Raw genomic sequence first — 115,073 nt, 5'->3', positions numbered from 1 at the left:
GGTGAGGATGTGATGTAGGTCCTGCTGTCGAGTGCCACCGCTGTGTGGGTCTTGCTGCAGGCAGCGGATGGGAGATGCTTCTAATCCCTAGCAGCTATGTTATACAGTTTGCGATTGCTGTAGTGCTGATCGACCAGCAATGAACCAGCACGTTTTCTGAATTAGGCGGGGTCATATGAACTCGGGATGGAGGACGATGGCAGGGAGTTCTAAAGTTGACGTGTGTGAGAAAATGAGGGAGACAAACTTTATTTCCTGCACCATCAATGGAGGTTGAGTGCAGTATGAAAGCACTGTACAGGGAACCGTTAAAACTTGTAGAACAGGCTCTGGACAGGTAACAAGGCGTGAAGTTCATGAGAACAGTAATCGCGGTGGTGGTGGTGGTAGCGATAAAAGTGCGACATGAGTCGGCTGATATTACGACAGTGGTTGTGGTCACGAGGTGCATGGGGGGAGTAACATGATCAACTGGATAACCGCACTTTTGGTTCTATGACCGAGATGAGCGCTGGCAGCTCCAGCCAATTGTGGCCGCTGCTCTGCACACGCAAGCGTGCACTTAAAACAGCAGTCATGAATCGCGGGAAGAAAAACGCGACTTTGTCACTGGAATACAACGCGGTTGGCTTTTCTCCAACGCCTAGGGTGCTGTACAAAAACACCTCCAAGCCATTGGTGAATCAATCCAGCAACTCTTGGGCATCGCGTGCCCAAGCCCCCCATGATCCCTGGGCAAGTGTGGCAACTGCCTGAGGGCCACAATAAACCAACATGCACCGCTCTGTGCGTGATGAGAATCTCCACAGACAGAAAGGTAAGCGCAGGATGGAAGCGAACGAGTGATTATCCGCGCGGAGGGACGCTGCGCTGCGTGGTGGAGCGTGAGACACTGTAATCCTGGAATCATTGAATCATCGCACTTCAGCAAAGCGCTGTGTGGGGAGCTGCCCTCGTCCGGCTTAAAAAATGCAGCTCGCAAGCAGAAAACTCGCCTCTACTCACAAACGCAATCATCCCATTCCTCGAGCCAGTCAGAAGCGGCTTGGGGCGAGCGGGTAACGGTGAGTAGAGGGGGCCTCGGCGGAACCGGCTAAGCGTGCAGCTCAAGGGTCCGGGCCGCGGTGGCACCGGGCACGCCACTGCGGCCACGCGCGGCGTGGGGTCGCGCGTGGGGCCACGGACGGCGCGGGGTCGCGCGTGGGGTCACGGACGGCCCCTGCGCGCGGCGCTGGCTGACGCAAGCGACCTTGAAGCACGCCCATGCGGGACATTGGGATCGCGTCGCAAGTGAAAATACATTTTGTTATGTAATTCCTGACAGAGAAAAGCGGAAAAAATGACGAAATGTGCAGTGGAGTGGACACCTACGGACTATCTGCCCATGGATCGTGATGATGTAATTCCTGGGCCCGTATCCGATGGCCCACGACCTTCAGCCGAGTCGGTTCTGCAATTGGCTGATCGGCCGTCCAGGTCGGAGTCGCGTGAACGTCGGCTGCACTTTGCCCACGGCGTCGCGAGCGAGTGTGCAGGTGGTGCAACTGCACAGGTGTCCACGGGTGAAGGCGGAAGGGGTCTCCACATTTAATTTCTTGCACCAAGTCTCATGCCAACCACGCTACGCCTCTGCAGTAGCACACGCCACGAAGATGCCACGATGGCAGTTAATGGCACAACAGTGGTGTCCCAAACAAGAACGATACGGAAGAGCTGATGCGGAGACAGCCCTGGTTCTCTCTCCTGCCCCGACGACAGTGGAGACCGCTGTCAACCGCGTCCCAACAACAACACGTGGAGGAAGAAGTTGTGGGATATTTCCTCGATTGATGAAAGATCAAGGACTCCACCAAGCTGCGAATGCGATGAGGTGCAATCCATCAGGCGCATATATTGCAGGTGACTGCCAAATACACGCGCACTCTGGTGCAGCAAGCGGACGCCACTCGGCTACCACCCCGGGTTTCGTGGAATGGCTTCCAACATTCAACACACCACTGTCGCCTGCTGCTTAAACTCCATACACACGAAGTGCGAAAGCCATGGCGAGACGCAGAGAGGAATGGAGAAAGCGACACGAGGACATGTGTCCGGAGAGATGTGGAGGTGGAGAATGACGCAGAGAACTGTGAAGTGGCGGCCCTGTGGATGGCGTCAAGCAGCGTCGAGAGGGTGGCCAGAGCGAGGCAGCCGGCGGTGTCAGCTCCGGGATCAACAGCACGAGATCCACTCTGCGGCAAGTCAACAGTGGGTCAGAATAATAATCAATAATAATAATACTGATGCCCTGCTCATACTCAAGACTCCTGTTTAGAAAGATCCTGTTCATCCTGAGGTTCAAGACTCCTGTTTAGGAAGATCCTGTTCATACTGAGGCTCACGACTCCTGTTTAGGAAGATCCTGTTCATACTGAGGCTCACGACTCCTGTTTAGGAAGGTCCTGTTCATACTGAGGCTCAAGACTCTTGTTTAGGAAGGTCCCGTTCATACTGAGGCTCACAACTCCTGTTTAGGAAGATCCTGTTCATACTGAGGCTCAAGACTCATGTTTAGGAAGGTCCCGTTCGTACTGAAGCTCACGACTCCTGTTTAGGAAGATCCTGTTCATACTGAGGCTCAAGACTCCTGTTTAGGAAGGTCCCGTTCATACTGAGGCTCAAGACTCCTGTTTAGGATGATCCTGTTCATACTGAGGTTCAAGACTCCTGTTTAGGAAGATCCTGTTCATACTGAGGCTCACGACTCCTATTTAGGAAGGTCCCGTTCATACTGAGGCTCAAGACTCCTGTTTAATAAGGTCCCGTTCATATTGAGGCTCAAGACTCCTGTTTAGGATGATCCTAATCTTAGTTCTTTCGGTAAAGTCACGTTGAAGGGAAACAACAAAATAATAAAATATATATAAAACAATAAAAATTCTCACGACGTTTCGACCATAACACAAACGGTCGTCTTCAGGTGTGTCGGTTTGCATAAATTTATTTATTTTTAAACGGTGTATTTATTTATTTAAAAAACGTTGGCGCCACGCGCAGCGATTTGCCAGTTTATTTAGACGGACTAGTCCATCTATGTTCTGAAAAGAGGAGGGAGACGATTTTTTAAATAAATAAATACACCGTTTAAAAATACGTTAATTTATGCAAACCGACACACCTGAAGACGACCGTTTGTGTTATGGTCGAAACGTCGTGAGAATTTTTATTGTTTTATATATATTTTATTATTTTGTTGTTTCCCTTCAACGTGACTTTACCGAAAGAACTAAGAATATGAATTACTGCAGTCACGAAAGCTTTAAATCAAAATTTAGGATGATCCTGTTCATACTGAGGCTCAAGACTCCTGTTTAGGAAGGTCCCGTTCATACTGAGGCTCAAGACTCATGTTTAGGAAGGTCCCGTTCATACTGAGGCTCAAGACTCATGTTTAGGAAGATCCTGTTCATCCTGAGGTTCAAGACTCCTGTTTAGGAAGGTCCTGCATTGTTAATATATTTGACCCTTCCCCGTAATGAGTGAATTCACGTGAAAGAAAACGTACACCCGAGGGGGTGATGATGAAGGTGGACATGGTTGTTCTCTGAGTTATGGCCCTGGTTGAGTAGTCGCTCCCATGTGTTGTGGTTTCGACCGCGGTTGAGGGCGGTCCGGCAGCAGCAGCAGCAGAAACAGGTTAATTCTTCGGTCGGATCTTCGCGAAATGTTTTGTGTAAGGATATCGCAGGCCGACCACAGTATTTTGCCACCGGCTTGCGACGCGAGTTGCGTTATTTCCTCGCTGCGCTCCTGCCGCTGCTGCGATGACGCAACTCGCGGTTTGTGACGCGACGCGGCCCCGAGGTGAATTGGCACCGATCACCGTGCCGCCCTCCGAACTTTCGTGGAGGTGGAAGGAATGCGGGGTTATCGGACTTTGCTTGCTCTACTCGCGGAATCATTAACCCTGGCGTGGAGGAATGCCTAATGATACAGACGCCCGCTTGGGGTTTTATCTCCAAGTCAACATATTCAGCGCCTTGTGTCTGGCACGACAGGGCTCATTAGCGCCTCTGATGGAATGAGCTTCTTGCCTGCACAGACGGCTAGTGCAGCACTGATATTGAACAGCCTCGTCGATCACCCTTAACCCTCAACATAACCCTCACCCTGGTATTACACGTCTGCCCTAAAACCCCACGGTCACCGGTGATCATGCTCACCACAAACTCTACTCACCCTTGCCTTCTACTCCTCACCCTAACCACTAACCCTAACCCGCATCATACCCCTACGCCTCACACCGAAATTCACTGTCACTTCTTACCCCGAACCTTAACACATAACCCTTGACCCTGCTGGCTATATTTTATTAAATACAACTCACCCCGTGTCCTTGTGCAGAGCCTGCCCCTCACCTTTACTACGAAGCCTGGCTCACATTCATCACCCTAAGTCAATGTGTCATCATATTCCTAACCATACTCCTCATCAATAACTCCACTTACCCTCTCACACTACTAACCTAACCCTCACCCCTCACCAGTGGAATTGCGTGGTTGGTGCACGGCTCCTGGAGCAAGGAATTCAATTGGGGAGGCGCTGTCCAATTTCCCCACCACTCCTCCTTATTCGTAGACCCGCGCCTGGGCCCCTCCGACCCGTGGCTCTCGGTGCAGTTGGACCGCATGCGCAGCACTCGATAGCCACGCCGCTGCCCCTCGCCCCCACAGTCCGATTCCTCATCGGAACCACCCCCCTTATGCCTCGCCGTATTCCTCACCCTCACACCCTGTCAACTCTGGTTTAATAATTAATTAGCGCACACCAATTAAGGCGACTGCACGAAGATAACGCTGTGTTTAGTGGGGCCGCACTGTCCCCGTGGGCTGCAGCGCGAAAACACCGCCAGCTCTGAAAAATACCGCAGTATCCAATTGGATTGCGTGACTGCACGAGCGCTCTTTCTCCTCAATTAACCGTGTCACCGCCATTCCCGTTCAAGGTCGTGGTGAAGACGCCAACTTCAATGACAATTCCCTGGCCGTGCCCACAGTAACCACGCAATGATGGGCGACGTCAGCTCACTTTTGAATCTGAATTCAATGTAACCACCGATGGCCGATGACCCCGGAATGCGCCCGGCCTCATCAAAGCTCGCAAGCTAAGCGGTGCTAATCCTGGACAGCGCTTGGATGGGCGAGCACCGTGCACGCGTTGTCGCAGGGCAGCTGCGGCGCTACGTTGTGGGTAGCAGCAGAGGGTAGTGCACCCATTGTACTGTGCTGCTATATTACCAGGTCTGTGCTCACCACCTTCACCAACCAGCACTGACCAGCACGGCAAAGTATGTTCCGATGACTGCCAAGACCCGCACGGTGTGGGAAGGCCCTCATCCAGCAGTGGATTGTCGAACGGGTTGTGCGTGGGCATTAACCAGGTCTGGTGGTGAGACTGGTGGTGGGGCTCGTGATTATCATATCAATTAAATGTATGATACTTATTGGAATTCTGTAGCGTCTAAATAAATTAAGGTTATTTTTAGAATAGGTAAATTTGTGTGACCACAGAACAAAGGGGAAAAGGACATCAGGTTAAGATGGTAAAAGTTTGTGGAGGTCCTTTCATTCAGTTCATTCAGTTCATTTATTAGGTATAGCCCTGTGAGCCATGCGGCTCTTGAATCGGTTGCAACCGCAACAAACAAAAACATAAACAAATGATGGTGATACTGATAATGGAGCTGGAAATGATGATGATGATGGTGGTGGCAATGCAGATGACCGCGGTAGAAATGATAATGCTAGCAATTGTGATTATGATGATAATGATGGCTGTGGTGGTGATGGTGACAGTGAAGGTAGTGCTGACGATGGTGATGAAGCTACCATCACGCATCAGTTACTGCCCCTGCGCTCAAGGGCGCACGCCCGCTCACAGCCGGCGCGGCGAGCTGGCGTGATTTGTGGGATCTAGACAGTTTTGTTGGCTAAGCGATCCTAGATGAAGCGGAAAGAGAACGTTAGTGAGCACCACTTGATCTCCCGGGCCAGAGCCCAAAAACAATCCTTCAGGCTGCATTGCTCAAATATCCCAACGTGGGACCCTCTTGATAAAGAGGCTTGAAACTCAATGAGGCTTGAACACGTGTCAGGCCAAGCGGGTGCAGTATATGAACACTCACGACCAGGACTGCTTCACCCACTGAATATTTTCTGGGTTGTCTGTAGATTGCAGTAGGTAGCACGTGAATAGTAGTAGCTACAGCCGTAGCGAGGAGGTATACTGGATGTGGTGTGTGGACATCTTTCCTGGTGGTTAGTGCACTATGCCGTGAACCCCGAGGACCGAATTTGATTCACGGCCACGACTAACGTCAGTCGCGAATGATAATTGAACCTGTCCCGGGTACTTCCCTTATCTACAACCCTCACTGACCACTGTGCCTAAGTGTGGGCAAAACAACCCCCATGGCCAACACAGTGTGGGGAGGCCTTCGATTAGCGGACGTTTTCAACTGGTTCATACAACCGACCGTTTGTCTGATCTCTGCCGTTGTCACGCGAACATTAATCCCCTCAGATCGGCCGCTTTTCTTATTTTCCGTGGCTGGATGAAGCCAAATTACAACGTGTGCGATGGGGGCTGCACGGGAGGTCGCGACCCCGGTGAGTCAGGCCCTGCAACACGGACGCCGATGACGCAACCGCATTTTTGTCCAGATGTGGCCACGCGTGCAGCTGAAAGCAGCGCCGGTAACCTCCTCCGCACTCTGGCAGCCTCGCATTCATCGCCGTGCCATCCCTGCAAACACTGTGGGGGACAGAGCACAGCACCGGGCGGCCTCGTCAATCCTGTCAAGTGGAATGGTTCACATACTTTTCCTTTTAAAGCGGCTCAAGGGGGTGAATGTTTGTGGACAGCGCTTTGCCAATCCACTCCAAGCAGACGGCTTCTCCACGCTACGTGGATCATGGGAGTTACTTGCGAAGATTAATTTCAGTCTGGATCTGTCAGGGTTGTTGACCCGGACATATATTTTGCAGCCCGGCACACCACATCAAGGCCGTAGCCTGGGAGTCAACATTGGGGGGGGGGGGGGGGGGGGACCAAATCTTCCAGGGGATCTGGGGGTCCCAACCCAGAAAAATATCTAAATTTGAAAACTAATTTCCTGCCATTTCCTGCCTAAAACATTTAAAAATTATCTAACACATAGGATGGACTTATTTTTTACAATAATGTCTAATAGTATATTGTATTTACACTGCTCTGTTTTTACCTTTTTTACCATTTCTTGTTTCATTGTATGTAATGTTTGAGATTAGGGATTAATAAAGTACAACCATAACCACAATCATATTCTTAGCTCTTTCGGAAAAGTCACGTTGACTTTACCGAAAGAGCTAAGAATTACCGAAAGAGCTAAGAATATGAATTACTGCAGTCACGAAAGCTTTAAATCAAAATTTAACCACAATCATATCAACAGAAATCTGTGCATTGATTTATATGAAGACAAATCCAGATATTGTGGCCAAGGTTGAGCAAATTGTTGTTTTTATTTACATAGCATAGAAATTATGATTACTTTTTATATTTTGATAGCAATATATTGGGGGAGATATTTTGAGCATATTTGAATATTTGCGGAGGATGTGTGCCCCCCCATTATATATTATAATTACGGCCTTGCACCACATCAAGTATATTCCCTCGTTCTGGTTGTGTAAAATAGTCACGTTCCACCTACTCCCGTTTAACAGCTACCCGTAGAATATTCTCAATGAAATTAAATCCTGGTTATTTGACCATGAAGGCCGCTTGTGTTGTGGCCGAAACGTCGTGAGAATATTATTGTTATTTTATTTTATCAATTTATTATTTTATTCTCATTCTACGTGACTTTACCGAAAGAACCAAATAAGATGAATCCTTGCAGTCACGAAAGCTTTAAATCGATATTGGTCATACTTCACTGAGTTGGGCGAGTGTTGGTTGAAGAAGGAAGGGAGTGTTGCTGCCCTCTGCTGCTACCCACACGGCATTTCACGCTGCTGGCCACTGCTCTCAACAGCTGTTTAACCATGGGCATCAACCCTCTGGGCTTGCTCTGTTTCTCTGCTGCACTACATCTTGGGTACACGTTCTGTGTTTGTTGGGTAAGCTTTGTGTTTGTTGGGTACACTCTGTGTTTGTGCTACACGTCCTGTTGTGTTCCCATGGATACCCTTATTTTACCTCTACTACTTCCGGGATACACTTGGTGTCGCTGTTTTACATGTTACACGCATCTCTGTGATTGGGTACACTGTGTTTTTTGTTTTATTTTTTACCTACGTGACTTTACCGAATAGAACCAAAGAGTATACACTGTATTCTTAGTTTTTTCGGTAAAGTCACGTGACTTTACGTGACTTTACCGAAAAAACTAAGAATATGAATTACTGCAGTCACGAAAGCTTTAAATCAAAAGTATACACTGTGTTTATTCTTATTCTTCTTCTTGGGTACACTCTGGGAAAGCGCCGTCTCCCTGGCGATAGAGCGGGTGGAATTGTCCTGACGTCACGTCGTGGCCGTCGCCCCGGGAGACGGAGAGCCAATCGGCGCGCGCGGTATTGGCGCGGGGCCGTTGCCAGGGCAACAAGATGGCGGACGAGGACGGTAGGTGAAGCCTCGACTGCTGCTAGAGAATGGGCGAGGAGGCCTCGGCGAAGTCCGCGCCTCCGGGGCCCCGGAGCCCAGGGGCAGAGTCGGGTCCTGAGACCTCAGAGCATCAGCCTAGCCGGGTCCTGAGACCCGCGGAGAGCGCCCGAGGGCAGCGCGGCGCTCATGGGCGGTGACCCAATGATAAATCGGCGCGCGTGTTGTCAGAATAACGGGTTCAGATAGGAGTACAGGAATATAGGGGTTCATAATAACAGGGCTTTTTATACAGGAGAGTTTTGGAATATTGATTCTGGGGGAATGGTTGGACTATAAATAATAGTGGGGTCAGAATAAGAGGGATCATGGGCGTGCAATGCGACCTCGACTAAATTGCGTGCGGACCCCGGGCCGTGAAGCCGTCTCAACGGGAATTTGCGCCCCATGCAGTGGTGGGAGAAGAGGGGACCTAGAGACAGATAGAGACAAGCACTGAGACGCGTATATAGAGAGACACGAGAGTGGCAAATGCTAACACGGGACACGAAGACAGCCAGAGAGGCATTGGGACAACGCGAGATACACGGAGATGTATAGAGAAAAACGGAGACATGAGAGACGGTAACATAACTGGAAGGAATAATGATTTGGACGCTGGGCGAGGCAAAGACATGACGAAAATAAAGACACGGGTCGACAATAGAGTTGTACATAACAGCTATTTGGGTTTTTTTTTTTTATAAGAGGAGCGGTGTTAAACAAGACATATGTTCAAGTATATGTCAAGGTTTAAAACACAGGTATGTTCAGAACAGGTGCAGATTGTGTATACGTGGGGGTTTCGGAACGAGGTTGGGGGTTCGGAACGGTCGTGGAGTTGAGCCAACGTGAGAGCCACCACTGCCTGACGGCGGACAGGGCGTGGACAGGGCGAAGGAGCTGTTTCGACTGCGCTCCTTTGGGCTGCAGGGCATCTTGCCGAATCTGGAAATGTGCCAGATGTGAAACCTCCGTGGCAGGCAACTGCATAATTTGCAAAAGCAATAGCTTGCAGTGGAGTAGCGTACCGAGTTGACAGGGGCCCCCTTTTTAATTTCTTCCACTGATGGGCAGTCTGCACCATTCTGAACAAATTAAGATGTGTTTTCTTACCACACAAAATCACAAGTCTGTAAAATGCATTTGCTGTAAAAAAATACTTTATTAACGTGCTGCATACATATTTTGTAGAAAGTGGTTTCTGTCCCTGCAGATGTGGGGATAGAAGCTAAGTCCGCTACGATGGCCAAAATATTGTATGCAATCGTCGACTTATTTTCATCCAATCATAGACCTTCCTTGGGATGATGGAATGTTTAGGGGTGCCTTTTGGCGTCTTCTGGTCCAACACCAATGGAGACTAGGCTCTAAGAAAAGCTGTCTCGGGTGTGGACCAATCAAATTCAAGGACAGTGCATATTATTATCAGAGTTGTCTTTTTTGTTTGCATTTTGACTGCTTGTGTTGTGGTTATTTCAAACATGATGCCTTGAATAAAGGTGTCAGTTTTTGTGCCAGTTAAAAGGGTAAAACCTATTCCTTTATGGTTAGAGTTTGGAGTTCAGGATCAGGGATTTTGGTTTGTCGTTACGGATAGTGGGTTTGTGTTTAGGATTGAGGTTCGGGTTAGGGGCAGTAGTACTAAACGCTGAATTTTTTGCCCAAAAACCTGTGGCGACAGTACTACTTAAGAGTGCTATACTTGTCCAGAACTGGGTCGCTAGTAGTCTTGGCGTTTTCGTTTTAGCAGAGTGTGAAATGGAACACCAAGACCCGCCACATGTCACGGGCGTGGCAAGTGGGTCACGGGCAGTTGTGGCCCCATGGGAAGTGCCATGCTTCAAGCCAACCCCTACAACTCAGAACTCTGTCCCTGCTCGTTGCAGAGTACATCGGGCCGAGTCGGGAGAACTACTTGCCATGCAGCGTCTGTGGGAGGACGTTTGCGCCGCAGAGCCTGGTACGTTCGCGGGTCGTGAAACATAACGAGATGAGCAACAGTGATGAGTTAATTGTAGTGGTGGTGTTCCTTAAAAACAACTGGCTCATCGTTACACCACGACATACAGGGATGTCTTCCATGTTTTACGGATTCAACCAGAAAATACTAAAATCAGGCCAAATAATGAAATGTTGGACAATATGAAAAGACATTATTACAAGGAAAAGAAAGTGACTTGATTAATGTCACTTTTGCTGTTTTCTTGCCAAGAATGGTGTCATGTGTTATTGAGTGATGTCACTTTTGTGAGCCCAAGACACATAAATAATAAAAACACATCCGAACATTTCCTTAAAAATACGAAAGTTATAAATCCAAAACATATCTCTAGCACCTCTAGTCAGCACGGATGGCTACGTATGGTGTGAAAGAAGTTCAACGTACATACTGTACATATATAGGGAATGTATGTAATTGCAAAAAATACGAGTTCTTTAATACTAAATATACAGTTTAATTTCTGAATCATCCAGAGGCCTCTAAGTCAGACCTCTGCAGAGTCCAGAACAGGGACATCAGCATTACAGCAACACGGTGTAATTGCAAGAGCCCATAGCTGTCAGTTTATTGTACTTATTTTACGTTCATGTTTAGTAAATGATGGCTGAAGTAATTTCCAAGTCAAATCTTATAGGGCAGGTGGCTTAAAATATTTATTTATTGTATCGAAACCTATGTTTTTTTAGTCGAACAATACATGATGGCTAGATTTCTAGAAGGCAGAGAAGTCTTTTCAGATGACATTCTCGTAGAAATGCCAATGAAAACACTTCGTAGTGAGTCCCATGCAGTTGTACCTTCAACCTTCATTTGTAACTTACAACGTGTGCGTGCAATGTGTGGAGGTGCCCTTGTGTTTCACGTACGCTGATAAATTCCCCGACGTGGTGTTTAGACGACTAGTGCACCGCCAGGCTTGGGAGGATGGCTCTCGTGGAGGCTGGTTCCGCTGGGGCTGAGTGTGTGCGGGTGGTTGTTGTGCAGAAAAAGCACATCAACGTCTGTCGCAAGCAAGCGACCAAGAAGCGCAAGGTGTTCGACTCGCAGAGGCAGCGCTTCGATGGGACGGAAATCTCGACGCTGAAACCCAAGCTTGCGTCTGCCAAGGTTACGACTCCCACCTTCCTGTCTCCTTGGTGACAACCACGGCCCTTTAAATCAGTGGCAGCAGAGTGCAGTGATCTTGGCATTTGTAGATGTGACCCAAGAAGGCTGAGGGAGTGGCCCATCGATCTTTGACCCCTTGAGAGCAATAGCTTACTAAGATTTAAGATGTACAGATTTGTGAGACGAAAAAGAGATAAACAAGCTATATAAATGAGAGAGCTGAGAAAATAAATAAAGATGACTGAGATAAAACCGAGATACAAAACTGAAGACAAGATGCATGGACTAAACGCCACGTGCACAGATGTTATGATATCCCGGGGTAATGTGACGCCGTAATGTCTACACGTGTTGTGACGTCACATGGCCCAGATGCACAAACTTTTTATTATGTGGCCCACCAGAAAATGCAATTTAAGAACCCTGCCTTGAGAAATGGCCTTAAATGTCAGTTACGGTTTGCAGCTGTGGCGGTCAGCATTGTGTCCTCTCTGCAGCAGTCACAGCCGCTGCCGCAGAAGAAGTCCAACTGGAGGCAAAAGCACGAGGAATTTGTCAAAACGATCCGCGCGGCTAAAGGAGTGACTCAGGCACTCAAGGAAGGGGGGCCCCTGCCTCCTCCACCTCCGCCGTCCTTAAACCCTGGTAAAGAAAATAAATGATCCATCACTTGCAACACTTGACACCGTTTTGTACGGCACCGTCATTAGTGCCCACCCTTTGGTCACCCTCATGCTGGTGTTGTTGTGCGTGCGGCCCCGCTCAGACTACGTGCAGTGCCCGTGCTGCCAGCGGAGGTTCAACGAAGGCGCAGCTGAGCGCCACATCACGTTCTGCAAGGAGCAGGCGGCGCGCATCGGCCGGAGCGGCCCCTCCCAGCAAGCATCATCCCGCCTAGCGGTCCGCATACAGGTGCCTCCTCCTGCTTCTCCTGCGCCTCCTCAGTCTTCTGTGCCACCACCCAGTCCCACCAGTGTGGAAGCAGTGGTGGGACACTTGCGTGTGAGATTTAATCATTTGTCTCTCTCTTTCTACGGTACAATGTAAGGCAGAGTGAGGATATACAGGGAACAGAGGGAACGTGCTGCCAGGCTGTTTTGTTTGTGACAAGAAGCACTGCGTGCTTGCTCTTTTTTCTTGCGGTTCTAGTACCGGGCACCGTCGGTCAAGAAAAAGGACGGGGCGACCTCTCAAATGCCGGCGCTGCTGCCCAGCCGCTCCCACATGGCAGGGACCTCCATGCGCTCTGCTGGTGACTCTCACCACCTCCCATAGTGAACAGTCCTTGTCTTTATCCATAATTTTATCCCAGTCCTGCTGTCATGTAATGAAGTATTCATATCAGAGAACGGCATTCGGAAGCTGACATCACAGAGCTTTCATAGGCAAACCCCAGAAGTAAACACTGCGGTTAAATGAAATAATCAGTAGTCCTTGAATTTTGTAAGTTTTGAGTGTGTGTGTGGATTCGCCACTGATTTTGTTGTGCAGGTGCCGGTGCAACCAGTGCCCTGGCATCCCGGCTACGCGAGGCCTCCCCAGCGCGGGAGGCGAGGACGGGCGTCGGCAAGGCCAGCAGCAGCACACCGTCACGGAGAGGGTGAGCACGGCACCTCGCACCGGCTCAGTGGAACACATTCACAAATGGTTCTATAGCAAATGCAACAGCTACACAAGCCATCGTCATTATCAGCCAACATCCATCCACTGCTGGATGAAGGTCACCCCAAGCCACTACCATCTCTCATGGTCCTGCGATGGAGCAATCTATTTAGCATCCCATACACGAGTTGATCTTATCTCTCCATTTCCATGGTGGACGTCTTCTGTGGTGTTTCCGCCTTTGACTGCGACTCCATTAGTCTAGACCACTGGCTATCACCCCTTCTAGTAACGTGTCCTGCCCAAGCCCACTTTTATTGATGGTCACAATTCCGTTTCATTGTAAGTTACAAAACCATGTGTTCCTCTTTCCGTATCTCAATGTCATTTCAAGCGTGCAATTCATACAATGTGGAAAGAAAAATGAATTTCAAGCTGTATTCAGACAATCAGCTTGTGCCGAGTCCAATCGATTTCCTTCATGTTTCCATGTGCTGTGTAATCCCCGTGGCTCCTTGTGCTCCTTACATGTGACCCATTGACTTGCGGTTCTCAGGTCGACCTACAGCCGAGAAGTGGAGTTTGATGGGCCCCCGCTGAGGACAGGACGCTCAGCGGGCAGACGCGTGGCCAGCGAGCTCACGCCCATCCAGCGGTAATGTCCATGTGTGCGATCCGGCTCTACCTCGTGTGTGTGTACGTATGTAACACAAGCAGACAGTCATGTGCGACTCTCTGCCATTTCAGCATACAATTAGTAGATATTCCGGCATACCATGAATTCTGGCAGCCACGTGGTACATCCGTGTGTCGCATAGGACGCTGGCTCGCAGCCCCACGCCGCCCTCTGGGTATAAGAGCATGGGAAGCAGCGCTCCCAGGAGGACCGGCCCCACACAGGCCGCATTGAACGAGCGCAATGACGGGTGAGTGAATCACAGCCATGCAGCATCAACAATGAGCTGTGTTGCAGCCAGGGTCACTACGGTTTCCCTCCCCATTATCCCAATGCTCAACCGAAGCTGCTTTGTTCTCAGTTGGGGTTTTGCACGTGAACACTGACACTGTAAAATGTCCCAGTTTGGCTGGGACATTCCTGGTTTTAAGGTTGTTTGAGTATCCCAGGATTTTCCCCTAATTTAAAATGTTCTGGCTTCATGCTCAACTCACGATGTGGGCAATAGGTGGGGTTACCTGAGCAGTGGGCAGGATTGGGAGAGGAGTGGGAGGGGCCTATGATCAGTAGGCATAGTCAGTGTAATAAAGAATGAGACCACTGCCTGTGTGGGCACGGATAGTGGTTGACTGGAAGTGGATATGTAAAAGTGGGCGGGACTGATGGAGGGGCTGCCTGCCCACTGTCTCCGGGGAGCCTCAAAGAAAACCAGTAGCTTTTGCAAGGTGGGTGCGGTACTGGGTGGGGTGATGTTCGTGCCACGTTGACGTCGTGGTTGTGGTTGCGCCAGCATTAGCGGTGCCCGGCGGGACCCGTGGGAGCACTCGAACGGAGACGAGACAGCGCACGCCAGGACACCCCCCGGGCCCTCCAGTCGGCGCCCCCTGCCGCGCTTCTGCCATGAGTGCGGCACGCGCCACCCCGTCGACTGGGCCAAGTTCTGCTGCGAGTGCGGGGCACGCAGGGTGGCCGCTTAGCCCTGCGTGGCCCTGCGCAGTGCTGAACTCGCACCTTCTAGCCGGTGCTGGCCGCGGCGCAACGCAGCTCCAAACAAAGTGTAGCGCCAACACAAAGCAACCGCACTTGCCGTGACGCCACCCAGGCGAGTTAGAGCCACGATGAAGTAGCTTAGTGGTGAGTGACTCTGTAGATGGGAGGCGAAGGGGAAGGCTTATTATTATGATATTTTTTTAACGCTTGTTTACCCAGGACAGCCTCACTGAGTCTCAACTCTTTTTCAGGAGGGTTCTGCCAAGTTTACGCATTTGGGGATGATGTTGCTATGTGTGATCCCATTTGAGTAATTTAGGTAATTGGGATGTTTGGCCAATACCCGTTACATTGAATGTTTTCAGTTTATGAGGAAACCGGCAAACCCTGTGGAAACCCATGCAGAACAGGTGGAGAACATTCAAACTACACAGAAAGGCGTCCGAGTCAGATATTCAACTGTGGCCCTTATCTCTGTGAGGGACGAGTGTTTACACTGCGCCACCCGAAAACCGAAATGGGACGTTTTGTGCTGCTACTCACTTTTGAGTCACAGAAGTGAGGGGCGTTTATTTTACCGAAGCAATAGCGAGCTGACTTAGAAAAGCGGTGAATGAGCCGTATTATTTAAATACATCGACTCATGTTCGCGAGACTCTCATTCTAAATGTATTAATGAATAAACAAGCTGGAAACGCAGTTGACTGGGCACTGCGCTTGCTTGTTCTGCAGATTTGGCTGCTGGATTCAGCTGTGTGGCGAGAGCCCTGGCTTCCGTGCCACCCGCGACTGTAGAAGTAACGGCGCCAACACCACTAAGCCATCACATTGCGTTAATGAGCGTCGCATGCACCGCGCCAGCCACGCAGGGGGCCTCGATGCGCAGCCTTGACGGCTTCACGCCCGCAGTGTCGCATTTGCGATGTAGCACACAGGCATCACAAGGGCTTAGTTTCTCACGGAATATTTTTTTTTGGTCACTGGTGTGTGGCTTTTAAGTAGTAGCCATAGTAAGAGATATAATAGATGTGGTGTGCCAGGTGCAGGAATATTTTCCAGATCACTGACCAGAACAGACCCAGGTGAAATGATTCCCCAGGCATCAGCAATAGCAATGTTCGTAAGAGATGGGGGTTTTTTCCCCACGAATCAGGGTTGTGTTTTGTACCAGAAGTTTGAGTTTGTGTGGCATCAGGCTTGTGTAATAGTCCCGTCTTTAAACTGTGCACTTTATCCACCGATTGATGTAATCTTTGCACTGAGGTGGAAGGTGTTTAATTAGAAAGGTTCTGATCATAGCTGGTGGGGTGGCAGGAGGGGGGCTATCACATCCCGCTTGGCATACTTGCGGGGGGTGTAAACAAGAGACTTTAACCCCCCACACTAAAAATTATTTTGAACGGAGGCGTGAAATTAAAAAAAAATTCTTTATCCTGGAAGATACAGTAAGATAAAGATGAAGTAAAAAGTATTAATAAATCAGAGTACAATTAACATGTATTGTTGATTGCTCAAGCAAAAAAACATCACTCAGTGGAGACGCTGTGTCGTCTTGAGATGCAGTTGCGGTTGGGTGCCATGTAAAACCAATTTTTATTATTTTACACTAAAGCCAGTGGTTCTTAACTTTTATTCCAGCCTTGCAATCATTAAATAATTTATAACGTTAATACATAGGTTTAATGAAACAAAGTAGTTGTACTTACGTGCCCGTGCTTAATTTGTGTTTCGATGATTTACCTTCTAAAAAAATCGGCATGTCTCGCACTCCCAGAAAGGGCATCTCGCACCTCCAGAGGGTGCATGCACCCCAGGTTGAGAGCCACTGCACTAAGCTATTGTCCTGCTTTTTTGCTATTTGACATTACCGACAAGAGCAGCATTTCCTCAGGTCAGCCATGGACTCCCCCCCCCACCCCCATTTAACCTTGTTCCCTCTCCCCCCCACCAGAGTCACATAGCCTCTTCACGTGTGGTGCCACCCATGGTTCTGATGGATGTAAATAACTCACCTTCATCGATATCCGTGTACGTCGCCGCTGAACGCTCGTGGTGCCGTGCTGTCCTCGAGCACACGTCCTTCCTCATGTCAGCATGGCATAGGGGGAAGTGCTGCCCTTGCCAGTGACTAGTAGCGCTCTGAGCCAGAGCTGTGATGATGAGAGCTGCCATCATTGTCAGTTGTCCTGTATATCTCTGAACTAAATTCCTTAAGATGCTTCCAGCACATGGAGCGAAACTCCGGACAGTATCGTGCTGAGCACGCAGTACAACCCAAGGTGGCCGCAAGTGCTCGATTGCCGGTGCTGTAACCCGTAGCTGCAGGTGCTTTTGCAAGGGAATGATGGCCCAGCCATCATTGCGGCATTCTCTACTGGACCTGGAAACTCGGTTCCGTATTAACCTCTGATGCATTAGCCAGCTTAAATCAAGTATTGCAATAACTGAATCTTGAACACTAATTATGCAAATATACTTAACCTACCATGCAGACATGCGCGCTGTACACAAGGCTTCGGCCAGTGACGCGTCCAAGCCAGACATTGCAGAGAGGACAAATCAATTTGCTACTGGGGAGCGGTAGTGTCACGGTTAGCTCGCTGTGCTACGAATCCGGTGACCCTAGTTTTATTCCCGCTCACGGCCAACCAGTGACGATCTGAACCGGTCCTGAGCCTCCCCTAGGTCGACTCCGCTTCAAATGAGTACCTGGTGTGATGTGTATACATCACCAGGGAGACAAAGGCGGCCAGGCGTGGTTCTGGCCACCCACCCCCTCGTGTGTCGTGCCTGCCTTCATAGGTGCTTGCTAATGGCACTTGCCACAACAGATTGTTAAGGCTATTCAGGGGATCTTTATATTCGTCTGCGTGTACAAGTACACATATAATAGATTACATAAATGTGCACATATATACGTGCACATATGCTAAATTTAACATATGCACACATGCTAAAGTTAACACATGCACACAATGGCGGAGCTAGAATTTTCAGGTAGGGGGGGCTACCCCTCAAGCAATGAAAAATGATAGGAGTTGTTAGCAAGGACTTGTCCCTAGACGCGTGTGCGGCGATGGTACAGCCATCGATCGAGGGTCGAATTTGAACCGTGTGATCGGCATCGCGGTCGCTGAAGGTGTTGCCTTCAGGGAAGTCGTGTACTGTATACGCAACTGCGCACAATTCTGAGTCGCTTATAACTGCTTTGCCGTTACATATTGCCAATTATGGACTCAGACTATTGTCCTATTATCTCATAGAGTCCCTGGCACATAATAATATGCTACACAGTGGCAGTGAGGGTCGCAAAATGCCGATTTATTACTAATTGGGGAGGCACGTGCCACCCCCCCCCCCCCCACTGGCTCCGCCAGTGCATGCACACATACTGCAATATATACACATTACACTGTATGAATAGTATTTTGAATACACAGTCACACATACAACTTTCAGGAAGGAAGCAACCAATGGGTCTGTCTCTGTATGTATGCGTGCATGTCTGTGGACATGCGTGCGCATGTTCCGGGAATGCCCTATGCCTATGTGGGTTGGAGGAAGCTGCCTCCCAAGTGGAACTGAGACTCCGTGTGTGAAGGAGTTGGCAGGGAGCGCCTGTGGGAACTTGATACCCTCAGTGATTAAACAGCAGCTGTAAATGCACAACTGTGTCCCATCTCGTTTTTGCAGCACTGAACGCAGCTGTATTTCCCGCATCCATGAAGGGGATCAAAGTTGTCTAAAGGCTCTGGCGCCTCTTGGATTTGCGATATCAGAGCTGTTGTGTGGGTCATGACAACAGTGATCTACCGTTTACAAGATTGAATTTTTGGTAGCCCACAGGGATATATGGTGTGGTCGGGCCCATCCAAGGCTTGCCCAAGCATTCCTCAAGCACCGGCCATGGTTTTCTGAGTAACCCAAATGGGCATTATCTATGGAGATCAGGATTGACACGACTTTAATAACCTGAGAGCAATGCATGTATTTATTATGAACAGCCAATATTCACCCACAAGAGACCCTGTCTGTACAGGGTGACGAGTTTTCCACTGTCATAGACTCGGCCTGTTTTTAAGGCCCCATTCTCACTGCACCGCCACCTCCCTCTGCCATTCCCCTTGACTCGTAGCACACACTGATCCACAGCACACAACTTAAATTATAAATTAAAATAAGATGTTTATACCAGTGTATACCAATTAATAACTAATGTTCTATCTTCTTTGGTTCTTTCGGTAAAGTCACGTAGAATGAGAATAAAATAATAAATTGATAAAATAAAATAACACAATAATATTCTCACGACGTTTCGGCCACAACACAAGCGGCCTTCATCAGGTGAAGGGACGAGACTGTCTGGTAGGACAGCGCTGGAGTGAAAGAGCCACGTTCAGATCACGACCTTTAAGCTGTGTGAGAGGAAACAAAGCGCCTTGACAAAGGAATTAGCATATAATTTAGCATTGAAATGGCTGAGTGATTAGCTTGTGACTGGTCACAGAAATAGCTATGTTAAAAGTTAAAGCATACACATCCCTTGACAAAGGGGTGCCTCTGCGGATGTGTATGCTTTAACTTTTAACATAGCTATTTCTGTGACCAGTCACAAGCTAATCACTCAGCCATTTCAATGCTAAATTATATGCTAATTCCTTTGTCAAGGCGCTTTGTTTCCTCTCGCACAGCTTAAAGGTCGTGATCTGAACGTGGCTCTTTCACTCCAGCGCTGTCCTACCAGACAGTCTCGTCCCTTCACCTGATGAAGGCCGCTTGTGTTGTGGCCGAAACGTCGTGAGAATATTATTGTTATTTTATTTTATCAATTTATTATTTTATTCTCATTCTACGTGACTTTACCGAAAGAACCAAAGAAGATGAATCATTGCAGTCACGAAAGCTTTAAATCGAAATTTAATGTTCTATCGTGGAACCTTTTTTTCAGTATCAAAGTATGAAAAAAAATAGAGTTTACCTTTACGGCAATAAAACAGGTGTTAAGATGTTCAAAACGAAATACTGTAGATACCTTTTGCAAGGAATCGAAGTTTGCATTAACCACATGTACTTGTAGTAAACATGCAAAATAACATGCTCTGATAATTATATATGATAAAAAGGTCCCATGATTTAGCTGCTCACCCCAAACTATACTCTGATACGTGCATTGTTTTTATACTGTTCGCCTTTTGGCGTTCTCTGGTCTGACAATGGTGAGACGAGGCCATAAAGAAGGCTGTCTTTGGTGTAGCCCAATCAGTTTCAACGACTGCATATATCAGAGCATGTTTGTTTGCATGTTCACTACAAGTACGTGTGGTTAATGCAGACTTGATTCCTTGCAAAAGGTTTCTATTTGGTGTTTGAACATCGTAACACCTGTTTTATTGCCAGAAAAAGTAAAGCATATTCTTAATTCATGTTCTACAAAAACATAGCTTTTGTAAAAGTCCAAAGCCACACCTGTGAGATCCATTATAAAATATATTTTCTTTAAGTAGCTCTGATTACAAATTATCACACTACTGAATTTCTAGAAAATAAAATACAAGAGATGTGACCATTCCCTGATCCATGAAGCATCTCCTGTCAGCATGCACGACTACCACAGTGATCGTGGAGGTGAGATCTGGGTTAACCTCATCCTGACTCGACAGGTAAAAGTCCTCAAGTATTGAGAGCACTGAAGGAGTGGCTGCCTCTAAATTGCTGCTTAAATTTTAATCGACGTGCTTTCAGTCTGTCAGTGATGAGGCGCACCGCTACATCCAACTTGCATCCGACAAAGAAGTCATAGCAAATTTGCCATGCGTCAGATGAACCTTATGGCGGGACCCCGGGGTCCCGAATAAACGGAAGTCAAAATCGTAATTTTTTTTGGTGACTCAGTCCCACCACGCACATAAATGCCGCGACCCACCTGGCGCGGATCATTCTGTTGTCATGTCGTCCAAGCGCAGCGAGAACGAATGCCGTAATTATAAACAAAACTTTGATTAGCGCATCGTGTAGAGCTCGTCGAGAGGAATATATTGCCGTATCGTTAACTTTCAACAGACATAAAATGACGTCGCAACGCAGTTTATGCGAGAGCCGGGGGCTTATGGGACCCTGGGGGCTTATGGGATCCTGGGGTCCCGCCATAAGGTTCAGATGTCGATGATGACAAACACATCGTTTTTATTCTCCTCCTCGTGGATCTGCATAGCTGAGTAGGTGATGGCCTTCACCTCCGTGCCCTGCACCGCAAACGGCACCGCACACGGCATCAACAAACATGGCCGTCTCTACACCCAGCCCGGCCACCGCATTCTGTTATTTCATCACATTCATAAATGGTACCAAAGTAAAGTCACGTAGAATGAGACAGCGCTGTCCTACCAGACAGTCTCGTCCCTTCACCTGATGAAGGCCGCTTGTGTTGTGGCCGAAACGTCGTGAGAATATTATTGTGTTATTTTATTTTATCAATTTATTATTTTATTCTCATTCTACGTGACTTCACCGAAAGAACCAAAGAAGATGAATCATTGCAGTCACGAAAGCTTTAAATCGAAATTTGGTACCAAAGTAATTGGTATACGACATAGTTAATTGGTGATTTGTATATTATTTCTTCATAAATGTGTATTTTACACATTTCTGCCCGTGTCACCATGTGTTTTTGTAGGTGCTTATGAGTGGTGAGGGGACAATGATCTCCTCACCTGTGGATGCTTCTCAAGGTTGAACTCCTCTCCCCAGCTGCAGGTTCCATAAAGGGAACAAGAGACAGGGGAGAAATCAGATGCACGGACAAGTTAACACCACAAAGGAGAGAGCATCAAATGTTCACATACCAAAGTGACAACTATATCTGGACATCTGTGAAAAAGAGCTTTTTAATGCTCATCAGAATCCTCCAGTATAAATAAATATTCTGATTCTGATCCCTTTGGTGGTGCTTTTTACCTTGGAAAATGTGTGGAAGGGTTACCAACAGTGATATATTTATTTGTGCTCAAAGTTGCACGAATAATGAAATGTGCAGAGGTAACGTACTTACCCAATTGAGCGGATTTTGAAATTTACTCTGTCCAGACTCACGACTTTCACCTCCTGAAGAGACAACCCAAGTCAATATAAGTTGCAATGTAAACTCTGGGTTTTACTGCAGTGAATGTAAACGAGTGTGCACATCGATGTCTGAGTGTAGCAGCTGCAGGGCTGACTGCCTCTACCCTTGGGATGAAGAATATCTCGGCGCAGAACTTGTAGAGCCACGCATCCATGAACTGGTAGAGCAGAGACATCATGTCCTCACCTGTGGAGAGATGCACGTCGCCAAGGGCTATAAAATCTACCACCTACGATGGAACCACAGCCGGAGGAAAACACCAAAAAACCTCCATTATGGAGGTAAAACGTAGATTTTTGCAGTTGTGCTTCATAGCTCTCGGGTGTGTTTTTGGACTGTTCTTTGTGTTGTTTTGCACGACCTCTGACGTTTTCGTCTATGTGCTGGTAGATTTTTCAGGAAGTAAATTTAAGTGGAGTCAAAAGATAATGCCTCTGCTTACGATAGAGTTTTACCTGAAATACGTCTTCCAAATTAAGATGGACATTATTATCTTGTGTGTGTGTCCTACGTGTACATCTAGCATGGCACAAGCACCGCGGAGACGTCAATACCACTTGGTGAATGGCATCTGTTTTAGTCCCTTGTGAAGTAAAGAGCTGCAAGTGCTGAATTCAGTTCCTGAAGAAGCTCCCAGCACGTGGAGAAAAACGTTGGACATCTTTTCAAACAGTATGCGGAACAACCTGAAAATGCATCGCAGAGACAAATGCAAAACTCCATCGTGGACAATGACATCACCTTCAGCCTCCACCTCCACCGTGTCCAGGGGCTCCACCACCTCGATGTCGCTGATGTAGCCAAACATGGCCATGACAACTTGCTCAAACGACTCTTCCAGCGTGTCACCCCACGCGTGCAACCTGCACACCGCACAATGCTCAGGGCACACACCACAAAGCGCCATCAATGTGAGAGACGCGGCCCTCCAGGGCATACTGACCCTACCCAGTTCTTGCAAGGCTAGGAACATACTGAGAAGCGAAGCCGTGGAGATGCAAGTACTCACTGCACGTCTGCTGTGTGGTCCAGGTCTGTGGAGCAGAAGGGAGAGCTGCATTAGTAGCACGGCAAAGCACGCGGGCATCGTAACGTATAACACGAGCGCAAGACAAATGCCACACTATATAAAAGTCAAAAATTGTGTGTGGGTGTGTGTGTTCGCGTGCTTGCGAAGGATTTGGCTCTCCAACGGTGGGGTTTACACAAAATAAAAATATCCAGGTACCACGCCGTAAGCCCCGACGTGAGCAAGCGCTATTCCTTTTTCACATCCGTCAAGTTTAAATTAGTTAAATGAGCAATTTAGTGCGATTTTTGTGTGTTATTTATTTATTTATGACGCGTGCACGCCCATACCAACTCATGCGCTTTTGGTGGGGGGGACGGCCCATGCCAAGTCGCACTCCTTCGGTGGGAGTGAGGGGGACATTTTCTTTCGCGTTAAAAATGCTAAAAAAATAAACTAAACGCTGAGGTAAATTCTTCACTGTGTGATGTCCTCCCCACCCCGATGTGTGCAGTTACTACTATACAGTCGGTAGATGCTACCACTATAGGCCGTAGATATTACTGCAGAGCGGCCGGGGAGATCGTGGCTGTTGGGGGGGGGGGGGTCAGGGGTAGCAGCTCAGTCCCAGCCTGCCAAGGTGCCACCTCGGTCGGCTGGACAATCTAGGCGAGGCCGGAGGCTCTGCACGGGACTAGGCCTCACCACGCCACTCTGTCAGGTGAGTACTTTGTGCTAGAGTCAGCATATACTATAGTAATAGCAGGTACCACCACAGTCGGTATGCACTGCTCTAATCATACCAGGTACCACCACAGTATGCACTGCTGCAGTGAAAGCAGGTACCACCACAGTATGCACTGCTGTAATCATAGCAGGTGCCACCACAGTACGTACTGCTGTTAAATTTTAAAGAGTAGTTTTGAAATATTTTTTTGGCCCGGGCAACGTCGGGTCCTTCCCGCTAGTGTAAAAATAAAACTACGATTTAAAAAATCTCACTCTTTACAAACGTTTATAACTGGTAGAGCTTACAGATATTCACACAATTTTTTTTAAAGACGTACAATCAGGTGTCAGCAGAAGACAGTGCAGTAAAATCCATTGAACTAGCATTCTATGTTGATTTGAATCCGTATATATTTTATACCTACGTGACTTTACCGAAAGAACTTGGGACGTATTCGCTCGCTGTCGTAGAAAGAGAACGACTCAAGCGCGAGGGACCACAGACAAGCGGGAAGGCAGCAGCGAGGCGATAACACAGCGCCAACAATTGCCCAAGCTATGCCGTCCTATATATGAATATCTTTTAAGCCAATCAATGAGTTCAGTATATATGTGGGGGGCGGGGGAGCGCCTAGATAAAGCGCACGCGTGCGAGGGGGAAACCTTCCCATACACACGGCGCAGGTGGAGTCCACATCTGTTTGGTGTACTGCCATCTCCTGACGAGCCAAGGTGTGGCACCTCGATGCCCACAAGAAGTGAGTTTACAAGATGTGCGATGATCCACCAATCACCACTACCTCCACAGTGCTGGATTACAGGGGTGCGCCACAGCCGCCTTCACCAACCCCCACTGATAAAGAGTGGTGAAGTATAGTCAAATAACCTCCTCCACCTACACATCATGAAGAGGCCCTCATCCGGCAATGAATTAACAAGTCACCTATACAAAAGATGAAGAATTCACAAACCAATGGACACTCCCTGTCGCTTGATGGCGGTCGTGATGATGATGTTAATGAGTCGTGGTGGTGATGCTATTGATGGTGTATTAGTGTCCGCCGCTCACACTCGTGTTTCTTGATCACGACAGGATACTTGGCTTTGATCGCCTTCTGCTCCTCGCTCATGTCGTAGTGCCGGGAGTCCATCGCTCCGCGCACCGGGAGTCCCACTCGTGTGGGGGGGGGGGGGTCCGAGGGGGTCCCAGAGGATCGTTGGGGATCTGTCCGGAAGCGTGTCCAGGGCGCGGCGTGAGAGGAGCTGCCCGCGACGTCAGAGCGAGTGCAGCAGCCGGCGTCAGGGCGATAGGGGGCGGTACACAGGGCGTGTGGAACCCGTGTGTGTGTGTGATGTGTGTACACCGTGTGTGTGTGTGGCGTGTGTACACCGTGTGTGTGTGATGTGTGTACACCGTGTGTGTGTGATATGTGTACACCGTGTGTGTGTGTGATGTGTGTACACCGTGTGTGTGTGTGATGTGTGTACACCGTGTGTGTGATACGTGGTGCTGGCCACCAACTCTCTCACGTGCCGTGCCGGCCTTCATAGGTCCTCGCTAACAGCACTTGGCCCCCAACAATCGTGTCATGCGAGACGGGTGATCTTTATGTGTGTACACGTGTGTACACGTCTTGTCTCATGACGCCTGTAACAAGTATCGTCTCTGTGGAATGCACATCTATCTCCCGGATCTCTCTCTGAGCAGGTCGAGTGGGTGCTGCTGCGTGTCCCCACGTTCACAAATCTTCTCCCAACGGGGACATCTTGGGGAGGCCATCCAGCAGTGGATTTATTAAGGCTGATTATAAGCTCTCAGTGTGTGTCTCTCTATGCGTTTCCGCGGCTCTGTCTCCGTCTCTCTTCGTTCAACGGAAGCTGCAGGTGCTGGCAGCTGTAGCTGTTGCTGCCCGCCGTGTGTTTCTCACGTGCGGCCTCAAACGAATCAGTGTTCCCGTCGTGACGTCACCCAGCGCATGACGCCATCGTGCAAGGCCGCACCTCTCAGGGGTCTCTTGGTGACGTCATCACGCACGCGACGGCACCACCCTTGTGACATCATCACGCAGGCCCTCCGCTCATCTCCCCCTCCCCTTCCGCCCCCCACCCCGAGGAGTCACGTGAGCGGAGTCAAGGGTCACGCGGCGCGGGGCACTTTGGGAAGAGGACGAGGCGGCATCATGGCGACCGCAAGCGGTGTGAGCGGCGGGCTACGCAAGAAGAAGCACTTCCTGGGCATGCCAGCGCCCCTGGGATACGTGCCCGGTCTGGGTCGAGGGTGAGGCGTTCGGGGGGGCTGGGGTGAGGGGCTGGATCGGGTAGGGTGGCGAAATGTTAACTACCTCGCCTGGTATACAGGAGGTCGTGGGTTCGATCCTGACGCCTGCTGCTGTATATTTAGAGTTTGCGTGTCTCCCCGTGACCGCGTGGATTTTTATCCGGGTCCTCCGGTGGTTTCTTTCAACATTTAGAAACATGCGTTTGGAGTATTTGCCTGCAATAAATGTCCACATGATAAGCAACTAAGTTGCGCTATTTGTGGCCAGGTCGCTTCGGAAAAATAGCTATATATCTCAGTCGGCCTTACCTGGTCAAGTAAAAAAATATTTTTAGTGTGTGAGGGGAGGGGTTGAGTGGTCACAGTGTGGGTATGTGGGCAGATCGAGTGTTTGCTGCATAGGTACGGGTGTCTGGTGTGAGTGAGCCGAGGTGAATTTATGGTAGGGGTGTGTTGGTTTGGGCGAGTAGGAAGATTGCGAGCTAGAGTTGGTTGAGTGGGTAGAATATACGTAGGTATGCGTGTTTGGGTAGGGGTGAGTGACGAGATAGAAGTCGGGTGGATGGGCGAGTGAATTCGTGCATGGGTGGTTGATTGCTCAGTGAATGAGTGAATCCGTGAATGGTGCATTTGTGCATGGTGATCGGGTGAAAGTTGGAGAGAATTGGTGAGCGTTTGATTCGTTAAATGCATGGGTGGATATGTGACTGGGTGAGGTGGGTGTGCAGGTTAGTGTTTTAATGGGTAATTACTTTAGTGTACTGTGGATGTTTTGATGACCGCCCCATATTTTCTCCATTCCCGGCCACCTCCAGTGCCACGGGCTTTACGACGCGGTCCGACATCGGTCCGGCTCGCGATGCCAATGACCCCGTGGACGACCGGCACGCGCCGCCCGGCAAACGCACCGTCGGTGACCAGATGAAGAAGAGCCAGGAGGACGAGGAGGAGGATCTCAATGACTCCAACTATGACGAGGTGACCACTACTGAGATGTACCTATCTACCCACTACGCGTAGCGCTCGTCAGTTAATAGAACCGAAAACTGAGTGCTGTTCTGTACACTCAAATAGGCACATACAATCCTACATTGATGTTGTTTCATACATGCACACGATCATTTTAGCCCTTTGTCAACCCACTACTGCATGAAGACCTCATGACACTGTGCTTGGTATGGATAAAGTTTTTCTATACTTCATGCACCTCGATGCGGGTTAGTGATGGGGATGCCCAGGACCAGTTTAGATATAATTAACCACTGCTTTTAGCCCTAGTCGAGTCTCAAACTTAGATCACTTTGCCGTGGCTGCATGATAATATTTCTGAGTGATGCTGGGCACACCACAAGTGCCTCGCCACTTACACAACCATACCTGAATGCTCACATACCCTCGCCTCATCACGCTCACCCCCATGTTTCACCCGCGCTTCTCGTCCGCAGTTCAACGGCTACGCTGGGAGCCTATTCTCGAGCGGTCCCTACGAGAAGGACGATGAGGAGGCAGATGCCATCTATTGTATGGTGGACAAGCGCCTGGACGAGCGGAGGAAGGACCGCCGGTGAGTGGTGCCGGAGAGCCGAGCCCCCAGGCTTCCCACGGGGTTGTCATGGTTTGGCAATGCTACAATTTATTGTACGAAGTCCATGGTCATCGCATTGTCCGAAACATTTTTTTTCAATTATCGTTGCGTGTTTACATTTTTTTACGTGTTTAATTTCCTGGCAATATATTTATGAAGTAGTATAAACAGCTATTAAAGTTGTAATAAATAGCTGTTATGCGTTACATTTGGGCTTTCCGAAACGTTTTTAGGTGTGTTGATGGCACGGTGGATATATAGCACTGGTGTTTCATTGTTTATTTCTTGTTTAACTGACTTGGTCATTGTAGGTGTTGGTGTGTCAGTTTTCTGTCCGTCTGCTACAGCAGAGATGCAGGGAAATCCAACAAGACTTACATCTCTGCTTTATTGACCTGGTCAAGGCCTATGATACCATCAGTAGCCCTGGGCTCTGGGTAGTTGTTCGTGCTTTCGGAGTCCCTTACGCTCTGCTCATGATCATTAAAGACCATGATGGTGAGCGGGCCCGGGTAAAACTACGCGGCCGGGAGTCGGAGCCATTCCCTGTACACCTTGGGGTGCGACAGGGATGTCCTCTGGCTCCCACATTATTTAACATCTATTTCGACCACGTAGCTCGTGAAGCCTTCAATAGCTGTCCCGGAGGAATTTCCATCTGGTACAGATACAATGGGAGGCTGATCGATGCCCGGGTGCGGTCAAGGGATGGCTCCCTATTGCTCAACCATGTAATTTTATGGCAGGCAAGGCTGCGTTGGCTGGTCCATGTAGCTCGCATGCCCAGCTACCGCATGCCTAAACAGCTTTTGTTTGGCCGGATCGAGGGGGCGAAACGGGCGTGGCATGGGCTAGAGAAGAGATGGAGTGATGTGGGTCAGGAGGTTGTGGAGCTGAGTGGACTTGCCAGTGACTGGTACCAGTGGTGTCATGATCGGCCTCTGTGGAGGAGGCTCGTGAAGGACGCTACTGGGCAGTTGGAGGCAGTCGCCCTCCAACAACAACGGAGGGCGGAGAAGCGACGCTCACAACAATGAGCGGAACGCCGGATGGCTAAAGCACAGCAAGTTGGCACAGTAGGGGGCACAGGTGGTGCATCAGCCAGTCATCTCCGTCATCTCAGTCGACCCGTGGCACCTGGGTCTGCCCCGTGACGTGCCAGCGGGCGTTTGACACTTCACGTGGCCTCAAGGTGCACATAGCCTGGCACAAGCGTCGTGACATCACCGCCACTTAGTGGCGAATGGCGGTTGTTGTTGTTGGGGCTGCAAACTGTAAGGGCTGAGCGCTGTGTTACAGAGAGCAGCGAGAGCGGGAGGAGATTGAAAAATACCGTATGGAGCGACCCAAGATCCAGCAGCAGTTCTCTGATCTAAAGGTTCGTCCTCGCCACTGATGTTGTCCTGAAACATGGTGGGTTATGTTTGTGTGAGAACGAGAGAGAATGTTATCGAAAGCTTATGGAACTAATGGGTCAGAAACACACAAGATGGCTTATAGATAACAAACCATATGGAGAAGACAAACAGTAGAAACAGGATAGGCAGCACAAACACGTTACAAATGAGATCTTACGATACAGACAAAACAGTACAAGCAAAACAAAGAAGAACCAATTTTAGAACTGAATCGTGACACTTTATCGAATCTTGAGCATGAAGGAAGTGAGTCATCGCATGCCATAGGGACCACGTACATTTCGTCACTGGGTTGTGTTGATTGCTGTGTGTGCGCACCACAGCGCAAACTGGCGGAGGTGTCCGAGGACGAGTGGCTGAGCATACCGGAGGTCGGCGACGCTCGGAACAAGCGGCAGCGCAACCCGCGGCACGACAAACTCACGCCCGTTCCCGACAGTTTCCTCTCCAAACACATGCAGAACGCGTCAGATCAGCACAACAGCGTGGACCCACGTCAGCTGGTACGCACACATGCACTCACACACTCACGGGCCTGTTTCTGCCACACATGGAAGGTTTACACAGCGTACGCATGTGTATGGATGTATGCGAGTGCGTGCTTGTGGATACACTTGTGTTCATGTGCATGCATTTGAACGTGTGTGTATGCACACGTGTGTGTGTGTATGGCTGGTGCAGCTGCTGCCTGGTGGAGGCCTCAACACACCCTACCCCGGATCCATGACCCCCAGCGGCCTAATGACCCCAGGAGCCGGGGAGCTGGACATGCGCAAGATCGGCCAGGCCAGAAACACGCTCATGGACATGCGTCTCAGCCAGGTACCCTCCACCACCACACGACACTCCTCCACCGCTACACGACACTTCTATACCGCCGCGGTGGCGATGATTAATTATTTGGGGGGGCGGATGGCGCCGATTGTGTGTGCGCTTCCGCAGGTGTCAGACTCTGTGAGTGGACAGACGGTTGTGGACCCCAAGGGTTACCTCACCGATCTCAACTCCATGATCCCCACCTACGGGGGCGACATCAAGTGAGTGTGTGCGCACGTGGTTGTGTGGTTTTTAGTTGAGCGGCGGTTGCATGGTTGGGGCTGAGCAGTGATTGTGTGAAAGCCTCCCAGAAAATTCTCTAAACAAATTTTACATTGTATGCAACGAACAATGAAGTCCTGCCTCGAATAAACACAGACACAATTGAGGCTACCAAGATCGGTCAAATTCAGGAAGCTGCACTATTTTGGACACTTGGCTGGGATGGATGGTTACTACATAGGAAGGTGATGGAGAAAGCAGTAGAGGGAGGAAGACCACGGTGCGAGTGGATGTCAAACACCAAACACTGGACGGGATCGAAGCAGTAACAGACAGAGACATGGAGAGAGATGCTGTGTGGGAAGGAAACTGTCTGGCCCCAATAGCCTAAAATTCCAAGGGATGAGAAGGAGAGGAGGTGGTTGTGTTTGCGGTGGTTGTGTTTGCGGTGGTGAGGTCTCACCCGCGCCCGTTCGGCGCACTCTATCCCAGTGATATTAAAAAGGCACGCCTGCTGCTCAAGTCGGTGCGTGAGACAAACCCCCACCACCCGCCGGCATGGATCGCCTCGGCGCGACTCGAGGAGGTCACGGGCAAGGTGCAGGTGGCCCGCAACATCATCATGAAGGCCACCGAGATGTGTCCTAAGGTGAGTTACCCCCATCCCTCATGACTCCCTTTCTCAGTGAATGTTGTCCGAGTCGCTGCTAGACTGAAGAAGGTGGCACATAACTCGTAGTAGCCACAATCGTAGCAAGACATATACAGGATACGGTGTGCTGAGTATAGAAATACTGGATCGCTGACCCCAGACAGACCTGGTATAAATTAAGCCCTGCTCAATCCCCATGCAGCCCAAGCCTTCGCATCTTCACGTAACCCCATCCTACCTTTCGCTGCGACTACCCTGTCTCAGGGACCCTCTGTGGAATCCCCTTGTTTTGCCTCACTTCGCTGTTTGGCCAACGCCTCTCATAATGTTTTTTGCGTGTGCGTGCCATACCTGCATGCGAGCGCTCACGTTCGTGGTTTTTCTCCCGCAGAGCGAGGACGTATGGCTGGAGGCCGCGCGCCTGCAGCCCGGCGACTCGGCCAAGGCGGTGGTGGCCAACGCCGTGAGGCACCTTCCGCAGTCAGTGCGCACTTGGATCCGTGCCGCCGACCTCGAGACCGATCTCAAGGCCAAGAAGCGAGTCCTGCGCAAAGGCAAGCGGCGCCTCCGCCACACAGCCATGGCGCCACTTGGCCGCGCCAACGCAAGGCGCTGCAATTAATCGCCCGCGTGCGTCTCTCCCTTTCCTGCAGCCCTAGAGCAGGTGCCCAACTCAGTGCGGCTGTGGAAGGCGGCTGTGGAACTCGAGGAGCCGGACGATGCGCGAATCCTGCTGAGCCGTGCCGTCGAGTGCTGCCCCACCAGCGTGGAGGTGAGGACCTGCAACTCCACCTACCACACGTTACTGTTTCTCATTTTACTTGTTCAATCTTAAGCTTCTAATTCACAAGAACAATGACCATATTCAGCATAATATGCTTGAATGTAGAGATGGACGTCCTCACAAAATGATGTACGTAAAAAATATTTCGAGTCAACTTTAGATTTTCTGGGGAAACGGGAGGGTTTGGATGACCCGGATGAAATAAACCTAGCCATCGAGCTTTTACGAATCGTACTGACGAGTGTGTGTGTGGGCGCGTGCGCAGCTGTGGCTAGCGCTGGCACGGCTCGAGTCGTATGAGAATGCACGTAAGGTGTTGAACAAGGCTCGTGAGAACATCCCCACCGACCGGCACATCTGGATTACGGCCGCCAAGCTGGAGGAGGCCAACGGCAACACGGCCATGGTGGAGAAGATTGTGGACCGCGCAATCACCTCGCTGCGTGCCAATGGTGTCGAGATAAATCGCGAGCACTGGATCCAGGTGAGGGAGAGGCTCGTGACAGGATGCCGGTCTTGGGTGGTGGTGGGAGTCAGGGTCGAGGCGTCCTGCCACGTGAGTGGGTACAAGTGATGCCCACTCACAAATCGCAACGGCCTAACTGGATGATGTGACATTGGTGCTACCCCTCCTGAGTTTCAACAATCTGCCACCACCATGTGCAAATGCGTACGTCGCCTGCATTGCCTCAAGCCGGTCCTGCCAATTGTCTCCTTGTCGTAGCCTGGTGTCTCTGCTCCTCCGGCCCGTGGGACCTGGTGCAGTTGCACCAGATAGCTACGTCACTGGGTGGGAATGTGGGAGCATGGGATCAGACCTGGGGTGCGAGTCATCAAGAGGGTGTTTGGGGTTTTCCTAGCGAGTCGGCGAGTGAGCCGTAGTCGGGCTGTTGTGCCTTGTGTGCGTGGTTAACTGCGGCTGCTCGTATACGTGCCGGCGGCATGTGACGATGCAGGATGCGGAGGAGTGCGATAAGGCCGGCAGCGTAACCACATGCCAAGCGGTGATCCGAGCCGTCATCGGCATTGGAGTGGAGGAGGAGGATCGCAAACACACGTGGATGGAGGATGCGGACAGTGTGAGAACCACAGGACACACACCGCACTCGCCACACTCCGCACACATTGTATACACTGTACAAACGGCATACACCACTCACTGAACATACCACATTTGCCGTACACACTTCACATTGCTCACACCGTATACAAACACCACACACTGTGCACACACGTGCACACCTCTGACCAGCATGCCACTGTGTGCGCGTGCCCCTTAGTGTGTGTCACACGGGGCGTGTGAGTGCGCGCGGGCCATCTACGCGTTCGCGCTGCAGGTGTTCCCCAGCAAGAAAAGTGTGTGGCTGAGAGCCGCGTACTTCGAGAAGAACCACGGCACCCGGTGAGGGAGCAGAGGGTCGCCCACGGTCAACACCCGGACCCCAAAATATATCCCTAGTGTGACAACACTGCCCCTTCATATTACTCCAACTTGAACACTAACTCCAACCTCTAGCCCTATAGCCTCAACAATGACCCTATCTACAGTCTTAACATGAACTCCAGTCTGAACCCCGAACCATAACTATATCCCGAACATGACTGTAACCATCTCGTTATCCCCTGTCGCAAATCTAGGCTGAATAACCAAAACGGTAACTCACGCGATCAACTTGCCATATCTGAAGCGTAGCACGACTGTGGCCAGCACATCATACTTCAAGCTAACCCGTACCTCTCCTGCCACGTGACCCCGTGGTGGCCTGGCTGTGCAGGGAGTCTTTGGAGGCCTTACTGCAGCGCGCCGTCGCTCACTGCCCCAAGGCCGAGGTCCTATGGCTCATGGGCGCCAAATCCAAGTGGATGGCCGGAGACGTCCCCGCAGCCCGCAGCATCCTGGCGCTTGCCTTCCAGGTGTCCACCCAGCGCACGCGACCACAAAGCCAACATTGCTCACACACGCTCACAGCGTGTAGCAGCTGAGCACTCACTGATGGCTGCGTGTCTGAGCGGTGGTTAATCGGTGATTGTGCGGTTGTCCCTCAGGCAAACCCCAACAGCGAGGAGATCTGGCTGGCTGCCGTGAAGCTTGAGTCTGAGAACAATGAGGACGAGCGAGCGCGACGACTGCTCGCCAAGGCTCGGAGTAGCGCTCCTACTGCCCGGGTACGCTCCTAACCAACACGCCCCCAAAAACCTCACCCTAGCCTGACCTGATCCCAGCTAGTCCAACACCAGCCCGACTTGACCCCAGCTCGTCCAACACCAGCTGACCCGACCACAACTCGTCCAACACCAGGCCGACCCAACCCCAACTAGTCCAACACTAGCCCAACCAAACCCCTGCTCGTCCAATACCAGCCCGACCCAAACCCAGCTAGTCCAACACCAGCCTGACCCAACCCCAGCTTGTCCAACACCAGCCTGACCCAACCCCAGCTCGTCCAACACCAACCCAACCCCAGCTCGTCCAATACTAGCCCAATGCTAACCTGACTCAGCCTGTAACACACGGGTCATAGCATCTGGTATTGGCAGCATTGACTGTGTGGACCTCTTGGCCTTGTGTGACACTGTGTTTTTTGTATGCTGGGCACCATGTTATACTCACCTTTATAACACTCAACGTTGTGCTATGTGACACTTTTGTGGTGTGACGCTGTGTGACATCACGGACGTTTAGGTGTTCATGAAATCGGTGAAGCTTGAGTGGGTTCTGGGTGAGATCCCACGAGCGAAGGAGCTGTCTGAGGAGGCGTTGCGCCACTATGAGGATTTCCCCAAGCTGTGGATGATGAAGGGGCAGATTGAGGAGCAGCTGCAGCTCAACGACAAGGCTCGCGATGCCTACAGCCAGGGGGTGCGTACAGACACACACACACGTGGTCGCACACCCGTAGACACGCGGCAAGACGAACGAATCAAACGCTCAACGGCCACAGCCAGGAGGTGCGCACATTGGGCACACACGGACACGCACATGGCAATGGATGCACATACACAGGGGCAGTCTTACACATAGGCGAGGTACACGCATACAGATATGTAGACAAGCTTACCGGTGCGGGCAGACACTTAGGATTGTATATACTCGAGTGCACAGGCACACAGATGCACACACAAGGACAACAACAACAACCGCCATTCGCCACTAAGTGGCGGTGACGACACCACGATGCTTGTGCCAGGCTATGTGCACCTTGAGGCCATGTGAAGTGTCGAACGCCCGTTGGCAGGTCACGGGGCAGACCCAGGTACCACGGGTCGACTGACGGAGATGACTGGCTGATGCACCACCTGTGCCCCCTACTGTGCCAACTTGCTGTGCTTTAGCCATCCGGCGTTCCGCTCATTGTTGTATCACTCCTCCGCCCTCTGTTGTTGTTGGAGGACGACTGCCTCCAACTGCCCAGTAGCATCCTTCACGAGCCTCCTCCACAGAGGCCGATCTTGACACCGCTGGTACCAGTCATCGGCAAGTCCACTCAGCTCCACATCCTCCTGTACCACATCACTCCATCTCTTCTCTAGCCCGTGCCGCACCCGTTTAGCCCCCTCGATCTGGCCGAAGAAAAGCTGTTTGGGCATGCGGTGATTGGAGGAGCTCACCGATGGGACTTTGTCCAGATCTTTCGAGGATTTGTGAGCTCCTCACACAATCCAGCCTGGTTAAACCCAGGATTGATCGTAGGCAGAGAAGGGAGGGAATGACTGTGGCCGAGAAGATCCGAAGCTTCGTCCGGAGTGACGAACCAGGTAGCTTCCACACAGCGTTACGCAACCGATGAAAAGATAATGCCGCTCAACTGATTCGGAGTGAGACCTCTACTGTTAAACCGGAGCGGGTCATGAGCACACTGCCCAGGTATGGGAAACTCTCCATTCTCTCCACAACTGCCCCATCACCGATGGGAAGTTGCCGACGACCTGGTAATTGCGGCTCACTCAGGAGGAGTTGGAGGCGCTGCTGCTGAAACTGGAGTGTGCCACTAAGAGGTGGGGCCTTACCATCAGTCCCACCAAAACGAAGCACCTGCCTGGGTATTTTATACCACTGCCCCATCACCGATGGGGAGTTGTGGGAGTGGAGTGCCCAATGGTATAAAATACCCAGGCAGGTGCTTCGTTTTGGTGGGGCTGATGGTAAGGCCCCACCTCTTAGTGACACACTCCAATTTCAGCAGCAGCACCTCCAACTCCTCCTCTGAGTGAGCCGCAATTACCAGGTCATCTGCATACATAACGTGGTTGACCAATAGGGAGCCATCCCTTGACCGCACCGGGCATCGATCAGCCTCCTATTGTATCTGTACCAGATGGAAATTCTTCCGGTACAGCTACTGAAGGCTTCACGAACTACGTGATCGAAATAGATGTTAAATAATGTGGGAGGCAGAGGACATCCCTGTCGCACCCCAAGGAGTACAGGGAATGGCTCTGACTCCCGGCCACGTAGTTTTACCCGGGCCTGCTCACTATCATGAAGGTCCTTAATGAGCGTGAGCAGAGGGTCAGGGACTCCGAAAGCACGAAGAACAACCCAGAGCCCAGGCCTACTGATGGTATCATAGGCCTTGACCAGGTCAATAAAGCAGAGATGTAAGTCTTGTTGGAATTCCCTACACCTCTATTGTAGCAGATGGACAGAAAATATGGCAGTTTAACACGTAGGCTTTCGCGACCAATATGATTATTTAATGAGAAAATATGGCATGTGCAGGACCGCCCTTTCCTGAAACCGCACTGGGGCTCCGCAAGCCTCTCCTCAGCGTGCCTAGCAAGGCGATGTTGAATAATCCTTGCCAGGACCTTTCCTGGCACACTGAGGAGTGAGATGCCCCTGGAGTTGTTAGTCTGTCCGGTCCCCCTTCTAAAAGAGGGGGACCACCAGGGCATCCTTCAAATCCTGCGGAACCCGTCCAGTGGCCCAGACTGTTATGATGTCATGCAGGGCAGCCTGCGCACAAGTGCCACCCTCCCTCAGCATTTCGCTTGGGAGATCATCTCTGCCCAGTGTCTTTCCTGGTCTCAGACTCTGGATCGCCTTCAGTACTTCCTCAACGGATGGCACCTCAGCCAGCCACTCACAAGGGGTGACTTCCTCCTCCAATATTTGAGGCACCGTAGCCTCAGCAGGGTCATCCCCACTTTGTCCCATGATCTTTCCCAGGCTGAGGGATTCCCCCTCCCCCAGGACCTCACAGAAATGCTCAGCAAATCTGCAAACCTGTTCCTGGGGGTCAGAGATTGGATCACCGTTCTTTCCTCTATTGATGGTAATAGGTGTGGCGCTGCAGGTTATTTTTTTGATAGAGTTAAATAGGGATTTGTGATCTTGGGCCATTGAGGCAGATTATCTCATCAGCAACCCGCAACCACCACCCATCCACAGCTCTCCAAACTTCTGAGCGAAGGCTGCGGTAAGCCTCCTCATTCTCTGACGTGGGATGCTGTAGACGATTAGAGTGGGTCTGTGGCTTTTTCTCAACCATCCTGAACACCTCCTCTGTCAGCCAGGGTCTCTGGGGAGGTCTGGACCGCATACCGAAAGCAGCCATTTCAGCTGCATGAGTCACAGCCCTAAACCTCGCCCATTTACCCTTGACATCAGGAGTGGGGGACGATGCCAACCCCAGCAGCAAGTGATGATGAAATTCTCGCTTGCAACTTCCACCAGCTAGCTGAGACCAGGCCACCTTAGGTTGGAATGGGGTGCTGGGTGTACACCCACCACCGGAGTCGAAGAATGGCAGGCCCATCTTACAGATGACAAGTCGATGGTCAGAGGGCAGATCAGCTCCACGGTAGGTCCTGGTGTCAAGGACATGGGCTCGCATCCGCTGGTCCGTCACTATGTAGTCCAGCAGATGTTCTTGCTTGGACCCGGCATGCATCCATGATGTTGTGTGGTTGCGCCGATGCCAAAACAGTGTGATGGTAATTACACGTTTTTATTTTGTTCAGAAGAAGAGCCACACCCTGTTATTTGGCAGTCTCCTGCCCCGAGTAGAGGACTCCACCCCTCCTGGGGGCAGGAGCCAGAGCCGGTCCACCGGACCTCATAAGGACACACCTATATGCACAAGCGTATGCACTCACACGAGCACAGACACACAACCTTGCATGCACAATGACATACGATCACAGGCACCTGGGACATCTGCGCATGCACCTACTGCGCGCCTGGGAAGCTAGTTGAGCGCGCATGTCGCCCCTGCCCACGCAGCTCAAGAAGTGCCCCCACTCGGTAGCGCTGTGGCTGCTGCTGTCGAGGCTGGAGGAGCACGTGGGGCAGCTGACGCGAGCGCGCGCCATCCTTGAGAAAGCACGGCTCAAGAACCCACAGAATCCCGAGCTGTGGTACGCTGACACCTGTGTGACAATCTTCGTGTGATACTGACACTGTGTGTAATCTGTGTGTGTGTGTAATCTGTGTGTGTAGTGCAGCTGTTAACACGATCCACTACGAACCGGGCTACGCCAGTTTGAATCCCGCTCACAGCCAACACCAATGACGATTATCTGAATCAGTCCTGGGCCTCCCCTAAGTCGACTCTGCCTCAAATGAGTACCTGGTGTGATGTGTAAACATCGCCACTGGGGAGACAAAAGTGGCCAAGCATGGTGCCGGCCTTCATAGCTGCTCGCACTTGCCCCAACACCCTGTTAAAGCTTTGCAAGGGGTTTTTGTGAGAATGTATGACATTTATTGGCTCAAGCGCCCGCTAAACCCTAACCGCTGGCACCATCGCTATCCACGACTTTCCCACCACAACAATGCACACTGCTGACCTCAATCCATATCCTCCCTGGCCATGTAATCATACCCCTCTATTACCGTGACCCTAGTCATACTCTTACCCTCTGTGCCTCTAACTCAACTCATACTCTGTGTCCTTACAACTGGTTTTCTCACCATACCCTTTAACCATACCCCTGTAATAATTCCCCCTTTCCATGTCTGTGCCAGGCTGGAGTCTGTACGGCTCGAGTACCGCGCGGGACTGAAGAACATTGCCAGCACACTCATGGCCAAGGCCATGCAGGAGTGCCCCAGCTCGGGTGGGTGCCACATGGGGCTGGTGCTGCCACGTCTTCGTCTCTCCGTGTCTTTATGTGAATGTGTCCTCATCGCTCCGTGTCTGTGTGATGCAGAGACCTGTCTCCCATCTGTGTTCTTATGCCTGTGTTTGAGTCTGTGTTCCCATCTCACGTCTCCCATCAGGAATCCTCTGGGCTGAAGCTATTTTCCTGGAGGCACGGCCACAGCGCAAGACAAAGAGCGTGGACGCCCTCAAGAAGTGCGAGCACGACCCCCATGTGCTGCTTGCAGTCGCCAAGTGAGTAGTGTGGTGATGGTGTGGTGAGTGTGGGGTGCAAGTGAGGATGGCAGTAAGAACGGCAGTAAGAACAGTGTTGGTACTGGTGATTGGAATGCTGGTGGTGCAGTGATTTTGAAGGTCCGACGGTGGGAATGACAGACGATGTGGTAGGGGTGCTGGTGGTGAGGGGGTTGGATAGTGCAGTGATGTTAATGGCAGTAGAGGTAGTAGTGGTGCGGTTTGAGGCTAAGGAACGTCTTTACCTGTGACGGTGTCGAGTGCACACATGTGAATGAGCTCGAGGCCACAGGTGGAGGATAAGGCACACCCCCACTTGGTGCTCCTGCCCTAGGCTGTTCTGGAGTGAGCGGAAGATCTCCAAAGCTCGCGAGTGGTTCCATCGGACGGTTAAGATCGACCCCGACCTGGGTGATGCCTGGGCAGTCTTCTACAAGTTTGAGCTGCAGCACGGGAGCAAGGTGAGGGGTGCAGTTGCTTGCACCGTGCATGCTGTCTCATGGAGCCCACATGGTGCGGGTTGTGGTTTGTCTTGTAGTTCTTTCTACATCTCTCGCTATTGCAGGAGCAACAGGAGGATGTGCGCAAGCGGTGCGAGAATGCAGAGCCACGGCATGGCGAGCTGTGGTGCGCAGTATCGAAGGACATCCTGCACTGGCGCAAGAAAACCGGCGAGATCTTGGCACAGGTTGCCTCCAGCATCAAGAACACGTTCTGAGGGTGGAGGCACCAGCCATAGCTCAACACTGGCGCTTGTCACCACCACCAGGCACAGCAACGCTAGATGACTGCGTCCGAATGCAGTGGTGCGTGGGTTGCTCCATCCCTCCGCTTCTAGTGATGTACACAAGTTGGCCTTCGTTTGTCTCCATGTCTCCTCATGACCCCTGCACCACTGTCCACCATCCCCGCTGTGACTTTCCCAAGTGGGGCTACCCAGTTTAGCCCAACTACCCTGAATGTCATTTTGAAATAAAATTGTTTTTGTAATTCCCAGCTTCCCTTGTACTGCGACGGAACCCAGCAAGGAGACCCACAGCATTTGTAGGCAGTCACCCCCTGAGAATACAGTGATGTCATTCCAGCACCCTCAATAGAGCATTCCTAAAGTCACTTCTATTACAAAGCTCACGTTTTATTTTATCCAAGAGAGCTCAAACAAGTGTTGCATGTAAACATGTACAAGAAATGGACAAAAAATAATGTAGTCCTTTATTCAACCTAGATAACCCTTCTTGTGCCCTGTTGGTCATGAGGGTTATTCAACCATACTTCACCACGGTTGTAATTTTGCTGCACTACCTCCCACCACATCCAACACGACAAGTTCCACTGTAGAGGACGAGGCGTGGTGGTGTGAAGGGTGACTTCTGCAAGAGGATCCACGAATCACCTGGGCCGTGCCACGTGACCCCGCAAGGTCAGGTACTACAAGGGCGGCATGGGGTTAGGGGTTGAGTTAGGAGTTGTGTGCTGGCAAAAGGTTGTGGAGAAATGAGACGTGGTGAGTCTGGGGTTTGTAGAGATTGATTGTGGCGCGAGATCGTGTGTGTAGGGTTAGAATGGCCAGGTAAAACTTTGACCACACGACTGCATAAGAGGTCGGTATTGGATACTCACGTTCTTGCGGCTGGCAATTGCTTGCTGCAACCATAGTAGCTCCATGGCCAAGCTGGATCGAAGTTCTTGCAAATTCTCCAAGGAAGTGGGCTCCTCCAGCGAGGGGGGCTCTTCCAACATGTTGACCTCCACTGGTGGAGGTTTCTGGAGAAGAGGGAGCCCCTCCAACCCAGGGGCAGCACCTGCTGTTCAAATCACATGGACACACTTAGCTGCCCTGAGCCCAGGTCCCAGGCTCCCCGTCATCACCATCACCTCCTGGCTCAAGAGACACCCAACTCGGTGGTGAACTTATGGACCACAGGCCATATGCAGCACATGACTTCATTTCGTACAGCCTGCCACTCAGGCGGTGGCCTTTCAAAGATAAATACCCATCAAAGCATCTTGGCCACACGATTGAGCTGCTAAAGGGGGCAAACTGGCAATAACATTCATAGAGATCAGTAAATTATATCACTGCATGACCACTCTTGCAGTGACTGCTGTGTGTAATGTGTGACCAGCCAAAAGTCAGATTTAGCCTTAAAGACTTTCCATTCCTGGCCGACCTGGATCCCTCGTGCCCGCAGCCTCCTCGGGGCCCCTTTGCGTGAGCAGGGGGCTTCCTTGGGCTTGGGGCGCCGTCCCCTGGGCTCCCTCCCCAAGCTCCGGGTCTGCATGCTCCCCTTTGTAACCTCTCGGGAGCCGGGTGGCATCACGCTCCGGGGCATCCCCAGGCTGCACGAGTCAGGGCGACACCGATCGGTGATGACACGTGCGTTGCGAGCAAACGAGTAGACGTGTGGGCAAGTGGATGAGTGGGCGAGCGAGGGAATGCAAGTGGCAATGAGTTGGGCAAGTTACCGTGCGCGTTAGTTATCGAGTGGAGTGAATGGATAACTAGGTGCGCGAACGAATGGCTTGGTGGGAAACTTGTTGAATGAGTAACTGGGAGTGTGTGCGCATGTGTACACGGGTTGATGAGCGAGTCTGACCGCGTGTGGCGCTGCTGGATCTGCGTCTCCACTACAGAACTGGGGCCGGGCCACAAGGCCCTCGACCCAGCTGAGCCCAGCCAGGCCGCCTTGCACCTCGCTCACCACGCGCTCATAGTCCCCTCGTAGTGCACGCAGGCGCGCCCGCAGCAAGAAACCCCGGGCAGCAGCCTGGGGGACATTGGGGCAGGAGAACCAATACTCAAAGTCTACTAGACTTATACAGAGACCCAGTCTCAGCGATATAGATTTCCCTTCGCTTTATGCGGTAGATGCATTCCAAAAAAAATGCAAAAAGCGTAATCGCATAAAACGAAGCTATATTTAGACATGTTCCAAAACCTAATGCCCCCTACCCAGGCGCACTTTTACCATTCAATGATAAATGTTAAGCAGGAAATGCAAACAATAAACACCCAAGAGAGTACAATACATTACAGTTAGAAAAAGAAATGCAATTGGAAACAATTCGAATGCTCACTCGAGTATACAGATTGAGAGTGGGACGCCAGTGTACTCACCAACAGAAGGAAATATGCAAGCACAAGTGGTGGTGGGCGTGGTTGGTAGTCTAGATGGTGCGAGGGTCGTCTGGGTCAGACTCGACATCCACAGGCAGGGTGATATCCAGCGGAGAATTCACATGAATGAGGCCGTCATCACCAGCCAGCAGCAATTGAGAGGCGGTGGAGGTGCTGCAGGTTGGTGCAGGATCGATGGTAGAAGTGGAAGGGCCAGCCGGATCGATGGTAGAGGTGGAAGGGGTGGCAAAGCGGAGCCTTAAGAACTGAAACATGGTGCACTGCTTCGCACGCTGTTTCTGTGCATGCACCTCCTTGTATGGAGCAATTATCGAGTTCAAAGCACGTTTGAACTGTAGGCTCCTCTCTAGGCTAGGATCCATATCCATGGCAGTTTGAGCAAGAGCATCAGCCTGAGATAAAAAGTATGTCAACTTCTTTGAAGTCATGTCCTTGACATTGAGGACCACCTCTTGCTCCTCTGCTTCATCAGCCGCTGCAATTGACATTAAGTCATCAACAGTCAATTCCTCATTGTAGGAATCGAGGAGCTCCAAGACGTCGTCTTCCCGCATGTCAGAGAAGCCTTCCCCTCCTAACTCCCGTCCAAGGTCAACAACATCTTGCACAGCTGTTGACATTTCGGGGAAGCAATTTAAGTAAATCACACACTCTTTCCAAATGGCATTCCAAGCACAATTCATAGTTGATTGCTTCACGTCATCCCATGATGATTTAATATTATTTATTGCATCCCTAATATTGTAAGCCTTCCAGCAGTCACGAACTGTCGGCTTGTCGGGCCCGTCAGTACCCTCGAGCAGTTGGGAGATGGTCCGCCTTAAGTAGTAGGCCTTAAACGTGGATACAACCCCCCCCTGATCCAGAGGCTGGAGCAGCGACGCCGTGTTGGGGGGAAGTAACAAGACCCTCACATTGGGGTTGATGTTTGCCAGGTGTTTCGGGTAACCCGGCGCATTGTCAAGGATGAGCAATACTTTAAAAGCAAGATTCTCCTTCCTGCAATACCGCTCCGACTCCACCAAAAAGTGTTGAGTGAACCAGTCCTCCATAATTTGTCCCGTCATCCATGCCATCTTGTTTGCAGTCCAGTGTACCGGCAACATGTTTCTGCTCAGCCCTTTCAATGCACGTGGGTTGAGGGAGCGATTGACCAGCAGTGGCTTGCACTTGAAATCTCCCGCAGCATTGCCGCATAACAGGAGAGTCAGCCTGTCTTTTGAGGATTTTAAACCGGGCGTACCCTTATCTGCTTTATGTAAGTAGGTCCGAGATGGCATGCGTTTCCAGAAAAGCCCGGTTTCGTTCGCATTAAACACTTGCTTTGGACTGTAACCTCCAGCAGCTGTGATGGCGTGCAGCTCCTCCGGAAACTTAGCAGCAGCTTCACGATCTGCACTTGCAGATTCACCGGTGACTTTGATACTGTGCAAATTTTGCCGATTAATAAACTTGTCGAACCAGCCCTTACTCGCCAAGAACGACTCTTGAGAGCCACCTTCCTCTTGCTGCAGGCGCTCGTACAGCTCCATGGCTTTGGCTCGCGTTGCGGAAGAGGAAATATGAATTTTCTTCTGGTACTGGTCTTCCACCCACACCACCAACATCTTCTCCATTTTCTCCAACAATGGATTTCTTACTCTTGTCGTCTTCTTGGCAGATAGCGGTGTAGAATGCATCACAGAACTCCTGATTTTGGCGGAATTCTTATTGATGGCGCGTATGGTCGACTCGCCCAGGTTGAACGCACGCCCAAGCGCGGCCGGTCCCTCACCAGCTTCCGCACGCCGTAAAATCTCCAACTTAACTTCAAGTGTTAATGCAGTCCTTTTCCGCTTCATTGATGGTCCAGGGAGAGAGCTAGTAGGCCGTTTAGCAGCCATAACAAGACAGAAACTGGCATAGATATGTGCGCGATAACAATGAGAGTACAATTTTCCCCTCGCTTTATGCGGTAGTTGCGTTGCAAGAAAATGGCGCACAAATCGAAACGGCAGGAGACCGCTGCCTGCCGCACACCGCCATGCACACACAGGGCTCGTCACACTCCGGCGGCGTTCAAGTTAATTCAAACCGCATACATCACATTTTGGGTACAAAAAAAATGTTCGCCGCATGTACACACAAATCACACCAACGGAACCCGCATAAAGCGAGGGGAACCGGGAACGCGCGTTGGGGGGGGGGGCAGCAGCGGTGGCGCCCAGCACGGCGCGTACAGTCACCCAACCCACAATGCACCGCACCAGCAGGCCGCTCGGGGCGCGTACAGTACAACAACGCTGTCACCACGTCCGGCGGCTGCGCCAGTGAATTCAAACCGCATATAGCGAATTTGCTTTGGTTATAAATGTTAGCCGCGAAATCGCGCAAACGGAGCCCGTATAAAGAGAGTAAAACATGTCCCATAGCCTTACACAGATACCCATACACCCACGTGGAGGTTGTTGGGAGAGCAGGAAGTCATGTGACCATACTTCACCACGCTGGTAAGTGCGTATTTGGTGTACAGTCCGATAGGTTTTTTTCCCGCAGTGCACTCTGCTGCTGCCAAGCGCGTAGCCCTCGCGCCCATGCCCTGTCCCATCTCAATCCCGCCGAGCTCGTAGCCCCATCCCAGGCGCTATCCATGCTCAGTCCTGCCGAGCTCGCAAGGTGTTTAGGTGAAGGGGTAGCGCTACCTGCAGCTTCACCACGAGTCGCACCCTCCTGTTACGGTTCTCCATTGTGGCGGTGACGACCACAACAGTGGCACGAACATAAACACCACTAACAGGCGCCAACTCCTGCAACCATCAAACATGCGGCGCAGATTCCGCGCCGAAAGCGAGGGGACAGCCGGCGAGGCTGGGTTTTATAGTGGGAGGAGCTCGGGATGGGCGGGGCTAACGAGCCGTGAGTCATTGATTGGACAAGACTCAGCTACTGGGCGTAACTCAGTTGTGCGACACGCTGATTGGGCCACGCCTACAAAAGGCGTGGCAATGATGATAGGCGTGGCTTCTCTTGCCCCCGCGCCATAACGGATGCGAGGTTATTATCAACACGGCAGTCGGCTTCAGCGACTTCGTGGCGGGAAACGCGCGGCCTGGGCTGTTTCATAACTCGGGCGAGTGGCGCCACTCTCGGCATCGGCGATGTCTTCATTTCAGCAGCGCTCCACGCATCCCTCAGTAACACGGTCACATTCGGTGGTGGGAACATGTGTAACACGCGACGCGTTTGGCAATGGTCCTTGATATGCGCTATTCCTCAAAGACGGGCCATTGTCCGAAACTTCGCCTGTAATATATATTTTCCCGTTTCATGGCCAGTGTTATTGACGAATGTGTCGAGTGTCTTTTGTGTACACTTCACGCATGATGGTGACGGCTTAAATTCTATCACGGAATTGCACGACTATCTTTAGAATCAATTCACTTGCACAACATCCATAACGATACTCACGTTTAACATAACTCCTGTACATGTCAAGACTGGCATTATTGACTTGTGTTCATTTCCACTGCAGCGACGAAGCCCTGTGCACCATTCATATACTGGAGCAATTTGCATTAATGACTATAGAACTTTGCAACATTTCTCTAGATCGCAATGTAAAATTGCATTGCAATCTTAATCAAACAAATTGTTTTAAACGCACACATGGTACAATAAGTGTAAAACGGCCTCTTATTGCATCAATCAATCGCAGGCGCAAGAAGAGCAGCGGCGGCAGTAGGAGGAGGAGGAAGAGGAGGAAGAGACGCTCCGCCATGGCTCCTCGCCGCGCTACAGCGGCGCAGCGAATGGCCGAGAGCGCGGCCGCCTCGCTGCGGGAAACTCGCGGCCTCGTGGACCACGGCGTGGAGCGCGCCGTGGCGTTGGCGCTCGACATGGCCAAGCTCAGCGGTGCTCGCACGCGCACGCATCCCCGCCACCGCTCCCACCATCGCTTCTACTCTCCGTTTAACGCGTGGTCGGCGTTCGCGACCAATACCATCCATAGGAGGTGTTTTTGGGTTAGATCGCGTAAATATAAATGTGTCGCTACACCCGCCACCACCCGACACAGCCATTTAGTAAGGTTTGTCACGTAAACAGAACGTGCCAATTCGTTACTAGTACTGCACAGCGGTTGTGTGTTGGGAGAGAAAATCCACAATATTTACAATCTGAGTACGACGTTTCGCCAGTACTTACAACGAGCAGCATTAGGCGGACAGTCAGATTTGTGGACACATCTTCCTGTTTCGTTCCTTAATTAGAAGGATAAATATGATCATGTTATTCTTTGGGTCTTTCGGTAAAGTCACCACGACGTTTTGATCGCAACACAAGCGGTCGTCATCAGGAAAAGGGGGTTAGCCTCTTTGAACCTATCTACGTGACTTTACCGAAAGACCCAAAGAATATGAATTCCTGCAGTCACGAAAGCTTTAAGTCAAGATGATAACGTCACTTATGAGACCTTCACGTGCGAAGGGGGAATTAGTTAATGCATATAAATTGCAATGGGTATCCATTGCCGGTTGGGTTATTCATATGGTAATCGACGTACATTATGCATGCACATTGCTCTTGTACCTCCTGTTCTTGTACCGATGAGAAACAAGAAGTGCCAACACACCACATACCCTACCCCTGCCACTCTCGCAGTGAAACACCTGTACCACTGTCATTCCACCCTACCCCGAAAACCTACCCCAAATACTCCATCACCTACCACCCTTATCACTACCCCTCGAACTGCCAGTTCGCCTTCCCGTTTAAGCGGTTGTGATCAGATTATGTTCAGACACAACCCAAGAAGGAGAACCGGCACTGATTATTTTCTCCAGAGGTCGTAATCTCTAGGCTTTTGCAGAGCATGTTTATATCCATACGTACACACACATGCTGCTGCTTTGTGCCACTCTAGTGCTGCTCTCTGTGTTTCTGTGGTGAACCGTGCTGCTGATGTGAGCAGGTGACGGGGCCGTCATCGAGCAGATCCAGGACACGCTGTGTCAGCTTATCACCGTTGACAAACATCTTAACAGCTTCCTCTCGGCTGTGAACGACGCGAAGCAGCAGGTGAGCAGGGCACGGACACAGCTCCCTCTCCTCCCCCCTTCAATCCCTACACCCCTTCTCCTCGACTCTCTTTTACTCCTTTGTCACCTGTCCCCTTCCTCTCCTCGCCCTCTCTTGTCATTGTCCTCTCTCGTTCCTCTCCCTCTCCTCTCCCCCTCCTCTCCCTCACGTGACACAGTAACTGCTCTCCCTGACAGCACGAGCAGGCGACGAGTGACCCCGTGGAGGACCTTAGCAAGCTGCTTGCAGCACGCATGGAGACCACGGATTCCACTTTCGAGCCTCGCCAGGACCAGCGTTTCCTTAACTTTCAGCGGCACATCACAGACATTCAACAGCAGGGTGCGTGTGTTTGTCTGTCCGAGTGGAGTGTCAGTGTAGTGGTTAGCGTACTACACGTGATCCTGGTTGCAAACCACATCAGTGGCAAATATTTGAACCAGTTTTGGGCCTCTCCTACGTCAACTCGGCCTTACAATGAAAGTCTGGTGTGGTGTGTAAAAATGAGCACTCGGGAGGCAAAGGCGGCCGACTATGGTGCTGGCCATTGACTTTACCTTACCCAACAGCCTGTGTAAGCTATACTTGGGCATTTCAGATCTAGTGGGGTCTCATCTGACATTTTGCTCTGGACCTTAAAACATCTTTCATTGACTGAGAATTGCCTATCATTAACTGCACCCATAGGGGTCGCTTGGGAGGTCTCACAACGCTTGGAGTCACCTCACTCATGCATCATTCACCTATAACCACACCCAGCAGTCACAATACCCAGGTGTCACAGTACTCAGGCGTCACTCACCAGTCACCTCACCCAAGCGTCACTATACCCAGGTGTCATTCACTCATCACCTCACCCAGCAGTCACTATACCCAGGCGTAACCCATCACCTCACCCAGGCATTGCTCATCGTGCCCAGGCCTCCCTCATGCAGCCCGTGCGTCGTTTATGTAAGTTGCTGGTGCTGCTGTGTTGCAGTGGAAGGGAATGGCGCGGAGGGAGAGATGCAGGAGGATGTGGTGTTCTCCCAGGCGCAGCAGACCCTCACATGCCCCTTAACAACGGTATGAGCTATACAAGGACAGGGTGTGGTCAGCCTCGACGGTACTGTGCTGGTGGCTGCTCGTGCATGGAGCAGGTAGTGGTGGTTTTTCATTAGGGGTTCGTGGGGCCTGGCTCTGAGAGAAAACAACACCTTTTGTGAACTACCTATTATGTCACATTTTCCACTCTATCAAGTACAGGCAGCTGCTCATAATCGGAACAAAAGCCGCTTTACTAGCCCCTTGTAATCTCCTGTGAGTGATTGCGCAAGTGTATTATTGCCATAGGTCCTTTCCCTGCCACCTGCTGTGCAGCAATTACACCAAGATTTACGGATTCCTACAGCACGTAGGGGGCACTCGCGTTTCGGTGTCTTTCTGGGCAATAAAGGGACATGGCAACTTTGAACGCTCGCCTTGCTGCGCATGCGTTTATCAGTAACGATACTCAAATACTTCAGGAATAAATGTACTCTCCTCCCGGGCCTCCGTGCCCCATATTATCCACCAGCCACCACTGCAAGGAGGGGGAGAAGGGAACTGGTGCTGATATTGTCTCACCCGTCTGTCGTGCGTTCTGCATTTTCAGGTGCTGATGCGACGGCCGATGAGAAACAAGAAATGTCAACACAGCTATGAGGAGTCAGCCATCATGGAATTCATCCACAAGCAGCGCCAGAAGAAACGGCCGATCAAGTAAGTCCTATCCCACTTTTCCACTGCACAGCCGAGCTCCGCCAACGCCACGCTGAGCCACCTCAGAGCAACCATATCACCGATGTTACATGCTAAGAATGAACCAGTAATCACTGATGCAAGGTATAATGAAAATTAGAAATCCCATTCCTTGCTCTGCTTGACCCCCCCCCCCCCCGAGCACGTGAGTCATGCCAACGTTGGATATGGGTGGTTTTCCACTTGCAAATGTTTATTTACTAAGTTGTAACCAAACCATGATGCACTTTGCCTGACAAGCAGAGCCAGGGGCCGGTAATAATGATATTAGAACTTTGATCATTGCATTGTTTCATAAATATCCCATCAAGAAATAAAATATTTAAATAAATAAAAAAAATGAGCAACGTTTAAATCGGCTGCATCTTGACCTTAACCCTTGTGTGCACATGGTGTGCTGGGCACAGGTGCCCTGTCGTGGGCTGTGATAACGTGGACATTCATAAGGAAGACCTGGAGTTTGACCCCGTGCTATTTTGCAAAATTGAGAGCCGGCGCCGTGAGGAAACCAGCTCGTGACGGCATCAGCGGTCCCCTTGTCTTGGAAATTGCCTTTCACTCCGCAAGGATGAGTTTTACATTTAAAATCTCAGTTTTTTTAAGAGTAGAGGGATGATGCAGCCCAGAGGTTTGAATTTGCCGCTTGTTACAGAAGTTTGCAGTTTGAATCCGTCTGGCTGCCCTGGTTAACACTGGGCACATTATCCATAAAATACATGCCATCTGCTTCACAATTACTGTAATGTTAAAGGTCCCAGGATATCATTAGAAGAAGCGGTCATGTGTCCGTGTCATGGACCAAATTTGAAAAATTACACTGATAATTTCTTAAATCTGAGAACAGAAATTGTTGCCCCGTGTTGTGAAAACTTGGCAGGACCTTCCTAATAAAGAGCTTTCAGACTTATTGATGCTTTCCTGCGTGTTAGTAAACAGGTGTATTAATGATAATGCAATTTTTCATACTTTTTGGTATTTTATGATACATTTAATATTGACGTGACGTGATAATATAACGTGACATTATGATAACAAAAGTAACGTCAACGGTACCAAGTGACACTACTTACAGTGGAAAAGGACAGAACTAATGCGTTGTGAGGGACCTTCATTTCACATGTCCTTTCCTGTGACCTCATACTACCACATAAATCTGAAACTGTTTTGGATTGAATCCAAACACGGGGAAGATGTCCCTATCTTACCGATTCTATCGTTCGTGTAGATTACTCGACGGTGCCACTCGTTCCCGGGTGCTCATTCTATGGTACACATTCGTAGTGCACCAGTGATTGTCTTTAAAGTTCCTCTACTTTATTCAGAACTGTTTTATGTCATCACTGCTCACTGTCCCTGGTCACCCTTAAGCCCAGTTACATTACTGTTGGGGGTTATGTCAGGTCGCTGTGCCTCCACTTTTTAGTTTTGTGTCATCAGATTAACCTCCACGGAGACAAGGTGGCTGGGTGACTTAGGTCAGAGACCTTGAGCCGGCACCCCCAATAACATAGGTACTCATTTGGGTTTCATGCACCTGTGATTAAAACTGAGTTCTTGAGTGTAGTGAGCTGATGGTCTCAGCCCGGTCACAAATTAGACCCATAGACTGACTCGGTCACATAAGAGGCCCAATAGACTTGCATAAACTGAGTTGTGAATAAACCTGATTCAGAAGTGCCGCGAAGTAGACGGTCCCAGCCCAGTCACGAGTCACTGCACAAGTAAGCTATTGTTTACCTTTATTTAGTTCTGTAAATTAAGCTAAATTATAAATACTCTTTGGTTCTTTCGGTAAAGTCATGTAGGTATAAAAAAAAAAATCACGCTTCGGTCGCAACACAACCAATCACCTCCTCCCCAAACTACTGCTCCTTCCAGTCAGCTTACCGTCAAAACTACTCCACAGAAACAGCACTCACCAGAATGCTCGATGACATTTTAATGATTATTGACTCCGGCTCCATCGTTGCACTTGTAAGTCTGGACATTTAATCAGTCTTTGACACCGCCAACCAGTCGCTCCTTACTTCCCTCCTGAAATCCGACTTCGGTATATGTGGCTCAGCACTCAAGTGGATACTGTCGTACCTTTCTGATCGGCAATCCTCAGGGTGGGCTCGTCCACATCTCCTGAAACAAAAGCATTGTGGCGTCCCCCAGGGCTCCATCCTTGGTCCCCTGCTGTTCACAGCCTACGCTTCCCCGATCGGCCGCCTCATCGCAAGCTTCTGTGTTAAGCACCACTCATGCGGACGACACTATTCTGTTCACCGCCATCGATTCTACCAATGCGTCTGGATTTGAGAGGTTCTCAGAATGCACCACTGCCTTGCAGCAGTGGTTCTTTGCACACAACCTTGCCCTTAATCCGTCAAAGTCAGTGGCCATCATGTTAGGTACCAGGAAACGTCTCCACTCATCCACGCTCCCAACACACATACAGTGAAACCTTGGATTGCGAGTAACTTGGTCTGCGAGTGTTTTACAAGACGAGCAAAATTTTAAAATAAATAATAATTTGATAAACGAGCAATGTCTTGCAATACGAGCAGTACGTACAGTATACGCTTTGTCTGCAGAGCGTCACGTGATCACAACTGAGCCAATGGTTCTTCTCGTTCGCTGCGGGATTGTGGGTAATCATCTCCCATGCTCGGTCTCAGTCGGTGTGCCTCACTCGTATAGTCAACAGGGGCGGAGCCAGAATTTTGCCTTTGGTGGGGGCTGACTTCAATATTCTGAGATATCCAGTGTATGTTTTCCAATGGGCGCCACAAATGTTTAAAACAAATTTTATTGGATTTGAACACGGAGTTTATTAATAGGTCGGAGCCGCTGATGTGGCTAATAAGTTCGAAAGGCTGCCGCTCAAGCAGCCTGCAGGGCAGCACAAGGTGGCAGCCAGCATTTTGCAGCAGCCGGATATCCGGTTATCCCGATTACCGACTTTCCAAAAATTTCAGGAGGGGCTAAGTCCCCCCCAGCCCCCCCTGTAGCTCCACCCCTGATAGTCAACATCCGCGTGAGCGTATACTGTTTACTACAGTATAGTGTTGTGACCACGTGTGTGTGCGTAGAGCATTTTTTTATTTTGTGTCCAAGTGTAGTGACTGTTCTTTAGTAACTGTACTGCAAGTGAAAGTCGTCCTACACAATAACCCTCCTCTCTCTCGTCTCTCTCACACCAGCCACGATTAAATGCTATTAATAAATTTGATTACTTTATATTAAATTGAAATAATGAAATATAAAAAGGTATTTTGTATTAATAATTTTTATATGAATACAGTATTTTTGGGTTGTGGAACGAATCATCTGAGTTTCCATTATTTCTTATGGGGAAATTTGCTTTGATATATGAGTGCTTTGGATTACGAGCACAATTCCGGAACGAATTATGCTCGCAATCCAAGGTTTCACTGTACACATCTTTGGTCACAGCATCAGGTTCACCGATCACTTCAGCTACCTCGATGTCACCCCAGATTCAATGTTATCCTTCGACCGTCAAACCAATCATATCAGTTAATGTAACTTTCACCTGGAGGCTCTTGACACCTACGTCCTCTCATCTCCACTGAAACTGTCAACACATTGGCATGTTGCATTGTTGGGTCTCGCCTCAGCTATTGCAACTCCATCCTAGTCCGGTCCTCCTCTGGCAACCTAAAAAAACTTCAAAGACTACAAAACAACCTGGCATGCGTCATTGGTCGCACTCATCCCCGTCTCGACTCACTTGCCTGTCTCCGTGCCCTCTGCTGGCTACCCATTGCCAGCAGGGTCACATACAAGATCGCCTGCCTCTGCCACTGTGCCTTCACATCTGCCTGCCCCCCCATACCGCTCTTCATTATTGACGACTTGCAGCACAGTACACGGCAGATGCCTTCGCAGTGCGACTCACGACCTCCTCTTGATACCAAGATCCAGGATGGTCACGTCTATGCGCCGTTTCTCAGTGGCTGCCCCAACAGTCTGGAACGGAATCCCTCTGCACATTTGTAGTAACTGTACTTGTCACTTTGTCATGCCTGGACTTGCGAAGTAACGGCCGGTAATGTTATTGCGTGCAGCCCGGGTTGCGGGCTGCAGTACCAACACAAGCAGTGGTTGGGTGAGCGCTGGTTAGCGCGGAAGGCACCGCGGAGCAGTGTGCGGTGCCGGCTCCCGGAGAGGGAGCATCAGCCAGCCAGGGTTACGCTGGCTGACCTGTTGTCACGTGACCGGACGATACTGGAGGGGGGCCACGGGTGGATGGGGGCTGAGGGGCGGTCACGTGGTCCCGGAGAGCTTTTGGGAACATTCTAGAAGCTCGAGGAGCCTGGAAGGGGGGCGGGGCTAGGGGCGGGGCTAGGGGCGGAGCCAGCCCCAGCACCAGCCCCAGCGCGGGAGCATATAACTAGAGCTCCAGGAAGAGCTCGGGGTGCTTCAAGTGTTGGCATTCGAAGATCCATGTCGGGGAGAAGAAGCCTCTAGCCACGCGGTCCGGGACGCAGCTTGTGGTCCGGACCGGGATAGCGAATCGTGTCTAGTTCTGCCGTAGCGTGGTTAGATGGGTATTCGAGACCCGAGCATAGGTTGTGTTATGTTCGTGCTGTTGTGCAAATAAAGTGTTGCTCCCAAGATAACGTCTGTGACTCAGTTTGACTCACTACACATTCGCAGCATCACCTCAATTGTCTCCTTCAAGAGACACTTCAAAATTCACCTCTACAACCACACTTTCGAGTGACTCTGAGCTTGGCTCCGCACCTCTGAGTTGCGGCCGTTATGTCCACAAATTGGCGCGCGTTATAAATTGCATTATTATGAATCGTCATCAGGTGCAAAGATACAGCAGTAGAACTGCTGAACAGGAAAGGGCTGTTGCAACAAGAGGTTATAAAAAGGTTTGAGGTGGGTGTCACCCAAGGGTAAGTAGGCGGGGTCAGAGATGGAAAGGAGTCCCGTCGCTGCACGCACAGCAGCTGCGTTAAAGGGAGAGATTGGCATGTTCATGTAAACGAGTTTAATAGAATTAAACTCGTGCGTGCGGCGACGGGGCTCCTTTCCATCTCTGACCCCGCCTACTTACCCTTGGGTGACACCCACCTCAAACCTGTATATAACCTCTTGTTGCAGCAGCCCTTTCTTGTTCAGCAGTTCTACTGCTGTACGTTTCCACCTGATGCCGATTGGTTGTGTTGCGATCAAAACGTGATTTATTATTTATTTTTCTACCTATGACTTTACAGAAAGAACCAAAGAGTATGGACTCCTGCAGTCACGAAAACTTCAAATCAAAATTAAATGATAAATATTTTAATTAAAAAGGTTTATCATGAACATTTATAAGTGGCAGAGCGGGTGGGAAAGTGTTGTCCCTTACTGTGTGGACCAGAGATCATTTGTAGAGGGATTTCAGAGGTAGCTCTGAAATATCGCTTCTATGGGCCAATTTCTAACATGCTCCATGAGAGACCCGGAATCTTAGTCTTACGACACTGATAGCACAATCTGTGTTGTGTTCACCAGCAACAAAAGCCAATTGGGTATGAGGAAATGAAGGGGCCACAATTGAAAATTAAAGTGGTGTCAGATGTCTGCTTGGTTTGACTTTTTACCAGGCATACAGATGCAGCCACAACACTTCTTGGTCAGAGGCATTTTATTGGAATATGTCCACCACCACTTGCATTTACAACGGAACCACATTCACATCTATTTCAATTTAAGTTCCATTGCAAAGCCGTGCACATTTTATTATCAGGTTGCTGGATGGTGCAGCCATGTCCCCAAATTATTTAGATCCCACCAGACTGTACAGACTCAACAACACAGTTATTTCAAACAGGTATTTACAGCTCTCCAATGCATTTCCACGTTGTTTGGAACGAGGTTCGACGGTTTGCTTTATATGCCAGGAACTTGATGACAATCCAAAAGCACAATGGAGAGCTATACAACACAAGCCGAAGCACCTCCACAGGGTGTAGGTGGTTACCCCTGTCAGTTGGCACACCCTTGGGCTCAGGACTACTATAAGGCTGTAATCACAGCAGTCGTGGCATTGGCAGTATTGACCCCCCAATCCCACCAGCCACTGCCCCCCACGAAACACCCGGGAAGTTAAATTGTATCTGCTGTGGGCATGGTTGTGGGAGGCAGTACGTGGAGTAATGCAGTGGTGTAAATTTTAGGGACTGTCACTAAATTTAGCACTTTTTTAGTTTCCCTGCTGATTAAATGTCAATGGCCAATGACAAATTTATAAACTTTTTCTAAGATTTAATTTTGTTATGCAGACTTAGGAGCGATTTTTGGTATTCAGCCTCCCGTAACAGTTTACTGTGTAACGCTTTGTAAATTTTGTGATATTTTTTACTTTAGGTCTATCATTTGGCAACTGGAAAGTAATGTGGGAGACTAACTATTTATAATTGCTCATTTAGTTGGGGAAAGGAGAAGACGATTAAAGAATAAAAATAACTAGTGATAATTTGGAAGGGAAGTGATAGCTAAATCAAATGAAATTTTCCCAGTTACTGTTTGTGCATTTGTGTCTGAAACTGCATTAATTTTTAATGGGTGCGAGAATTACGTGCGCAAGGGCACATTCCGTTTAAACAATCCCAATTCACCGCTGCTCACACAGCCTCGGTGCTTTAAGGAGTTGGTAACATTGGTAGCAGAGGGGGAGGGCCACGCCATCAGCACCGGATTCCCATGCCGATGGCCATGAAGGTGCCAAAAGTGCCGCCGCTGTTGAGCATGGTCTTGCCGATGCCTCCGATGAGCTCGCGGTTTCGCAGCCCCATCCTGCGCACGCACATCACGACGATAAGGGGGCAACAATCTGGCTGAAGTTTAACTCGTGACACGTGTATATTTCCCGCATGGCCTATCAGCAAATCGCCCTGAATGCACCCGATCTCGTCACATCTGGAGAGATCAGTGGCGTTTGCGCCTGGATCGTACTTGAACGGGAACCAGCATACACCGGCAGGTCATAAGCGACTGCAGTGCAGTGCAGTCTTAATCAGAGCGGTGCAGCTTTATGGTACTGTAATGTGCCCCCTGCCTTAAAGCCACAATAGTACCCACAATTTACCCCACCATACGTGACCTGAGTGAACCGAGGGCGAAGTGGGCTGGGGCTAGACACTTGCAGCATTTTTCGATTTAAAGCTTTCGTGACTGCAATGATTCATCTTCTTTGGTTCTTTCGGTAAAGTCACGTAGAATGAGAATAAAATAATAAATTGATAAAATAAAATAACACAATAATATTCTCACGACGTTTCGGCCACAACACAAGCGGCCTTCCAGCGCTGTCCTACCAGACAGTCTCGTCCCTTCACCTGATGAAGGCCGCTTGTGTTGTGGCCGAAACGTCGTGAGAATATTATTGTGTTATTTTATTTTATCAATTTATTATTTTATTCTCATTCTACGTGACTTTACCGAAAGAACTAAATAAGACTTGCAGCATTGTTTCAGTTCCTGGGATGGGAGATCGAAATGGCGACCTCTGAATTGCAAGTCCACACATCATCCCAGCTGCCCTCACCTGAGTGCCGAGAAGGTGCCGAACAGCGCGCCCGCTCCCATGCCGACCGCGCAGCCCATCATGAAGCCCATCTTGACCCGGTCGAAGCAGCTAGGCTGGGACTGTCCGTAGGAGCCCACGGGGACCGGCATCTCCTACACCCATCACGCAGACAGCGGGGCTCCGATTAGCTGAGGGACGAGCATGGGATATGGGGGGGGGGGGTGTCAAGTGACGCAGCCATAAGTTTCAAGTTTATTTAGTTGAGAACTAAAGAGACCAGGGCGAGTCTCGTGATGTTGATGTCAACATCAGCAGCAGCTTAACAACAAAAGCGCAGCAGTAAGCAACAGCCTCAGTTACAGGAACCTGAAAATTTAGATCGACGTGCCATTGTGTGCTTTTGGTAACATCTACGAGTACGTTGAGAGCGCCGAGTCTAAAAGGCGAGTGTTGTAAGAGCTGTAGGCTATGCGAGTGCTATGAGTTGTTTCTGCGACTACTGCAGGTGACGATTCCCTAAGCGCTGCTGCCGACGTGCGAAGCCAGGGCGACTCTACGAGCAGCCGATGTCGTCCGTCGCCATACGGACCCCAAGTTATACAAGGGACCCAGAGACCCATACAGGGGGTACAGGACCCCCAACGGGACCCTAAAGGGTACCTGGTCCCACCTGGGTCCTACAGCGGTCTGGAGACTCCACCGGGAACGTGTAGGGAGGGTTGCGGGGAACCTCCCGGAGTGCCGTAGGCCGCGGTACCCACCTCGCTGTTTGGTTGAAGCCAAGGGCAGAGGGAGGCGCTCTGCGCGCCTGGCCCACGTGGTCCCTGGGAAGGCGGAGGGAGGCGCCGCGGCCCCCATTTTTGGAGGGGGTGAGGGGCGTGGAACCGCTCTCCCTCACCAACATGGCCGCTCGCCGCCTGCTTGGACGTGACGCCGCAGCGCGCACTGAATAGCCGCGCGGTAATTTTTTTTAATTTTATGACGGAATACGAACGGCGGCCGCGCGGCCCCCATTGGGCGACTCGCGAGCAGCTCGCAGGGCCGTCCAGAAACAAACAAAAGAATCGCGTACACGCAATAAAGCGAGTCGGTGGCACGCTGCAGTGACGTCACCGCGTGTACGTCCGGTGGACGCGCGACGTCATCAGAGTGCAAGAGAGCGGAGGGCCCAACGTTGACCCTTGGAGGTGGCGCTCGTGAACGACACCTCAACTCCTCCGGACTGCCCGGCCACACGTCGCTGTGTTGTTGCGAGCGCCGTTTCTACTGCTCTTGATTTGTCCCACGTGTTATTACCATTGGCCAGTCATAAACATTTCCGAAGCGCGTCTTATCGTCTATTAAGTTTCAAGATTTCGCACAAAATTTATATAAAAAGCATTTAATGCAGCTGGAACCACCAAGTTTCGTCTCTTGGTATCTCCATTCTGCCATCAACTTAAAACCACTTAAATGTGTGTAATTTTACAATTGCTATTAAGGTTTTTAAAAAATCTGCAATTGTGCAATATTTTGATATGTACCGGCCCGATTCGCCCTTGAAAAAGAGCTTATCTCAATGTGCTTTACTCGAGAAAGAAACTTATGATTCTGTTTGAGCGAGTTGAAATGTAAGTCCCAAGTATGCAGATTAATATTCTTGGTTCTTTTGGTAAAGTCACGTAGATAGAAAATAAATGAAATCAAATTAATAAATAGAAAATAAAAGCAAAAAACCCACCGCCTGATGAAGACCGCTTGTTTTGCGAGCGAAACGTGGGTTTTTTGCTTTTATATAAAATTTATTATTTAAAATTTATTTTTTTATTTTTTCTATCTACGTGACTTTACCGAAAGAACCAAGAATATGAATTCCTGCAGTCACGAAAGTTTTAAGTCAATTTATGCAGATTAAGCTTAGTGTTTGAGGAAATGGCCATTGTTTTAAAGTTTAAACCAGGATCCTACCCTGAGCATTCCCCTCGTGCCACTGGTGGCCCAGTCTCTAATGTCATGTACTTCTTGGGCAATTTTAGTAATGAAGATGTATTTATATGGCTCAAAGGAGTGAATTGCTTGGTAACACACTCAATTTCAAATGGTTATATAATTCACCATTAGCCAAATAAGGAAATTGGAAACCTCTCGTCACGTTACCTCAGGTGGTACCAGCTCATGAAACATTTGATCTAGGCTCGTGAACACAAGGCAGATCTGAAACACGGTAGAACCAATACCTCGGCCGAGGCTGATCTTTGTTTTAATGCGGTGGGCTCACACGAAATGTATTTCTCTAAGACGAAGGTACTTTTCAAACCCACTGGCTATCAACAAAGATTCGTTCATGAAGCCATCCATATATAGACACAGACACAATTTCAACCGAGAAGATTGGTACAAACTGAGCATTCATTGGAAGGACGTTATTAACCAGTTTAAGTCATAACTGGCTGTGAAATTGTTTGTTATTTTCGGCACTAATTTTTTACATTACCAGATTAAATTTCTCAAACTAACACAGCCACCTCGCATGCCATCCTCGAGGTTGCTGCTCGGTGATCTCCCATTAACATGCTAATCTCTCACATTAACATAGCCACCTCGGCGCACTCACCGTTGAGAATGCTCGGCGATCTACCATTAAAGTGGGACTACGCCCATTTCAAACCTTTATAAACTGTTGCCTTTAGAAGCTAACCCGCTTTTCCTGATGCGATCGAAACGTCATAGCTTTTGGTTATTTTCTGTTTTCTTTGAACCTATCTTTACCAAAAGACCCAAAGAATATGAATTCCTGCAGTCACAAAAGCTTTAAGTCAAGATTTAACTTGCCACATTCCACATCGTAAAAGGATACGTGTAGTGACACTGCGGCGACTGCTGTCCAGCAGCGGCAGCTGCGGTGGACATACCGTCGAGCATATACACGGGTGTGCCGGAAAGGCGGAGGAACTGGGGCAAGGGTCACGGAAGACCTCATCGGGAAGCCCCTGAAACCCGCTAGTGGGTTCGAGAAGGGAGGCTCGGCCAGGGCGGAGCCAGGCCGCGCTGACTAGAATAAAAGCAGCGGAGCGAGAGCTCCGGGCTGCCGGTTCGGAGAGTGGAATAGTCTCGTCGTCGCTGTCGTCTTCGCCGCCTTCGTCGCTACCACCTTCACGCGATAATTGCGCGGCTGGACAGTGGTTGACTGTCTCGGTCGAAGCCGTCGGTGCAACGCGATTAGGGTTGTGTCTAGGCTGGGCTGTACAGCAGTGTGAGCAAGAGAGGAGGCGAGCCTGTGTGAACGGCCGGAAAGGTGTTACAATAAAAGGTGCCTCCTGAAACTACCTCATCTCTGACTTGTGCTACACTACACATGTTTATTATTATTCCATTTATACCAGTAAACACATTGCTAGACAATATCAAGTATAATTTGTATTCATTTGCCAAACCATTTTTACTCAAGGACTCAGACCATTGTCTCATTGACCTTTCATTCACTTTCCCTCCACAAATTCACATACCAGATTCAAAACAATGTAGATAAAGTTTAATATCAATGCTCAACACAAACGTAATATGAACACAGCAACAGCTACTTAAAATCACGGTTTGGCTTCTTAATACCACCTCTTAAGACCCAACCTGTCCAAAACATAACACTGACTTTTTAATCAGTATTGTAACCTCAGCATGAATCCCACCACTGCCCCAGTTTTCAGAGAACTTAAAGAGCTTTGTAGTTTGACAATAAAAACCTGAGCCTTACTACTTGCAGAATGGCAGGTAAGGGTTGCCACCTCATACAAAAAACGAGGACAAATGAAGCATCACAACAGTGGAGGGGAGAACCACATCTAAATGGATTGTCTTGAATGGTGGGGTACAAGCAAGCAACTGACAAACTGGGAATTTTCACACCCGAGGAAGATATGTTTCCCAAGACAGCCACCTAAAAAAGATCTGAGGAAACCAGGACAGGTGGAAATTCTACACGTGAGTCAAGCTGAATGGAGTTTGGGGTTAGGGGTTGATCTAATCGGATCCAGTCTCGTTAGTCCTGCCTGGGGCAGAAGTCACATCCAGTTCAGCCGTGGGTTTTCTTCTTTACCGTCTGCAACAATATCAGCAAGGTTAGCAGTATGACCAGGTAAGATTCTACTGGGATGGCCATTGTATTTTAAAAGGGAAACCTGGGTTTAAATAAGTCCAGCAAAAACAGCAAATTCCAAAACATGTACACAAAACAACGATTTAATATATTTCTCACTACAAATAAAAAAAACATTTAAAAAACTAAGGGCCTATTATCAAATTACCCAGAATGCATCTGATCTCTGAATCTAAGCAGGTTTGAGCCTGGATAGTGCTTGGAAAGGTGACCATCATGTACAGACAGGTCAGTGCTTGTGGGCAATATGGTGTGCAGTGTAGAAAAATCTATTGTTGTCATGTACTTGTACGCTACAGCAACTACATTCCTGCCTTCAACCTGCACTGGAGCGACATATGGTAAAACAAACCTACAACCCGCATGACGAGGCAAGGCTCTCATTTAGCAGTGGATTGACAGGCAGTGCATGTCAGCTTAGCCTCAATACATTTCCGGGAAGGTGTGGGGTCCAGGCATGAGGTTATTTCTGCAAGATAAATTCGCTTTGTTTCAAGGAGTGGGCCCAGGCCTCACCTTCCACACGGCAGCAATGTGCTCCTCTGTGATGGTGGAGCTCTTCGCCTCCACGGCCGCCGCATGCGCCTCCTGGGCCAGCGACTTGAGCATCAACATGCAGTCCAGGGCCATCTGTGGGGCGGGCAGCACAACAGCCATCTTCCTGTGAGGACTCTCCACAGTGCAGCACTCTGCTACCACTGTCTAGGATTCATGAGTCTATGAGGAATATGCAGAACATAACATACATCAATTCCAGGACATTTTTACGGCAAATATTTACCAATACTTTTGTATTATTACAGACAAATATCATGGGCTTGGCGGAGCCAGTGGGGGGTGGGGTGGCACGTGCCCCCCCCCCCTCAATGATACGATCGAAATCCCTCATTTCGATCGGATCATTGGGGTTTATTGGTAATAAATCGGTATTTTGCGACCCCCACTGCCACTGTGTAGCATATTATTATGTGCCAGAGACTCTATGAGATGACAGGACAATAGTATGAGTCCATAATTGGCAATAAATAACGGCAAAGCAGTTACAAGTGACTCAGAATTGTGCGCAGTTGCGTATACAGTACACGACTTCCCTGAAGGTGTTGCCTACCTTCGGCGAGCGCGATGCCAATCACACAACGCGGTTCGAATTCGACCCTCGATCGATGGCTGCGCCATCGCCGCACACGCGTCGAATAAAAAGCAAGGGACAAGTCCTTACTTACTAACAACTATCATTTTTCATTGCTGGAGGGGTTGCCCCCACACCTGAAAATCCTGGCTCCGCCATCCTGCGTACGTTCTAGGCTGTCAGGGCTATGTGGTGGGAAGCAGAAGCCGGTGCAGCAAAGCTAATTGTGGAAGTTTTATTTTATGGTCCCCGCCTTCAGCAACCCGCAAGAGCAGCGTGAGGTATCGTTAAACAAACCTCCACGCACAGCATGGGAGGCCCTCATCCAGCAGTGGCTCGACAAAAGGGCTGTACAGTACCTATAACCAGTATCCCTACGGCGCCCTGTCACTTGCGTCCCTTACTGCCAAAGTTCCTACAGCAAGGGTGAGAAGAATGTCCCGAGGATCGAATCGGAAAATATTCCTCCCTCTGGTACCTAATTAGCGCGGATAAGAGATGCTGGCAGGAACGGATGTCGTGTCGAAGTAATTTCCAACCCTGAGGCAGTGGTGACAATTGCACATTCTTATGGCGCAGGCGAGTCGATCCATTGCACAACCACTGTAGATCTTCCCCATAAAGTGGAACTTAATTATATCGACCCCGGAAAGATGATGGGCCGAGTCAACCACCAACCAGGATTTAACCTTCCGATTGAGAGGCGCTCACCCGACCGCTGGGCCACCCGTATACAGTGAAGTCGCGGAGCTTATCCGGCCGGCGGGCTGTAGGCGACCGACCCCTGCTCCGGAGCTTCCTCCACCGGCCCTCGCTCACCATTAACTCGGCGCCCTTGGCGAGCTTGAGATGCGGCTTCCTGCGCTTCTGCACGGTCCTGCAGGCCGAGGCGAGGCCCTTCATCCCAACCGCGCTGCCTCTTTCCCTTCGCGCCTCCTCAACCAGGCCACGGACGGTGGCCGCTCAGCCTATCCCCCCCCCTCTCTCTCTGGCACAGGGCAACACACAGGGAGACACAGGGAGACACGGGGAGGACGGGTGGACCACTGTGCGAGCCACTGAGGACTCGACCGACTTCGTGTTTCTTTCGCGCCCAATGGCCCCGCCGAGTTCAAAAACAGTGGGAGGAGCCCCGCGTCGCCGCCCGAAGCTCCTCCCCCTCCCCAGTTACCGCAGCTCCTCCTCCTCTCTAATTTATTCAGCTCCTCCCCTCTAATTTATTCAGCTCCTCCTCTCTAATTTATTCTGCTCCGCCTCCCTATTATTTATTCATAGACTTTCTCCTCACCATCCGCGCGGTTGTGCAGAGTATATGCTTCTTAAAAACTGTAATATCAAGAAATAATTCGTCTCCTCCCTTCGCGTAACTGTGTATTAATTGTGATTGTAAATCATTGCAACTTAAGTGAAATGTCCTCGAAAGTGGAAGTACGTCATTTAAACTCATATGACGAAACGCGAAGCCTGCACATGTCCCATGCCTCGCTGTTGGTTGTCACGTTTCAGAAGAGACAGAGGAGCACATTGGTTGAAACACAGACGCAAGCTGAGGACAATTCAAACTGAGCAGCAGCGCAGAGGAAGCTTGGGCAGGTCGCGCCGTGTGGCCATGAGGCGGGTCATGGAATGTGCGATGATCAATGCAATAATAATAATAATTATGATTTGACAGTCGATGGACGATGGAGCGATGACATCGGTTCACCTGCAATCACTGGCTTCGTCCAGTCGTGGATTTATCATGGCAGGTGGTGATGGCGACGATGAACCCGAGTGCAAATCTAACGTGACGTGAGCCACGGCTCCTCTCTGCGTTCCCCATTCACTTATTACTGACGATGTCTGCTGAATTAACCAAGGGAAACTTAATGCATATTTAGAGAGAATGGCCACAATCGGTCACTTAAATAATCGCAATATCCCAGCTCTAAGGTCCCACCAGTGACGAATCCGATGGTTTGTAAATTCATCCATTAGAGTTCTCGAATAATCGGATAAACTCAGCTCGAGACCTTTCCCTCAGCTATGTTCGCGTTTGCCGATAAAGTCGAGCGATCGAATCGACAATCGTCAGATTAATCTGCTACGCTCATCATGATCATCAGGTAAGTGTGTCGAAACTTGATCAAGTAAATCAATCTAGTAATTGGTGGAGTAATCGTTTACAGTACTTGAATAATTGGATAACCCAGCTGATATAACGATGTCCCGGCGTTACCCGATTAGTTGTGAATAATCGTTGATAATCGACCACTCCCCCTCGCCCCCACAAGGATGTTCGCGTTATCTGTGGCGATGTTCGTCGGGGTCGTGAGGGGTCGTGAGTGACGCCGGGATGAGGAGGAGGAGAGGACTGGCGCTCCTCCTACACGCGGGGTCGTGAGGGGTCGTGAGTGACGCCAGGAGGAGGAGGGGACTGGCGCTCCTCCTACACGCGGGGTCGTGAGTGACACCAGGAGGAGGAGGGGACTGGCGCTCCTCCTACACGCGGGGTCGTGAGTGACGCCAGGAGGAGGAGGAGGGGACTGGCGCTCCTACACGCGGGGTCGTGAGTGACGCCTGGAGGAGGGGACTGGCGCTCCTCCTACACGCGGGGTCGTGAGGGGTCGTGAGTGACGCCAGGAGGAGGGGACTGACGCTCCTACACGCGGGGTCGAGGGGGGGGATACAGAGAGCGCGGCCACCATGTCGTCCGTGGCGGAGATGTACGATGTCACTTGGGAAGGTGAGCTCGCCCGGCCACACGACGCCTTCGGGCACCCCGGGATCACCTATGGGAACACCCGCGGGGGTCCTCGTACGTGTGGGGGATCTTAAAGTAAGAGGCGGGAGGAATCTCCCCCCCTCCAACCCCGCTTGCCAAGAGACGTGAAACCCCGGGAAGCACGGAGCCATGAGCAGACGCGGGGCGGCCGGGCAGGATAGGGCCTGGTCTGGACACTGGGGTCCCGGATCCCCGAGTAAAGGAACCTGTGACTTTTTGATTGAGATATTGCGGACGTAGGGGAATCGGGTGGTAACCGCGAGGCCCTGCCAATAGCCCAGACTCACGGTGAGGCACGACGAGGCTACACAAGGGTAGGGCCTAGCCTGGGCACAAGGGATCCAGAGCCCAATTAGGGGCCTCATGGACCCTGCCCTTGCAGCTACCCACCAGCCACCCTGGAAGCCTCGCGGTGGTCGAAGATCCGGGGCTTGGCCTCACTCTCCCGAGCCGCGGGGAGACGAGGCCGCTTCGGGCCCGGAGCTGCGGGATCCCAGAGTCGGTCTCCCGGCTTCCCGGTATGGTGTGCTCCACGCAGGGGCCTCGCTACTATGACCACATTGAGTGGGCCCCGATGGTCCCTGTGGGTCCCAGATCTTCGGCTGAGGTTAAGGTGACTGGGTCGCGAGGTCATGAGCAGCGGCCAGGGCGCAACCCGAGTGGCGTGACTGAGGGGTAGGCCCCAATTGGACTCGAGTTGGGGAAGGATCTGCGCATTGGACACAAGCAGGGATGCTTGTAATAAAACAGGGGTCTACAAATCTGGTCACACAGTAGAGAGCAGCATTTTCTCACCCGCTCTGACACTAAGAGTAATGTTAGTCGCATCAGAGTCAAACCGATCATTTTTAATTCCCAGATCTGGAATACATCCAAACTAAGTGCGGGACCAAATTGAAAGCAATGAGTTCTCAATGTGGCCATCCACTCGCTATATTTAAGAACCAATGTTAACCACGGGTGCATGTCGTGATTCGAACCCACGGTATCATTATTGCCGGCTCAATGCTCAGATCTCTGAGCCACCCGGCCAACCCTAGAGTGCGCTTTCTAGAGCGCACAGTTTTAGGGTGCCGAGTGCCATCGTCCGGGATTGCTGTATGCTCCACTCTTGACCGAATCATCGTCTCTTTGCAGAGATGAGGGACAAGCTTCGGAAATGGAGGGAAGAGAACTGCCGAAACAGTGAGCAGATCCTGGAGGTCGGAGAGGAGCTCATTAATGAACATGCTTCCCGGCTTGGCGATGACAGTGAGGGCACCACCTGAACCTGCCATTACCATCAGTCTGACGACTCCTAACCATTGATATCACTACTACTACCACATTCTATTACTACTACCAATATAGCACTACTGCAATGCTAGCATGACCACCTTCTTAGCATCATTAAACTTGTTCTGTCCACTGCTTGATGAAGGCCTTCCCAAACCGTCAACATCGCATGGTCCTGCGAGGTAACAATCCATCTAGCACGTGCACATGAGCAGATTCCATCTTTGCGGTTGATATCATTTCGGGCATATTCCTTCATTTTAACTACTACTAACCACCAGGATGCCACTAGCATAGCACTATCACCAGTAGAGCAATAGCACCAGAATACTACGACTACCAGTATACCACAATTACCAGTATACCACAATTACCAGTATACCACAACCATCAGTAGAGTACGACTGCCAGCATAGCACTACTACCAATAGAGTACTACCACCAGAATACCATGACCACCAGTAGAGTATGACCAGCAACATACATAACAATGCATGTCGGTTGGCAAGAAAGTCACGACGGATGCATCCTCCTAAGCAATGCTGCGGTAATTAACGTGTGTCCTGCGCCTCGTGTGAACCCGCAGTTTGGATCGTTTACGAGCAGGTGTGCATTGCAGCGCTGGACTGCTCACGCCTCGACCTCGCAGTCGTAAGTACCGCCCGGCTTGTTGCACGCACAGTCACTGCTCACGCCATGCATGAAGCCAGACACGATAGCTGACTGCGACCTGGTTCACGATTGTGTGCCTATCCTACTGTAGACCACTGTATGCTGTGCTATGTTGTGCATCTGTGCGACTATAGACTACTGTGTGTGATGCTGTGTTGTGCATCTGTGCTGATGTAGACCACTGTGTGCTATGCTGTGTTACAGCACTGCCTGAGACAGCTGCGGAGGCAGTTTCCTGGCAGCCACCGTGTGAGGAGGCTTGAGGGCATGAAGTATGAGTTTCAGGAGAAGTAAGTGTCGCTCTCTCCGTGAGTCTGCTCTGATCATCATATTCAGCCATGATCATTGCACTGCTGCGTGAATATCTCCCCAAGCCGCCATCATCTATCATGGACCTGTGATGCAACAGTACATTTAGTACCTGCACCCGAGTCAATTTCATTGCTTAATTTCCATGGTGGACGCACCCACGGGCCGAGCTCCCTTCTTTGGCTACCACCCCAGTGTCTGACAAGACCACCAGCTATCGTCCCTTCAATTGACAAGTCCTGCCCAAGCCCACGTACGAATTGTAAACAGTCAATACGACGCCTTTCACTTTAAAATCTCCTCGAATGCATTTGCACCTTTTCCTGTTGCAGTGTAATTTCAAGAATGCAGCTCTCCATGCTTCTTTATGCACTTTTGCACCTTTTGTTTAATTTTCTTTGGCAATTCCCGTGACGGATTGCTGTGCACCAAGTGTAGGTGTTGTGGCATGCGCTACTGCTGCTATTGCAAGGATGCTCTGTGATAATCCGTGTTTGTTTCGTAAGGTATGATGAGGCCAACAAACTCTACGACGAGATCATCCAGGAAGACGACGCTAACACGGTGAGTGAGTACGTGCGCGCGTGAGTGCATCCGGATGGACAGACGTGCAATTCGCAGGGTGCCGTGAGCTGTGCACCTCGGCACAGAACCTGCTGCTGCTTTGGCGGTGCTGGGTACGGTCGCCGCAATATCGCGAAACTGCAGAACCTCGTATGAAAAACATGTCCGCAATTTGGTGGTGAGAACTAAACCTCAATGGTGGTGAGGACCAGGCCTGGGTGGCGGTGAGTATTGACCCAGTTGTTTTTGCGCTGCTGATCTGTGCGTGGTGAGTGACGTGGGGACTCGTGATTCTTGCGCTGCAGGCAGCGAGAAAACGCAAGATCGCAATCCTCAAGGCCCAGGGAAAGGTGGCTGAGGCCGTCAAAGAGCTCAACGAGTACCTCAAGCTGTGAGTATACCGGGCAAGGGGGGTGGGGGACACTGGGGGGCAGGGTAGGGCAAGAGGCCCTCGCCCAGTCACAGATACGCTTGGGCACTACCACAACTGATGTGACTTCACAGCCACCAGTTCAAAAGCATTGTAATGATGCACACATGTCGCATCATTGAAGATCACATTCTGTGGGCATGCACAGCCCTTTTGTTAGTCCACTGCGGGATGAGTGCCTCTGGGTGCTGTGTGGGTGATTAGGGTTTGACCATTCTGCTCCACACTGGTGAGTGCGGGTTGGTACAGGTGGGGATTGTAGATGCGCGAGCATAGAAGTGCAGCCTCCCACAAAAGCCGTTGTAAATGGTGATCGCTCATCAGCTTCCTGCACCTCTGATTAGCATGGTTGGCTAAGTACGGTGCGAAAGAAGTTCAACATACATACATCTGATAAGATTGGAGGCATTCCAAGTGATTTGGTCAAAGGTGTTTATGTACAGTTCTACAAAATAAGTCTCGTGCAATCAGTTGATAGTTTGACATGTACAAAAAATTGGATGCACAATCGCCACCATCCTGGCGTGGATGAAAACATGAGTTTGTCTGAGCACGTCCGACACCACAGTATTAAACGACCATTTCTCCTGTAACAAAGGTGGACAGATGACGTCTATATGAATTGCAGTCCTAATTGGTCCACATACTCTGCTCAAGTAAACATGCCGCTTTACGATTATATTAATGATTACGCACCTCGTTAAGGTGCCTGAAATATATCAGAAACCATGCGAGTGCCCACATGAGTCTGTGCCGCCTGCGATCCGTACTCTCGCCGGCCTTCGTAGATTCGTCGCTGACCAGGAGGCGTGGCAGGAGCTGGCAGACCTCTACGTGTCCGAGCTTGAGTGAGTCCCTTCACACACTCACCACCTGTAGGCCACTTGCAATGTGCTTGTATGTTGTAAGTTGAGACCACTGGAGCAGTTGTGGAGTTGAGACATTAAGGAGCACAGGTGGTGCATCTGCCAGTCATGTTGAGACAGTTAACCTGTAACACCGAGGTCTGCCCCATGGCCCCCTGGCAGCAAGTCTTTGACACTTTGTGGCCTTCAAGTGCACCGAGCCTGCAGAAGCGTCATGGTGATGCAACCTCCACTTAGTGGCAAATGGTGGCTGTTGTTAGCGTGGTTGTGTGGTAATTAAGTTCGATGTCCACTCGACCAACAATTGCGAATATTTGAATCGGTTCTGGGCCTCCTTTAGGTCAACTCGGCCATAAATGAATACCTGTTGCGGTGTGTAAACATCAGCACTAGAGAGGTGAAGGCAAACGGACGTGGTTGTTGGCCACCCTCCCCCTTCATGTGCCGTCCCGACCTATATAGGTGCTCGCTAAAAGCACTCACCCAAACAGTCCGTGTAGGCTACATGGACGATCTTTGTCTTTGGTGCAGGTACAGCAAGGCGGCCTTCTGCCTGGAGGAGCTCATCCTTTTCAACCCCCACAATCACCTGTTCTGCCAGAAATATGCAGAGGTTGGTGCCCGCAGGCCTGCCCCCATGGCCCACAAAATGCACTTGCTCACTGGCGGTTCGGTACCTTCTTATTGTTACTGCTCCCACGAACTTCACTTCTTGATTCCTCCTCCCATGTTGAGGACTTGGTCTACCGGACTGTTTCGTGTCATCCTGCACAGTGTTCAACCCCAGCACTGCAGATCACGGGACTTTTTGCTTCTGCTTCTTCCCTCGCACTGCTCCCCTTCGGAATTCTCTCCCATTGTTTCTCTTCCCAGGTTCTTATAACCTTGGTCAATTCTATAAACGTGTCAACTTTTATCAATTACAACTTTGATTGTGCTAATGACAATTTCCATGTGTTTACCAATTACGGTAAGTACTTTGCGGTGCAATTTGCTATTATTAAAATTGGCAACAATTGGGTTGCAATGTGTGTGCACGCGCAATGGCCTTCTCTTCTTCTAATGACATCATGGGATCTGTAATGCCCACCGTGAAGTGGACGGCGGGTAGAATTTTATGGTTAAAACGCCCGCAGTATTGCCCGGGGTGTGCCTGCCAGATTTAAACCACAAACCTCTGCAGCAAATGATGAATGCGCCACCAATGGGCCGTGTCGCCGAGGCGGTGATCGGCGCAGCCATTGGCTGCTCACCTAACCCTGCTGCTTCTGCATGCGCTGCTTGTAGGTGAAGTACACACAGGGAGGTCTGGACAACATGGAGGTGGCCAGGAAGTACTTCGCTCAGGCACTCAAGCTCAACAACATCAACATGCGCGCCCTGTTTGGCCTCTACATGGTGAGGGCAGCACTGGGAGATGCCGGGCAGCCATGCCCACTCAGCATCTGCCATATATATGGCCGCTGTGTGCCGTGTGTGTGGTGTGACACGTGTGGTCAGTTGTAGTGACAGATGTGAGCTACGCAGTGAGTTATGTTACAAGTGAGGAGTGCACTGAGACTATGGTGAGGTGAGAGCTTTGAGTTGAGATCACGTGAGCTGTGTGCTGATACACGGTAACATGTGAGATGAGATGTATGCTGTTTAGTAAGCTGTGTGGCAATCTGAGCAGCGCTCTTGTTTGGTGAGGTGAAATGTGAGCTGTACGTCTACCTGTGTGGTGAGATATGAAAGCTCTATGGTTTGGCGAGCTGTTAACTATATGGTGAGATGTGTGATGTGCAGTGTGCCGTCTTAAGCTGTGTGGCTAGTAGTGAGCTGTTTGAAACGGTGTTCAACGAACTTCATGGTTAGCTGTCAGCCTTGTGGTGCAATGTGCGCCGTGTGGCGAGCTGTGACCCAGGGCGAGGGGACATTGTCTGACCCCGCGTATTTTCCGCCACTCTCCCCAGTCCTCCGTGCATGTCGCCTCCAACCCCAAGACGAACACCAAGAACAAGAAGGACAACCTCAAGTATGCGTCGTGGGCCGCCTCGCAAATCTCCAGGGCCTACCAGGTGACACTCTCCACAGCGCTGGGCTCAGATCAAGCAGAGATCGGCATAGTACAGCATGGTCCATTTGTAGATGCCCCACTACTTTCTAATGACCCTGTGTCTTGTCAGTGGATGATTGAATATTGTGAAAGCAATGACTCCCATATCTTACACAGGAACAAAGAATGAAGGCGGAAGCTTTTATCAGGAGAGAGTTAGGCGGTGGAATGAGTGGTGCTTTTGGGATTGGTGGGAGATATAGAGGCTTTGCAATCAAATCATCTTCCTCATTTATCCCTATTTCCTTGAGTATATTTACCCTGTAAATTCAAATTACTGGAGGAAATGTCATGTGGATACATTTCTTTGAGGTGTGTAAATTATATACCAATTACAATTGTGATAGATCATGAATTACATTTAATTTAGATACCGCCATCTCCATTTCAGAACCTAGTTTAATTTGCATGGGTTTTTTTGTGCTGTGATTTGTAACCTGGCTGAGACATTCAACTCATACTCGAGAACCCAATTTAATCAGAGGCAGTGGTTAAAACCTGGATTTAAACGCAGGATTTCAGCGGTACTGGCTTTGTGCTCTGACTTCTGAGTCGCACGGCCTACTCCAGTTTGATGGCTGTGGTGTCGTCTTTGGTGCTGTGTCGTCACACATTTGTGCTGTTTTGCCGCACGCAGCTTGTGGGTTCGGCACAGAAGGACGGCAAGGGCTCCGTCAAGATGGTGGAGGACATGCTGCAGTCACTGCAGATCACACAGAGCTAGACCACCCTGACCACACCGCCACTGCTGCCATGCGCAGAGCTCTACACGTACGCACACCCACCTGTGCTCACACCTGCCTGTGGTCACACCTGTACACACACCTCGGCACACACCGGCTTTTGCACCCGCACATCTGTACACACGCACTGTCCCTGCATGCGCAGACCTGTACTTGCATGCAAGTCCTGTTTGCCAGCACGCATTAAGACCGGTGCAGCGCATGAGAGGGTGGTGTAGCGAGCAGCACATCGAGCTATATATGTCTCCCCAGTGCTGATGTTTAACTCCACACCTATTACTCATTTAAGGCTGAGTCAACCTAGTGGAAGCCCAGGACCAGTAACAGACATCATTCACGAATGTTAACCATGACTGGTGCACCAACAACAAATGGCATTCTCTGGCGATATCACCACAGTGCATGTACCAGGCTCGGTGCACTATAAGGCCAGATGAAGTGTCGAAGGACCACTGGCAGAAGGCCACAGGGTAGACCCAGGTGTTATGGGTTAACTGAGATGACTGGTAGTTCCACCTCGTGTTCTCCCTGCTGCGCCCACTGTGGGCACAGTTGGCTACACACACACATCTGTATATACATTGCCTCTATGTGCACAGACCTCGATACACACATCCCATGTCATCCATACACACCCATATCACACAACTCGTGTGGCACGCACATGCCCATGTCAAACCTCGCGACGCGCCCGTGCCATGTTGCGGAGTGGAGCCCCCTCCCGTAATGAAGACGCCTGGGCTACCGCCCCACCCCTGGTACGGAGCGGTCGCCTCCAACCCCACAGATAATGGGGAAGGGGACCCAGGCAGCAGAAACTTCAAACGTCCAGGACTTTTTACAGGCTTGTGAGACAAGCATAAAAATTCGGAATGTGTGGGAAGAATGATGGCGGTGATGCGGCGATGGCCGTAGCGTTACCGGGTCCACTCACACCACCCCAGCCCTAACGGCGCCGCTGACGCTATGGGACCAGCAGCAGCACCAGCGAGAGGGAGCAAACGCCGGGACCGGAAGAAGTGCCGTGAATAGTGTCGACTTCAGCTCCAATACCAGGAGCGGTGGTGGCAGGCGGCGGCGCTGACCCTCAGTGGAGAGCGAGTATTTATTGTTGGGGGGAGCGCAGGGCTCTTGTTTAGTATGTGTTTGACTTCTATTCTTATTAAAGAGAGGACTTCACACAACCACATCCTGCCGGGTGTAGAGTTGCAGCTGTAACTTTTAGTGTCATGTTTATTGTTGCTGTGAAGCACTCATGGAGGGTTTATGATTTCCCATCCCATCCATGTGATCCATCCCCACGCCAATCGCCCAGCTCGTTACGATGCTGCACTAGTGGCTGCTTGGTCGTTGGAGCGTGGCAGGGTGCTGGGTTTAGAGTTGGCTTTCTGGATTGATGTTGGATGAGCTGGGATGAGTATAGAGTTTAGGTGCTGCGCTGGGTATAGTTTTGGTGTTGATCCCATTGCATCTGGTAATAATTTGGGTGTTCTGGATATTGGTCTAGAAATAGTGGCTTTAGTTTGAGTGTTGGCTGGGTGATGGTCTTGGGGTAGAGCGTATAGTGTGGGCGATAATGAGCAGTAACATAGCATGAGTGGCATGGGCCTTGATGTAAGGAATAAAATCAGGACCCCTGTCCAGTTCCCACCACCCCTGTTCATTGCCATTTGTCTGAGCCCTTCAACCTGTGGGGCCCGGGGCAGTTGCACCACCTGCACTCCATAGCTACACCAATGGTGCTGGGTGTAGGTCGAAGTTGGGGTGTTGTGTCTGGATGGGTGTTTGACTTTGTCTGGGAGTTCTTTGGCAGTGGGTTTAGTTTGGGGGGTTGGTTCGCATTTCATCCTTATGGCAGTACCCCGGGGTACCAAATAATACAAAATGGCCGAGGCAATTACATATTTTATTTCTGGGGCACTTTTTTCCAGGGGTGTACTTAACTCCGCGACTTGGGTACCAATCCGAAATCAGTGCTACTCCGCGATGTCGAAACGCAGCGAGGACTGAACGCTCGTATGCACTAACGTGCATCGTGTGCAGCTCATCAAGATGAGTATTGCTGCATCGCCGACCATCAACAGACTAAAAATAAGTGCATCACGGACATGCGAGAGCCATAAGGTTAATTTGAGGTATTGGGCATTGTGCTGTTCAGTTTGGGAATCTTGGGTGGTGGGTTGAGATTGGGTGTAGTTATAAAGTCGGATGTTGGGCTTAGTATGTTTAGTTGGGTGTTCTCTTTTACTGCTGAACGTGGGTATGGTGTTTGGGGTGTACATTGGGTGTAGGGCAGGTGTTGCGCTTGGCTGAGGTTATTGTTGACCCTAACCTGAGACCCTTAACACAGTTGTGACCCCAGTCGTGACCTTTAACTGCCACCCGTCGCGTTCGTGGCTGTGCAATGCTGTGGAGTTTAAGTTGACCTTAAAGACATAAGGCAGCTGCGTTTATTGATCTGATGGCTGTGCTTATTCACAACCGCACCCAACACGAGAATCGTGTTCCACGGCGTCGGCTCCCCCCGTTCGCGGCTGTATGATCCATTCTCCACTGGCACACCTGAGCCATACCATCGCGGGGCCCTCTCGGTATGGGTGGTTTTCCACAAAGCTGAGCTGGAACCATGCAGTAAAACTTTGGCCTCATTTCAGACATCTGGCTCGGGGTCAAGCGGAGTCACGGATGGATTTAATCATTCTCGACGTATGGGTTGGGCAGTAAGCAACACGTTCATTGTGTGATGTCAGCGGCACGGATCTGGTTCTCCAGTGGAAAAAATGCTGGCTCGGCACAGACCCGACGTAATTTGGTTGTACAGTGGAGAAGCGTGCAGATGTGAGGCCAAGCTGATGGGCTGTGCGACCGGTTTTACACCACAACCTGGGAAATGCATTCCCCTGGTGTACCTGCCAAGCCAGTTTCTATCTCACCCAGACCCTCCTGTTTCCCCTTGCTCCTCTGACCAATGGTCTTCACATCTATGTGTCCCCCATCTCCTACTGTGTCTCCGACTCATGGCCCCTGGCCACCTATCTCCCTACGTTCTCGTCTCTTCCCACGTTCCCCCGTCTCATCCAATCCCCCGAAACAATTTACCCCCGTGTCCCTCTCATCAAAGGCCCCGCGCCCCCTATGAGTGGCGCGCCTGTGCTTCAGCAGAATGTCGCTGTGTGCACACACATGATTTTAACGTCGATATTTTTCAAAGAAATAAAATCAAAGAAGGTGAGAGCTGTGGGCGCCTCGCTCTGCCACTCGGGGGAGCCACCAAGAGTGGTTCTGTGGAGGTGCAGAAATATCCATTGTATTGTACTCGTTTACAATATGCTACCAGCCCACACTGACGAGCACGGTGACTGGTGACCTGCACGGCGGAGAGAGGCCCTCATCCAGCAGTGGATTGACGAGGGCTGGACACATGCATCAGCACCTATCTGCCCATTGCAGCCAAGAACCCGCGAGACACGGGGTCACTTGACTGCCAGAGCCCAGCAGCTGTCCATGGTTCTGAATATCAATTTTAATAGCAATGCCCTTTATCCAGCAAAGCCTAACCAAGTCTCAATGTTCTTAATATGAGGGTCCTACATTGAGATATTTGGCTATTTCCATAGATGTTTGGATGTGGGAGGAAATCTATGCGCCCGGAGGAAACCCACGTATTCGAGGTGACATTAAACGATCTGCACATGGATTCACGAATCTATTATTGTACTGCCATCGCCTGGCCATGTCCAGTCCCTGGAGCTGTCCATGGTTCTGAATGTGTTGCTGTCCGTGGTGCTGGGATTAGTATCACTATCGATCATGGATATTGATCACCAAGTGAAACTGATTTCTGACTGATAACTAATGCATTCAGGTATATATCAAGCAATTATCACTAATCTCCAATTAATGCCGATTTCCAATCAGATCTCCATTGCATGTATACAGTCATAACTTATATGCCATCGGCAATATTAACAAGGTGCCCCTGTAGGTCACCTGCGGTGCTGCATGAGACGCTTGTTCCTGAGTTGGACGCAGGGCCCTGCTCCTGTTATACTGGACATCATGGTGGCGCTAAGCAGACACCGTGACGCCAGGAGACAGTGGTACCCTAAAGGAGACGCTGGGCCCGAGAGGACAAGGATTATTCTTTGAGACACCCACTGCCCCATAAGGAGACGTCGTGTCCCTGAGATGGGGGTCCCGAAGGAGCCGCCGCCGTGGCCCACAGCGCCGCCTGCTGGCCGTGCTTCCGCTCTCCACGCGGCTCCAGGCTTCTCTCCGTGCGGGGTCCGGGGCCGCGGTTCGGGGCTGTGGGGCCCGAGGGAGGCGAGTGAGTGTGCGGGACCCCATGGGGGACCGTGGGCTGGATAGGAGGCACAAGCACCCCGGGGCTCTGGAGCCCTGGGTCATTGTTTTCCTAGCGGCGTCGCGGTGCCCGTGGGGCTGAGCTGTGGCGAGGGACCCGGGGCCCGACCTCTCTCCCTCTGCCCTCCCTCCTGGGGGCTCCGCACCAAGGTCCCAAATGTGGGGCGCGGGCGGTAGTAGGAGAGAGAGTCGAGGTGCTCGGGACCTCACTGCCGGGGCCCGCGGACCAGTGCGTGTAACGGTGTCTGTGCATGTGCGTCTGTGTGCCAGTCTGCGCGTGTCAGTATGTAACCATGTGTATGTGTGTCTCTGTGACGGTGTATATGTGGTGATGCCTGTGCGTCCGTGTGCGTGCCTCAGAGTATCTGTGTCCGCGCATGTGTCAATGAGTGTCACGCACGCATTGATGGTGTTGGTGGCATGCTGCTGTGTGTGCGATGCTGTCGTTGCTATGCGTGATGTTCTCTGCATGGTATTCTGTACATATTGTGCTGTGCGTGGTGTGCTGCGTGTGTTATCTCTGCTGTGCATGGTTTGTTATGTGTACCGTGCACGGTGTGCAATGTCTGCTCTGAATGGTGTGCTATGCATGGTTGTGCTATGCATGGGTGTGCTATGTCTGCTATTAATGATATGCTATGTATGGTGTGATATTCACAGTGTGCTATGTCTGCCCCGCTTGGTGTGTTATGGTGTGGTATGTGTACTCTGCATGGTATGCTATGCATGGTGTGCTATGTGTGTTATGCATGGCGTGCTGTGTGTGGTGTGCTATGTGTGTTATGCATTGCGAGCTGTGTGTGGTGTGCTATGCGTGCTATGGATTGCGTACTGTGTGGGTGCAGAGATGTTCTACGCGCACTTTGTGCTGAGTAAGCGCGGGCCCCTGGCCAAGATCTGGCTCGCCGCTCACTGGGACAAGAAGCTGACCAAGGCGCACGTGTTCGAGTGCAACCTTGAGAGCAGCATCGAGAGCATCATCTCCCCCAAGGTGCGCGTGTAGCGTCCGTGTGTAGTGTGTGTAGTGTATGTAGCATGGGTAGTGTGTGTGTACCGTGCGAGTAGCGTGTGTAGTGTGTGTAGTGTGTGTGTAGCGTGTGTAGTGTATGCAGCATGGGTAGTGTGTGTGTACCGTGCGAGTAGCGTGTGTAGTGTGTGTGTAGCGTGTGCAGCGTGTGTAGTGTGTGTGTAGTGTGTGTAGCGTGTGTAGTGTGTGTGTAGCGTGTGTATTGTGTGTGTAGTGTGTGTAGCGTGTGTAGTGTGTGTGTAGCGTGTGTATTGTGTGTGTAGCGTGTGTAGTGTGTGTGTAGCGTGTGTATTGTGTGTGTAGTGTGTGTAGTGTGTGTCGCTGTAATGTCTCTGTTGTGCGTGTGGCGTGTGCGTAGTGTGTGTTTGGATCGGTATGTGGATGCAAGCAGGGCGTGGGCTACGGGTGAGTAGGCTTGCCACCTTTTCCACTAGAGACCAGCACGAGGTCAATATCAAAACGGTCCAGCAGTCGACACAGAAGCACTGGTGCCAGGTCTCGGTACAACTCAACACCAAATAGCCAATTCCTGGACTGCGCTACGAACCCGGCAATTCGAGTTTGATGCCCGCTCACGGTCAACACCAGTGACGATTATCTGAACCGGTCCTGGGCCTCCCCTAGGTCGATCCAGCCTTAAATGAGTACCTGGTGCGGTGTGTAAACATCGCTACTTGGGAGACAAAGGCGACCGGGTGCGTTGTTGGCCACCCACCCCCTCGTGTGCCGTACCGGCCTTCATAGGTGCTCGCTAACAGCACTTGCCCCAACAATCTCTTAAGGCTACACGGGGGATCTTTGTCTTTTGGTGGTGGTCGTGGCTGGCGTCAGGTGAAGATGGCGCTCCGTACCTCGGGGCACCTGTTACTGGGCGTCGTGAGGATCTACAGCCGCAAGGCCAAGTATCTGTTAGCCGACTGCAACGAGGCCTTCCTCAAGATCAAGATGGCCTTCAGACCAGGTGCGCTCGCCAGGGGTGGGGGCCTCATGTCCAGGCGGGGTCCGCTGCGGGTTCCTGGGATCACTGGGGTTTCATTTTGTGCATTGGGGTCCGCTCAGTTCCACTGGATGTGGTGGTGCATGCTACCGATGGTGAATGATGGTGGTGGTACGTTGGACAATGTGGTGGTGCGTGGTGGTGCGTGCCGCAGGAGTGGTCGACCTGCCGGAAGAGAACAGGGAGGCTGCCTACAACGCCATTACTCTCCCCGAGGAGTTCCACGACTTCGACCAGCCACTCCCCGACCTGGGGTACGTATGGGGTCACGGGGTCACCGGGTCACGGGGCTGCGGGCCGACCACAGTGAGGTGCAGGGGGGCATTCGAAGGTGCAGGGTCCACCGTCCGCCCGGCCGCCCGCCCGCCTCCGTGCCTCCACCGAGGTTTCCTCCACCGAGGTCGAGCCCAGACTTTTTGTGTGTTTCGTGTGGCATTGTTCGTCGGTAACCGGTAAACATTTTCTTAGCTGGTTAATAATTCCAGAAGTCAGGAACCGGTAACCGGTTCCATTGTAAGTTTATCCATGAGTCTACTACATTGATAAACTTGCCCCATTGCTTCACTACCGCGCTGGAACATGGAATCAAGCAGGCGACCTGTGGATTACAAGTCTAGTGCAGTAACCACCACTCCACAATGTCAGCTTCCTTTGCGCCCCGTATCGCGTGTCCCAAGTCCCCTGTCCCGTGTCCCCCATCCCGTAGCGCGTGTCCCGTGAGGTGCATCCCGTGTCCCATTTCGTGCATTCCATGTCCCGTGTGCAGGGACTTGGACATCGCGCACCAGTTCACAATGAACCAGAGTCGGGCGGAGGAGATCACGATGCGCGAGGAGGTCGGCAACATCACCATCATCCAGGATGACGGCTTCGGTCTGTGACTCTCGTGTCCCTGCGTGTCTCCCTGTCTCCATACGCATGTTCTGTGTGTGCTCATAGCGCTTGTGCACACGAGTGTGCATGTGTACACGTGTGCATGTGTGAGGGCGGTAGTCTAGTGGTTAGCGTGCTACGCTATGAACCTGGCGACCCACGTTTTATTCCCGCTCAAAACTAACAACGTTGATGATAATCTGAACTGCTATTGGGCCTTTCCTACGTCGACTCAGCCTCAAGTGTCTTGTCTGTGTGTATTCACACACATGTAGTAGCATGAGCGTGCACAGGCAGTTAGCACGCCGTGCTATGAACCCCGTGGCCAGAGTTCAATTCCTGCTCACGGCCATAATCAGTGACAAATATCTGAACTGGTATTGGGACTTCATTTGCTTGACTCGTAAACATCTGACCTGGGGAGACAAATGCGGCCGGGTGTGGTGCTTGTCACGCCATGCCAGCCAACAGCACTTGCCCCGAGAGCCCGCATAGGTTTTACGGAGGACCTTTGTCTTTGTGCATGTGCCGTGCAGGAGACTTTGGAGTGGACGAGCGGGAGATGATGCGCGAGGGGGGTGCAGCCTTCGAGGTGGACATCCTGTCGGCGAGCGCGGACTTCCTGCTGGACCCCGAGCGGGGGACGGGGTCCCCGGGGCGGGGGGCCGAGCCCCCGGCGCGGGCGGAGGGGGCCCCCTCGTTCGAGGGCCCCCCCCGAGACGATTCGCTCGGGGGGGGCGGAGGCAGCGGGGGAATCCTGGGTGCGCCCCCCACCCGGAGCCAGATGCTTACTCCAGTCCCAGCTCTGCCCCGCTGCCCCCGTTGTCTGGAGAGACCCATAGACTTACTTGGAGACTCATAGGCTCACATAGTGACCCACAGACTCACTTTGTGACCCTCTCTGTTTGTAAACATGGCTACACCGCAGTAGCATAAAGACGCCGTGATGTTTGCCCACAGTGTGTTGATGTTGTGTGTGAACCCCTGCACTCTGACGATAACTCTCGACCCCCAAACAGCCTATAGCCCCCTTGCTGACCGCTATCACCTCACCGTTACACACAATCTCACCCCCGTCACTGGTCCCTAACCATCGGCCTAAGCGCATCCCCAACTCTGACCCTCACATAACCCCGAATGACAACCACACACACTGAGCTCTTTCTGCTGCTGGCATATATGCAGGTGGTGGTGATGATGCTGTTACTACTGCTGCTGATGGTGATGCTGTCTTTGCTGCTGTCCGTGCTGCTGCTGTCCCTGCTGCAGACGATAATCTTCTGCGTGGGGACGGGGGTGGGATTTTCGACGACCCGCCGGCTCTCCCCGATGGGGACGTGGATCTGCCCGAGGACCCCGGCCATGAGGACATCTCGAGCGACGGATCCCGTGAGACCCCAACCATGATCCCGACCCCAACGTGACCTTGACTCAACTCCAATTTGAACTCTGATTTGACCTGACGAGTAATGACCGCAACCTCCAATATGACCCTGATTGTGACCCTGGTGCTACAATAAGCCTAGCCCCAACTACTGACCTTGTGCTGCCTCCAGCTTTGACCCTTAACCCAACCCCAAGCCTGGTTTAGGTCTTACCTCCAACAGCAAATATGACCTCAGAATTAACTCTGACCCAATCTGAACTTCACCTTGACCTTGCATGTATGCAAGGTCACTAAACAGGCACGTGGATAACAGGTGTCTGTTTCGTGTCTTACCTGTGTGTTTTACCTTTGTGTGTTACCGTGTGTTCAGTTCAGTTAATTTCAAGTACCCTGTGAGCCAAGCAGCTCTTGAATCGGGTTTCATCAACAAAGACAACACCGCCACTTCTCCGACATACGCAACAAGTCAGTAAAATAAATAAATAATAAGAAATACCAGATAAGCTAAATAAAAAAATATCTAGCAAGTCATAATCGCAACAAAAATAATCTTTTTATTAAAAAAAATCAATCAAATATAGATTATCATCAAATACTACGCTGTATCTAAAAAAAAATACTAATTTAAATTTGCCATAATTATAATGCAGATACAGCCTTAAACATGATGGCATTATAGGGAAAAATAAACAAAACACAGCATCCATAAAAAACGTAGTATAAACAAAACACGCAAAAAGTGGTCGCTCACAGGCAACTCATATTTATACCGCGTCTAACTCTTCATGCATTGGCAGCTAGGCAGGAATTTACTTGAAAGTAGTGAAGTGACGGCAATGACTGCAGACCAAGTTTTGTGGCAATATGGTTCCAGAAACGTGGGGCAGCCACCGAAAGCACTCGTTCACCTGTGTGTGTTACCTGTGGTTATTGTGTGGTTGTTGTGTGTTTAGTCTTACGGAGTACGTCCAACAATCTGCTGATTGTACCCAGAATCAGGACCGTCCTGGCCGAACGGCGTTTCACCGTAGTCGGACCGATCATCGGGAACTTTCTCCCACTCCACGATCACCCACCCAGCCCCCCGGCGACCCGGCCCCCCACCCGTCCAGGCTGCCCCTTGAGGGATTTTGAGCTCTAACTCCGCGCCTCCGAGTTCTCGATCGAACATTGCGTCCAATTCCAGAAATATGTGCACATTAAAATTCGTGTGTGTTATTATTGTTAGTTATTATTGTGGTTGTTGTGTTTTAAGTTGTAGTGTTGTATATTTAGTTGTAGTGTATAGAGTGTGCTTTACTTGTGGTGGTGGTGGTTGTGAATTGAGATGGTGTGTGTGTTTAGTTGTGGTGGTCGTGGTGGCGGTTGTGGTTATGTCCAGCCGGCGGGCCCCCTGACAGTCCGGGTTCCATGGGGGACGTGGAGCCACTGCTGCCGGTCGCCGCTCAGCAAACAACGCTGGATGCGAGCGAGACGGACGCCTTCGCGCTGGAGCCCATCGACGTGACGGGTGACGGTGCTCACCCCTACAGCCTTATCCCGACACACAGCTGGCTACGCAGCCCGACACACATTCTGCCACGGAGCCCAATACACAGCCCGATGAGTCTTTAAGCCCGTTCTCCCCATGTCTCCGTGTCACCGTGTTCTTTTGTCTCCTCCCTTTGTCCTCACATCCCCCTATAACTACATCTCCGCATGTTCACGCCCCCCCCACAAACCCACGTGCTCACACCTCTGTCTCCGCGCGTCTCTCCGCGTCCCCACGGCAAGCGCGTGTGCAGTGAACGTGACGAAGGCGAAGCGCAAGAGGAAGCTGATCGTGGACAGCGTGAAGGAGCTGGACAGCAAGACAATCCGCGCGCAGCTCAGCGACTACTCGGACATCGTGACATCGCTCGACCTCGCACCGCCCACCAAGAAGCTGATGCTGTGGAAGGAGACAGGCGGTGTGGACAAGCTGTACTCGCTACCCGCACAGCCGCTCTGGAGCAGCCGCCTCCTGCGGGTGCTGTGCTGGGGCGGGGGGGGGGGGCAGAGGTCACACGGTCAGATAGAAGACCCTCCAATGGTTACGGTTAGAGATTTGGTTAGGATTAGATACGGGGTCAGGGGCTAGACACTTAAGTTTCATCTGGTTAGATAGGTTATCAGGGCTAGGATTGCAGATCGATTGTGGGTGAGCGACCATCACAACAATGAGCAGAGCTTTGGGTGGCTAAAACGCGGAAAGTTGGCGCAGTGGGGAGCACAGGTGGTGCATCTGCCAGTAATCTCAGTCAGTCAACCCATGGCACCTGGATCTGTCCTGTGACCTCCAAGCAAACCTTGCACACTTCCCGTGGCCTCAGGGTTTGCTTAGCCTGGCACAATTTCCAAGGTGATGTCACGGCCATTTAGTGTAAAGTGAGGGAAAAAAAGTATTTGATTCCCTGCTGATTTTGTACGTTTGCCCACTGACAAAGAAATGATCAGTCTATAATTTTAATGGTAGGTTTATTTGAACAGTGAGAGACAGAATAACAACAACAAAAATCCAGAAAAACGCATGTCAAAAATGTTATAAATTGATTTGCATTTTAATGAGAGACATAAGTATTTGACCCCCTCTCAATCAGAAAGATTTCTGGCTCCCAGGTGTCTCTTATACAGGTAACGAGCTTCGATTAGGAGCACACTCTTAAAGGGAGTGGTCCTAATCCACACTTGTTACCTGTATAAAAGACACCTGTTCACAGAAGCAATCAATCAATCAATCAGATTCCAAACTCTCCACCATGGCCAAGACCAAAGAGCTCTCCAAGGATGTCAGGGACAAGATTGTAGACTTACACAAGGCTGGAATGGGCTACAAAACTATTGCCAAGCAGCTTGGTGAGAAGGTGACAACGTCTTCTTTGGTTCTTTCGGTAAAGTCACGTAGAATGAGAATAAAATAATAAATTGATAAAATAAAATAACACAATGATATTCTCACGACGTTTCAGCCACAACACAAGCGGCCTTCATCAGGTGAAGGGGACGAGACTGTCTGGAGGACAGCGCTGGAGTGAGAAAGCCACGCTGAGATCACGACCTTTAAGCTGTGTGAGAAGAAACAAAGCGCCTTGACAAAGGAATTAGCATAGAATTTAGCATTGAAATAGCTAAGTTAAAGTATACACATCCGCCGAGGCACTCCTTGACATAGGAATTAGCATATAATTTAGCATTGAAATAGCTATTTCAATGCTGAATTCTATGTTAATTCCTTTGTCAAGGGGTGCCTTTGCGGATGTGTATGCTTTAACTTTAACATAGCCTTTTCTGTGACCAGTCACAAGCTAATCACTCAGCCATTTCAATGCTAAATTATATGCTAATTCCTTTGTCAAGGCGCTTTGTTTCTTCTCACACAGCTTAAAGGTCGTGATCTCAGCGTTGCTTTCTCACTCCAGCGCTGTCCTCCAGACAGTCTCGTCCCCTTCACCTGATGAAGGCCGCTTGTGTTGTGGCCGAAACGTCGTGAGAATATTATTGTGTTATTTTATTTTATCAATTTATTATTTTATTCTCATTCTACATGACTTTACCAAAAGAACCAAAGAAGATGAATCCTTGCAGTCACGAAAGCTATAAATCGAAAGGTGACAACAGTTGGTGCGATTATTCGCAAATGGAAGAAACACAAAAGAACTGTCAATCTCCCTCGGCCTGGGGCTCCATGCAAGATCTCACCTCGTGGAGTTGCAATGATCATGAGAACGGTGAGGAATCAGCCAAGAACTACACGGGAGGATCTTGTCAATGATCTCAAGGCAGCTAGGACTATAGTCACCAAGGAAACAATTGGTAACACACTATGCCGTGAAGGACTGAAATCCTGCAGCGCCTGCAAGGTCCCCCTGCTCAAGACAGCACATACACATGCCCGTCTGAAGTTTGCCAATAAACATCTGAATGATTCAGAGGACAACTGGGTGAAGGTGTTTTGGTCAGATGAGACCAAAATGGAGCTCTTTGGCATCAACTCAACTCGCCGTGTTTGGAGGAGGAGGAATGCTGCCTATGACCCCAAGAACACCATCCCCACCGTCAAACATGGAGGTGGAAACATTATGCTTTGGGGGTGTTTTTTCTGCTAAGGGGACAGGACAACTTCACCGCATCAAAGGGACGATGGACGGGGCCATGTACCGTCATATCTTGGGTGAGAACCTCCTTCCCTCAGCCAGGGCATTGAAATTGGGTCGTGGATGGGTATTCCAGCATGACAATGACCCAAAACACACGGCCAAGGCAACAAAGGAGTGGCTCAAGAAGAAGCACATTAAGGTCCTGGAGTGGCCTAGCCAGTCTCCAGACCTTAATCCCATAGAAAATCTGTGGAGGGAGCTGAAGGTTCGAGTTGCCAAACGTCAGCCTCGGAACCTTAATGACTTGGAGAAGATCTGCAAAGAGGAGTGGGACAAAATCCCTCCGGAGATGTGTGCAAACCTGGTGGCCAACTACAAGAAACGTCTGACCTCTGTGATTGCCAACAAGGGTTTTTGCCAACCAAGTACTAAGTCATGTTTTGCAGAGGGGTGAAATACTTATTTCCCTCATTGAAATGCAAATCTATTTATAACATTTTTGACATGCGTTTTTCTGGATTTTGTTCTTGTTATTCTGTCTCTCACTGTTCAAATAAACCTACCATTAAAATTATAGACTGATCATTTCTTTGTCAGTGGGCAAATGTACAAAATCAGCACGGGATGAAATACTTTTTCCCTCACTGTATATGGGTGGAGTGGTAGCGGTTACCTCACTGCGCTACAAGCCCGGCGACCCGAGTTTGATTCCCGCTCACGGCCGTCACCAGTAAAGTGATCTTGGCCCTTCCCTAGGTCATCACCACCGGGAAAACAAAGGCTGCCGGGTGTGATTCTGGCCACCCAGCCCCTCAGCACTTGCCCCAACGGTGTGTTCATACTACATGGGTGACCTTTCGCTCTGTGCGCACAGCTGTTCACGCGCTGCCTGGTCCCCGTGGTCCCCGAGGAGCTGCGCCGGCGGCAGTGGAAGGGGGGGGAGGCGGACGGCCTCCACGACTTTCTGCGCGAGTGCGACCTGCCCGATGTGCCGGCCCCCGACAAGCCTCACACGGGTCGGCCACACCGGCACAGCGTCACACTGCCACACGGCCACCACGCCAACACTACACAGCCACACCACCACCACCACACCACCACTCCGCCACACTGCCACAGCGTCACACTGCCACCACCGCACCACCACTCCACCACATGTCACACCGCTACACCACCACTCCACCACACTGCAACACAGCCACACCACTTTGAAGTACCACATACACCACCACTTCAGTCACACAGCAACACCATGCCAGCCACACACGGATAGGGCACCCCAATTCAGCCACACCACAGATGGGACCCACGCACCAAAATGGCCACATCACATACGGGTACCCTATCCAGAACCACACATGGGCACGGCACACCACGGCATCCACACAACGCCAATTTCACCGCTGCAACCCCACCACCCCTCCAGTCCCAAAACTTCAGTCACGCCATGCCTCTAAATGAGCTATACCATTCCTCCATGTCAGCCTCACTGCCTCTCCATTTTAGCCACACAGCCCCAGCCTCGAAGCCCCAGCACCACCACTTTAGCCCCAGCATTTACTCCTCTCTCTGTGATGCCACCGCGCCTCCTACCCCCGTCGCGCTCTCAGTCCAGGCCGCGGCGGACGGGGCAACTCTGCCTCGCGAGGAGCCGGGCCCCCCGAGGGATGGGGATCCCCCGCTTGGGGATGGTGCCCCCCCTCTGGGAGATGCCCCCCCAACGGAGGTGGACGGGGCCCCCGGAAAGGCGGCCCCCGGAGAGGCGGCCCCCGGAGAGGCAGCCCCCGGAGAGGCGGCTGCGGCCCCGGACGAGCCTTCGGCGCAGGGCGAACCCCCGGCCCGGGTGAGGCTGGGTGGGTGGAGAGCGTCGGTTTACGGACGCGGGTTCACGGCAGCAGAGGCACGCGCGTGGGCATCCGCGAGGTGCCGTACCGTGGCTTCACAAAAATAAGGCAGTGGAGAATTCACGTGGACTCCACCTGTTCCATCTTCATGGGATCAAGCGTTTCCCTCTCGCACACGTGGGGTTTCTCCGGGTGATCTGGTTTCCTCCCACGACCGCAGAGCTTGGGCAATTTTTGGTAGCATGAGCTCCTCACCGCATGCCTGCTGTGATAATTGCTTAGTGTAAATACAATGGTAATGATGATGGTGATGATAGGTGGTGATGATGGTGGTGGTGACCTCGCTCCACATCCGCAGCTGCCTACAGAGACCGTGATTGATGCGGGGGAGGGGGAGGCCCCGCCACCAGCCCCGGTGGCCCTCCTCGAGGTCCCTCCCCTGGATGAGGCGACGTCGGTGGCGGCTGGGGGAGCAACGGCCGCCCCCCCAGCCCCCGGCGAGTCCGGCGGTGCTGCTGCTGCGGCTCCAGAGGAGGCGGCGGGGCCCCCCGCAGAGGGGGCTCAGGAGGAGGGGCGCAAGAAGGTCCAGGAGGAGGAGGAAGAGGAGGTGAGTAACGTGGGGTCTGGGTATGCGAGGGTGTGAGGGGGTAGTTGTGGGAGTGAGTTCTGTACTCCACGAGCTCCGCCACGTGCTCCTCTGTGTGCTCCTCCCTGTGCTCCCCCTCGCGGTCCTCCGCATGCTCCCCCACGTGCTCCGCCCCGTGCTCCCCTGCGTGCTCCCCTGCGTGCTCCTGTGTGTGCTCCCCCTCGTACTCTGCCCCGTGCTCCCCCGCGCGCTCTGCCCCGTGCTCCCCTGCGTGCTCCTGTGTGTGCTCCCTCGTGTGCTCCTCCCCGTGCTCTCCCGTGTGCTCCTCTGTGTGCTCAGGAGCTCCTGGGAGCTGAGACCCAGGAGCAGGAGGAGAAGAGGCTCAACAAAAGGACCCAGCAGCTCCTCTACACCCTGCAGGTGCGTGGCCATAGGTCAGGGTGCAGGAGGGTGGGGGTACGGGCGGAGGTATGGATGAGGTTTGGATTCTAAATTTAAGGACGAACTCTGATGGGGTTTTTTTTTTGCGGACGTTTGAACCGTTTGAACCATTGTGTGGAAGTTATCGAAGTGAGCGCCATTTAAATGGGGTCACTTCCCTTTTCAGAATCAGATTGGTTGGCGTTTTCACATCCACGCCCAATTCCTGGATTAATCGACAAAAACCGGGAGCGCGTTCAGAGCGGAGGGGCAGAGGGGCAGGATGGCAGGGGGACGAGAATGTCTCCAGGCGTATTCCCGTCTCCCTGGCAGCGCTGGCAACATTGCCCTCTCCTCCTCCTCCGCAGCGAGCGATGGCGAGGTCCGGTGCCGCCTCGGTGCAGCTGCTGGAGCTATGCGGCCACAGCTCGCGCAAGCAGGCCGCCACACGCTTCTACAGCCTCCTCGTGCTCAAAAAGCAGCAGGCCGTGCAGCTGCAGCAAGGCTGCCCTTTCGGGGACATCGCTGTCTCGCCGGGGCCCAACTTCCACCTCATCATCTAAGCCAGGGCCCCACAGGGGCCCCGGTGACGTGGGTTCTGTCTCGCTCGGCACGGAGGGCCCGGTGTGTGGCCACGCCGTGGGGACGTAGGGACGCGTAGGCAATGCTCTGGGTTCGTCGAGGAGGCTCCTTGTGTGGGGTGACGAGGTGATGGAGGTGTGGGGTGACGAGGAGATGGAGGTGTGGGGTGACGAGGTGATGGAGGTGTGGGGTGATGAGGAGATGGACGTGTGGGGTGACGAGGTGATGGAGGAGTGGGATGACGAGGTGATTGAGGTATAAGGTGATGAGGTGATGGAGGTGTGAGTGGACCTGTAATAGGAGGTACAGGTGGTGTGTGATGAGGGGAGGAGTGATTCATTAAGATGTAAAGGAGCGTGGCAAGCAGCACCACTCACCTCATCTCACCTCCTCACACCAGTGGCCGAGAGCTCGCGTTGTTTTTGTGTAAAGATTTTACGAGAAGTTATTTTTTTAAACAATTCTCATGATTAATACTTCCCCGTGTTCCCACATGTGCCGTTTAGGGTTCAACATTTTTACATCGTAGATTTAACTCTCGCAAGACGACCAGAGCAGGGGCGCGGGGAGCAGAGGGGATTCACGTCGAGGCCTCGTGTTGTCTGGATGAGGTAAGGGTGAGGTCTCGATGAGGCCTCTTGCTGTTTGAGTGATATATTTGTGAGGCATTGGCGAGGAGGCCCCGCGTCCTCTGCTCTGATCGTTGGTGTGGTCGGTGCCGTCGCTGTCATCGTTAAGAGGTCACGTTTGTGGTAACGGGGGTTGCCATCGCGGGTTTAGTCTTCACGTCCATGTACGTGGATGTGTGTGTGTACATGTGTGTACGTGCATGTGTACGTCCGTCTACGTGTGTATAGTTAGTGCAGCGGTTGTCGCTTTGCACTTCGAACCTGGCAACCCGAGTGTGACCATTATCTAAACCGGTCCTGGGCCTCCCTTAGGTCGACTTAACCTCAAATTGGTTCCTGGTGTGATGCGTAAACATCAACATTGGGTTGGCCAGGTGTGGTGCTGACCACCCACCCCCTCGTGTGCTGTGCCGGTCTTCATAGGTGCTCGCTAACAGCACTTGCCCTAACGGAGTGTTAAAGGCTATGCGGGGATGTTTGTATTTATACTGCTCGTTTCTAGATTTGAAGCTTTCGTGACTGCAAGGATCCATACTCTTTGGTTCTATTCGGTAAAGTCACATAGGTAAAAAAATAGAAAATCACGACGTTTCGGCCACAACATAAGTGGCCTTCATCAGGTGAAGGGACCAAACTGTCCAGAGGACAGCGTCGGAGTGAAGAAAGCCAAGCGCAGGTCGCCTCATTTTAAGCTGTGAGGGGGTAAACAGAAAACGCCTTGACAAAGGAAATTAGCATAAAACGTACTACTGAGAAAGCTTGGAATTAGCATAAGATGATAATACACCACCTTGGAAGTTTGGAATGCCACTACTTGAATAAACATACTGTACCATTGAAAATTAGTTTAATGTTTGGTTCGATTTAGAACATCTTTCCAATGGTTGCTTAATTTGAAACCATCTTCTCGGTTGAAATTGTGTCTGTGTTTGTAAATCTGAATTGCCTCGTGAACACATCTCTGATAAAAACCCGTGGGTTTGCAAAGAACCTTGGTATCGGAGAAAATTATATCGTGATCACCCACAGCGTTGTAACAGTGTTCAGCTATGGCAGAAGAATTCGTTCTGACGTGTTTCAAATCTGATTTGTGCTCGCGAATTCGGTCAGAGACATGTCGTGACCACAAGGTAATACCCATCGCTTTCACACTCACTTCTGCTGCTGTATCTTCGCCGAATTCTAAACAGATTATGTTTAAGGCCAGCCTATCTTTAATCTCAGAGAGGATAAAGCTACTCCGATTTGAACTCGATACTTTAGACAGGACTCTCCTACAAGCTAATTTAATGTTAACACAAAAAATGTCACCTTCTGATTGGAATCACATAGACAACATGACTGCTTCTTCCGCTGATTTACTGTCAGTCAAATGCAAAGCTAACCTGATTTATAAATTCAACCACCTATTAAAGAAGAACCCAGTTCCACATATAACAAAACTAGACGTCAACAAAAGCGTCATTAATCAGAGTAGCACCCCGATTTCGGACAATCTGAAAACAGTACTGGCTAGGGGGATACATTTTTCTGTCACCCCAAAACACATACCAGTAGATGATATCATCTCTCAGGTCGATGTAGCCCTCAAAGGCGTAGGACACATCCAAGCAGACGTTGCGAGAGCTGAAATAGCCACTATTCTTAAGAATGCTAAGAAACCCATTAGCAACATCAGCAAAAATGAACGCTCTGAACTCGCGAATTAAAAAAACAGAAATGATATAGTCATCCTCTCAGCCGATAAAGGCAACGCTACTGTAATTATGGATAAAGATTCATACAACAACAAAATCCAGAACCTGCTCAACGATGGAAGTTACTCAAAAATTTAAAATTACCCTACTAATAGCCTAGCGATAAAAAACAACAAGATCATCACAAATTCGACCTCCCTAATCGAACCAACTAAACGTCCCTCCCTAAAACCTTCTGCTGCAAGACCCCTTAGATTCTATGGTCTTCCCAAGATTCATAAAGAAGGCACCCCACTACGACCCATCGTATCCACGATCAACTCCCCTACCTATAGACTAGCCCGTTTTCTGTCAGATACCTTGCTGCCTTTCACTGGCAAGACCGCCTCAGCAGTACTTAATTCAGCCCAATTGGTCTCTACGGTCAAAGACGTTGTACTGTGCCCTGACGATATCCTTGTCAGCTTCGATGTGGTCTCTCTGTTCACCAAGGTCCCAGTACCTGATACCATTGAAATAATTGAAAATTTGGTCCAACATGTACTAGAACCCGATACACCTGCACTGGTTAGACACTGCCTCACCAATACCTATTTTACTTGGAATGGCACCTTCTACAAACAAAATGAGGGTACCCCCATGGGATCCCCCTTGTCACCAGTGATAGCCAATATTTTCATGGAGAAATTTGAATCAGACGCCATCCAGACTTCCACCCTCAGACCTTCCCTGTGGAAGAGATATGTAGATGACACTTTTGTCATTTGGCCACATGGCCTCCCAGCTGTGAACCTTTTCCTAGACCACATTAATTCCAGACACCCCGCCATCAAATTCACCATGGAAGTGGAGAAAGATGGCAAGCTGCCATTCTTGGATGTTCTGTTTGAGAGGAGACCTGATGGCTCATTGGGACATTCTGTCTACAGGAAACCCACCCACACAGATTCCTACTTGAAACCTGATTCCCACCACCACTCAACGCAAAATAATTCTCTCTTCAAAATGTTATACCACAGGGCTCATTGCATTTCGGACCAACACCACCTGACCAGTGAATTAAAACATGTACATCTGGCCCTCAATAGGAATGGATACTCTGACCGTACCATCCGTCAAGCTGTTTCTCCCTCCATACAGAAACAACCACTTGATACTCCGATCAAAACCATCACACTACCATATATAGCAGGCGTTACTAAAAAGATCTCCAAAATTCTAAACAAACACAAGATCCTGGTCCGGTTCAATACAGTACACAAAATCCGTGACCTGATCCCTTCCGTGAAGGATGTCATTCCTGACTTACAGTACCCCAGGGTTTACAAATTGACCTACACCTGTGGTGACTACTATATCAGGGAGACGAAACGACATGTCTCTGACCGAATTCGCGTGCACAAATCAGATTTGAAACACGGCAGAACGAATTCTTCTGCCGTAGCTGGTCATTGTTACAACGCTGTGGGTGATCACGATATAATTTTCTCCGATACCAAGGTTCTTTGCAAACCCACGGGTTTTTATCAGAGATTTGTTCACGAGGCAATTCAGATTTACAAACACAGACACAATTTCAACCGAGAAGATGGTTTCAAATTAAGCAACCATTGGAAAGATGTTCTAAATCGAACCAAACATTAAACTAATTTTCAATGGTACAGTATGTTTATTCAAGTAGTGGCATTCCAAACTTCCAAGGTGGTGTATTATCATCTTATGCTAATTCCAAGCTTTCTTAGTAGTACGTTTTATGCTAATTTCCTTTGTCAAGGCGTTTTCTGTTTACCCCCTCACAGCTTAAAAGGAGGCGACCTGCGCTTGGCTTTCTTCACTCCAACGCTGTCCTCTGGACAGTTTGGTCCCTTCACCTGATGAAGGCCACTTGTGTTGTGGCCGAAACGTCGTAAATTTTATTTTTTATTTTCATTTTCTATTTTTAGTTTTTTACCTACGTGACTTTACCGATTATACTGCTCGTCTTTACATGCGTGCGTCTGTGTATTTATACCAAGGCTACCAGATTTCTGGGAGGCTCAACTGGGACACCTGGCGAGCAGGCAGCCCTGCCCCCTACTCATAGGCCCTGCCCCCTCTATCGCTAGCACCGCCCACTGCACAGGCCACGCCCACTCATCTTCTGACCACGCCCACCACTCAGGGAGTTCGGCTCATTGCCTGCTTCACGAGTCGGGCAAATGCGGTCCTGGCCACACCTGGAGGTTTGATTGCCATAATCTATACCTGTGTGTGTGTCTGTGTTTCTTAGGTGCTTACTAAAAGCACTTGTCCCAATAGTCTATGCGTGTCTGTGTGTGTCTTACTTTATACGCGTGAGCAGCAGTCAAGAGGCTCGGAGAATGGGAAGGTCAGAGTGAGCTGATGAGCGGGAGTGTGTCAGCTGAGGGTGTCAGGATTTGTGCGTTACCACGAGGGTCAGGGTGTGTTCACCGCGGTGAGTGTGTGTCCATGTTCGAGTGTAAGATGGTGTGTCAGGGTATCACTGAATGATGTGATGACAGTATCAGAATGAGATATGTGTCACGGCGAGTATACGATGGTGAGTGTGTCAGGGTGAGTATTAGACTGAGCTCACCACCTTCACACACACATTCCCAAGCCTCTTATACTGCTTCCCATGCATGTGTACATATGCTGTGTGTGCGCGTGTGTATATAGCTGTACATTTACACGTGCGTGTGTGTGTGCGGGCACAGTCTAATTATCTGGGTTCTCTCCTCTCCGCTAATTATCCCGGCTCGGTAACGACGCGCGCCCAGTCTGTGAGAACCGTGGATGTTAAATACCCCGTGGTGTTCGAGCCCGTGGGTCGGTATCCTGAGGGGGATGGGGGTGGTTCGAGTGCATGGGGTGTGCGCCAGGAGGCGTCTGCTGCAGGCCCAGAGATGACAATCTCCCGACCGACCGTTGTTAGTGACGGAAATCTTCATCAGCCAAAGCGCTGGTAACTTGAGTCCGCGATGACCATGATGAGTGGATGGGAATTGACCACCGTCCAGCAGAGAGAGAGAGAGAGCCAAGCGCGATCGCCTGTGACAAGGGGGAGGAGCCAAGAGTCTTGAGCGCAGACACCGAGGGGGATCAATGGTCCAGCGGTTGTGTCCGGGACAGGGGCAGCTGCCATAGCACCGTCGATGGGCAGCAGCAATAGCAGCAGCAGGTCATGACTGGACTTGTAACCCAGAGGGCGCCGGTTAAATTCCATCTCCCGGCACGGCAATTGCAAAAAACGGGGAAATTTTATCAAATCCCTCGCTCCTCCTCGAGCAACCACAGTCGGCTGCGTGTGGTGGGATAAAGTGTGGCTACTGGCTGTATGGAGCGTGTGCACCATGGTACCTGGCTGTATGGAGCGTGTGTACCATGGTACCTGGCTGTATGCAGTGTGTATATCGTGGTAACTGGCTTTATGCAGTGTGTTTCCATGGTCACTGGCTGTTCGCGGATTGGCTAATACAATGACATTGAGGAGGGCAGGACCCCTACGGTTGCACAATACACACGTGATGACTGAGAGTGAATACATGGTCGACTGCTCTAGTCGATCGTGCGAATTTATCATGGAAATCCACCAAGTCAGAGCGATCTCCTGCAGCTTAAATGAGCACCGAGACATTCCCATAATGGGGGCGAGTTTATAAATGGGACAGATGAAAGACTGTACTGAAATTCCACAGGTTGCCATTGACTAGACTATGACTAAAATAAAATGTAAATGATCCATACATAAATACCGGTGTGGGGTGAGGAGATGCTCGTGTCTCTGTGGGCTCCACAATGGGTCTGGCCAGGCTGGTGGTCCCCCCTCGTGGCTGTACTGCGTTATCCGTGCGCCGCGTCTGTCGCTGTGGAGTTCACAACAATAAACCGTGTCGGTGACATATCCAGCCTCTGTGTCTCATCTGTTGGGGCGGTGGTGGACACAACCACGCCTCATCATAGACCACCAGGCCTCACCATGGATCATCAAGAATTTCTCGGATCGGAACCACCAGGGAGTCATCAGGAAACTACTCGGGACTAAACGGATTCTCCAAGGTGCCCGCGTCCATCTCAGCCGAAACGAACAGACGGCATCCACCTGTCGTGCTGAGAACTCAAGTTTAGTTTGGTCACGGGGGGGGAGGCGTGGACTCGAGAGACCAGGGTGGTCTCGTTTGCGAGAGTGACCTCCTGGGTTACTGCCGTGTGTGGCACGGTTAGGGCGCCCGTGCTTGGTCCGTGCAGAATCATCAACATCGACTGGCACCGAGAGTCGTGCCCACCAGACGGGCATGGAGCCCTGACATAAGACGTTTTCAAAGAAGATATATGCAAATTATATGCAAGTTGTAAATTGTTGGAACCTCCCGGCGAATGGATTCAACTGAACCAATTATACACGGACAATGCCAACGCGAGAACAAAAACGCAGCAGAACGAGGCGGATGATACAAGAAATACTTAGACAATGTGGCAGACGTTACAAACGAGATGTACAATACCAACGAGACAACACAAACCAGACAGACAATTGTTGATTATTGAACTTACTTTTGACCCCACACTGACTAGATGCGTACATTGTTGGACTGCGCGTGGATTGTTCCCTATTACCCCGTGTGTGACCCCGTGTGTTACAGTGGCTTGCACCGCCGCGTACAGGTGTGGTTTCCGCCTCTGAGGTACAAAAAAACCGGAACATGGGTAGAATATATTACAGCAGTGGAATTGTTGAAAGCCACGTGTGAAGGCATTGCACCGAGTGGTCAGCACTGCATTGCAGCCGGCGCAGTTCGGAGGCTGGTCCAAGCTACGTCCATTTTGCCTTATTTCGTCTTTTTTGTTTTTGTTAAATATAATACCGCTCATGTCATTGCTTGGGTTTGGAGATCGACGAGAGCCTAATTCGCTCTCCCTTCCCTGGGAGGTGGAGCTGAGGGCCCCCGAATATGAGGCCCCGGTATCGTCGCCCCGAGCCCCCGGCTGCGCCGTGGGTCACAGGGTCATCTGGAACGAGCTGCAGCAGCATCTGGAGCTCGTTAGAGGCGCAGGCTGTGTGTGTGTGGGTGGCCTCGCGCCTCCTGAGCCCTAACCTGGTAAGGACCTTCGCATGGCCTTCATCTGCCAGTGGGCCTTCCATGGCCTTCACCAATCCTGTCTGCATGCTGTGCCAACCCCAGACCGTGCTGCTTCAGCAGTGGCACACAAGGTTCGCTTTTACACTCACATAAAGTGAAATATTCCCCGTGTAGCCCACAGAGGCAAGTGCTCTTAGCGAGCACCTACGATGATCGCCACGGCGTACGAGGGTTGCTGATACATACACACCGCACCACCAAGTGCTGTTAGCGAGCACCTATGAAGGCCGGAACGGTATACAAGGGGGTGCGTGGCCAGTATCACGCACAGCCGTCTTTGTATTTACACACCACACCGGTTTAGTCATCACCGATGATGGCCGTCAGCGGGAATCGAACTCGGGTCTCACACACACACCCCTATAACACACGTTCTCGCATTCATACACATAAATAATCTCGTACACAAACACACACATCCGCCACATACATATTACGCGCACACACGCACATTCACGCACACAAAGAGGACATTCACTACGAGCACGTGAACACACTCACACAGACCTCCTCAAACACCTAGACTCGCACACACTCAATTCCTTACAACAACAACCGGCATTCGCCACGAAGTGAGGGTGACGTCACCACGACGCTTGTACCAGGCCATGTGCACCTTGAGGTCACGTGAAGTGTCGAACGCCCGCTGGCAGGAGGTCACGGGGCAGACCCAAGTGCCACGGGTCGACTGACTAAGATGACTGAGATGACTGGCTGATGCACCACCTGTGCCCCCTACTGTGCCAACCTGCTGTGCTTTAGCCACCCGGCGCTCCGCTCGTTGTTGTGAGCGTCGCTCCTCTGCCCTCCGTTGTTGTTAGAGGGCGACTGCCTCCAACTGCCCAGTAGCATCCTTCACGATCCTCCTCCATAGAGGCCGATCTTGACACCGCTGGTACCAGTCATCGACAAGTCCACTCAGCTCCACGTCCTCTTGTACCACATCACTCCATCTCTTCTCTAGCCCGTGCCGCGCCCGTTTAGCCCCCTCGATCCGGCCGAACAAAAGCTGTTTCGGCATGCGGTGGCTGGGCATGCGGGCTACATGACCCAGCCAACGCAGCCTTGCCTGCCAGAGGAGCTCACCGACGGGACCTTGCCCAGATCTTTCAAAGATTTGTGAGCTCCTCACACAATCCAGCCTGGTTAAACCCAGGATGGATCATAGGCAGGCTAGCCTAAATGTTTCTAACAGGCGAAGATGTTCCATTAGGGGTTCCACGTTTCGCAAGCGTAGAGAAGGGAGGGAATGACTGTGGCTGAGAAGACCTGAAGCTTAGTGCGGAGCGAAAGATCAGGTAGCTTCCACACAGTGTTACGCAACCGATGAAAATATATTGCCTCTCGACTGATTCGGAGTGAAACCTCTGCTGTTAAACTGGAGCCGGTCATAAGCACACTGCCCAGGTATGGGAAACTCTCCACTCTCTCCACAACTGCCCCATCACCGATTGGGAGTTGTGGAGGTGGAGTGTCCGATGGTACAAAATACCCAGGCAGGTGCTTAGTTTTGGTGGGGCTGATGGTAAGTCCCCATCTCTAAGTGGCACGCTCCAGTTTCAGCAGCAGCGTCTCCAACTCCTCCTCTGAATGAGCAGCAATTACCAAATCATCGACATACATAACGTGGTTGAGCAATAGGGAGCCATCCCTTGACCGCACCCGGGCATCGATCAGCCTTCCCTTATATCTGTACCAAATGGAGATTCCCCCGGTACAGCTATTGAAGTCTTCATGAACCACGTGGTCAAAATAGATGTTAAATAATGTGAGAGCCAGAGGACATCCCTGTCGCACCCAAGGTGCACAGGGAATGGCTCTGACTCCCGGCCACGTAGTTTTACCCGGGCCCGCTCACCATCATGAAAGTCCTTAATGATCGTGAGCAGAGGATCAGGGACTCCAAAAGCACGAAGAACAACCCAGAGCCCAGGCCTACTGATGGTATCATAGGCCTTGACCAGGTCAATAAAGCAGAGACGTAGGTCATGTTGGAATTCCCTACACCTCTGCTGTAGCAGACGGACAGGAAATATGGCATCTATGCAGGACCGCCCTTTCCTGAAACCGCATTGGGGCTCCGCAAGCCTCTCCTCAGCGTGTCTGGCAAGGCGATGTTGAATAATCCTTACCAGGACCTTTCCCGGCACACTGAGGAGTGAGATGCCCCTGGAGTTGTTACAGTCTGTTCGGTCCCCCTTCTTAAAGAGGGGGACCACCAGGGCATCCTTCCAATCCTGTGGAACCTATCCATTGGTCCAGACTGTTGTTATGATGTCATATAGGGCAGTCTGTGCACAAACGCCACCCTCCCTCAGCATTTTGCTTGGGAGATCATCTCTACCCGGTGCCTTTCCTGGTCTCAGACTCCGGATCGCTTTCAGTACTTCCTCAACAGATGACACCTCAGCCAGCCACTCACAGGCGGTGACTTCTTCCAATATTTGAGCCACTGCAGCCTCAGCAGGGTCATCCCCACTTTGTGCCACGATGTTTTCCTGGCTGAGGGATTTCCCCTTCCCCAGGACCTCACAGAAATGCTCAGCAAATCTGCAAACCTGTTCCTGGGGGATCGGAGATTGGATCACCGTTTTTTACCCTAATCATGGTAATAGGTGTGGCGCTGCAGGTTACTTTTTTGATGGAGTTAAGTAGAGATTTGTGATCGCGGGCCACTGAGGCAGACTCCATCTCCTCAGCAACCCGTGACCACCACCCATCCTTGCAGCACCTCACGGCTCTCCGAACCTCCGAGCGAAGGCTGCGGTAAGCCTCTTCATTCTCTGACGTGGGATTCTGTAGCCGATGACAGTGGGAATGTCGCTTTTTCTCAACCATCCTGAACACCTTCTCTGTCAGCCAGGGTCTCTGGGGAGGTCTGGACCGCGTACCCAAAGCAGTCATTGCAGCTGCATGAGTCACAGTCTTAAACCTCGCCCATTTACCCTTGACATCAGGAGGAGTGGGGGACGATGCCAACCCCAGCCGCAAGCGATGATGAAATTCTTGCTTGCACCTTTCATCAGATAACTGAGACCAGGCCACTTTAGGTTGGAATGGGGTCCTGGGTGTACACCCACCACCGGAGTGGAAGAATGGCAGGCGCATCTTACAGATGACTAGTCGATGGTCAGAGGGCAGATCAACTCCACGGTAGGTCCTGGTGCCAAAAACATGGGCTCGCATCCGCTGGTCCATCACTATGTAGTCCAGCAGATGTTCTTGCTTGGACCCGGCATGCATCCATGATGTTGTGTAGATGCGCCGATGCCGGAATAGCGTGTTGGTAATTACAAGCCCATGGGCTGCACAACAATCTAGCAGCCTCCTACCGTTGTTATTGAGCTGATCTGGCCCATGCCCTCCAATCACTCCAGACCAGGTGCCAGCATCATGACCAACTCTGGCATTGAAGTCACCCAACAAGATGACTCTATCGCGAGGGGCTACTTTAGCCAGCACCTGTGACAGGAGGTCATAGAAGGCATCTGACTAATCGGCTTTGCCTGCATCTCTCCACGGATGTTTGTCTTCGGTGGGGGCATAACTAACCACGACCACCACTCCTCGCCTCCGGTTGATGGGAAGGCGAGCCCAAATTAGCCTGGGGCTGACAGCTTCCCATACCTCACCACCACGCTCCCACGCCCCCTTCATTCTTTTGTTCAAAAGAAGAGCCACACCTTGTTGTTTGACAGTCTGCTGCCCCGAGTAGAGGACTGTCCACCCCTCATGGTGGCAGGAGCTAGAACCGGTCCACCGGACCTCCTGAATGCCACAGAGATCCAGGCGGTACCGGTCCGGCTCCCGACAGAGGAGTGGCAACCTCTCCTCTGCAATGAGCGTTCGAACATTCCACGTGGCCACACGAAGTGGCTTTTCGTTGTTTCTGGAGGAGCCCCGAGGGTAGAGATTCAATCTCCTGGCTCCGCCAATTGGGGTTTGGCCAGGAGACGTCACAGACGGCTGTCCCCCCGGGGCCTCCGGCACAAGCTTATTAGTTACATATTTCAGTCGTGGTTTAGTGGTACATTTTTGAAGGTGGAGGGGTTACCAGCCCCTCGCACCCGTCCAGAGCCCCCGTTTAGCCCCTGTGGTGGTCACAGACGCCATGAGGGGAGTAGCCAATCAGAATTGACCCTCCCGCGACAGCACTGTCCACGATAGAGTTGCCCGTCCGGCACCGCGAGGAGGTAGGGGGTTATCATCAGGTGTGTCGGTTTGCATAAATTTATTTTTAAACGGCACATTTATTTATTTATAAAAAACGTTGGCGTCACGCGCAGCGATTGGCAGTTTGCCCAGGACTAGTCCATCTATTTTTTTAAAAGAGGAGGGGGGAGACGAAATTTTTTATAATGTATGCTGTCTGAAAGCCACTGTAAGCGTGAACAATCAATCAAGAACTGAAATGATTTATCAAATCTTTCCAATCATTGCTAAGATAGAATCCATCTTCTCGGTTGAAATTGTCTCTGTGCTTGTATATGTGGATAGCCTCATGAACGAATCTCTCATGGAAGCCAGATGGCTTACAAAGAACCTCCGTCTTGGAAAGGTCAATGGCATGTGAGCCTACTGAATTAGAACAATGATCTGCTACGGCCGAGGTGTTGGTCCTACCGTGTTTAAGGTCTGCTTTATGTTCACAAATGCGGTCCGAAACATGGCGTTTGGTTTCTCCAATGTAACTACTACCACAGAGGCAACTTAGTTTGTAGACACCAGGGTATTGTATGTCCGGAATCACATCTTTTACAGACGGAACCAGATCACGGATTTTATGTAATGTGTTGAAACGGACCTGGATCTTGTGTTTATTCAAGATTTTGGAGATCTTTTTTGTGATCCCAGCAATGTAGGGTAAAGTGATTTACCATGGAAGTCGAAATAGATGGCAAGATACCTTTTTTGGATGTCCTAATTAAAAAGAGACCTGATGGTTCAATGAGCCACTCTGTCTACAGGAAAGCTACCCATACGGATGCTTATCTGAAACCGGATTCCCACCACCATCCATCACAGAAGAATTCTCTCATCAAGACTCTGTATCATAGAGCCCAATGCATATCCGACCAGGAACACATAAGCAGTGAACTCAAGCACGTACACCAAGCTCTTAGGGCTAATGGTTACTCCGACTATACAATCCGCAAAGCTATCACTCAAACCATGAAGAAGAACCCTCTTGAGGAGCCTTTCAAAACCATCACTTTACCCTACATTGCTGGGATCACAAAAAAGATCTCCAAAATCTTGAATAAACACAAGATCCAGGTCCGTTTCAACACATTACATAAAATCCGTGATCTGGTTCCGTCTGTAAAAGATGTGATTCCGGACATACAATACCCTGGTGTCTACAAACTAAGTTGCCTCTGTGGTAGTAGTTACATTGGAGAAACCAAACGCCATGTTTCGGACCGCATTCGTGAACATAAAGCAGACCTTAAACACGGTAGGACCAACACCTCGGCCGTAGCAGATCATTGTTCTAATTCAGTAGGCTCACATGCCATTGACCTTTCCAAGACGGAGGTTCTTTGTAAGCCATCTGGCTTCCATGAGAGATTCGTTCATGAGGCTATCCACATATACAAGCACAGAGACAATTTCAACCGAGAAGATGGATTCTATCTTAGCAATGATTGGAAAGATTTGATAAATCATTTCAGTTCTTGATTGATTGTTCACGCTTACAGTGGCTTTCAGACAGCATACATTATAAAAAATTTCGTCTCCCCCCTCCTCTTTTAAAAAAAATAGATGGACTAGTCCTGGGCAAACTGCCAATCGCTGCGCGTGACGCCAACGTTTTTTATAAATAAATAAATGTGCCGTTTAAAAATAAATTTATGCAAACCGACACACCTGATGATGACCGTTTGAGTTATGGTCGAAACGTCGTGAGAATTTTTTATTGTTTTATATATATATTTTGTTATTTTGTTGTTTCTCTTCAACGTGACTTTACCGAAAAAACTAAGAATATGAATTACTGCAGTCACGAAAGCTTTAAATCAAAATTTGAGGTAGGGGGTTGTTTTCTTACACACAGTCACTGACACTCACTCCTTCAGACCCACCACACTCACTCCCTGATTACACCTGACACGCAGCCACACACACAGACTGTTGGGGTCAGTGCTGTTCGTGAGTATACACTGACTCACGAACAGCACCGGTACGGCACACGAGCTAGTGGGTGGCTGGCCAGCGCCAGCGACGTTTACACATTGCACAAGGTACTATTTTCAGCCTGAGTCGACCTTAGGGAGGCCCTGGACCGGTTTAAGACTGTGCTGTAATCTGTTCCGTTTGTCCGTCAATTAAATTCTAAGAGACTTTCAGAAGACCTGAATCTAAAAGTGGTAGAAAGTTGACCCCCCCCACCCAGATGTGGATGTGGGGGTAAGAAGTTGATCCAATAGGTTTACAACATTGTCCAAATTTGATTTTTTTGTAGGCATATATACCTACACACTCTACATACAATATATACCTACACACCCTACATACAATATTAACCTACACACCGTACATACAATATTAACCTACACACCGTACATACAATATATACCTACACACCCTACATGCAATATACACCTACACACCGTCCATACAATATACACCTACACTCCATACATACAATATACACCTACACACCCTACATACAATATACACCTACACACCCTACAGTGAGGGAAAAAAGTATTTGATCCCCTGCTGATTTTATACGTTTGCCCACTGACATATATGATCAGTCTATAATTTTAATGGTAGGTTTATTTGAACAGTGAGAGACAACAAAAAAATCCAGAAAAACGCATGTCAAAAATGTTATAAATTTATTTGCATTTTGATGAGGGAAATAAGTATTTGACCCCCTCTCAATCAGAAAGATTTCTGGCTCCCAGGTGTCTTTTATACGGGTAACGAGCTGAGATTAGGAGCACACTCTTAAAGGGAGTGCTCCTAATCTCAGCTTGTTACCTGTATAAAAGACACCTGTCCACAGAAGCAATCAATCAATCAGATTCCAAACTCTCCACCAAGGCCAAGACCAAAGAGCTCTCCAAGGATGTCAGCGACAAGATTGTAGACCTACACAAGGCTGGAATGAGCTACAAGACCATTGCCAAGCAGCTTGGTGAGAAGGTGACAAGAGTTGGTGCGATTATTCGCAAATGGAAGAAACACAAAAACTGTCAATCTCCCTCGGCCTGGGACTCCATGCAAGATCTCACCTCGTGGAGTTGCAATGATTATGAGAATGGTGAGGAATCAGCTCAGAACTACACGGGAGGTTCTTGTCAACGATCTGAAGGCAGCTGGGACCATAGTCACCAAGAAAACAATACGCCGTGAAGGACTGAAATCCTGCAGCTCCCACAAGGTCCCCCTGCTCAAGAAAGCACATATACATGCCCGTCTGAAGTTTGCCAATGAACATCTGAATGATTCAGAGGACAACTGGGCGAAAGTGTTGTGGTCAGATGAGACCAAAATGGAGCTCTTTGGCATCAACTCAACTCGCCGTGTTTGGAGGAGTAGGAATGCTGCCTATGACCCCAAGAACAACATCCCCACCGTCAACATGGAGGTGGAAACGTTATGCTTTGTGGGTGTTTTTCTGCTAAGGGGGCAGGACAACTTCACCGCATCAAAGGGACGATGGACGGGGCCATGTACCGTCAAATCTTGGGTGAGAACCTCCTTCCCTCAGCCAGGGCATTGAAAATGGGTCGTGGATGGGTATTCCAGCATGACAATGACCCAAAACACACGGCCAAGGCAACAAAGGAGTGGCTCAAGAAGAAGCACATTAAGGTCCTGGAGTGGCCTAGTCAGTCTCCAGACCGTAATCCCATAGAAAATCTGTGGAGGGAGCTGAAGGTTCGAGTTACCAAACGTCAGCCTCGAAACCTTAATGACTTGGAGAAGATCTGCAAAGAGGAGTGGGACAAAATCCCTCCGGAGATGTGTGCAAAGCTGGTGGCCAACTACAAGAAACGTCTGACCTCTGTGATTGCCAACAAGGGTTTTTGCCAACCAAGTACTAAGTCATGTTTTGCAGAGGGGTGAAATACTTATTTCCCTCATTGAAATGCAAATCTATTTATAACATTTTTGACATGCGTTTTTCTGTATTTTGTTCTTGTTATTGTCTCTCACTGTTCAAATAAACCTACCATTAAAATTATAGACTGATCATTTCTTTTTCAGTGAGCAAACGTACAAAATAAGCAGGGGATCAAATACTTTTTTCCCTCACAGTACAATGTACATACAATAGTCAGGAGTATCTGCACACATTGTGAGGGGGAGAGGACATGAAATGCGTGTCGGGGCAGTGGTCTTCGCTAATTTTCAGAGGGGGGGGCACTTTCACGGATAAAACGACATCAGTGTGAGGGCCGCCACATATTTGAAACCATTGGCGTTTGACAGCAGCGCGATGATGATGATGATGACGGTGGGGGGTGTTTCCACATCTGTTTTGTATTTTCGAGGACCGCACGTCAGGGGCCCCACTGAAGGCCATCAGGGCCGGCTAGGGGCCCACGGGCCTTGCAATGAAGAATGCCAGTGCACGGCATTATATATATATCAAGAGCATTATATGCCTTGTATTATATATATTTAATGTTATATATTGTATTGTAGGCAATGTGCATTGTACGTCATGTACGTTGCATATAGTATTGTGTGAATTGTATATTATGTAATGCATTGTTTATACTGTACAATGTTTCAATGCAGTCAAAGTAACTTCCTACTGAAATGAGCACTGGAACATCGGTGCCCATCGCCTGTTTACAGCCCTGAGCCAAAGGTGGAATTCCACATTCCTATGGCGGAGGAGAGGAAAGGACGACCACTGTTTACTTCTCCACAAAGTGGTAAAAATTTTCTCGACCACATAGGGATGAGGGATGACGGGCTGTGTCACAACGTGCATTATATATAATGCAATAAGATTGTCTTACATCAGTTCGATTCCCGTATACGGCCAACACAAGTGACAATGATGTGGACCGGTCTTAGGTCGACTCAACCTCTAATGAGTACCTGGTGTGGTGTTTAAGCATCGCTATTGGGGAGACAAAGGCAGTCGGACGTGGTGCTGGTCACCCACTCCCTCGTGTACCGTTTCGGCCTTCATAGGTGCTCGCTAACAGTACTTGCTACAACAGTCTCTTAAGGCTACACGGGGGATCTTTGTCTTCGTGTGTGAGTGTGCGAGGCATTGTGCGTGCGTGTGTGCAAGTGCTCCCGGTGGGGCAGTGAGGAGGAGGCGCGTCTGGGTCGCCGGGCACTGCACAGCAGCTCCCTGTCGTTATTAAGCGGTGCAATTAGCGTCGCGTTGCCTAATTACGCTAATGGGTAACAGCCGCGTGCTCCCCCCCCTTCACCTCGAACTCCCCCCCAACCACCGTGATGAATGAACAGATTCGCTTCAGCCTGACTCAATGAGCCCGCGACGTCACCGAGGAACAGGTGAGACGTGGGGCAGTGATGATGGTGTTGATCGTAGTGGTTGTTAATGGTGGTGATATTGGTGATGATGGTGGTGATATTGGTGATGATGGTAGTGTAGCGGTTAGCGCGCTGTGTTACAAATCCGCCTACCCGTGTTCGATTCCCGCTCATGGCCAACACCAGTGACGATTATCTGAACCGGTCCTGGGCCTTCTCTAGGTCGATTCAGCCATAAATGAGTACCTGGTGCGGTATGTAAACATCGCCACTAGGGAGACAAATTGTGGCCGGGCACGGTATTGGCCACCCCACCCCCTCTTGTGCCGTGCCGGCCTTCACAGGTGCTCGCTAACAGCACTTGTCCCTACAGTCTATGGTGGTGGTGGCAATAGTAGTTGATGATGATGGTGGTAGTCTTCTTCTCCCTTCCCTGATCTCCATTCTTCAAGGCCGGGTGGCTTAGCAGCAGAAGGTTGCGAGTTCCAGTCCTGGAAGGGGCGACACAATTAGTAACACTTTGTAACAAATATCAACAGTTTTTGTCCTGTGGTTAGCCTCGTCCCTGCCATAAGAATGTGGAATTTTCATAACTGGCTCAGGACTGTAAGAAAGAAATGATTACTAATGCCTCAATGCATTTGGTTTTATCCGTAAACACAACACATTTAGCAGCATTGATAACAGAAACGAATAAATAAAAAAATATATGCACTGCAAATAGACTAAAATAAATCATTCTAACAACTATCATAAACACTGAGCTGTGCATAAACAAAAACACCAATAATAATATCAATATATATGCGGAGGGGAGGGGATACAAGGGGTGAGGAGGAGAGGGGAGATGAGAGAGGCGCTGGGGGGAGGGGAGAGGGAAGGTGAGGAGTCTTTGGGTGAGGAGTCTGTGGGTGAGGAGTCTGAGTGAGGAGTCTGTGGGTGAAGAGTCTGTGGGTGAGGAGTCTGTGGGTGAGGAGTCTGTGGGTGAGGAGTCTGTGGGTGAGGAGTCTGTGGGTGAGGAGTCTTTGGGTGAGGAGTCTGTGGGTGAGGAGTCTGTGGGTGAGGAGTCTGTGGGTGAGGAGTTTGTGGGTGAGGAGTCTGTGGGTGAGGAGTCTGTGGGTGAGGAGTTTGTGGGTGAGGAGTCTGTGGGTGAGGAGTCTGTGGGTGAGGAGTCTGTGGGTGAGGAGTCTGTGGGTGAGGAGTCTGTGGGTGAGGAGTCTGTGGGTGAGGAGTCTGTGGGTGAGGAGTCTGTGGGTGAGGAGTCTGTGGGTGAGGAGTATGTGGGTGAGGAGTTTGTGGGTGAGGAGTCTGTGGGTGAGGAGTATGTGGGTGAGGAGTTTGTGGGTGAGGAGTCTGTGGGTGAGGAGTTTGTGGGTTAGGAGTCTGTGGGTGAGGAGTCTGTGGGTGAGGAGTCTGTGGGTGAGGAGTCTGTGGGTGAGGAGTTTGTGGGTGAGGAGTCTGTGGGTGAGGAGTTTGTGGGTTAGGAGTCTGTGGGTGAGGAGTCTGTGGGTGAGGAGTTTGTGGGTGAGGAGTCTGTGGGTGAGGAGTCTGTGGGTGAGGAGTCTGTGGGTGAGGAGTCTGTGGGTGAGGAGTTTGTGGGTGAGGAGTCTGTGGGTGAGGAGTTTGTGGGTGAGGAGTCTGTGGGTGAGGAGTCTGTGGGTGAGGAGTCTGTGGGTTAGGAGTCTGTGGGTGAGGAGTATGTGGGTGAGGAGTCTGTGGGTGAGGAGTCTGTGGGTGAGGAGTCTGTGGGTGAGGAGTCTGTGGGTGAGGAGTCTGTGGGTGAGGAGTCTGTGGGTGAGGAGTCTGTGGGTGAGGAGTCTGTGGGTGAGGAGTCTGTGGGTGAGGAGTATGTGGGTGAGGAGTTTGTGGGTGAGGAGTCTGTGGGTGAGGAGTATGTGGGTGAGGAGTTTGTGGGTGAGGAGTCTGTGGGTGAGGAGTCTGTGAGTGAGGAGTCTGTGGGTGAGGAGTTTGTGGGTGAGGAGTCTGTGGGTGAGGAGTTTGTGGGTGAGGAGTCTGTGGGTGAGGAGTATGTGGGTGAGGAGTTTGTGGGTGAGGAGTCTGTGGGTGAGGAGTTTGTGGGTTAGGAGTCTGTGGGTGAGGAGTCTGTGGGTGAGGAGTCTGTGGGTGAGGAGTCTGTGGGTGAGGAGTTTGTGGGTGAGGAGTCTGTGGGTGAGGAGTTTGTGGGTTAGGAGTCTGTGGGTGAGGAGTCTGTGGGTGAGGAGTTTGTGGGTGAGGAGTCTGTGGGTGAGGAGTCTGTGGGTGAGGAGTCTGTGGGTGAGGAGTCTGTGGGTGAGGAGTTTGTGGGTGAGGAGTCTGTGGGTGAGGAGTTTGTGGGTGAGGAGTCTGTGGGTGAGGAGTCTGTGGGTGAGGAGTCTGTGGGTTAGGAGTCTGTGGGTGAGGAGTATGTGGGTGAGGAGTCTGTGGGTGAGGAGTCTGTGGGTGAGGAGTCTGTGGGTGAGGAGTCTGTGGGTGAGGAGTCTGTGGGTGAGGAGTCTGTGGGTGAGGAGTCTGTGGGTGAGGAGTCTGTGGGTGAGGAGTCTGTGGGTGAGGAGTATGTGGGTGAGGAGTTTGTGGGTGAGGAGTCTGTGGGTGAGGAGTATGTGGGTGAGGAGTTTGTGGGTGAGGAGTCTGTGGGTGAGGAGTTTGTGGGTTAGGAGTCTGTGGGTGAGGAGTCTGTGGGTGAGGAGTCTGTGGGTGAGGAGTCTGTGGGTGAGGAGTTTGTGGGTGAGGAGTCTGTGGGTGAGGAGTTTGTGGGTTAGGAGTCTGTGGGTGAGGAGTATGTGGGTGAGGAGTCTGTGGGTGAGGAGTCTGTGGGTGAGGAGTCTGTGGGTTAGGAGTCTGTGAGTGAGGAGTCTGTGGGTGAGGAGTTTGTGGGTGAGGAGTCTGTGGGTGAGGAGTTTGTGGGTGAGGAGTCTGTGGGTGAGGAGTCTGTGGGTGAGGAGTCTGTGGGTGAGGAGTCTGTGGGTGAGGAGTTTGTGGGTGAGGAGTCTGTGGGTGAGGAGTTTGTGGGTTAGGAGTCTGTGGGTGAGGAGTATGTGGGTGAGGAGTCTGTGGGTGAGGAGTCTGTGGGTGAGGAGTCTGTGGGTTAGGAGTCTGTGAGTGAGGAGTCTGTGGGTGAGGAGTTTGTGGGTGAGGAGTCTGTGGGTGAGGAGTCTGTGGGTGAGGAGTCTGTGGGTGAGGAGTCTGTGGGTGAGGAGTCTGTGGGTGAGGAGTCTGTGGGTGAGGAGTCTGTGGGTGAGGAGTATGTGGGTTAGGAGTCTGTGAGTGAGGAGTCTGTGGGTGAGGAGTTTGTGGGTGAGGAGTCTGTGGGTGAGGAGTCTGTGGGTGAGGAGTCTGTGGGTGAGGAATCTGTGGGTGAGGAGTTTGTGGGTGAGGAATCTGTGGGTGAGGAGTCTGTGGGTGAGGATGCTCGTGGTGGACGTGGCTGCTGCTGTGGGGACGCCTGGGGGCTGCGTGGCCATCAACAAAGGGTTATGCGGGGGAACTTCGTCGTTGTGCTGCACTATGCTGGACCCGTCTATGCTCCTCGCCTTCAACTAGTGCTGCCCAGCGTGGTGAAGAATGGTCAAATATAAACATCACAACCCCGCACGGCTTGGGACCCCCCCCCCCACCCAGCAGTGGACTGACACAAGGGACTGTTCGTGTTTGCAGAGACCTGGGTTAGAGTCCCCGTAGTGGTCGTTGTCCGCCTCTCGCCGTCTGGTCCCCTCGCTAATCTCATAATGGTCACTTCCTGAGCGGGCATGGTCCGGTCTGTGGGGTCGTGGCACCGAGAACGCCGATCCCTCGCAATTTCAGCCTGCCGGGTCTCCCCGGGACCCTCCCAGATCTCCCCACGGTCAGAGCGGGAATGTGCGGTGCAGGTGAGGGGATGAAGAGGGGATACACGAAAGAGGTGAGGGCGATGGTGAGAGTAGGCGAGTAGAGAGGAGCTGAGGGGGAGGACGGTAAGGAGAGTTGTGGTGGTACGATAGGGGCGAGGTGTGGTGAGAGGAAGAGAGGTGAGGAAAGGACAGCTGAAGACAGTTTGGTGAGAGTGACGGTGAGCAGATTAGAGTTGTGGTGAGGAAAGCAGGGGGGGGTGAGGAGATGTAGGGGTGGTGAGGAGATGTAGGGGTTGTTAATGGGGAGGGGGCGGGGTGAGGGGGGGTGAGGGGGTGGTGAGGAGATGTAGGGGTTGTTAAGGGGGAGGGGGCGGGGTGAGGGGGGGTGAGGGGCGGGGTGAGGGGGGGCGCGAGGTTCGCTACTCGGAGCCCCCGCGCGGGTCCCCCGCCCCCCGCCCCCCCCCCCCCGCCCCCCGCCCCGTCTAGACGCGGAGTTTCCTCCCGGACCCCCGCGCTCCGCTCGGGCCCAGGAATGCGGGGAGCGCGGCCAAGGGCGGCACGGGGCTCGGGGCGCGCTCACCAACACTCACCACTCGCTCACCAGCACCTCACCAACACCTCATCAACACTCACCACTATCCCGCCAACACTCACCACGACCTCACCAACACTCACCACGACCTCACCAACACTCACTACTATACACCAGAATACACGCCGTAATTCTACGTAACCACCACACCCCTCGCATCACGCACCCCACTACCGCACTGCACGCACCTCACGTACCTCGTGCCCCCTCCAGCTACAGATTCCCATTGGGATTCCCCGGTTCCCCTTGAAGCTCCACGGTGCTCATCCGCTCACTCACCACTCACTCACTTATTCACCTACTTGCTCACCTACTCACTCGTACACTCACTCGAGATCCTCGAGCGCCCTACGCCTGTAGTGGCGGTCTTAGCACGAGATCCGCTCTCCCCCACCCCCCTCATCCCTCACATCTCCTCACCCCACTCCCTTCCCCCCTCTATACTCACCCCCTTTCCTCACCTCATTGCCCCCCCCACATCCCTCACCTCCCCTCACCCCCTCCCCTGGGCTTCCTCGAGACCAGATGTTTCCAGAGGCCGCGTCCCCCACCCCCACCTCTCGCCCCCTCCCCCCCTCGTTTCCATTTCGTTCCGATAACAAAAGCTCCTGTGTGTGCGGGCCCACGTGCAGCGGGGACACAGAGCCCCCCCTCGCACCCCCAGACCACTCCTTTTTGGACACCAAATCCCACTCCGCGGACCCCCAAACTCCACTCGTCGGACCCCCAAACCCTACTCGTCGGACCCCGTTCGGACCCCTGATCCCCGTCCATATTTGGGTTTCTGGATCCCGCACTTGGACACCACACGTAGAACCTGGATCCCAGACTCCACAGCGAAGCCCTGGCCCAATTCAACCCCCTCAGTGAGGTGTCAATTCAAGACTGAGTGAGGAGGTGAGTGAGATCGTGAGTAAATGGGTGAGTGAATGGGCGGGGTGGGGGGTGAGTAGATGCGTGGGTGTGTTAGTAGGTGAGTGGGTGAGTAGTGGATGACTTAGTGGGTGAGTTGAAATATTCTGAGGAAGACTGGAGCTGCGCCAAGCGGTTTCCTGGCGGAGGCGCTGGCTCGGTCCTCCTCTCCATCCTTCTCTCTATTTTCCTCTTCTCCATCTTGCCCCTCTTCATCCTCCTCTCCATCTTCCTATACCTAATAAATGAACTGAACTTTCCATCCTTCTCTTCATACCCCTCTCTATCTTCTTCATCATTCTCTTCATCATCTTCCTCTCCACCCCCTCCTTTCCATTCTCCTCCTTTCCACCATATTTCCATCACCATTCCATGCAAAATAAGTCGAGGAGTTGAGGTGAGGTGACAAGGTGAAGGAATGGGGGTGAGGGGTAACGGTGAGGGGATGGGGTGAGGAGAGAGGGTTACGTCCTCGTGTAATGGTAAACGTCGGCTCGATTGGCAGAGAGGTGACGAGTTATGAGAAAGAATGATGAGGAGTGAGGAGTGATGAGGAGTGAGGAGTGATGAGGAGTGATGAGGAGTGATGAGGAGTGAGGAGTGATGAGGAGTGAGGAGTGATGAGGAGTGATGAGTGATGAGGAGTGAGGAGTGATGAGGAGTGATGAGGAGTGATGAGGAGTGAGGAGTGATGAGTGAGGAGGAGTGATGAGGAGTGAGTGAGGAGTGAGAAGTGATGAGGAGTGAGGAGGAGTGAGGAGGAGTGAGTGAGGAGTGATGAGGAGTGAGGAGTGATGAGTGAGTTATGAGTGAGTGATGAGTGAGTGATGAGTGAGTGAGGAGTGATGAGGAGTGAGGAGGAGTGATGAGTGAGTGATGAGTGAGTGAGGAGTGATGAATGAGTGATGAGTGAGTGAGGAGTGGTGAGGAGTGAGTGAAGAGTGAATGAGTGAGGAGTGATGAGTGAGTGATGAGGAGTGAGTGAGTGAGGAGTGATGAGTGAGTGAGGAGTGAATGAGTGAGGAGTGATGAGTGAGGAGGAGTGAGGAGGAGTGATGAGCAGTGAGGAGTGATGAGTGAGTGAGGAGTGATGAGTGAGTGATGAGGAGTGATGAGTGAGTGAGGAGTGATGAGTGAGGAGTGAATGAGTGAGGAGTGATGAATGAGTGAGGAGTGATGAGTGAGGAGGAGTGAGGAGGAGTGATGAGTGAGTGAGGAGTGATGAGTGAGTGAGGAGTGAGGAGGAGTGATGAGTGAGTGAGGAGTGATGAGTGAGTGAGGAGTGAGTGAGGAGTGAGGAGTGATGAGCGAGTGATAAGGAGTGATGAGTGAGTGAGGAGTGATGAAGAGTGAGGAGTGATGAGGAGTGATGAGGAGTGAGTGAGGAGTGATGAGTGAGTGAGGAGTGATGAGTGAGTGATGAGTGAGTGAGGAGGAGTGATGAGTGAGTGAGGAGTGATGAGTGAGTGAGGAGTGAGTGAGGAGTGATGAGGAGTGAGTGAGGAGTGATGAGTGAGTGAGGAGTGATGAGTGAGTGAGGAGTGATGAGGAGTGATGAGTGATGAGTGAGGAGTGATGAGTGAGTGATGAGGAGTGATGAGTGAGTGAGGAGTGAGGTGGTAGAGGATGAGCGTTGAAATTCAGTAAATTGAAGAGATGGAGATCGCCTTAAAAATAAGATATGGATAAGGATGTGTGATCTGTGATAAAGGAGGAGTGAGAATAAGTGATGAAGATTGGTGATGAAGTGGGGGATGAGTGATGAGGGGGGGGGAGAAGGAGGAAAAGGGGGGAGAGCGAGGAGGAGTCGCCGCTCAGCTTTTATGTCTGGGTCACGCGAGGAGCTTCCGCTAGCGGAGCGAGAGTCATGGGGGGCCTTACCCGGGGGGCTGGAGGAGGGGGGGGGGCGTGTATGTAGCCTGTGTGTGCGTTTGTGTGCGTAGTGTGTGTATGTGAGGAGTGCGTGTGTGAGGAAGTGCGTGTGGCTTGTGTTTGGTGTTTGTGTGAGGAGTGTGTGTACGTGTGGCATGCAGGAGTGTGTGAGGTGTGTGTATGTGGTCTGTGTATAGAAGAGGCTCGTTAAGAACGCTACTGGGCAGTTGGAGGCAGTCGCCCTCCAACAACAATGGAGGGCAGAGGAGCGACGCTCACACCAACAAGCGGAGCGCCGGGCCGATAAAATACAGCAAGTTGGCACGGGAGGGGGCACAGCTGTGCATCTACCAGTCATCTCAGCCAGTCAACCCATGGCACCTGGGTCTGTCCCGTGCCCTCCTGTCAGCGAACATTCGACACTTCACGTGGCCTGAAAGTGCACAATGGCCTGGCACAGGCACCGTCACCGCCACTTAGTGGCAAATGGCGGTTGTTGTGTATGTTTGTGTGATTAGTGTGTGTGTGCAGCAGGAGTGTGTGTTTGAGTGTTTTTGTGGGGAGCTGTGTGAGAGGGAATGTGTGTACAAATGAGTATGTCTGCGTGATAAATATATTCGAACGACCAGCAGAAGCAAATATCACAGAGCGTGTTCTAAGATTAATTCTAGCAGCCCTTTCCCACCCGACCTGCAGATAGCAGCAGCAATCGTCAAATCGACATCAATCTCAGAGCTGGAATTTAGGCAAATTAAGAGCAGATCTGAATTTTATTAGAAGAGTTTTTTCTGCACTTATTGGTGACCTGGGTTAGATCGGCCCGCCTCTGTTGGGTTCGTGCTATATTTGCCGAATGAGCTGTGCCATGCAAGGGCGTTCAGTGCGCATCTCGGCCAGAATATATTATGACCGATGGTCAAGCATAGCGAGGGAGTGGCAGTCAATGGACGAAAAGTTTCCGAATTTACGTCCGTCGGGGAGATGGAGTGATGAAATCAGCTCGTGTGCGAGTGCTAGATGGATTATCGCATGAAAGGACCGTTGCGACAGGGTCGAAGGCTTGGGGGAGGCCTTCATCCAGCAGTGGCTTGACCAGGGCCAGATGGAACTGACAAAGTGGCGAAAATATGACGTCATCACGCGAGTGGTTTGCTTCATCGCCACTGTGTGAGCGGCTCCTTGCACGTGTTAGACTGGAGAGCGGCTGCGGTTACGCTGCTCATTCTGGCATCCTCAAGCTTGTGCGGTTGAATAACGTTAAGGCGGTCTCCATTCGACTTGGGAGGGAAGCAAAGCACTACAGACAAGACAAACGCAAATGTCATCAATTGCAACGTGTATAGGGAAACACATCGCGATATTCGTGGTATCGCGATATTCGACATCGTACCGTCCGTCGAAATGCCGATACGCCCTCGTGTGCACACGTGCTGGCCGCTGAGTAAGCGGATCGGTATGCGCAGGTAGGCGCAGGTGTGTGCAGCTCCTAGGGCGGGAGCAGGCGTGCGTGTACAAGTACGTGTACACAGGCGTGCAGACGCGTGCGGCATCATCATCACCATCATCACCATAACCACCATCATCACCACCATCACCACCATCACCACCACCACCATCATTACCACCATCATTACCACCATCATTACCACCATCACCACCACCATCATCATCACCAACAACAACAACCGGCATTCGCCACTAAGTGGCGGTGACGTCACCACGACGCTTGTGCCAAGCCACGTGCACGGGGCAGACCCAAGTGCCACGGGTCGACTGACTAAGATGACTGAGATGACTGGCTGATGCACCACCTGTGCCCCCTACTGTGCCAACCTGCTGTGCTTTAGCCACCCGGCGCTCCGCTCGTTGTTGTGAGCGTCGCTCCTCCGCCCTCCGTTGTTGGAGGGCGACTGCCTCCAACTGCCCAGTAGCATCCTTCACGAGCCTCCACAGATCATCACCACCACCATCATCACCACCATCAAAGGTCCTCAGTATAGCCTTTAGCAAACTGTTATGGCAAGTGTTGTTAGTGAGCACCTATGAAGGCCGGAACGGCACACGTTGGGGTCGGTCGCCAATACCACGCCTGTCTCCCCAGTGGCGATGTTTACACACCGCACCAGGTACTTATTTGAGGCTGAGTCAACCAAGGGGAGGCCCAGGACCGGTTCAGATAATCGTCACTGATGATGGCCGAGAGCGGGAATCGAACTCGGGTCGCCGGGTTCATAGGACAGCGCGCAAACCGCTGCACTACCGCGTACACAGACGTGTGGCATCATCACCACCATCATCAATCACCATCATCTCTGCAATCCGTCACTGGTGGGTGTACACGTATTGTGTAGTGGCGCGTGCACACAGGTGTGTGTGTACAGGAACGTGCACACAGATGCGTGCACACAGGTGCGTGTGTACAGGAACGTGCACACAGATGCGTGCACACAGGTGCGTGTGTACAGGAACGTGCACACAGGTGCGTGTGTGTCGGCGTGTACCCGGTGCCCCTGGGCCAGGTGTGTGTCCGGATCAGGACGCGCTGCCCCCGTGAGGGCGCGGTCGCCCCTCCCAGCCCCCAGGGGTAGCGGGGAGGGAACCGGCGGGAGTGAAGAGGACAGAGAGGGAGGGGTTGAGGGCTTTTGATGAGAGCCGTCTCAACTCTCAGTTGACGCCTTCGTTAATAACAACACTGCAGTCTTCAAAGTGAAAAAAAAACACGAGGCGACGCTTCGGGAAACGGCCCTTCTTCTGAGCACTGTACACACAGAGTTGGAGACTGCACTTGTTTACACCATGGGGCATGTTCTGTGGTGTGTACTGCGGTGTGTACTGTGTGTACTGTGTGGTGTGACTGTGTACTGTGTGCAATGTGTGTGTGGTGTGTACTGTGCGTTGTGTACTGTGTGCACTGTGTGCACTGTGTGGTGTGTACTATGTGGGGTGTGTACTGTGTGTACTGTGTGCACTATGTGGGTTGTGTACTGTGTGTACTGTGTGCACTATGTGGGGTGTGTACTGTGTGTGGTGTGTACTGTGTGTGGTGTGTACTGTGTGCACTGTGTGCACTGTGTGTGGTGTGTACTGTGTGTGGTGTGCACTGTGTGTGGTGTGTACTGTGTGCACTGTGTGCACTGTGTGTGGTTTGTACTGTGTGTGGTGTGCACTGTGTGTGGGGTGTACTGTGTACTGTGTGCACTGTGTGCACTGTGTGTGGTGTGTACTGTGTGCACTATGTGGGGTGTGT

At 51.0% G+C, this 115,073-nt stretch overlaps 9 protein-coding genes across 20 annotated transcripts; 5 read left to right on the top strand and 4 right to left on the bottom strand.

Moving 5' to 3' along the window:
- The first annotated feature begins 8,525 nt into the window (after positions 1-8,525).
- Positions 8,526-21,976, top strand: LOC116945114 (zinc finger C2HC domain-containing protein 1B-like). 3 transcript variants are annotated; one of them, XM_032959240.2, is made up of 10 exons: positions 8,526-8,646; positions 10,554-10,627; positions 11,654-11,776; positions 12,274-12,421; positions 12,543-12,688; positions 12,926-13,028; positions 13,268-13,376; positions 13,935-14,033; positions 14,197-14,304; positions 21,718-21,976. In XM_032959240.2, exons 1-10 carry the CDS (start codon positions 8,631-8,633, stop codon positions 21,725-21,727), a joined length of 936 nt encoding a protein of 311 aa, XP_032815131.2. In that variant the 5' UTR covers positions 8,526-8,630; the 3' UTR covers positions 21,728-21,976. The 3 variants fall into 3 exon arrangements, with proteins under 3 accessions (XP_032815131.2, XP_032815130.2, XP_032815129.2); XM_032959239.2 differs by lacking the exon at positions 21,718-21,976 and adding an exon at positions 14,851-18,713; XM_032959238.2 differs by lacking the exon at positions 21,718-21,976 and adding an exon at positions 14,845-18,713 and having other exon boundaries at positions 8,530-8,646.
- On the bottom strand, positions 19,018-25,230 carry ZBTB8OS (zinc finger and BTB domain containing 8 opposite strand). 2 transcript variants are annotated; one of them, XM_032959245.2, is made up of 7 exons: positions 24,972-25,230; positions 23,174-23,198; positions 22,906-23,027; positions 22,268-22,350; positions 22,093-22,145; positions 21,755-21,791; positions 19,018-21,286 (listed from the first exon to the last, which is right to left on the bottom strand). In XM_032959245.2, exons 1-7 carry the CDS (start codon positions 25,051-25,053, stop codon positions 21,197-21,199), a joined length of 492 nt encoding a protein of 163 aa, XP_032815136.1. In that variant the 5' UTR covers positions 25,054-25,230; the 3' UTR covers positions 19,018-21,196. The 2 variants fall into 2 exon arrangements, with proteins under 2 accessions (XP_032815136.1, XP_075925013.1); XM_076068898.1 differs by having other exon boundaries at positions 22,906-23,044; positions 24,972-25,229.
- Positions 25,231-26,018: 788 nt separating this feature from the next.
- Positions 26,019-39,987, top strand: PRPF6 (pre-mRNA processing factor 6). Its single transcript, XM_032959233.2, has 21 exons — positions 26,019-26,180; positions 26,996-27,158; positions 27,626-27,744; positions 29,065-29,143; positions 29,507-29,686; positions 29,865-30,005; positions 30,126-30,220; positions 30,714-30,870; positions 31,265-31,427; positions 31,527-31,645; positions 31,923-32,141; positions 32,614-32,736; positions 32,938-33,059; positions 33,433-33,571; positions 33,704-33,823; positions 34,341-34,517; positions 37,884-38,017; positions 38,628-38,719; positions 38,883-38,997; positions 39,332-39,458; positions 39,563-39,987. The coding sequence occupies exons 1-21, from the start codon at positions 26,083-26,085 to the stop codon at positions 39,713-39,715; spliced, it is 2,835 nt and encodes a 944-aa protein (XP_032815124.1). The 5' UTR covers positions 26,019-26,082; the 3' UTR covers positions 39,716-39,987.
- Positions 39,988-40,111: 124 nt separating this feature from the next.
- LOC116945113 (IQ domain-containing protein C) lies at positions 40,112-44,983 on the bottom strand. Of its 3 annotated transcripts, none has more exons than XM_032959234.2 (5): positions 44,818-44,983; positions 41,595-41,765; positions 41,169-41,337; positions 40,618-40,802; positions 40,112-40,425 (listed from the first exon to the last, which is right to left on the bottom strand). In XM_032959234.2, exons 1-5 carry the CDS (start codon positions 44,860-44,862, stop codon positions 40,387-40,389), a joined length of 609 nt encoding a protein of 202 aa, XP_032815125.1. In that variant the 5' UTR covers positions 44,863-44,983; the 3' UTR covers positions 40,112-40,386. The 3 variants fall into 3 exon arrangements, with proteins under 3 accessions (XP_032815125.1, XP_032815127.1, XP_075925012.1); XM_032959236.2 differs by having other exon boundaries at positions 40,618-40,799; XM_076068897.1 differs by having other exon boundaries at positions 40,618-40,761.
- A 108-nt stretch (positions 44,984-45,091) lies between these two features.
- Positions 45,092-49,877, top strand: NSMCE2 (NSE2 SUMO ligase component of SMC5/6 complex). 2 transcript variants are annotated; one of them, XM_032959243.2, is made up of 7 exons: positions 45,092-45,245; positions 45,831-46,027; positions 47,085-47,191; positions 47,389-47,533; positions 48,171-48,256; positions 48,825-48,931; positions 49,378-49,877. In XM_032959243.2, the coding sequence occupies exons 2-7, from the start codon at positions 45,892-45,894 to the stop codon at positions 49,487-49,489; spliced, it is 693 nt and encodes a 230-aa protein (XP_032815134.1). In that variant the 5' UTR covers positions 45,092-45,245; positions 45,831-45,891; the 3' UTR covers positions 49,490-49,877. The 2 variants fall into 2 exon arrangements, with proteins under 2 accessions (XP_032815134.1, XP_075925011.1); XM_076068896.1 differs by having other exon boundaries at positions 45,134-45,330.
- A 4,725-nt stretch (positions 49,878-54,602) lies between these two features.
- Positions 54,603-57,396, bottom strand: ROMO1 (reactive oxygen species modulator 1). Of its 3 annotated transcripts, none has more exons than XM_032959248.2 (3): positions 57,266-57,396; positions 56,523-56,656; positions 54,603-55,771 (listed from the first exon to the last, which is right to left on the bottom strand). In XM_032959248.2, exons 2-3 carry the CDS (start codon positions 56,651-56,653, stop codon positions 55,663-55,665), a joined length of 240 nt encoding a protein of 79 aa, XP_032815139.1. In that variant the 5' UTR covers positions 56,654-56,656; positions 57,266-57,396; the 3' UTR covers positions 54,603-55,662. The 3 variants fall into 3 exon arrangements, with proteins under 3 accessions (XP_032815139.1, XP_032815137.1, XP_032815138.1); XM_032959246.2 differs by having other exon boundaries at positions 57,175-57,306; XM_032959247.2 differs by having other exon boundaries at positions 57,165-57,289.
- A 2,604-nt stretch (positions 57,397-60,000) lies between these two features.
- CENPW (centromere protein W) lies at positions 60,001-64,086 on the bottom strand. Of its 2 annotated transcripts, none has more exons than XM_032959231.2 (3): positions 62,477-64,086; positions 61,153-61,266; positions 60,001-60,579 (listed from the first exon to the last, which is right to left on the bottom strand). In XM_032959231.2, exons 1-3 carry the CDS (start codon positions 62,666-62,668, stop codon positions 60,553-60,555), a joined length of 333 nt encoding a protein of 110 aa, XP_032815122.1. In that variant the 5' UTR covers positions 62,669-64,086; the 3' UTR covers positions 60,001-60,552. The 2 variants fall into 2 exon arrangements, with proteins under 2 accessions (XP_032815122.1, XP_032815123.1); XM_032959232.2 differs by having other exon boundaries at positions 62,585-62,952.
- A 265-nt stretch (positions 64,087-64,351) lies between these two features.
- On the top strand, positions 64,352-74,715 carry EMC2 (ER membrane protein complex subunit 2). The gene is made up of 11 exons (XM_032959230.2): positions 64,352-64,490; positions 65,667-65,780; positions 66,391-66,455; positions 66,681-66,766; positions 67,292-67,349; positions 67,655-67,740; positions 68,568-68,627; positions 69,177-69,258; positions 69,933-70,043; positions 70,598-70,702; positions 71,378-74,715. The coding sequence occupies exons 1-11, from the start codon at positions 64,451-64,453 to the stop codon at positions 71,462-71,464; spliced, it is 894 nt and encodes a 297-aa protein (XP_032815121.1). The 5' UTR covers positions 64,352-64,450; the 3' UTR covers positions 71,465-74,715.
- Positions 74,716-74,856: 141 nt separating this feature from the next.
- LOC116945108 (double-strand-break repair protein rad21 homolog) lies at positions 74,857-93,906 on the top strand. Of its 3 annotated transcripts, none has more exons than XM_032959227.2 (14): positions 74,857-75,810; positions 76,691-76,836; positions 77,704-77,833; positions 78,024-78,123; positions 78,636-78,742; positions 79,279-79,503; positions 80,012-80,131; positions 81,511-81,639; positions 81,914-82,137; positions 85,119-85,260; positions 85,855-86,087; positions 86,447-86,695; positions 87,014-87,094; positions 87,463-93,906. In XM_032959227.2, exons 1-14 carry the CDS (start codon positions 75,672-75,674, stop codon positions 87,655-87,657), a joined length of 2,220 nt encoding a protein of 739 aa, XP_032815118.2. In that variant the 5' UTR covers positions 74,857-75,671; the 3' UTR covers positions 87,658-93,906. The 3 variants fall into 3 exon arrangements, with proteins under 3 accessions (XP_032815118.2, XP_032815120.2, XP_032815119.2); XM_032959229.2 differs by having other exon boundaries at positions 75,723-75,806; XM_032959228.2 differs by lacking the exon at positions 74,857-75,810 and adding an exon at positions 75,817-76,074.
- The last annotated feature ends 21,167 nt before the right edge of the window (positions 93,907-115,073 follow it).

This window comes from Petromyzon marinus, chromosome 23, assembly GCF_048934315.1.
Source record: "Petromyzon marinus isolate PM22_M1 ecotype Great Lakes invasive population chromosome 23, UKy_Petmar_22M1.pri1.0, whole genome shotgun sequence".
NCBI lineage: Eukaryota > Metazoa > Chordata > Hyperoartia > Petromyzontiformes > Petromyzontidae > Petromyzon > Petromyzon marinus.
This window is presented reverse-complemented; position numbering and strand designations above follow the sequence as displayed.

Excerpts from the sequence above, each read along its gene's own strand:
- PRPF6 (XM_032959233.2), top strand. The coding sequence starts at position 26,083 with ATGGCGACCGCAAGCGGTGTGAGCGGCGGGCTACGCAAGAAGAAGCAC. Across the intron at positions 30,006-30,125 it reads TGGACATGCGTCTCAGCCAG|GTGTCAGACTCTGTGAGTGG; the intron begins GTACCCTCCACC and ends GCGCTTCCGCAG. Across the intron at positions 30,221-30,713 it reads ACCTACGGGGGCGACATCAA|TGATATTAAAAAGGCACGCC; the intron begins GTGAGTGTGTGC and ends ACTCTATCCCAG.
- NSMCE2 (XM_032959243.2), top strand. The coding sequence starts at position 45,892 with ATGGCTCCTCGCCGCGCTACAGCGGCGCAGCGAATGGCCGAGAGCGCG. Across the intron at positions 46,028-47,084 it reads CGACATGGCCAAGCTCAGCG|GTGACGGGGCCGTCATCGAG; the intron begins GTGCTCGCACGC and ends TGATGTGAGCAG. Across the intron at positions 48,257-48,824 it reads TCACATGCCCCTTAACAACG|GTGCTGATGCGACGGCCGAT; the intron begins GTATGAGCTATA and ends CTGCATTTTCAG.
- EMC2 (XM_032959230.2), top strand. The coding sequence starts at position 64,451 with ATGTCGTCCGTGGCGGAGATGTACGATGTCACTTGGGAAG. Across the intron at positions 68,628-69,176 it reads CTCTACGTGTCCGAGCTTGA|GTACAGCAAGGCGGCCTTCT; the intron begins GTGAGTCCCTTC and ends TCTTTGGTGCAG. Across the intron at positions 70,044-70,597 it reads CCCTGTTTGGCCTCTACATG|TCCTCCGTGCATGTCGCCTC; the intron begins GTGAGGGCAGCA and ends CACTCTCCCCAG.
- ROMO1 (XM_032959248.2), bottom strand. The coding sequence starts at position 56,653 with ATGCCGGTCCCCGTGGGCTCCTACGGACAGTCCCAGCCTAGCTGCTTC. Across the intron at positions 55,772-56,522 it reads GGCACCTTCTCGGCACTCAG|GATGGGGCTGCGAAACCGCG; the intron begins GTGAGGGCAGCT and ends GTGCGTGCGCAG.
- LOC116945113 (XM_076068897.1), bottom strand. The coding sequence starts at position 44,862 with ATGGAGAACCGTAACAGGAGGGTGCGACTCGTGGTGAAGCTGCAG. Across the intron at positions 41,338-41,594 it reads ATCCAGCAGCGCCACACGCG|CCTGGGGATGCCCCGGAGCG; the intron begins GTCAGACTCGCT and ends TGACTCGTGCAG. Across the intron at positions 40,426-40,617 it reads CAATTGCCAGCCGCAAGAAC|TACCTGACCTTGCGGGGTCA; the intron begins GTGAGTATCCAA and ends CCGCCCTTGTAG.
- LOC116945114 (XM_032959238.2), top strand. Across the intron at positions 12,689-12,925 it reads GCCTAGCGGTCCGCATACAG|TACCGGGCACCGTCGGTCAA; the intron begins GTGCCTCCTCCT and ends TTGCGGTTCTAG. Across the intron at positions 14,305-14,844 it reads TTGAACGAGCGCAATGACGG|CATTAGCGGTGCCCGGCGGG; the intron begins GTGAGTGAATCA and ends TGGTTGCGCCAG.
- ZBTB8OS (XM_032959245.2), bottom strand. The coding sequence starts at position 25,053 with ATGGACTCCCGGCACTACGACATGAGCGAGGAGCAGAAGGCGATCAAA. Across the intron at positions 23,199-24,971 it reads CGTGATCAAGAAACACGAGT|ACCTGGACCACACAGCAGAC; the intron begins GTGAGCGGCGGA and ends TCTGCTCCACAG. Across the intron at positions 23,028-23,173 it reads GACCACACAGCAGACGTGCA|GTTGCACGCGTGGGGTGACA; the intron begins GTGAGTACTTGC and ends TGCGGTGTGCAG.
- LOC116945108 (XM_032959227.2), top strand. The coding sequence starts at position 75,672 with ATGGGGGTCCCGAAGGAGCCGCCGCCGTGGCCCACAGCGCCGCCTGCT. Across the intron at positions 79,504-80,011 it reads AGGCAGCGGGGGAATCCTGG|ACGATAATCTTCTGCGTGGG; the intron begins GTGCGCCCCCCA and ends TCCCTGCTGCAG. Across the intron at positions 80,132-81,510 it reads CATCTCGAGCGACGGATCCC|CCGGCGGGCCCCCTGACAGT; the intron begins GTGAGACCCCAA and ends GGTTATGTCCAG.
- CENPW (XM_032959231.2), bottom strand. The coding sequence starts at position 62,668 with ATGAAGGGCCTCGCCTCGGCCTGCAGGACCGTGCAGAAGCGCAGGAAG. Across the intron at positions 61,267-62,476 it reads ACGGGTGGCCCAGCGGTCGG|ATGGCCCTGGACTGCATGTT; the intron begins GTGAGCGCCTCT and ends CCCGCCCCACAG. Across the intron at positions 60,580-61,152 it reads ACATTGCTGCCGTGTGGAAG|ACGGTAAAGAAGAAAACCCA; the intron begins GTGAGGCCTGGG and ends ATATTGTTGCAG.